Source organism: Mixophyes fleayi, chromosome 4, assembly GCF_038048845.1.
Source record: "Mixophyes fleayi isolate aMixFle1 chromosome 4, aMixFle1.hap1, whole genome shotgun sequence".
NCBI lineage: Eukaryota > Metazoa > Chordata > Amphibia > Anura > Limnodynastidae > Mixophyes > Mixophyes fleayi.
This window is the reverse complement of record NC_134405.1, coordinates 95,584,781-95,701,018: the sequence shown is the minus strand read 5'-3', so window position 1 is coordinate 95,701,018 and position 116,238 is coordinate 95,584,781. Positions and strand designations below refer to the sequence as shown.

The 116,238-nt window shown below is 40.3% G+C and overlaps 1 long non-coding RNA gene across 1 annotated transcript; it reads left to right on the top strand.

The window, feature by feature from the left end:
* Nucleotides 1-1,624: 1,624 nt before the first annotated feature.
* LOC142149914 (uncharacterized) lies at nucleotides 1,625-77,001 on the top strand. Its single transcript, XR_012690922.1, has 3 exons — nucleotides 1,625-2,034; nucleotides 65,709-65,974; nucleotides 76,759-77,001. It is a non-coding gene; the product is annotated as an uncharacterized LOC142149914 (long non-coding RNA).
* The last annotated feature ends 39,237 nt before the right edge of the window (nucleotides 77,002-116,238 follow it).

Below are 116,238 nucleotides of genomic sequence, written 5' to 3'. Positions count from 1 at the left end.
GTTTGGCAAACTTCATTTCAATCTCCAGCTTTAGGACCAATGTTCCTTTCTTCCTTTTACAGTCCATAAACGACAATGGGAAAGAAAATAAGGTTATCTTGGCACCCATCCAGTAAACGGGTTTCCTGTCGGGGGTATGAAAGAAAATCGTTATTGTGTACAGATTTCTTTAGTGAATGACATGCTGTACTTATATTAGAGGATTTCTCTGTAGTGTTATGAATAATCAATTAGCAATAGTACAACCAGACTCGTCTAAACCTACATAGATCACCTGGCTCACAGGCTTGTAATATATTCTTAGGCTCTTACATACACACTTCCAACGGGACCCATTTGCGACGTCCCTTCTTCTAGAACTTGTAGGATCATTTTCAATTTTATCATGCCAAGCATCAAAAAGCAATATATTAACACACTCCCTGCTATATTTTATACCCAGCACTGCTTGCTTCAGAAGCCTTATCTACTGTTAGTTTCACCTTGCAAAATAAGATAAGCTCGGGAATTTTTATTATCATAAAATCAGCGGAACAAAAATGAAAAAAATATCATTCTCCTTTCTGTGTCCCACTATCTCTGCAGCGGTAAAGGAACGTAGGCTGTTCGCAAATAAAGAAGTGTATTGTTGTCAATGGTGACATTTTATCAAGTGATCATTCCTTTCTCAAATAGAAATGATTCCAAAAGTGTTTAGTTACAAAAACACAAATAAAAAAAACAGACATATTGTGGAACCAGCCAAGTCTGATATCTTATTTGAACTAGAATCGACAGTCAGTGTTGTTCCTGTACATAAATTGAACAATTATAATCTCATGCGATGTAACTGTGGCCAATGCGGGGGAATAGCCAGCCTATGACATAATTGAAGGATTACAAAGTTTGAGGTTAGACAATATTTTCTTTCCTTAGGGAAAGAGGTTTGTTTGTAACAACCAGAAAGAGTCCGTTTTCTGGTTGCAAAGCAAAGTTTTTGAATCTGTTTAGACAGACATAATGGCCTTGAAAAAACACAAGACAGCTCATACAGTGGCTGCACAAAGGGCGTTTTATTCAAATTTGTTTTGAGTTTAGTAGATTTGCATGAAAAATGTGTGAGAAAAGCTGTCTCGGGTGACCTCATCCACAGCTGCCATTAGCGTTTAATTAAGTGCTGAATAGCAGCATTGGCTGAGCAGACTGGGGACGTGTCTGCTAGCCAGACTGTGAGAAAACTCAGCAGCTTGCCACTAAAATACAGAGGGAACCCCAAACCCAGACAATCCCTGCCCTCCAAACCAAAACATTAGTCATGACAACAGCCCTCGGGAGACAGACCTTCTGCAAAGGAAAGATCCCCAGCAGGCATTAGATCTGTGGGCTAATAAGGCATGGAGTGGGTTAACTCAACCTTCGAACAAACATTAAGAAAAAAAAGTGAAATTTAAAGAGGAAATAAATAAATTGATTCCATCTGGACATCTTGGCATACTTAGTTCTTTGAAAGTCTCCATCTACTGTGATAATTCTCTTAGCAACACAATTCAATGGCCAAGGGTTGACATGATTTAATGTGGACTGGCGGGACAGACACACATTTATTGTGCAGGGTGACAGACACCGACCTATATTCAAGTTCAAGTGCAAGTTTGCAGGCTTTGCCCAGGAATCTCAACTCCTTTCCTCCCAGTCTTTTGTTCCCTCTAACAATTGCTCTTTATTCCTTCTTCTGTACTTGGCACTGTTTAGCTGTCTGACTGCAAACTTAACAACCTTCCTTCTTAGTATAAGCACTCAAATAACTCTCTTCTTGCATACATATTTCACTGTACTAGATATCTGTCCAACTTATCCATCAGTGAGTCGAGGGAGCATCATACCGTTTATTGCAGCATAGCAAATCCCATTTTATACATCTCCTATCCAAGAGGGCAAATATCTTACAATTATAATCATAACTGGTGATAACAAACATGGAAGGAGCAGAGTGCTCCATGCATTATTCTCCGTACAGGAACAATGTCCCCACTTACGGATTACAGAAGGAAACAGGTAAGAAGCTATATTTTATTGGTCATTGTTCATATTCTGCTGTAGTTTAATTATTTCATGTTTGTTTTATTCATCTTGTTAAATTATTGGCCTGTACACATTTCCAGCAAATGAGAATCGGGGCTTGTGTTTGGAGTGGGTGTGGGGGTCACAGGATGACCTCGGTCAAACATTTGAAGCAGTTGAGTGGATGCTGTAATAAGGAAGTGTCTGGGCAAGAATACCATTCAGTAAGGTGGTGACTTCTTAAGAGACGGATAATATGTGCAATACATAAGGGTATAAAAATGGAATAGCCATAGCATGTTATTCACTACACTTGTCTTAATAATAGCATTATCAGATGGTTATATTAAAAATATTCTGTGTACGACTGTGAACTGTGTTTACCATTATTGCGCAATAGTGTACGTAAATAGCCTGAACACTATAGGTGATCGTGTAACATTTAAAGAGAATATATTATCTCTGAATTGATTAAATAATGATATATTAGAGAATAAACAGTTAAAGAAGTGATATAATAAATAAAGAAGAGAATGATTACTTGATCAAATGCACTTCCTAAGTGTAAGGTCTGACCATCAGTCTTCTGTTCTGTTAAGAAGTAACTGTGTTAATGTGAAAGTAGAACACAAAAGTAAAACTATAAATAATGCCTTTATCTCAATTATGAGCTTTTTTTATAGGTGTTCAATAGCTCAGACGTAGGTATTGTGTGGAAACAGGTTAACACTTTACGTGCTCCTTGTGATACGTCAGACACTGGATTAATTGGTCATCTGAGAATGAATTGAATATGTAGATCCCTCTTGCATGATAACTCACAATCATGTATCTGCTGCTTCATTCTAGTTGTGCATAGCTTGTTGCCTAGCAACGCCTTAGAATCCTTAGGTCCGGTCACAGAAGCATTTGGCCATGTTGTACCATGATAGAGAGATTTCATAGCAATATGGCTGCTTGTTTGTGTCAATTCTGGGCTCTCCTTTGCACATTTTCAGATATAAGCAAAATCATCTTTTACTGGTTATGTCATATTTCATTATAGCAATAGCCTTTGCCATCCCTCTGCACTGCGTCATTGGATGCCTCACACATTAATACAAATATATTATTCAGCAGTCACTTGTATCCTCCCTGTAACGTAATTACAGTTTACCATCTTCACAAACTTGACATCTTCCCAGTTTTCCTACTACTATCATACACACGTGTGCATGTATAATTTTGTGATATTGATATATATATCTATCTATATATACACACATTTATATACACACACATACACACACACACACACACACACACACACACACACACACACACACGTGTGATAGATAGATAGATAGATAGATAGATAGATAGATAGATAGATAGATAGATAGATACAAAGGTGATAGAAGAGAACACTGAGTAAAATAATACTTGACTAATATGTGAGCTTATTTCAAATGAGAATTGGCAGTAGGTGAAGTAAAAGTCTTTAATGCAAAAAGTGTTAGGTTATCTCATCATACGTATCCAAGTAATCACAATAAAACACAACAGTACACAAACCTTTACCTAATGATGGCGTGTAATTAAATCAACCAACTGTCCACATTTTACCGGACGTAATATTACTAGGATCTGGCCAGTTCTCCATGTGTGGTATTTCACAGGATATATTGGCTGACCTTCTTATAATCTGGAGCCTATCTAATTGGAAAGTACACTTGGTGGATGTTTTAGAGTTCTTTAAAGTGTGTTTTCTATAACAATGTCCTCTTATTTTCTGCTGTGTGCCATAAACACACAAACAATGAACCCCTTGTAGTAAATACGTGAAACATGATAAGTAGACAAGTAACATCTAGGGCTTGTCATTAACTTGGGTGTGACCAATAACCCCATTATGGACACCCTCTAGCAATACATATTCATACCCAGGATATACAAATGATATGAATCTATTATTTATGTAGATGAAATTAAAGCTCACAAATACTGTATGTCAAACATAATTGTAAGCCAAAGTGCAATTCAATACGAAACACCTTATTTACTATCGGTGATATACTATTGCGTTTAATATTGCACATGTATTTTCCCCTCAATAGAGACGTGCAGACTGGGAGGACTATTCCGTGTGTTCATTGTCTAAATATGCACCTAGTCAAATCCTTCAACAAACCCCTCCCAGTCACAGGCGGCGTGAGATCTCCACTTTCTTTTGTGTAGTCTGTTGGAGAGTGACTCAAGTAAATCAGTGTGTAATGCTTTAAAGCAAGGCTGCCCTAATCAACCTAATACGCATAGATATCCATAAAGAATTGTCACATCTGACACACAAACTGATTGCAAACCTTATGCATTACTGAGTCTTTTTTTGTTAGTAACTACAAGGGAAGACGTAACGTTATGTATTCCATACCTCTCTGCTGTGCATTTACCCTATATAGGTATAATAATGTATTAAAGATCCCCATCTAGACCAAAAGACCAAACTTACGTATTAAAATATCAATACAAACTGCCATTGTTATTACTACAGTATGTAGTGTAGGGTGGAAGGTAAAGTTGGAATCCCCACTACAAAATCTTGTTTGGACAACTAATTCCTGCTTAGATCGAGATTCGATACCCTGTCTGTCAATAACAAAGGTCAACTTTAACCAGCGACAGGTTAATGATATATGTCACAGCTTTTATTTCTTTGTATTAAATTCAAATGGACATTGGCTTATTGCTCTTCCTCGTCCACCCTGTGTATCACCAAAGCGTTATTCCGTGGATACAACAGTCGAATGAACTATGAATACAGTCACTTTGATCAGTTACACAATACATGGTTGATCAATTAAAAGTCCTTGGTCCCTATTAAAGGACACATATCCTTTAATACCTCTAACTGCATAGAGGATTCTCTCTTTGTTTAATAATAACCCAAGCATAATATTTTGTTCTTATGGGATATGTGGTTGAAATATTCCATAAGGATTTTATTAATGTAGAAATGCTATTACCTACGTCTGGCATAGATAGTAATGCTATCACTACAGTACAATACTTACTGATACCTACATGACTGTCAGCCTGGTTGCAATGCACTGGTGTGGCAGACATATAGTTAATGTCTATTTTGTGCATCAGACACTAATTATGCAAGACAGCCAGATCAGTAGATATAGTGTGTGTGCTGCTGGTCTTTGCCATGGTAACATCGTAACATTAATGGAAATAGAAAAGATGTCACATGCATTTTGCGTAATATGTATTGTATAACATCCAGCAAGCTGTATGTTATCCGGTCATAGATTATCGCCCTATTTCTAATGTGTGACGAAAGTAGGTACACTCCATATCCACCCACATAAACTGTGCCAGGCTAACATGACATTGGCAGAGTGCTCTCTGCTGCCACCACTGGCCTCTCGTGGGTACTGTAGTACTTTATTCTCTGGAAAGATAACAATTAACAGACATGTTTATTTGGGTTACACTGGGGAAACGTCTTACATGGTCACCAATCATTAGATCAAAGTCTTGATCTAATGCTGGTCGTACATTATGTATCCATGGTAAGCACCAGTTCCTAGCTGATAGCACTGCATTACAGAGTCACATAAAGGTTCAGGTCATCTACTTAATGTAGCCCCGTTATCTTCATTTTATACCTTGCGCCTGCGACATAGAGCTAGCGCAGATCTGGAGTTGCACATTCCATTTTGCAGACAGCCGCCATTTTGTAGTAGCTGAGTGATCCACGTGACGCTGTACAGTGCTGATGTTGGCTGTGACCACCCCTCAGCTGTCACACACACACTGCTCGTAGTACATTGCATATCATGTGCCAGTTAGATTACTGTAGTGGGTTCACCACCTCGGCGATCACGTGAAATAAACACGTGTGCACATGTGTGTCAGCCCCTGGTACAGGGATGGATGTGGGTTCAGGAATGTGCCTGGAACATGCCATGCAGGTATCATGCACACATTGCAGGGGAATCAACGCTCATATGTTAGGGCATCTCTGATGGGGGCATCTCTTGTTTTTATGCAAAGGTAAATCGGGAAGCATTTAGTCCTTGGACCTAGATAACATCAGGACGAGCGCAAGAGCCGAGATACAAATGCTTAATAATAAACAAAAATGCATCAACTTAATAAGCCCACGCTAGGTCGATTAATTGCACGTCTAAACAAGATATTTGTTCACCAAAAAGAGGTTTAACCCGAAAGTATTTTTAATACAAAGATTGATGAGTTAACCCCATCAGCGTTTGTGGTGAGTGCAATGCGCTGCTGGGTTCATTCCACCATCGGGTGCTTACTGTAACATTATACATCACTGATGTGTCACCCATTCATGCATAAACCTCTGCACCCTATTGGAACTGGGATCTGGAAGCGTTATAAGTGCAACAGTTCAAAATTCTTACAATGTACCTTATATACAGAATATTCGACGTCAGGGCACATGGATGAGCATACCATGGATCAGTGTATGATATATATATATATATATATATATATATATATATATATATATATATATATATATATATATATATATATATATATATTCACTGTATTTCATGCGTGTCCTTGGGTAGGCATTCCTCCCTATTTACAATGGACAGCTTCTTTGTCAGCATTGCATTGAATTGAATGGTCCAGTTTGTTAGAGATTTTTTTTTAATTCCTTCCTAATTAAGAGAGCTTCTTCAAAGATATAAGACTTTCAGTTAAGCGGAGTTGGCCTGAAATGAAGAACAAAAGGCTTGATGCATATGTCAGTGCCTCAGTCTAACCTCCCATTAACACACTTGTGTTTGCCTGCAGCACCTGCTGGCTGAAGAGCTCTTCTTTCACACAATACACAAGGTCCCCCCCCCCCCCCCCAGCATTCTGCACAGTACCTGACGGTGAATAAACACTACATGCATTTATACAAGGTACTTAGCACTTATTATTTAGCAAAATGCTTCATCTCCTGACAGCCTACACTAACCAAATCTACAATACAATTTATGGAAACATCATACCTCTTATTCCAGCACAGCTGATTGTTAAACAAACCAGCTTTTCCAAATCAAAGTGGTTATTTAAAAGTGCAATCAATGCTACTTTATTAAAAAAACACATTTTTTTTTTCTTATTGTGACATTCAATAAACCCTTTATGTTTTCTCCAAAGAGTCTGGTCTTTTCTCCCCTATTCTACAAAAACTATATAAAACCCTGTGTTTTATGGACCAGTTATTTTTTGCCTATATTGTTAATTTTAAAATTTTGAACTATTGTTATAGGCAGCTTTCTTTGGATTAAAAAAATAATGTTTGATGATTTTGAATCAGGTGACAAATCTAAAATAGTATTTATTCATTTTCCTTAGGATTGCCAAACAATGGGATTAGTCTGATATAGTCTTGTGTTACACCTATAACCAGTGTCTGTGAATTATAATTTATGTACTTGTAGTTTTACCTTACTAACATAATTACTTTATACATCAATAATTGTATTAGTAAACTCTATATTAGTCTAAAATAGGTTTTACTATTTACATCTGAAAGGTTTTTAGGTTTCTTAATTATGAATTTATATAAAAAAAATATTTATGGGATGGTACTTTCTAGTTTTAAAAATCTGCAATACAAGCATTGATTATTGGTACAGTTGTTAGAGAAGTATACAAGTTACACTTTTAGAAAAAGAACATTATACAAACTTCACATAAGATTTTAGACTTTCTACTTACTCTATGTGCTTTAGACAGATCCATTCTATTAATATCTTTAATAAAAACCACAAAACATTTGTCATAAAATAATTATTAGTGATTATTTTTGCAGATTATTGCCTATTGAGAGATTATGTAAAATGAAGAATAATGTAAAGTATGATGGCTGTATATTGGAATAATTAATTGTAGGTTTAAATGTGTAGCAATATGATATCATTTTGTACCTTGTCCAATGACCTGTGAGTGAGTGTCAATATTTTCTTCTCCATTTGCTCCTAAACATCAGTCTACCCCTGTAGTTTATAAACTGTAATCAGAACACAGACATTAGAAGATCTTAATAAGTCTCCTCTGATGCTTAAAATGCAAATGATTCATTATCCACATAATGATATACAGACAACATATATAGAAATATATCTCTTGTGTTTAGAGGAACACAGAACGGATCTGTAAATAGATGCTATTAAGGAAACCTGATATTCTTTCATTAAATAACTGCATGCGAAAACATAAAAAAAATACTGAAAATGCTTATATTAAGTAGCAATATCCAAAATGTATCAGCCAATAACAAAACTAGAGCAGCATCTTCCAGAGCTTATTACTCTGTCAAGTTAACATATCTCTCTTCTTTGAAAATCGTATCTGGTATCAGATATAGGTGATTAGAGGAAGTTTAACAAGATAAACTAGAAATAGGTGAATCCACTGAATTCTGTGTTGAGCGTAGAGTGTATAAATGTTTCCACTTTGGTATTATATGCATGCATAGTATAGTTCAGAGATGTACTACCCACATAATGTATATGACTACATGCAGCACATATTAACGTGTGTCAAGTTTAGAAAATTGAAAAGAGATGGCGCATAAGTATTACATACTATGTAAATTATAGTCATAATTACATTATTAATTTCAGCAATACACATAAGAAGTGCAAGCTTCTATAACTATGTGCCATCATTCATCATCTTTACCTCCAAATACATCTCAGTGCAAGCACAAAAGGCACAGTGAGTATATACCCTATATCGTGGCCATTTCATTGCTGCCAATCCCTTACTCGGAATTGGTGTCTAAATAGGAAATGAAAATGTTGTTCGATGTCTGCAGCGGTGTCATACAGGAGGTGTAATACCGTCCTGAGAAGTGCTGCCCATAGGTTTCATGCCAACTGCAGTGTTTTAGGAAACAATATTCTGATGCACATTAAGCACATTTTGAACCCCAGTTATGTCATATGCTCCCCCACAGTAATATATAGGTTTAGCCCTAACGATTGAACGTTAATTTATATGAACATTGCTACAGTGCGTTTTGGGAAGTGAAAGCTAGGGCTACATATTTAACAGCAGGCACAGAAAGATTTTATGACGTCAACCTTTAATGAGATGCTAATCGTATGCAAATACATACGAACTCCCAACTAACTTTCTGTGCTTCAGACAGCATTACCCTGCCGAGTCAAAAATGTTGCATTCTTCATATGGTATTTTATGTATGCATATACATACATTAGACGTGCATGTGCACATGACGCGCAGGTGGTATTTACTAAATGTTACGCCAGTTTAGCAGGTCTATGATCGCTTCCAAAGTCCAGGCAGTTTAGGGGGATATTTAGAAGAGGGTGTTAAAATCGTTCTCTTATTCGAACACTGATTGGGCTTGCGAAGTGAGCACGGATCCACCAAATGTAAGCTTTCAGTAGATCGTGTACTTTCAATTACCCATCTTTGTTCGCTGTTAGCTAGCTTATTGGTTACACAATTACACACACACAAAACTGTGAACAGAAGAGATGTGTGTATTAGTGCAATTTACTGGCGACACATTCATATGCACAGAAGTTGCAAATGCTTTTACATATAATTATTAAACAAGAATAAATATCAACTAAAATACACACATTTATTTTTATATTTCACAAAAATATGCTTACCTCCAGTAATATCTACACTACTATGAAAAATGGAAGAGGAAAGTTAACAAATATATTTATTGTACTTAAAAATAACTTATTAAAATGATTGTGTTGTTTAAAGCTTTACATTTGTTTGACTAACACCTGCGTAGAGAAAAACACTATTCAATGTGCAAAAGGGGAAGTATACAGTGCAGAGACTAATGCTGTAGGACCCCTTTATTACATTGCATTTATGTGCAAAATGTGCACTATCACAATGCAACCAAGCAACAACGTTTCTTTTGCCTAACTTGCTAGAGACACATAAAAGCTGCTGTGGTTAGGGGCAAATGTGGCACCTTACTGCAACCTTAGTAAATGAACCCTTGTCGGCTAATAACCATTCATTTAAATTATTAGCAATTGTACAGACGTCACATAGCAGAATTCTATTGCAATGCACCTGTCCGAAGAGAACAGGCAGCTCTAGAAACTGTACACGGTGATGCCAACATACTTAGTCCTTCCTAACTATGCCTATATATATTAATATAGCACAAATAATATATGTCACTTAATTATACAACTTTGATTATAATATTGTTAAGCACAAATTCAATAAAACGAGTTTATACAACGAAAATACACATACACTTCTTTCTATATATAATGGTTGGGTTTTTCATATTGCTAGATGAGGAGAATGATCATAGATAAAGTATATTTGTTAGTGCTGATTTTTTTTAGTGATGCTGATCCATCTGTTTATTAGCTATGGCCTACAAGAAGTTAGTTAGAAGCCAGTCATTGACTAAACCCCTGTGTAAACAGTTGTGGGAAATAGTAGCTTCTAAAAGGTTGTAATATTTCAATGTATTAAGTATCAAATTATATTTCAAATGACATAAACTATAACATACACCTTCTTTTTATGATAGCTTCCCTTTCACAAAATAAATAGTTTGCAGGTTAATATGCAATCCATTTTATTTTCTTTATTTTAAAAGCCCCGGAATGCGTTTCAAAATATACAAAACACTTTTAATAGACAAACTGAATTTTATTTTTTTTTTATCATAGAAAGAAAATGCCTTTTTCTAAAATTATTATTATTGTTAAGTTTCTTCTATTCATTTTGTTTTGTTATAACATTTGTATATTTGTTTATTGTATAAAATTAAAAGAATGGCAGCTCAAATGTCCAGCTGAGTCTTTGACTGGTCCGATAACAATTATGAGACTTAATTGAGATGCAAAGTAGTTGGTTTTCGTGCCAGCGTTCTCTTTGAAAATCATTCAGACATTTTGTTAAAGGCCATAGTTTGAGCGTGCAATTTTAAACAAAGCGTGCGGATGTCCCGTATTGTGCACGTAGGTACTGAATTGCTGCGGCCTTTTTTTTTTGGTTAAGATTTTTCAGCAAGTAACAAATTATACCTATCAGAGAACCATAATACCCTTTCTATATAGAAGGGACAATATTTTCAAACACCCTGTAGTTCTGAAGGCTCAATCTGCCATTTATAAAGCACAAAGATGAAAGACCAAACTAGCAATCCTCTGTCCAAAAGAAAAGATAAGCACACACAATATATATATATATATATATATGTATATATATATATATATATATATATATATATATATATATACACAGTGTGCGCTAGGTACTAGAGGGAATTTATGTAATCATATGTGGGAGTGAGGTGACCAGAGAATGGGAACTGGGTATATACCAAAAAAAAACCAAGACACATTATTCTAGTTACCACCTTTTAAAAATAAAGGCTCATTGAGAACAGCTTCTAACATCACTTAATTAATGGATCAGCGCATGAGCACTCCAGAGACGTCATCATAATGCAGAGAGCAACAGCTCACATATATTGTATCAGATCCACACCTCACATATCAGACAGGTGTAATTACTTACAGGATCACAGCCATCAAGGAAGAACATGCTGCACATGGGTAATGTAATCACCCCCTGCCATTAGCTCATCTCAGTCATATGTGCAACCATATAATCACACGCTGAACAACCAGTAATAAGAGCGTTAACCCTTTCACTGCAACACAGTGAAAACTTGGTCAGAGAGTACAAAAAAAAGGCTATAATCTGACATTCTGCTGGCTTCCTCTTTGTAACTCTGGATCTCAGAGTACAGGGTATCCTTAGATTTGTGCATAGCATAGCTGCCACTTATTAACCAATAAACAGCAAATCAATTAGTTGTCTGTTGCCGGTCGAGCAGAATAATTAAAAGGTAAATGTAAGCAAAGCCTCACACTTCATAAGAACTCAGTGACGTTTACCTGTATTTAAATTATACAGCCAATCAGAAATTAACTTCTTAAAGTATAGTTCAGGTTAGACAATAAAATGCAAATTTGATGGCTGTTTTGTTTTCAGAGCATTTTGTTATAACCCTCAGCAACATTTGAACACCTGACCGCAGCACACACTTCATTACCCATGGCAACATTTTTGCAATCTATACATCAATGTGTGTTTGTGATTTTATATATATATATAATATATATATATAATATATATATATATATATATATATATATATATATATATAAATAAAAATATATATATATATATATATATATATAAAAATATACACAGATATTTACACACAAAATATTGTATTGGTCTCAACCACAAATAGTAAATGAGTATAAGGAACTGAAAACTGGGGTGCAAGAGAGGTGTCATCACATCATGTAAAGCCATAGGATTCTCTGCACTTCCCAAATACACTATTCTGGTTATTCAAACTCCATGTTAAAGTTATATCCTGTATTGAAAACAAGAAACGTTTGTCCCACATATTGCAATACATGTTAAGCTGACCGATTTAAGCCAAAGTCTTGCCCTTTTTGGCCAGTCCTACACTGAACGTAAATATATATACGTGCAATGTTGTACTATAAATATTAACATGATCTTTGTTATACTTTTCTTTTGGTTAAGTCTTACCGTCACACAGCAGGTATAAAGAGAAGTACATTCCCAGCTATAGAAGTTGGACACATAGGGAATCACCTGACATACTGTAAGTTAGATACTTGGATAAGCGAGGGGAGCTACAACAGGGGTTTGGTTATAAAACCCATTTTTAATAAAAAGAACTACAAAGTACTGTGTTCTACCACAAATATTAAATGAGTATAGAGAAATAAAAACTAGGGTGCAAGAGGGGTGTGGCCACAATTTCCAAACAATAATACATAAGGCCTGGTGCTGAGTTAGGAGCAAAGCAAGAAAAAAAAAGAGCAAATTTACTCCTGGATAAACCATGTTACAATGCAAGGGGTGCAGTTTTGGCTCTTTGGGATTTTACTGTTATCTACTATGTTTACACATTAGTATCTGCCCAGGATACAGCCATAGGTATCATGCACCATGTTTTGAGTCCCACTGAAACTTTTTCTGTCTGTTAGACCAACAGTAGGCAGAGATGTTGAAGCATCGGACAGGTATCTCCTTACCTAGCGGCTGTGGTGCTGATTACAGTCACCTAAGTGGGAGGAGGTGGGTTTTCTATGGGAAATGTATCCTAGTTTCTTCTTATTTAAAATAAAGTTATATAAATATGGATGTCATCCTTAAACCAGTGCAAGAGGTAGGTTAGTTCCCTGAAACTATAGTCACAGGGCAATTGTCTGCTCTGACAATATCTAATATCACTTCTGATATGGTGTGCCAGTATGTCTGTGTCATATACAAACATTATACTAGTTTTACATGAAATTAAGCACTTTTTATTCCGCTCCACCATACAACATGTAATACTGGCATTGTCATTTTCCTATGATTATATGGTCTATGTGCATTGCAATTATTTGCATCTCTGGTTGTAATGCACACCAGCTACAAAGATATGTACCCCTAAATCTCCATTAGGAAGCGACGGTGCCTTTGTCAAGTTATTAGGACAAGCAGATGCCACTTTGAAGGCTGCTCGTTAAAAAAAAAAAAAATGAAAATCAACATATTGGACCTAACAGAAACTCTGCATAGGTCCAATCATCTTAAAAGCTGGAATGATTAAGGGATTACAGCATCTCCTCCTATAGTTACTAGTAAAAGAGCATTTGCAATGTACTATAAGCCCTGCTGATTTGGCTGCCTCTCTCTGAATGCAGGTGTAAGGTCACGTGATCAGTGTTGATGACTTGTTTTAATTCATTTATTCTTTGGTGATTTTCTGCTTGTCAGTGAGATGAATAGATCCCATTATACATAGCACCAGACAAGATCTCCTTGTTCCACACAGGCATCTAGAAATTACTGTGTATATGCGAGAATGCATAATAAACTTCTTCCTATCAAAACTGTGTAACTTAATTTATAAGGCTGAAAGCAGCAGACATTGTTGCAGGTTATGGTCTGGTTTGTACGGTGATGAGTGGAAGGTGTAAGGATTCCAAAAATACTAACTATAATTCCACGGCAGCATTCCAGAAAGTCTGTAAATGCTGTAATCAAATGTTTTCTGCCAAGTGTTTATTTTATAACACCACCGAGTTCAAGCAGAGTGCAGTGTGTTAGGAGAGACAGTCTACATCTCCCTATAGCAGCAAGCTGTATACTATACACCACACAGCATATGGGATATTTCTATACAACATAGCATTGTGTTCCTGCTACTCTCAACTGGAGGTGGCAAAAATCTATATGTCGCTGCACGTTGCAGGTAGCTATAAATTTTATGTCAGTTATGGTACAAAAAGGTTGTGTTCTCCAATACAGGAGATAATAAAACCAACACAACATGGATGATTACGGATGTATTTGCTGTTTATGTGGCGGGCCAATTGAATGCTGGCTTGTATGTGTTTGGCTGCATGTCTGCACTAGAATATTTTTCTTAGAGGGGATTATTTCCCCCCACAAAGAAAATGGGTATGGGTCTATTATCTGGAATGTTTATTAGTTATGGTTTTCTGGAAATGGGTTTTCTTGCAGAATTTAGTTCATAATGACAAAAGTATACTCCACTGACCATGACATTCATTTCCTGAATGCTTAGAAGTGCTCCTCACAGTGACTGTAGCAGAAAGAGCTCACTGATCATACTAGTGCTTTGAACTTATCACTGAGCAGTATCAATCATACTTGCAAACTTTTGGCTGTTGCTGTCTGAAAGGAGAGGTGGGCTGTATGGGCGGAGGGTGCGGAGCTTGATGAATAGTGTCATTTTGGCCCCACCACACTGTAAAATGATGCCTACGCATAATTACGGCTCAGGGGGCAGGGCCAAAATGATGCGATTCTCAGGCAATCGCGTCATGGCGGCTCTAATGCTGCCCACTTCACTTGGAAGTGGGCAGATGTGGGAGTTTGCCCTACTCTCCCGGGACTCCAGGGGACATACCCAGAATTCAGGTGTCTCCCGAACATTGTGGGAGAGTTGGCAAGTATGGTGACAATCATTTACTTTTTAATCTATTTTTATTTGGCATAATTATGGAAAATGGGTTTTGGGATAAAAAAAAAGTCTTGACTGGCTTTGGGAACTGCTGATTTAGAATTAGGAGCAAAGCAAAAAACATGGTGATAATTTGCTTATGGACAAGTCATGTTGCAATACAAGGGGTACAAATGAAATATATTTATTTGGCGTTGCATTCAGGGAAATTCTGGCTGCCTTTGCATATAGTGCACAAATACTAAACAGCTTTATTTTTTATACTGCAAATTAGAGTTGAGATAGAACAAGCCAACCTCCTAACTCTAAATCTGTCAGCACATTTTTAATTTGTCCCCTCCCCCCTGTAGTGCAATATGGTTTTGCTAAGGTGCAAATCTGCTCCTTTTTTTGCTTTGCTCCTATCCCTAAATGTGGCCCTAGGTATATGAGACAAGTACTATGTAGTCACTAGGGATGTGAATAGACTTTAATAGAAATATGTCAGTGAGCAGTGAGCTACTCTGGCCTTGAGGGAAAGGTGAGACAATGCAATTCATGTTGTTCTATAAGAATGTCATAAATATTTTGCAGTATTATATTAATATATGTATATATTATTTGTTTTAATACGGGTGTCATAGATTTATATATACATTTGTGTATATAATATTTGAATAAATGCTGATTAGTGATGTCATCCATTGCTTACTGATGGCTTAACGTTAGTATTTGTTATGAACATTCTGAAAATACCTGTTGAAGGGATATAAAACCGGAAAGAGTATTTGAATGCAGAACTCTCTCAAACTTTCTAAGAAAGAACTTATGTGGTATACCTATTAACAGGAAAACTAGGCAATAGCATTTTTGGATAATGTTCAAGGGTAGTGCTAACTGCATAAAAGTAACTATGGGAAGAATTTAGGAAAATAGTATTTTTGCATTTTTTTTGGCACTTACTTCTATGTAATTTCAATTTTATGATAAATGTATTTTATCTTAGATGCTACCCAATGAAACTCTAACTGCGTTTTAGGTGCCATTCAGAGTGAAGACCATTTGCTGCAACAAGGGGGTAAATGTATCAAGCTGCGAGTTTCCAGCAGGTTTGAAAAGTGGAGATGTTGCCTATAGCAACAATCAGATACTAGTTATCATTTATTTAGTGCATTCTACAAAATGACAGCAAGAATTTGATTGGTTGCTGTAGGGAACATCTGCACTTTTCAGAACCGCCGGAAATTCGCAGCTTGATACATTTACCTCCAAATCTTAGTTACATGTTAGGGAGCAACATTTAAGATAACAAATGGATTTTAACCTATATCCTTAGTCTTATATGCAATTGCTTGCAGTAATTATTGCCACCCGACTATGTGTTAAATGGAAATGTGTAGCACAGTCCTATAACTAGTATTATATAAGTACAATCACCTCCTTGTTCATGCAGTTGTTCCAGCGGTTTTTCTGGCACTTTGTCAAACCGTGGCTTGATAAATTTCATGCATGTATATTTTATATGGGCTTTTATTTTCAATGTCTGACCTGGTAACAGTTTGCAGAAGTGGCATGATGGTAAATGTATGTTTTCAGTTTCTAGTATACAATAATTAGCATATAGTGTGCTGCACAATTTTCTGCACCGTTTTTTTATTTATCTGTGAATCGTAGGACACCCACAGGTGTTAAAAACCGTGTTTTTCTAACGCTAGTAAAAATGTAAAGGGGTATGGGGATTGAACCTATTGGTTCTAATGACCCTATACCCACTACCCCCTTGCACCAATGTTCACACTCGTTCCCGACTGTAGTACAAGCGCTGGTTACCTATTCATTTTAAAGGTGATCTCATTTGACATGGAGTATCACTGCCATTTTGTTAAGGGCAGTCAATAACCACCTTTACATAAATGTTCATAGCTTTAAAAAGAAAGTACAGTGCTCAGTGTTATATGTTGCTAAAATGTTGGTGAACCAATGACAGAAGCTGAAGTGAATGATGGACAGCGATGAAACACCAAAATGTTTGCAAGGTAGCGTCAGTAACAACAAGGGCAGGCCCTGGACACGTCCTTCCTCATGAGCTCCACCCCTGCCGCTTCTTACCTTAGCAAATGCGAGGGGGTCATCTTCGCATCTCCTGATCCTCAGGTAGTGGTGTGGCTTGAGGACATGTGACATCCTCGCCTAGTAAAACACTCCCTGCCCATCCTGATTCTTGACATGGAGGGGCAGCAGCGAATGGCTGCATGGATATATAGCTGTGGCTGCTGTCCCCCCATGTCAGCAGATGGAGCTCATTATGGGGGCACCGTTGGGATAGTAAAACACTGTGTGACGTTATGTCACTCATGCAGTCTTTTAGTTGCCCCCTAAACTTTGGTGCCCTAGGTGACCTCTTAGGTTCTCCTTATGGTAGTGCTTGCCCTGGTAGCAACAGCTAGAGTATGAGTTATTAAAGGCCGAAAGGCTGGGGCCGTTATACACGGCACTATTTATTTTCTCACCTGTTTTGTCACTCCACTTTTTTCTATGTTTTATTCACGGATTCTAGGGTGCGGATAAGGTCCTTTTGGGCTCTATACCCCCGAAGATCTAGGGGGGGCTGTGTGGCCATCAGGTTCCGGCCCCCCTGAAAACATTGTTGGTCCTCCCTTCAGGGGGTGGACAGTTATTGAGCCCTGGGTGAAGCTTCGGCGGATCCCAGGGGCTAAAGGGACCCCTCTAGCCTCGCAGCGACGGGGGTCTGAAGACCCTTGCCCCCTAAGGGTCCTTATGGATCCCGGGGTCGGGGACTAGGGCCTTTCCTTTATTGAGGAGGGCCAGTTCTTCATCCCTTGTGCACGTTTTTTAAGTTTTCACTTATTTTTTTCGGACACTTGGGCACGAGAGCACTGATTGGAGTCTTTCAGACTACCTAGGCTTTCAATAAAAAAAAAAAAAAAAAAGAGTTATTGAAGGCGTAAAAGCTTTACTCCAGCATTGCTTATCTGTGTTTACTATCAATGCCTAATAAGGATAGGGACAAACTGAAATTAAAATAACCCCACTGATCCTTGGAAGCAGAAACAGGTGTCGCTGTAACCCAACTATAGCCCAGATTTTATTTAGGACACATCAATTTCTGAAAATATTCTCTTCAATTTTATGTCGTTTGCACAGTTACCGTAGTTCTGTGCTAAGATCCATATAGTGACACTTTAATCATCACTATATTAGAAGAAAGTCTATAGCATGAAGAAGATTACAATATTAATTTCAAAAGATAAAGGAACAATTTCAGATAAAACTGCTTTATTCTAGGCTTTAGATAAGATTTAGCATTGATAGTTAGTCACTTATGTACTAAAATGACAAACTGAATAAATTCCTAATGTTATGGACCTGTGGGATTCATTCTTCTAATATTGTATAAGAATGATATATGGCAATGCCAGGAACAACTAAAGCTTCTGGGCCAGAAATATGTTCCTTGAACAATTTGGGTAATAGACATTGCTGCAATAAGAGGGTTATGGTCCTATATGAACATATCAGTTCCTTACAGAATATACTAAGGGGAGGGGCTGAATAATTTCTATCATTATCTCTGCCCTGTACAAATAATTATTCTTTTTTTTTTAATCCTAGTACAGTACAAATTAGAAAATGCAATTAATGTAGGAAAATGCTTATTTACTAGAAATGGAATAAAATTGTAGAATTGTCTATCAATTAATGATGATAGTGACATTTCTCAGTGGGTAGGTTTATATATTTGTTATAATAAGTTGTTGTGCCTTAATTGTTTCTATTCTGCATTTCACTTTAAATTGCTTTCAAAAGTCTTGCAAATGGCGCTGTTTTGTGATAGCAACGTACTACTGGATGGGATCGAGTGATCACAATAGATCATTCTCACCTTATGTAAAACAGGATACAACATTTTGGCCTCCGCATCCCACCATATAAAGTGATCAATATTTCTAAATTATGATTTGAAACATCCCCTTTCTACGTAGCACATACAAATTCCAGAAAGATCACACATGCAAACTAAGGACACTGTAAACATCAGTCACAGCAAAGGGTTGTTTCTCTTTCAGTATTACAGTCGCTGGGAGTTTCAGGCATTCCCACACCCAAACATCATCACCTGACTCACATAATATTGCCAAAGGAAAAATGCTTACTTGTCACAGGAATCATAACAACTCTGATTGTAATATAAGTAGGCAGAGCTGCAATTAGCTATAGAGCTGCTCCTCTCACAAACACAGGGCCCAGGATTATTGCAAAACCATTTATATCTTCCAGGCCAGTAAACCCCAGTGTCTGCATTATGTGTTAGCATAAGAATGGGAGCAGGTCCTGTGAACCTCGCTGACCCCGTGACCTTCTCCCCAGAAATGAATAGCTGTACTTTCAGTCTCCCCAGCCTCTCCAACAGGATTGAGCTATGCCTAAATTCCTAATCATGGTAATTTAATATATCTTAAACCCCTGGCTGCTTTATTTTAGCTGTTCTATAGTTTGTTTTAGGCATTGACTAGCTCTCACCCCATCATTAGGACTCCTTATTTGACGAATGTAAGAGTTTGCTATGAGACTACAAGTCTCTTTTCATCTTCTAAGTAAGCTGTGCTCCCATGTCATTAGAATGGTATTCCCAGCCATTGAGTCCTTTCATAGCAGCTTAACAAAAACTTTCAGGAGTTGAATATTCCCAAACTATAAACCCAGCGTCTTAAGCAAATATGTTCAGCAAAAGGAGTCTTGGCAGTGTTTTCTCCCGCATAGACGAGCTAGGAAACCTGTAAACGTATATTAGTGACAGTGGAAAAAAAAAACTTTAATGCTTTATGTTATGTTATTGTAAAATGGATATGTATTTTTAATTATATGACATTGCTGTATATGTGTTTTACTACAGATGCATGGAAAATTACATTAACCCCTTCAGCACTCAGCCCAGCTAATTTTTACATTTTCTCTACAAGTCATTTTCACCGGGAATTACAAATGTTTTTTTTTTACTTTGCAGTGTACCAAATTGAATTCTTAAAAATGGAATATTATTGGAATACTGCATTTTAACCCCATTCAGTGCTGAGCCTATGTTGGCACTTTTTGGAGGCTGGTCACATTCCAACATAGATATTAATAATTTGTACCCACACAAATGCTACCTAATTTTTTTCAGAAGAATTTGAGTGTTCAGAAAATACCATTAGTTTGCTTATACTTCCTTGCACTGCAAAAAGATCTACCCAAAGTGGCCAAAAAAGTCTAGTCGTTTTTTTTAAAAAATTGAAATTGCAAGAAAGTGAATTAAAAGGAATTTTTTGTATTTGTAAACACCACCAAGAAATACTTTGTGATTCTGGCTTCGGCATCAAAAACAGCAAAAAGCAGGATTCTACATTTTTCTTTCATAATAAAATATGCACTTGAAAATAATGTTTTGTAGCTATTTTGCATGGTCTTAAATGAAATGCATAAAACATGTAAGAACTCTATAGATAGCACAACAAGGCATACAGTTTTGAAAACCAAACAAACTACTACAGCAAATAAGGGTACCTTTGAGTTTATTGAAGCCACATTGGGGGAGATCTGGGCATGAAAACATTAATTTCTCTGCACATAACCCTTTCTGTAGTGTAGGATGTTATTGTCTGGTGATCATATGTGCTTACCAAATGATAACTACTAAAGGGCCATATTGTTTAAAAGAGAGAACTCTCCTTCTTTGTTTTTGAAGCACATTTAGGGGTATATTTACTAAACTGCGGCATTGGAAAAGTGGAGATGTTGCCTATAGCAACCAATCAAATTCTAGCTATCATTTATTTAGTGCATTCTACAAAATGACAGCTAGAATCTGATTGGTTGCTATAGGCAACATCTCCACTTTTTCAAACCTGCAGTTTAGTAAATATACTACTTAGTATACTCTCACCCATCTCCTGGCTCTTCATTATTTTCTCTAGGGAGTGTGTGAGGAGACATTTCATCAGAAAAGATCCAAATATTATCAGAGCTAAGACGCAGATTTTTCCAACCTTCTAATAAAGAAAAGTGGAGGTGTTGCCCATAGTAACCAATCTGATTCAGATTTCTGATGTTCCACCTTTTTGGAATGTTGCGATTGTTAGATCATAGGCCTAACAATTACATATAAAGCCATAGCAACACTGTCGGTTACAGGATGTGAAAAGGTAGCCAAAAAACTAAAACTGAGAACTATGAGAACAAAATTAACATAATAAAATCAGAGTTATTTAAAAAAAACAAAAAACTATATTAAGTTTTATAGTATACAACTTAAACATTTTATCCTCATTATTTCTTTTTTAAATGACATAGGAAACATTACCCGGAGAATGGGAATTATTCAAGATGACAAATGCACAGTACAATTGTTAATATATAATTGCACCTTTTAATGTACTGTACATAAATAGGTTCACAGCCCAAAGAGCATGGTTGTGGTCCAGCAATGCAGACATTTGTGCAGTCAGTGTGGATTGTATACGTTAAGTATGATTTGGAAGAGGGAATATTCAGCTCAGGTAATGGTCTACTATCATATCAATATCAATCATATCAATAACTTTTCTTTTTCTTCCAAGGTACTGCTCATTTCAACATCATTTAGTTATTGCATAACTCAGGAAAGTAATGGGACACTGGGGCTGCCTTTTAAAGTGCCATACATTTTCATTTTAACATTTTAATTGCCTTTGGTTATGGATGTCACATTACGTACATGCTTTATATTATGCACCAAGGTGGAGCATATTTGAAATTAGTGAAGTGTCTCACACCAACTCCAAGGTAATGTTAAAAATGGAGTATTCTGCACAGTTTGAAAGCACCGTCTCGCAGAATTTAAATTGCCAACAAATATGTTTTCTGCCTCTTCACCTCACGCCCATTTCCCTCAGATCGTCTCACTATCCTGAGCAAAGATGAAAATCTCATGGGAGCCTAATTATTAAGCCACAAACCATGCGGAAACGGCTTTTCCCGCAAGGTTTAACCATTTTTAAGTATCACTTATTTTATCTAACAAAAGCCTAACGCAGGAGATATCATACATATATCCTGTATGACGCAAAGTTTGGTATAAAAGGGCCTATTTAGCAAATATAAATTCTCAGATAAATTAACCGCAAAATTCTTATTTATAATCACTGCATCTCAACAGATATCGTAGATTTTCTGCTGCTTTGCATCTCTCTTCATTTTAATAAGCAGTCCCCATAACAGTGTATGGGGAGTGCTCAGTAGCGCTATTTACCAATGTATGAAAATGAATGTTTTTCGCGTTTTTCCCTTGTTAATGTCCATCAGCTGAAGCATAATTGAAAACTTTCACTGAAGACAGTTCTGCTCCAAAGAGCTGAGCTGCACAGCGCATGTGTGGGGGGATCATGTGATCCCTCCCTGTCACATGACTCACCGTCACATTACAATGGCTCTCAGTGCGCAATGCCCAATACTTTCAGTCGGTGCATGCGCACTAGGACTTTAAGGATAATGCAGTGAAAACCCTTTTCTTCTCAGTGAAGAGGCTGCGAAAAGGTAAGTGATAAACTTCACAGGGACAGCAGTTTAACGTGACTGCTGTCCCTGCCGAAGTTTATTGATATATAATGAAATATAGTCCAATCCTTATCAATGTGATGAGGATTGAAAACTATCTTTCATATTAAGCGGTGCTTCTTAAATATGCCCCTAAACCTCAGTCCCCATAATTTTCAATGAGAACTGTGGTTTGGGTCAATTTAACACGTTCCAAAAAGCGTCGCTTTTCAGAGCTTGACCCTGATGGTAACGCCATCTGAAGATGGCTTTATACATGTATGACCTCAGGTTGTGCATGCACATTAAGGACTCCAGGTCAGAACGCCGGAGCTGTTTAGGTAAGTGAAGTCAGCGCCGGGACAGCCTCCTTCCTATAGGATGAGCTGTCCCAAGAGGATTTTTTAATAAATGGCCGCAAAATATCCTTATCATTGCAATAAGGAATGATGTTTAATGGGGGCCATATGCGGCCATTCATAAATAGGCCCCCTTATGAATGGACAGTGCAATCAGACTGTACTACCATGTCTGAACAGGTGCAACAGCAGTCATGTGATTTTGTGGGACTGAACTTTCCATGTGTAAATACCCCCAATGTGACATCTAGAAAACCAGGAGGCAAGACTTTTGTTGTGTGATAAGTAGCACCACATTTATTATTATTATATATTGTGTAGTTTATGCCCATTTTTTACAGCAACACTAGAAGCAGAACATAAGCAAATGAGTTTTCCTTCCTACAAACAAGCTTTTTTAATCACCATTATTCTTCACTTTTAAAACACAGTTAAGAACATAAACATTTAAGGACAGTAAGAAAGAGATGCAATTTGGTATCATTTGTTATAGTTGTATAAAACATGTACAGAAAAGCTCTTGACTCCTGGGGGTAAATGTATTAAGGAACAATTTTTGCAAACTGCCAATATTCGGCCACTTTGACAGCTAAATTTAAAACTCCAATGTGTTTAAAGGCAAATCTTTTGAAACAGATCTTGGGAACACATTTGAGTGACAATCCTTAGTGAAAATTAAACTTATGAACAACTAAAAATAATTCAAATAAACTTAATCAACTCTGGAGTTGACATCAAGGCAGTTTTCGCTAAGTGCCGAACCATATGGGGTCTGAGATGCCCACACGCACTTCACGCACATGTACTCACCGTGCTAGCGCTCGCCGCTCTAAACCGCCGTCACTAAGCAAACTGGCAACGTCACAACTCCAGCTACACAGAATGACAACTTGCGCACAGTATTTTTAAGAAAGTTTTTTGGATTTAAATATTACTGGGGTATGTCACACCCCACCTAGCTCACCGAAGGTTAACCCGCTTGTGCTGGTTACAAACAAGCTTGTTCCTAGAAAACAATAAAAAGCAGAGAAGTGGCATGAAGTACATAGAGCGCCAATTAAACCATGGAGAGTCTTGATTCCTGTGCATTAACAACTCTTTGCTCTATCATGTCCCCTTTTGTCTCTACTTTTGTCTCTTGTTAATTTCTTTCCGCTCCCCGTACTCCCCTCAAAGCCACTGGCAGACTATGATGAATTTAACAGTCAATTCCAGAGAACCTAATTTTCTACTTTGAAGGGTTGGGGTTAATAATGTCAATATCTTCTTATCCAGTAGCCATGCACTTCCCTAAACATTGTAACCGGTATAAGCACACTATGTCCAATAGCCGGGAACATTTATCCCACCATTGAAACCTCCAATGTATGTTTATATATAATGACAGAACCAGGATGTTTGACACAATGAAAGTAATTGTGCAGCTTATTGCAATCAATCAGATTTTATATTTTTCTAGTACAGTTTATCAAATGGAAGCAAACGTCAATTTTTCCAAGTTTCCTGTGTACCAATTTTCATAATTGTCCCATAATATATACTCTTGTCATGTAACTACACACTACTATTCTCCAGGTAGGAGCCATTAAGGGCTCTTAGAAAGATAAGTCGTGACCCTTTATCTAGTATTTTAAAAATATCAATCACTACGTGTCTACAATTCATACTCACATATTAACATAATAGTCCGTAAGGAGTCTACAACTCACAGACATATCACTATTAGTCTATAATAGATCTCTAGAAGTGAAACATATACTAGTAATAATCCATAATAGATTTCTACATCTCATATACATAATAGTATCATTAAAATAATATTTCTAAAACTCGTATACAAAGAGCCGCCATCAGGGAGGTACAGAAGTATGGGGCCCAACAGCAGTATAGGGCACACCAACCCTTGTCCCAAACATATTTATTAGGTATGACGGCCCCCACAGTGAATTAAGGGATGTAACAGACTTCATTTCCAGGCACAAGCAGCTGCTCATGTGATATGAAGGATTTGCGAGGCCTTCGCTCTGAATTAAGGGATGCGGCAGAGGGTCACCCTTGTAGGCAGCATGTCCGCATCCACTCCCAGGAGGTTGGGGCCCCGTGGCTACCGCCATTTGCTTCAGTCCCAGCCCCCAAGGTGCATATCTTCCTCAGAACGAGTTGCCCGGCTCCCGGACTTAGAGCCGCAACAAGGCAGAGAAGCTCCCTGCAGCATCTCTGACGTCATGTAATTAATAACGTCAATTAAGAGGAGTCGAAAGGAGTCAGCAAGAAGAAGCAGAGAGGTCATCATAATACTGCAGGGGTTAGATAGATCTGTGGACAGGGTGACTGAAGAGAATGGCAGTGAAGGCAAATGTTGTAGAAAGGATAATGTAAAAACAGTTGTGGGGTGAGAGAAGGAAGAAAGGGGCCCTGCCTGTAACATTTGTACTGGGTCCACAATTTCTGGTGATAGCCCTGCACATGCATACTACAATTAGTTCGAAACATCACTCACACACATGCCAATGTTAGTAAATACTAAGTGGCTGATGTAGAGTTGGATGCATATTTTGCCCAAGCGCAGAAATTGCAACCAAGCAAAACATGTTTCACTACAAGGGGTGCAAATGCAAATATTTTCCCATGCAGGGCAACTGCTGCAAACACATAGGGCCCCATGCAAGTTAGGAGCAAAAAAAAAAAAAAGCTGCAAATTTGCACCTTGGCAAAACCATGTTGCATTGGAGGGGGAGGTAAATTTTAAATGTGGTGATAGATTTATAGTTGGGAAAGGGCATGTCCTAGATCAACTTTAAATTTCAGTGTAAACATAAAGCTATCAAATATTTGTGTGCTATATGAAGAAGCAGACAGTATGTTCCTTGCATGCAAAAAAATAAATTAATTTCCACCCCTTGCATTGTAACATGGTTTGTCCAGGAGCAAATGTACTCCTTTTTATTGCTTTGCTCCTAACCCGGCTGCCTCCCTCACATCTCAATCAGCTGGTGCATTGTATATTTTCCCCACCTACAACACAAAATGTTTTTTCCAAGGGCAATTTTTGCACCTAGTAGCTGGATTTGCTCTGAATCAGCCCCTAGATCTTAGCGACTAATACACAGGGTAATGTTAGCCCATAGTAGATGTGAAGAACTCCTATTCATACTAATATTAGCCCACAACATATATCTAGGGGTAAATGTATTATGGTCCGGTTTTTTCAACTCGCCGGAAATCGGCGACTTTGCAGCTAAAATTTAAAGCGGCACTGGCTTGTAATGGCAAACTTGCCTTTACAAGCCAGCGCCGCTTTAAATTTTAGCTGCAAAGTCGCCGATTTCCGGCGAGTTGAAAAAACCGGACCATAATACATTTACCCCTAGATGTCATACACCTACTAGTATTAATCAGCACTAGTTGTATTTAACACATAAGCTTGCTTGTTTTAATCTATAGTAGATGTCTACAACTTATACACGTGCTAGTATGAATTCATAACAGAAGTCTGTAACTAATACACCTACATACTAGTACTAGTTCAAACTAAACGCCTACAGCTAATGCCAGGATTAACCTAAAATATATATGTACAACTCACACACATAAGGGAAGAAAAATGAATAAACTGTATATTTTTTCTACCCTCTATTTCCTGGCGTGTTCTCCTGGTACGTCATTAGAGGGCTGGAATCAATATGCATGCTTCCACGGGCTTGATTGAATGGACTTCATTAAAACTGCAGGCCCCAACTCTGCTTTGAAATAATGAAAAGAGCCTTGCTTAGGAAGGAAATGCTGCTTATAAATACAGAAATAGGATCCTGAAAAGATGCAGAGACAGTGCAAACAACAAGCTGGCCGAACAGAGTAACAGTCATGAGAACTCCGCGTCCATTTCAATGGCTGTCCCATTTTGTTGCTGGAGGACTGTTACAACATTGTATTCTTTATGAAAAACACACACACACAAAAAACAACATTGCTTAACAAAACAAATATATGTTGTGAAATGTACGCTTCAGCAATTATTCTTTTAAATGTTAATCCCTGAAGAGCATTGTTTACTCGGATTCATTTATCAAGGATACAATGTTTGATAGGCAAATGAAGAATACATCTATTGACCATTTTCTTGTGTGTTTTTTTTAAAAAAAAAAATGTATTCAGCTAAAGAACTTTTTGTTGGGATCGCAGTTCTCTAACAGTCCTTTTGAAGTTTAGACTTAATCCACTTCCTAACTGTTACCATTTGTGTCTTCATTCAAAGTTTTTAGAAATCTATTGGATTAAGGTGTTTACATTTTTCAAAAGTAAAAAAAAAAACTTCAGTTCAAAAACAATCTGTAATATAAAGTATATAACAAGCACAAATAAAAGAAATAAATATTTATAGGTAATTATTGATGTTTTGTTTAAATCTTTTATGGCATACTGGACAAAAAATAAATAAATATATGAATGTTAATATCTAACGGCAATTGAAATATGCTACAGGAAACTAAATTTTTATTTTCTAAGTATTTTAAAAATAATATTTCTGGTGATTGTTAGGCCCTGTGGGAATTTCCTGTATATCTCCTACATAATCCATCATGTAACTATCTCTTAGGTGAGAACCCCGGGTACTGTACACCGTTGTTTCCAGATGTCCATGTACTTTGGCATCCTGGGGAGAGTTTTACAGGTTCATACAGGGTTAATATGCAGGTATGTGGTATAAAATGAGCATTTAGGGTAAGGATTTTTAGGAAATTATTCCTGAATTGACCTGATACATCTTATATCAGAAATTCCCCATGATGGGGCACAGACTTTTTCTATATGTTGCATTCTGTTTAAAAACTACACGAATGTGAGGTGAGGTGAACAATTCTCACTGAGTTAATAGAGAAGAGACATTAATATTATTAACCATTATTTATTTAGCACCAACATGTTTACAGAGAACTGTTAGACATTCACATAATCATTTAGCTCAGATCCTTCCCAGGAGAAAAACAAATAAATAAATTAGTGCAATAGCAACAAAGGAATCCAGGCTTATAGGCGTGGCGCTGAGGCCTACAGCAGCGTAACATGAGGTGATGCCATATTGCAATGGCGAAGAAATAAATGCAGTGTTCTCCAATGGAGAGTCCTTGCTACTATTTGTATTGGTATGTTTGCTTATATCACGCTTTCTATAGACCATGGACCTGATGATGAGTAAGGAGCAAAGCAAATAAAGGAGTAAGTTTGCTCCTGAACAGCCCATGTTACAATGCAAGGGGTGCAAATTAATTATTTATTTTTTTGTATGCAAGGAAAACACTGGCTGCTCTTTTTCATGTAACACACGATCAAAGTTGATCTAGGAAATATCCCAAATATACATTTCTCTCCAGATTTTAAATTTACCTCCCTCTCCAACATGGTTTTGCCAAGGTGCAAATTTACTCCTTTTTTTTTTTTGCTCCTATCTCAGCATCAGGCCCTCTGCCTCTATTATTTGCTGCACTGTGTACAACATTGCAGAATGGTACTATAGCGAAAGGACACCAATGACGGTGCTGAGTGTAATATAACATGTGAGATTTCAGTTGTGCACTGTTAATGACATCTAGCTATGAAGAAAACAAGCTCTGCAATTCAGTCAGCTAATTCCTTTTAAGTAGGTGACATCTCTGCAAGTGCATACTATTTTTTTTTTCATTTTTTTTTATTGGATCTTAGTATTTTCAGAAGCAGTGTAGCCTTCTACATCAATATTTACAAAACAAACAGGAGCCAAGGGACCAGTGAAGGAAGGCGGGGGGACGGGAGGGAGTAAAAAATCCAAAAGGTAGATAGGACGCACCTGAGTCATACTTAGTTATATGAGCTTACTGCAGATATCGCCAAGAACCTGTGTGCATGTAACTGGGAGTGTAGAGTTTGTATGTTCTCCCTGTGTTTGTGCGGGTTTCCTCCAGATGCTCCTGTATCCTTCCACATGCCAAGAACATACTGGTAGTTTAATTGGCTGCTGACAAAATTCTTCTTAGGGTGTGTGTATATTAGGGAATTTAGACTGTAAGCTTCAATGGGGCAGGGACTGATGTGAGTGAGTTCTCTGTACAGCGCTGAGGAATTAGTGGCGCTATATAAATAAATGGTGATGATGATGAACTGGGAAAATTTGCATAATGCATTACTATAAATATTACAGTCCTAAGAATGAGTTCTGCATCTCAAAAACATTTTTTATATAACTGACCATCACTAATGCTACATACTTCTCCTGGGTCTGATGAGCTTGCTGTGTTTATGATTATATACACACTCTTAGCTGGCTTTACTATGCCAGCTGGGACCATGTTGGGGATTAGGAACACAGAAAAGCAGCTAATACATAGGTTATGTATATTGCTCCTGGATTAGCATGAGGATTGCTCTATTGCTATTCCTGCAAAAGCCCGAAATATTTTGACAAAACCAGATATACAAAACTGACTGTATTAAACAGATACTAGCAATTAAACAGATACTAGCACTATGTCAATTACATTAAGTAGTATCTCTATTGTACAACAATACTTAAAATAAACACTGGTACTTACTGGTTTTAAAAACTGGTCTATTTCTATAGTTTATTTTATACTGTAAGGAGTTTGTATGTTCTCCCCGTGTTTGCGTGGGTTTCCTCCGGGTGCTCCAGTTTCCTCCCACGCTCCAAAAACATATAGGTAGGTTGATTGGCTGCTAACAAAATTGACCCTAGTCTGTGTGTGTGTCTGTCTGTGTCTTTCTCTATGTCTGTCTGTGTCTGTCTCTCTGTGTGTCTGTGTCTGTCTCTGTGTCTGTCTCTGTGTGTGTGTGTGTTAGGGAATTTAGACTGTAAGCCCCAACGGGGCAGGGACTGATGTGAGTGAGTTCTCTGTACAGCACTGCGGAATTAGTGGCGCTATATAAATAAATGGCAATAATAATAATAAATAATACTATCCGCTGATCTTGTGTTAACCTTGTTTTACAAAGTGGTCATTCAATCTTATGAAGACCAGTAAATGCAGTACCAAGTTCATTTAATAGTAATAATAGTCTGAAAGAACTGGCTGTGTGTATTACACATTGTCTGTTGTGTATTTCAGTTCATCTATTTATTTTTAAGGAATGATATGATCTTGTTTGTGACTACACCCACAAAGTGTTGGGACATTGTACTGTCCATGGTCAAGTGGTTGACCACTGACGTATATATCGCTGGTGGAGCTCAAAGGGTCATTGTTATGTCAAACTATGAGCATTCATTCTACCTGGAGTGCAGTAGTCCTACAACATCATGTATGTCACTCATGCCTATAAACCAAGAAAAGACTCAATTTAATTTCCAGTGTAATGAGGGAGATATAAGATGCACTGTGTAATAAATAGCACACTGCATCTAGATAATAAATTAAATAACGTGAACATATACTTAGGAAAATGTACCCATGAATAATGATATATTTGTGAAAATGCAATACATTTGGAAAATTGGAATATTTTGTTTGGTAAAATGTTATTAACGGTAGATGTTACTGTGTAGGTGACATGCATATCTAACCTTCCATTGAATTAAATTCTACAAAAGCTTATTAACATACAAGGACAAGTCTGCAATTTTTATATTGGCCGCATTAACCTAATAGTAATACGGATACCAATGCAGATGTCCCAGTGATTAATAAAAATACTGTCTGAGCAGGACAATGATCAATTTCATGCCATGTGCTGCAGAGTGGGAATAAGGTGAGAGAAGATGGTTTATTGTGGATGTTCAGTGGCACAAAGGGAATTCATCTCCCCCACACTCCCTCCCTTTACAATTAACTCTCCATCAACTCCAGCACTTGATGTTATGTCAAGGATGCAGACATTTGCAGCAGGGGGAGAGTGGGTGGAGCCAGGGAGATGTCAGGTGGTCCTATCCTGGATGTAATGTGCATGTGCATTTGTAGAGTTCTCTGCAGCAGTCCTGTGAAACAATGCTCATGGGCAGGTGAGATCCAGGACCCAATGATATCTCTGCGCTGTTCATTACACTGATGTATGTAAAGACAATACGCTGACAATGTTAACCTCATCAGCACCAGAGTATGGCGAATGCTTTCATGTGTGCGTTTAACAGCTTCATAAAAGGCTAAACATATATAGGATGTCAATCTAGCATTTTATCTGTCCAAGTAAAACAGAGATGCTAAGGGAAAATTAAAATATATGGCTGTCTCCTATGCATTAGTCTGAAATACTGTCAAAACCATATTGAGCTCCAAAGATGTCTCTATGTTGCCCTCTAGAGTACAAACAGGAGTTGGTGCAGGCACTGCATCTGTTCTCATGCTTGTGGCTAGGTCAGGTTGGTTTTAGTAGTTTATTACACATGTGGATCTAATGACTCTGAAGTGGCTTTGTTATTTAGGTCAGTTCCAATTTAGCAATAAGTAACTAATGCATTTTTAGGGGCTAAATGAGTTTGAGACACTGATTTGACTGTAAATACATAGATAGATAGAATTTCGCAATGTTGAATCCAGCCAGGTCCAAAGTGGTTCTGGAAAAAGAAAGCTGGCCCCAAAATGTCATTTTGCTTTGTCTATTTGAATAAGTAACCAATGTTTTTAAAGGGTTAAATGACTTTGGACCGCTGATTTTTACAGTGCACATACACAAGTAGGGCTCTCCTGCATAGAATAGAGCTGAATTGACTCTGCCCCAAGGGGGTCTGTGTCTATTTTTTTATATGCATTAGCTGGAGATATATATATATATATATATATATATATATATATATATATATATATATATATACACAAAAACTGGCGAGTATTAAAAATAAAGTTGTATTTAACTCAACTGTTTATCTCATATATGTTCAACTCAAGTATGTTCAGTCTCAGTAACTGTGTTTTGCACGGAGATGTCATTTTTGACATCTCACTGCAAAACACTTTTGATTTTTTTTTTGTAGCACTGTGCAGATTACTATTTAAATATGATTATTGGGTACCCGCTACCTTAATTGCTCTGTGGGGTTTATGAATTGAATCAGTTATAGAAAAATAATATTAATCTTGTAGCACTCATGTTAGACACTCATTTATATGCACAACATTTCTGCTCTATCATTTGGGTCACTTGGATCTATATTTATTAGGGATGAGCGCGCTCGGATTTCTGAAATCCGAGCCCACCCGAACGTTGCGGATCCGAGTCGGATCCGAGACAGATCCGGGTATTGGCGCCAAATTCAAAAGTGAAACTGAGGCTCTGACTCATAATCCCGTTGTCGGATCTCGCGATACTCGGATCCTATAAATTCCCCGCTAGTCGCCGCCATCTTCACTCGGGCATTGATCAGGGTAGAGGGAGGGTGTGTTAGGTGGTCCTCTGTGCTGTTTAGTTCTGTGCTGTTTAGTTCTGTGCTGTTTAGTGCTGTGCTGTTTAGTGCTGTGCTGTGCTGTGCTGTGCTGTGTTCTGCAGTATCAGTCCAGTGGTGCTGTGTGCTGTGCTCTGTCCTTCTGAGGTCAGTGGTGCTGCTGGGTCCTGTGCTGTGTCCTGTTCAGTCCAGTGGTGCTGTGTCCTGTGCTCTGTGCTTCTAAGGGCATAGTTATTTCCCCAATATTCCCCTGTGTTTAAAAAAATAAAAAAAAGTTTTTTTTATAAAATACCAAAAACTACTTTAATATTTTTTAATTACCACAAAATTTTCACAACCAATCCTGCAGTATAAGCCCATTGGTACTGCAATATTACCAAGTTCACACATTCAGCAGTAAAAGTCCAGTGGTACTGCAATATTACAAAGTTTACACATTCTGCAGTATCAGTCCAGTGGTGCTGTGTCCTGTGCTCTGTCCTGCTGAGTTCCGTAGTGCTGCTGGGTCCTGTGCCGTGTCCTGTTCAGTCCAGTGGTGCTGTGTCCTGTGCTCTGTGCTTCTAAGGGCATAGTTATTTCCCCATTATTCCCAAGTTTGTAAAAAATAAAAAAAAAGTAAAAAAAAATAAAAAATTTAAAAAAAAAAAAATATATATAATAATTATAACCAAATTTGCAAAACCAATCCAGCATTATAAGTCCATTGGTACTGCAATATTACCAAGTTCACACATTCAGCAGTAAAAGTCCAGTGGTACTGCAATATTACAAAGTTTACACATTCTGCAGTATCAGTCCAGTGGTGCTGTGTCCTGTGCTCTGTCCTGCTGAGTTCCGTAGTGCTGCTGGGTCCTGTGCCGTGTCCTGTTCAGTCCAGTGGTGCTGTGTCCTGTGCTCTGTGCTTCTAAGGGCATAGTTATTTCCCCATTATTCCCAAGTTTGTAAAAAATAAAAAAAAAGTAAAAAAAAATAAAAAATTTAAAAAAAAAAAAATATATATAATAATTATAACCAAATTTGCAAAACCAATCCAGCATTATAAGTCCATTGGTACTGCAATATTACCAAGTTCACACATTCTGCAGTATCTTGTGCTACATATAATGGAGACCAAAAATTTGGAGGATAAAGTAGGGAAAGATCAAGACCCACTTCCTCCTAATGCTGAAGCTGCTGCCACTAGTCATGACATAGACGATGAAATGCCATCAACGTCGTCTTCCAAGCCCGATGCCCAATCTCGTAGTACCGGGCATGTAAAATCCAAAAAGCCCAAGTTAAGAAAAAGTAGCAAAAAGAGAAACTTAAAATCATCTGAGGAGAAACGTAAAGTTGCCAATATGCCATTTACGACACGGAGTGGCAAGGAACGGCTTAGGCCCTGGCCCGTGTTCATGACTAGTGGTTCAGCTTCACCCACGGATCTTAGCCCTCCTCCTCCTCCCCCCCCTACAAAAAATTGAAGAGAGTTATGCTGTCAGCAACAAAACAGCAAACAACTCTGCCTTCTAAAGAGAAATTATCACAAATCCCCAAGGCGAGTCCAAGGGTGTTGGTGGTTGTCAAGCCTGACCTTCCCATCACTGTACGGGAAGAGGTGGCTCGGGAGGAGGCTATTGATGATGTAGCTGGCGCTGTGGAGGAACTTGATGATGAGGATGGTGATGTGGTTATTGTAAATGAGGCACCAGGGGGGGAAACAGCTGATGTCCATGGGATGAAAAAGCCCATCGTCATGCCTGGTCAGAAGACCAAAAAATGCACCTCTTCGGTCTGGAGTTATTTTTATCCAAATCCAGACAACCAATGTATGGCAATATGTAGCTTATGTAAAGCTCAAATAAGCAGGGGTAAGGATCTTGCCCACCTAGGAACATCCTCCCTTATACGTCACCTGAATAACCTTCATAGTTCAGTGGTTAGTTCAGGAACTGGGGCTAGGACCCTCATCGGTACAGGGACACCTAAATCCCGTGGTCCAGTTGGATACACACCAGCAACACCCTCCTCGTCAACTTCCTCCACAATCTCCATCAGATTCAGTCCTGCAGCCCAAGTCAGCAGCCAGACTGAGTCCTCCTCAATACGGGATTCATCCGAGGAATCCTGCAGCGGTACGCCTACTACTGCCACTGCTGCTGTTGCTGCTGTTAGTCGGTCATCTTCCCAGAGGGGAAGTCGTAAGACCGCTAAGTCTTTCACCAAACAATTGACCGTCCAACAGTCGTTTGCCATGACCACCAAATACGATAGTAGTCACCCTATTGCAAAGCGTATAACTGCGGCTGTAACTGCAATGTTGGTGTTAGACGTGCGCCCGGTGTCCGCCATCAGTGGAGTGGGATTTAGAGGGTTGATGGAGGTATTGTGTCCCCGGTACCAAATTGGGTACCGGGGCCACCCCACTATGCAGTCCAGATACTTGTTTGGTGGAATTCCGACACGTGGAGGGTTTTTAAATTATATTGTGGCCTCGGTACCAAATTGTGTACCGGGGCCACCACACTACGCAGTCAAGATACTTGTTTGGTGGAATTCAGACCAGTTGAGGGTTTTATTATTATATTGTGTGGACCACTCTATCTATACCACACTACAACTCTATACCACTCTATTTCCTACTTTAATTCTATTTAATTCTATTTCCTACTTTAATTCTATTACTAATTAATTACCATAAAGAGGAACAAAAAAAACCAATTTTACCAAAAGTATAATATGACTTAGACTTACAAACACTACACTTTAAAGATCGTGCCTTTAAATGAAAAAGTCAGTCTTCATTGCACGACTATGTGCAACAGGGACATTTTTTTGGGTTTACAAAGTCAAACAATAACACTACGACCCTGTCTGTCTGGGGTCTGTCAATGACGAATTGTCTGGAGCATGTTTGGAGGAGGTATTGTGGCCCCGGTATCAAATTGGGTACCGGGGCCACCCCACTATGCAGTCCAGATACTTGTTTGGTGCAATTCCGACACGTGGAGGGTTTTTAAATTATATTGTGGCCTCGGTACCAAATTGTGTACCGGGGCCACCACACTACGCAGTCAAGATAGATAGATGCGTATTGCGTATCATAGATAAAGTACATTCAGTGGTGTGGGGCAAATTGAAAAATATTCCAAATGCACTGACATTATCAAAAACAAGAGGTTGTCACACGCTAAAACTCCAACATGTATATGATGGAGAGGATGGAGGAGCAGCCGTATGTGTAGTGTAATGCAGATCTGTTGAAGGTTTTTTATATATTTTATTGTGGTGCCCAGTGCCCACTCCTCTACGCAGTCCAGATACATTTATTGGTGCGAATCATAAAAGTTCAGGGTTTTTAATATATATTGTGGTGACCCACTCCTCTACGCAGTCCAGGTACATTTATTGGTGCGAATCATAAAAGTTCAGGGTTTTTAATATATATTGTGGTGACCCACTCCTCTACGCAGTCCAGGTACATTTATTGGTGCGAATCATAAAAGTTCAGGGTTTTTAATATATATTGTGGTGACCCACTCCTCTACGCAGTCCAGGTACATTTATTGGTGCGAATCATAAAAGTTCAGGGTTTTTAATAGATATTGTGGTGACCCACTCCTCTACGCAGTCCAGGTACATTTATTGGTGCGAATCATAAAAGTTCAGGGTTTTTAATATATATTGTGGTGACCCACTCCTCTACGCAGTCCAGGTACATTTATTGGTGCGAATCATAAAAGTTCAGGGTTTTTAAGATATTGTGGTGACCCACTCCTCTACGCAGTCCAGGTACAATTATTGGTGCGAATCATAAAAGTTCAGGGTTTTTAATATATATTGTGGTGACCCACTCCTCTACGCAGTCCAGAAAGATACCTTGTTGCAACGTTTTGGACTAATAACTATATTGTGAGGTGTTCAGAATACACTGTAAATTAGTGGAAATGCTTGTTATTGAATGTTATTGAGGTTAATAATAGCCTAGGAGTGAAAATAAGCCCAAAAACTTGATTTTTAAACTTTTTATGTTTTTTTCAAAAAAAATCCGAATCCAATACCTTAAATCCGAACCGAGACCTTTCGTCAAGTGTTTTGCGAGACAAATCCGAACCTCAAAAATAACGAAAATCCGGATCCAAAACACAAAACACGAGACCTCAAAAGTCGCCGGTGCACATCCCTAATATTTATATATAATAGTGGAAGTAGCAAGGCTTTTATTTCTGTCTCTCACTATCATCAAGCTTGTTTAAGATCAATAAGTTATCATATGTGCACTTTTCAATGGAATACATTGCATGCGGTGAGCACCTGTTTGAAATCTTTTTTTATATATACACATATAGGACCTCATTTAGAGTCGGACGCAAAGTCCGTGTAAAAAGTGTAGGAGTGGGAGTGTTCCGCAGCTTGGTAGGGTATTACGAGTGGCAAGCAGCCCCAGTTACATCCCACTGGTAATACCCTATGGAGCTGCGAGCAGTTCCTGCAGCTAGCTAACCGCTTGCGCCACCTAATTCCTGCCGCACAGCTTTAGCCCTGTTTTGATGTGTGTTGCGTCTGTGCCTCACTGCGACTAGATTTATTTACATGGTCACGCCTTCACAATTCCGCGTTCCTCCCATTCTCTCGTAGTGAGCCGCAAGCTGTCGCAAGTGTTAATTGCATCCAAGATGCAGGCGGATTTGGGCCTTTCTGCACATGCGTGGTAGTGTTTTTTGTTGGAATGCGCCTAAAACGGACTTTGCGTCCAACTCTAAATGAGGTCCATACTGTGTTGGTGGTGTTCTTAATTGTGGTGGAAGTGCCCTGCATAGAATACAGTTGAACCTAGTCTGGCCCAAAGCTTCGTGTTTCTATTATTTTGAGGGTTGCAATTGCCTTCATTTTGTTTTGGCACTCTATCCATCAGTTCATAGGTGGTTTTAATTAGAGCAGCATTACTGTAGTGCGTAGCTAAATACAGCTGAGATTGGTAAGGTTCCTGAGCCTGGAAAACACAGATAGTGTAGTTACCCATCAAAATAAAGTCAACTTATTGCAGTAGATGGATACACACAAGATGTTCACAATTTGATAAAAATGTGCACTAAGCACCTTACCTTATGCCAAATATTGTATTGCATAGTGATCATTATTACATAGATTGCTATACAGTATATACATTTCCTGTTGTGCTTAGAATGCTCTCAGCACTTTAGGTGTGCTCTATATCTTGTATAGCCAGTCAGAGCAACGTAGCAAGTCATAGTTTTGATGAATTAGTTTCTGCTCACCTAACATCCCTGCTGCAGTGTATTTTAGTTATGCATAGCTATGTTTTAAATCAGCTAAAGTAATTTAAACGCAATTGCCCAAAGTTAATTTAAAATATCAATAACTTATTCAAATGAAGAAAATTGGATACTATAACAAAACTTTAATACCTAGAACCACTTTGGACAAGGTTTGATTCGTATGTATCTCTGCAGGGAAACCCTACCATTGTAGGTGTATGACATTAGTTTCCCAAAGTAATTTCATGGATGAAAAACATGTTACTTTTTCAAATGAAGAAGCTGGGTTTCACATATACTCTACACTGGGCATCCTAACCAATAGATGTCGCTGTACAGTAAGTGACCCAAATCAATTAACCGTTGAAAAACATCAGTTACTTATTTGTGAATAATATGCTGACTAAATAGGGAACTAACTTCTGTTGCCTACAGATCTTAAAAATATCGAAATTTGTTTTTGATAGGACCACCATGTCATGTATCTTAAAAATATTTATCTGTTAACTCAAATTGAAAGTTCACATTCAAAGTTTGTGTGTGCAGCTCACAGAAGATGTTAAAAAATATATAAAATGTTACATTTTCTGCCCGTTCAAACTTAAATCAAATTTTTAAACTTTAGAACTGGTTTGTGAACCACTTCAAAACAATTTTGAGTATGTCTCCTAAAAACACCTTGACAGTCACTTTGTTTACTATCTGTTTAGGATTAATTCTCTAGATAATTTGCAAGCCACTGTATGTCCAAACTGATATGCCAGCTGCAAGATCAGACATCCCCCACCCATTGTGCAACCTTCACACACATCGAAATGCGCTTACAAAATGTAAAAAAGCAATGTAAACATCCTACTTTATAATAACGTATCTGCTGTCTACTTAAATAGCAGGTTCTAAGTCTATCCAAGCGTAACTAGAACTGTTGACTTTGATTCACTTTGGGATATTAGTCTGTTTAGTGGTTTAAATTGTTAAAAAAAAAATCCAGATTCATAAGTGATTCTAAAGACATTGTACAAAATATAATGGCTCAATGGTATTAGACAGCTAACACCAATCACATACGTATACCCAGCAGGTAATAGATAGTTACACTAAATTGTCCTGCATTCACCATGACATCTTTCAAATGCAGAATGTCCTTAAAAGGCAGAGACTTGCATGTAGAGAGGGTTAAGCCTGGTGTGTAACCAGCTGCATTTCTAAATCATTATCCTATAGAATGTATGTATAATTAATAGTGGGGATGTGCCAGATCAGACAGAAGGAGACAAGAGAACACTGGTTAGACTGGAAATACACCATTATAATATGTGCACTGTCTCTAGACAAGCAGCTCTTACTGGTGGGAGAGATACATATATGCATGTATCAAGAAAGTGAATATTAAGCATTGTGCTTAATAATACATAAATATGAGAGAGACTGATTACTTTTCTAGTGTAAAATAAATATTTTTACTATGTCTAGTGACTCAAAGTAAGAATATAAAAATGGAACAACAAACAAGTATTAGCATCATATTCCCAGTCTTTATTTGCTGCAGAGTGATAACGATTTGGGGATAATAAATGTGGGAGGAGCATCCGGTCTTTAATCACATTGACATTCCACACTTTATGATGACCACTACACAGTCTGTAAAGCTGGGTACACACTACAGAAATTTCGACCAACTTTTTATGCCGAGCGATTTTACATGCGATTGATGTTCCGATCGCTCGGTCCATGGACTGCATACACACTAGCCATGTTTAGGACGAGAAAGGGAAGCGTGGATGTCCCTTTAGCGACTTTTTACAGCCATGTTGTCGTGAGCAATGACTGTAATTTCATACTCACTGTTGTGGATCGGTCGGAAGTTTATACACACTACACAGCGGAAACGAGATTGGAACGAAAATATTAAACGGTACGACCAACCAAATGAGGCGACAATCGTCCATTTGGGCAGACTTTCGACCATCGTGTCACTGCACACACTGACCCGACTTTTGAACGAGCGGTCGTATGTTGTCTGATTTAGCCGATTATTGCTTGAAAACTGTGTAGTGTGTACCCAGCTTAAGTTATATGTCTTGGGCTTTAATAAAGGCTTAGACTAACTTGCACTAGGCCAGGATTAGACGACATGTGGCTCTCCACGGGCTGTGCGGCATGCTGGAAGTCGTAGTTTCACCACAGTTGGATAGTCACAGATTGCCTAAGTCTGTTCTACAGTGAAAAAAGACAATATCTGATTACAATTAGCAGGTGTTTCTCTGGACTAACCTAGACTACCTACCTTTATTTGAACAAAAACAAATGGTCACTTACATTCCAGTCATAATCAGTAAACTCCAGACTATAAATACAGGGCATTGCATATATGTTCAAATTGTACCATTGTAAAACATCAGTATCCAAATTGTACTTTAATTATTTGTCCGTGAAATTATATGTATAGATAATAATGTTATTGTAGAGCAGTATATAGTAACACCATCATATGTTACTACAGAGTAGTATATAGTAACACCATCATATTTTATTACTGGGCAGTATATAGTAACACCATCATATGTTATTATAAGGTAGTATATAGTAGCACCATCACATGTTATTACAAGGCAGTATATAGTAACACCATCATATGTTATTATAGAGCAGTATATAGTAACACCATCATATGTTATTACAGGGCAGTATATAGTAACACCATCATATGTTATTATAGAGCAGTATATAGTAACACCATCATATGTTATTACAGGGCAGTATATAGTAACACCATCATATGTTATTATAGAGCAGTATATTGTAACACCATCATATGTTATTACAGGGCAGTATATAGTAACACCATCATGTTATTATAGAGCAGTATATAGTAACACCATCATGTTACTACAGAGCAGTATATAGTAACACCATCATATGTTATTATAGAGCAGTATATAATAACACCATCATGTTATTATAGAGCAGTATATAGTAACACCATCATGTTACTACAGAGCAGTATATAGTAACACCATCATATGTTATTATAGAGCAGTATATAGTAACACCATCATGTTATTATAGAGCAGTATATAGTAACACCATCATGTTACTACAGAGCAGTATATAGTAACACCATCATATGTTATTATAGAGCAGTATATAGTAACACCATCATATGTTATTATAGAGCAGTATATAGTAACACCATCATATGTTATTACAGGGCAGTATATAGTATTACCATCATATGTTATTATAGAGCAGTATATAATAACACCATCATGTTATTATAGAGCAGTATATAGTAACACCATCATGTTACTACAGAGCAGTATATAGTAACACCATCATATGTTATTATAGAGCAGTATATAGTAACACCATCATATGTTATTATAGAGCAGTATATAGTAACACCATCATATGTTATTACAGGGCAGTATATAGTATTACCATCATATGTTATTATAGAGCAGTATATAGTTACACCATCAGGGGGTAAATGTATCATACCCCGGTTTCTTCAACTCCCGCGAGTTCGGCGTCTTCGCAGCTTAAATTTAAAGCGGCACTGCCTTGTAAAGTGAAACTTCCCTTTACAAGCCATTGCCGGTTTAAATTTAAACTGCAAAGACGCCGAACTCGCGGGAGTTGAAGAAACCGGGGTATGATACATTTACCCCCATATGTTATTACAGGGCAGTATATAGTAAGACCATCATATGTTATTATAGAGCAGTATATAGTAATAAAGTCCAGTCATGTGTTACTATAAGAGAACAATACAGCACAGAGTACGAGATATATTATCAGAGTACAGTATATAGTAACACCATCATATGTTAAAAGTAGAATATAGTAACACCATCATATGTTATTATAGAGCACTATATAGTAATAAAGTTCAGTCATGTGTTACTATAAGAGAACAGTACAGCAAAGAGTATGAGATATATTATCAGGGTACAGTATATATTAACACAAAGGACCCATTATAGGTCATCAGCAGGCTGTAGTAACATATGGTAATAATAACACACGGTGTGAGATCAGGTCATGTTACAGCAGGCACATATAAACACATGGTCCGCACCCAATAGAACAGGTGTGTTCGGCTAGAGGCACTCCTTGTAATATGACATGATAATGCCATGTATACAATGCTGTGTATTACTCACACCATGTCTACTATGAAGTATAAGATGAATATACCATGAGGGAATGGCTGTACACATGCACACGGCTATGCCCTGCCCAACTCATTGATCGTCATTATTGCCAGCATACGCAGACTGATAAATCTCTGGCCCTGCGCCTGTCACCTTGGAAGTCCAACTCCCCTGGCCCTGTGTTTCTGGTAATAAGGACCCGCAGACAAAGGCAGGGTAAACATTATGTAGATGTCTGCTCACCAACTGCTGCCATCTCACACACTGCCTCTGCTGGGGTTGTTTTGTTTAATTAAACTCAATGTCAGATTCTATTTTCTGCATGAATGCTTATCCTTTCCTATATTGAAATTAACTATTTAGATATGTCATTGTTCAAAGCGTTAGCAGTGGCTTCAGATGGAATATTTTACATGTATGTATGAATGTACTCTATACATGTATGATCATTGGACAGAGTGTGAGGTTTGAGGAAGGGAGAGACAGAGAGAGAGAGAAAGATAAAAGGGAATGGATTGGGGCACTGCTACTAGCACATGCTCTCTCTCGCTCTCTCTCGCTCTCTCTCTCGCTCTCTCTCGCTCTCTCTCTCTCGCTCTCTCTCTTTCCATGAGGCCCGGACTTCTGGTAAAACAACATACGCCCAGGCCCAGGGTGGCAAAGTTTCTGGGACAGTACTCTGCTGCCTTTATGTTTCATTTTATTATTTTCTATCTTCATCATTTAAATATATATATATATATTCACTTGGTTAGCACTAATATATTTCTGTGTATTTATTTTATACAGATAGGAAAGTGCTAGTGGAAGATATACATTGCATCTATCTATAGGAAAGAATTCTTTTTTAAGGAGTTGGATACTTGAATATTTCACAAATGTTTGGGATCAACACCTAGCGCGGTCAATTCCTATTATGCCGCTACATATTATTTAGGAAATAGGATGTCTACAATTAAGTTGGAGATTTTTTTGCTCAGAAGGCAAGGGGTTAATTTGGAAAGCAAAATGGAACTAGGAGAAATATTTTCAAAAATGCAATTGGAACTATATCCTGGAACTAGTAGAGCCTGCAACTCTGCAGTCATTTCACCACTACCTCCGACCCTACCTCATTTATGTAATGTGTATAGCAACAATTAGAATTTCAATCCACATCTTTATTAGTTGTGTGGGGCTTTAACATCCAAGGGCGCAATGTAGAGTTGGGTGCAGTTTCCACTGAAATTGTAAATTGCATCCCGGAATTTACACAGTATTCCAAGTAGCAACTCAGAATACTATGCAGATTGCATTAATACACCTCTTTACCTGCCTTATTTGCTGGTGCGCATGAAACACTTAAGTGCCTGTAATACAGATAGATGAATAAATAAATTAATGGAAAAAAATAAAAATGTGCTTCTCGCCCCCAAACAGCACTAGGGTTGGTTATGTTGTTGGGGAGAGGGCGAACATCTTTCTTTACTTCTCTTTTTAACACAGCAAAGTCTGTTGCACCAGTAGAAAGCACCCGCAAAAGAAACGTCATCTAGAGTCCTATCTGTGGCTGCTTTCACCTCAGCATAGCATGTAAAGATTTACATTACAAGGCTCACCCGCTACGTCCCCCGTTCCACCTCCTTAAGCGCAGAGAGGTCAACAGGGAGATCCGTCTCAGTCTGAATGCAAACTAAGACAGATCCTTGGCGAAAATTGCTGTTTGCACTTATGAGTTTAAGTTGTGTCTGACTCTACATCAGCCCCCAAGTCTTTATTCTTCTTTTTCCCTGTTCATTGCTACACATATGTCCCATGTAAAACAGTTGGAAACAATTGATAAAAATAACATACATACAACGTGAACCCCCAAGTGTGTACGTAGCATTACACTATATATTTAAGCTATATGTAAAATGCTTAATTACTAGTAAAAATAACAAGAGCAAAATGTTCCTCACATGTTTTCTTACAAATGCATAGAAATATACATTTTATTATTCTAACATCAGTGCTTCCCTACGGTTAACTGACATCACACAGTGGTTGAAAGGGAGATCATGGTCAAGTAGTCAGAGCATCTCTATAGTAATTATTGAAGTATCTGTGTGGCTATTACAATGTATAAAAGCACAAGAAGGGAGATGCTTTTGTTGGTAGAACAGCCACACATTTTTAACCTGCCTCCTTGGTTATCATTCTAATAACCTGGTTTATGAAAAAGAATCCATTGTTGTTTTTAATTCTATCTATATAATATATATTAGGTGTTTTTTTTTGAGTTGCTACCAATCTCTTTCTGATTTAAGAATAGAGTTCCTTATTTGTAACCAATTTCAGACTCGTGTGATTTACCTCGATGCTTGGTAGAACCTATTACAAACTTTACAACACCGTTTCTACCGAGCCATGTTCAGCACTCAAGCATCTCTGTGGAAAGTTTCAGGAATAATGTCAGCAATGAAAAGCAAAGTTGCTATGCAAAATTGAAATGGACATTGATTGGCATAATTCCACAATTAACGACATATGTGTAGTTGATTAGTTGATGCAATGTTATTCTACAAAAATAAACAATTTCCATAAAGCAACAAACAGGTCGGCGGTGGCCACTTTGTGACTTACATATTGCATTCTATACTAATTTATATTACACTGAGCACTATAGAACCTACAGTACCATATGTATTGTATATTCACTCCCAGTAGCCGGGGATATTAAGTCCAACTAATGGATCTCACCCCCCAAGATCGGGACATTAATTATAGATTAACATACTTTTATCTGCTGGGTATATAAAGCATCTGACACTCATATATGAAATTCCATATTCGCCGCTTGCAATCCATTCACAGCTTAACTACTGTATCCTATATATTTCAATACTGCAATCCATGCTACAGGTGCTAACCTAGATGTTATGTAAACCACGTAACTCGCTAATTAATTCCTAGTTACGCAATACTCTTTTGTGTATAGTACAATAATCTTTCATGCAACTTGGTTTCAAGGAGAAAGTGGTTACAGTTGCATAAGTCTTTTAGAATACTTCTCCCGGCTTATTAAACATAACTGTGAGGATAATAAATAAACCGATGTTTATGAACTTGCAGAGAGGGATTAAAATTATTTTGGTGTCTTTCCTGGTAGTTTCACATCCATTCATCACGGACACTTCCGACACTGGGATTAGGACTGACACTAGAGAAGGGCAGTTTACTAAAGGATACAACGGTGGCGCACGGGAAATATGGGGTGCTCGTACCGACAAGACCGAGAGATATGCTTGTTGCCAAAGTCTTAATAATGTAGCACAGCACAAAAAATATTTATATGTTGCCAAAGTCTAATATAGCGCAATACTGAAAAATTTTATGTGAATATGAAAGTATACAACATATACATAGATTGACTAACAATCCAGCTGTCTGAATATATATATATATATATATATATATATATATATATATATATATATATATATATATATATATATAATATGTATAATCTCCAGGGCCATTGTGGCTGAATTACTTGCTCTGTTCCATAGTCGATCACTGAATTGTTAACCCGACAACTCTCAAATAGGAAACTCAAAAAAACTGCAATTGTTGTGGCGATCCCCCATGATTGTGGTTTGGAAGGTTAAAAGACTGCCATCAGCTTAGTACTCTGCCACAATGAGCAGAACTGCAAAGGGTCTTTTAAAAGTCACGCAGCACAGTGGAAACATAACATAAAATGTGTCTTAAAAGGCATGAATTGGCAGCAGGGTGAGGGAGGCGGTTCACATCTGCAGCACTGGGTTGTCTTTATAATGGTGAGCTGTGAGAGGTGACAACTATTAATTATCAGTCATCGTTATAGGCAGCAGCTACAAGACGGGGAATGCGGAGGCACAAAACAAACCGTAAATAAAGTAAACTCAAGAGTTAGGTTCAGAGACTCATAATACACAACTGAACACAGTGCGGTAAAATAAAAATGATGTATGTGGTCAATGCAAAACAAACTATCTCATATCTCATAAAACAAGAATACCAGTCAGTCAAAAAATTCACATATGACGTCGACTAACGTGTACAATTCTGTTATAATAGATGCTATACATACATACATATATATATATATATATATATATATATATATATATATATATATATATCTCTTTAATACATTCCAGAAAGAAAGCTTTTAACTCACTCGCTTATATCACACCGAAAAGTTATGTTTGGCGAAATATATCGCATACCTTGTAGAAGATCTATCAAAGAGTATTTTCTCTTTTATAAGAATGATTAATATCTTTTTCCCGAAATAATATAGAAGGGAATTATCAAACTGAAGTAGTGTTTTGTAAGTAATCTTTTCAACGAAAAACGTGTTTATTATTTCTAAACGGCAAGACGATCAGTATCTGTATATAACCTTTATATGTTTCCAGTACTTTAAATAGTTACTGTAATTAGTGAAAGAAAGCCTGCTCATACATCATATTTAAAAATAATAAGTTAAATGAGGTGCAATTAAACACACTCAGCACATACATTAAAATAAAGTTAAATGCATACAAGATGGATGATAATAGTTTGGGAGAAACGTGTCACATTCGATTAAAAACGACATAAATTTGGAAAGATCATAACCAATTAAACTGATCATTTAATTGCTGGTTACACAGGATTGGATCAGTTTGAATAGTTTATGGTCTGTGTGTCCTGTAGGATTCTGGCTGCTGTCCTGCTGTGTGGTGCTGAAAGTTACACTTCTCTTTTTACAAATGTATTACTGCTGAGCCTTCGCGGGTTTCATTTGCCGTCCTTAATACTTAACTGGACGTTTACTAAATAGTATTTAAAAGTGGTGTTAAATTATGCACATTGCATAAGCGAATAAGATAGTCTTGTCTTCTCTAAAGCATACCATATATTAATGTGATAATGTAAACACAGACAGGGCATCCATCACTGAGCACTGAATCCGAGACTTACATTGTAAGGGATTGCTTGTATGTTTTGTATGTTGTTTTTTTTTCTTTTTTTTTTTAAAAAACCCCTGAAACATTTGAGTAACATTTTACAGACAAAGAAACCCGAATGTAACGCTTCTAACCTAAGATTTAAAATAAAAAACATAGCGGTCGCATTCCGTTAAAAATCACAATATCCCATTGAGACTTCTAAATACAGTGAACTACACTTAAGTAACGTACACCCCATTAAATAGTGCGCTCTTGCATGTGTATGTAGAATATAGCATAACATAATATAGCATGTTTTAATGGGATGAAATACATTTTTTTTATTGCTAATTCATTATTATACATCAATTGAAATATTGCTGGTAGTGTAAACGTACTTCGAACATTAATATATACTGTAAGATTCTAACAAATGTGATAATAATATATATGTGTGTGTATGCAGATATACACACAATTTGAATGAATTAATGTTGGTATTTATAGTGACACAGTCTCTAGGTCTTAGAGAGGAAAATTATGTAATGTGTCATTTTGTTGCAATATAGTTTATTTTAAATCGCACGTAAACGGACTTGATAATCAGGAGTTCGAACGAGTAGCAGGTTTACATTAGAAATAACGTGTATTTATTAGTCAAATAATGTGTGAACAGTGTTTATATGACATTATCAGGAATTATTCTGCCAGCAAACATGCTAAAACACAGTCACATGGTGAATGGATGAAACCAAATTTAGGAAGATGAATAAGAGGGCAGTGAGAGTTAGTTATTGCACATTTGGGTAGGTTCAAAACGGGTTTTCACTTTATATATTACACAGTCTGTAATTGAACATGAATTACAGAAAGGGTATGTGTTATGGAAAGTGATGTGGTTGAACTGCAGCTATATAATTATTGTAGATTATAGCGTAGTTTAGACAATTTTTCATGTAAATAGTGAACACTTTAGGAAACATTTGCATACTGGGACCGGGCTATGGGGGTTGCATTGTTGATTTTCACCTTATATTCATTGTAAAAACATACTCTACCAAGGAAACATTTCTATACCAAACAAATTCATTATGATCTGCAAAGACATAACATGCACTGTTTGAACGTCAAATAGATTTCTTTGCAATTTTGGAATAGTTTATGAAGTACTTTTCGGTTCAGACACGTGTAGTTTTACCCCACCCCGGCCCACCACCCACCTGCGCTTGTCTATGCATAGTACTACCCGTCTTGTTCTCTAAGCATCTCTCAGTGTCTATAGTTTAATGGATGAATAATTATATAGAAATTGCCAGCTTTTGAAACAGGAAGACAATTTAAATATGAATTGTTTGCATTTTTAAATAATCAGCCCTTAAATGTATCAATTGGAAAATGTCTTGGAAATCACACCCCCAAAAATACACATCTTACTGTGAATGTTGAGCATGACACAGTGAAGCTGATGGTCATCACTATCAGTTGGTAACTGGTACCATTGATCTAGCACCGGCAAGTTTCCTGCCTGACAGCCGCATATGCGTTAGATTCTCACTCTGCATCAGTCGCATTTGCTCCAACACACCCTTGCATGCCCCCTCCTTACCCTTCTGCTTCAATCTTAATGGGTCACAAGGGAAAGATGCACCTCTGTCTACATATATGACTACAAATGTAACTAATGCTTTGTGGGCATGCAGATAAGTTTGTGTCCAAGGGGCATTTTTATTATCCGCCACATTTTAAACACAAATAATTTTCAATCTTTATCGCAAAGATGAGGATTGAAATATCATAACTATTTATTAAAGTGCTTCTTTTGGAACAGCAGTCAAGAAAAACTGCTGATCCGGCAAATACCTGTTTCCTATCTCCTCTATGGTCACTATGCAAAGTGGCCTCTTTGTGATAGTGACCAGAGTGGAGAGCAGGTAAGTGGCAGTGATGGATCTACCCTAATGCTCTCCCCATAGACTTCAATGGCTAATGCCATCTTCAGCTTCAGGCTCTAGTTCGGAAAATGTTTGATTTTAAGAACTTGTTAAATTGCACTAAATAGCAGCCCCCCCATAAACATCTATGAGGACTGCTTTTGAGTTTGAAGAAGAATGCAAAGCAGCAGATATAGGAGATATCTGCTGCAATGCCCTATTAATAAATGTCAATGTTACTTAAATATGTGTCTATCCCTCGAAAACTACCATTTTCAGGGGAATTTGATGTAAAAACTGATTCACAAATAGGCCCCCAAATCTACATGAGCCCCAAAGTCAAATAAATAAATGAACATTTTCACTGACCTTTTCTTTCTTCTCCCCACAGTGACAGAAGGAGAGAGAATACCTGTCAATCTATTTAATTTTCATAGAATGTTATTGGCAAACTGGAGAAACGAAATTAAATTATATACTCAGTTAGTTTATTTTTCCTGTGGACAAGCAATGCTTATTTTGGGCCTCATTTAGAGTTGGACGCAAAGTCCGTTTTAGGTGCATCGACCAAAAAACCACTATCACGTGCGTGCAGCAAGCACCATATCCGCCTGCATCTTGGACGCAATTTATGCTTGCGACAGCTTGCGGCTCACTACGAGGGAAAGGGCGGACTGCGGAATTGTGAAGGTGTGAACTTGGATAATATAGACACAGGGGGTGTGACCCGGTAGGTAAATCCTGGACGCAGACGCAACACATGTCAAAAATGTGCTAAAGCTGTGCGGCAAGAATTAGGTGGTGCAAGTAGTTAGCTAGCTGCACGAACTGCTGGCAGCTCGGTAGGGCATTACCAGTGGGGTGCAACTGGGGTTGCATGCCACTTATAATACCCTACCAAGCTGCGGCACACTCCCACTCCTACACGTCTTAGAGGCACATTGCGTCCGACTCTAAATGAGGCCCTTTATGTGTACAACTGTGCTTATTATCCACCCAACTCATTTTAGGTTCACATCCACTTCATGATCTTTGTAAAGAACCCCTTAAAAGCAATCTGTGGCTAGTTGGTGGATAGTACGGAAAATGTACTGGTTAGAGATTTTAAAAACCGACCACCATTTTACCCCATATAAATCTTTTCATTTTTATCCTAAAATATTAATCTATTTAGGTTTTTTTATGCATTTAAATAATCCTGAGAATGAGGGGATGTAGGGACCATATTTACTACATATGTGACCTTTGTGTGTTTGATGAATTTTAATACATTTGTCAAAGTGAGTCTTTTCTGCAAAATACGTCCCATATATGTATAGGAATGAGACCTGATCTTATCGAAAGATTGGGTCTCAGCGGTGGTGGAGAATTCAAGGCTTTTTTTCACCGTGCCTGCCAGCCCTGTAAATGTGCCTTCTCCACCCAAGTTATCATCATCATCATCATCATCATCATCATCATTTATTAGCTCTCTTCCACAATAAGAAATCTCATTTCTGCACTTCAGTATGTGTCTCTGTCAATCTAACCCCCACATAGGAAAATATCCTTGAAAAGCCTTTTGGCCAATGTAATCTTTTATAAACTCCATGTGCTTACCTGTAAAATTAAGATTTTATACTTGTGTGGCTCCTAAATTACCTGTAGTATTTAAATAGGTTATTACATATAGTTAACATGGTATATTTATATTAATTCAAGTCATGTATTGAGTGTGTTCATTTGTGGTGAATAGTACAGTTTTAAAGAGAAATTGCACAGTAGAAAGTGAACATTATTTAGAAAAGAGTCATATAATTATTCTATCTTTAACTCTATCTACACTTTACTATTAAGCAGAGCCGTAATGAGGGTGGTGCACATGGTGCAGTCGCCCAGGGCTCAAGGCCAAAGGGGCGCAGCAGCCGCCCGCTACCTGCCTCCATACCTTCAGCCCTTAAGTTCCGCTTAAGGGCTGAAGAGAGAGAGAGAGATTAACATTTGCGTTCCAAATGCCGAACTTCCTGTCAGTGGAACGCACATGCGAACTTAAGGGCAGAAGCACCAAGCTCTTGTAAGTTAATCTCCCTCTCCCCCTCCCCCAGTACTGTTTATGTAAAATAAATATATACTTTGTCCTCTACATAAAAACAACTAAACTTATGAATTTCTTCAGCAGTGCTGTACAGAGAACTCATTTATATCACTCCCTGCCCCATTGGGGCTTACAGTCTAAATTCCTTAACACACAGACAGACACATTCTTATTTGAGTATTAACTGCATGAAATATTCAGTAAAGTGCTAGCAACACCCACACATTAGGTTGGCTACACCCACTTGTCAAATACCACTCTCACTTAGATGGGGGGCGCCGGTGCCCTGTCTCGCCCAGGGCACTAAAATGTCTAGTTACGGCACTGCTATAAAGTGTATCTAACACTTACCTGTTCTCAAACTCTCGCCACCTCCAGTGGCTGTAGTGAATCTTCTGGCTACGATCATCCTACTCCGTGAATTTAAGTTCTTGGGTTCAAACTGAGTAGAGTTAACAGATTTTTGTTGATGTCACATAGATGATGCAACAAAAGGTTGTAGAGAGAGGTCTTCCTGTAGGTAAAACTAATGATGGTTGCTGCAAGTAGCTTTCAGAACCTAAAATCTTAAATACTTTCTTGGTGTGAGAACTTAATAGGTTTAAACCTTAATGCCAATAACATGTTATGTCCATAGTGTAACATTCAATGTTGCAAATTGTATTACTTTCCTCTTTTAGGTTCAGGGCCATCAAGAGGAACTTGGGGTCTGCGTACACCAACTTTGTGGGATCTCCTCCATAGATGGTTCGGACAGAGTTTGTGCACCATCTGAAGGTTTCCTGGCTGTCAGTGACAGAGTGTAGAGTCCGGGCAGAAATTCACAAGTAGACCACCCCTTTCCCCACCGAAAAGAAAGAAAAAAAAATATCCCATAACAAGTAAATAAAAGTGGACACACTAAAATATAAAGAAAATAAAAGACTTCAGGCGTCTTTCAATGGCCACAGGCAGGCCTATTTTTGCTCTCTGGTGGTTGTATTTGCACCATAGAAACCCACTGGAAGGGCATCTGAAGCCACTGCCCTCATCCAATTAGCAAGAGTGCAATTTATGTTTAGGAAATATTTTAGAATACAGAATTTGTACATGAGATGAACATACTTCTTTAAATGCATTCCACTGTCATATGCAAAAGCTAAAGCACCCCACGCCAGTGTAATCAGATATTTGAACGATGGACTATAAAATCTAAGTTCATAGACTCTGTATTGATCATAGCAAGATTTAAGGTACAAAGATGTGTGTGCATGTGATGAGAGTATACAGATCATGCACATTAATCAGAAAGTGCAATCTCGGCAGGGGCGGATCTAGAATTTTGTTTTGTGGTGGCATTTAGTCTCTGCCCCCTTTTTTGACAGTTAAGGCTGCCTGTAGCCGCACACTATGTACAGATCCGTCCGGTAGAGACAGGCAGGCAGAGTATGCTGCTGGCCGCTCTGTGTTTAAAACACAATGAGAGCAGCTGGGCAGGATTCTGTCTGCCTGTCTCTGCCGACACGGACCTGCACATTGTGTGCAGCCGCAAACAACCCCCGGCCTGGATCTGCCAGTGAATCTCATCTTGTAGCCTTTAGGATTTTTTCACCCCCCTTTTTGCTCACCGGTAAACGCAATAGTGATATGTTAGAAAAATAAAAAAGTTAAGCATATCCTAACAAAAAAACAAACAAATAATGCATTGCTTATGTATATATTATATACAATACACAGCAGGTTATATTTCCTCATCAGACACAATGAAAACTGGTCACTGAGGGACTCATGTTAAGTTGAGCACAAACTGCACTGTTTGCATATAATGCGTTTTTTTACTTCTGCGCAGATCTAGCACCCTGTGCGCACGCTCAGATATAGAAACGCACATTATATATCAACAGTGCAATTTGCGTACAACTTAATTCTTTACTCCCAGCTTCCTCTACACAGATAGTTAATTCTAATATCCCAATAGACAAGCAGTCTGCAGCTAAAAATGAGACACTTACCAACTAAGAGTATCTAACTTGCATTAAAATGATGCTTGATTTAATAATCAGTAATACTGATAACAGCAGGAAACTACCATTATGTGTAAATACTGTCAGCACCAATGTCATTTATCTGAGATCAGATTAAGACAATTATAGCACAGCTTTGTGAGCAGTGTTATCTCTCATGCAGGAAATGGTATATTTTTAGTGATAGTGGCAAGTATGAGAATATCTTAGCTGCACTATACGTTCTTATTTCAGCCTTATCTGTGCATCTGTGATTAAGCTGTGGGAATGAATCTGAAATCCTTACAGCAAATCTTTGGCACGTCATATTTTATAAAGGCACTCGGTTTAGCAGACGCCATTATAATGTCACTACTATGTTTCAAGTGAACAGTACTCTTTAAGAACAAGAGGAATTGACCTGAGTGCCAATGAATTGGTCACGTCTAATGCTGGGTGCTGAAAATGCCTTACATCATCATCATCATCATCTATTTATACAGCGCCACTAATTCCGCAGCACTGTACAGAGAACTCATTCACTTACATTGAACAATCCCTACCAACCATTCCACAAAACATTTCCTTAAATGTTTTAAACCAAATATATATATATATATATATATATATATCAAAGACATCCATCGTTTGAAGCAGTTGTCCAGATGCTTAGCAATGGGGTTTCAAGATTTGTGAATGTGCTCCAAGTCCATCGATCTCAGAGTGGACACAATCCTCCCTTTTCTGTCAGCAAGGTCTCTGGTTTACCTTTGATACACGTTTCACAAATCTCTTGTTTACTTCATCAGAAAAGATGTTTGATATCACATACCTATATTTGTGAAAATACAACCTATGATTATAGCAAAGTACATGGCTTTACATATACTTTCCAACATGTCAATCCCCAACAACGGGGCAGGGAGCATGGCTCTGTCACAATGGGGGCATGGTCACTGCCTAATAGGGCTGCCTAGCACTGTAAAGCCTAGTGGCAGAACTACCATTGGTGCAGCAGGTGTGATGGACCAGGGCCCATGGAGATAATGGGGCCTGCTGCAGCAGGAACTAGGGAGCTGTGGGCTCCTCCCGGCTTCCCTGCACTGGGGACCTCAGCTTGCTAGTTCCGCCTCTGAGACTGCCTATTAGATACCTCCCTTCCCTCAACATTTCCACCCATGGGACAGCAAGACAGAGCCCTGTCGGGATGGTTGGGAGGTATGCTTTACAGGCCACGATGACACTATCTGTCAGGATTCAAACTGTGTTTCTGAGGTCTGCTGCTCTGCTAACTGAGCTATTCTGGCTACTGGACAGCTCCTTGCTTTTATTTTGTGTTGTAGCCCAGTTTCATGCTCTCCTGATGTTCCAGCATGTTCTGACTTCGCCCCTTGACTTCCTATATAAGCCTGGCTTCTTCCTGTTTCCCTTGCCAAATTATTGTGCTCCTGCCAGTGATCTTGTGTTCCTGTTGCAGCATCCTGTTGTCAGATATTACCACTTGTGAACTGACCTCGGCTTGTCCTTGATTACTCTTCTTCCTGAACCCTTTACTTATAGACTTACTGTTAACCGAACCCTGCTACGTTGGACCATTCCTTATTAGTCAACCACCACTGGGCTCCTATTTAGTCTCCGAACCAGGACCAGGAACAAAAGAAAAACAGAATGTCCGAAACACAGGAACACAGATCAGAAGAGCAGGAGGCTGACACAACCAGCAGAACGCTGTTCAAGGGTAACATTTAATGACCAGCAGAGTGAGGTACTGTATCAAGAACCCTATTCCAAGTGAATTTGGACTCCTACTAAATTGGAAACACCTTTAAATATGCATGTTTACTGCCCCTAGAAGTCTCATACCGCTAAAATGACATATGCTGATGAACTTGAGATCCTCTTTTTTTCCTTTATGTGAAGAATCACCCATCCTAGCAAACTCCACTCACAATAAAGAGCAAATATTTGCTATTCCTGTAAATAGCACCATATTGCCATGTCCAATTTTTCGGTGTCCAAAATTATTTTCTCTGACTCCTAAACCTAAACAAATTATTATTACCTATGACTGGCTAGTTACTTATTGAGATGCCCACAATGACAAAGACACCACAATTAGACATCTTAGCAGCTACACCATTAGTTACACCAATACCACTCCCAGCCCTCTCTCATACATTACACTAATACCACTCCCAGCTCTTTCTCATACATTACACCAATACCACTCCCAGCCCTCTCCAATACAACCCCCAGCCCACTCCCACACATTACACCAATACCACCCCCAGCCCTCTCCCATACATTACACCAATACCACCCCCAGCCCTCTAACACACATTACACCAATACCATCCCCAAGCCCTTTCCCATACATTACACTAATACCACCCCAGCCCTCTAACACACATTACACCAATACCATCCCCAAGTCCTTTCCCATACATTACACCAATACCGCCCCAGCCCTCTCCCATACATTACACCAATACCACCCACAGCCCTCTCCCACACATTACACCAATACCACCCCCAGCCCTCTCCCACACAATACACCAATACCACCCCCAGCCCTCTCCCACACAATACACCAATACCACCCCCAGCCCTTTCCCACACATTACACCAATACCACCCCCAGCCCTCTCCCACACATTACACCAATACCACCCCCAGCCCTCTCCCACACATTACACCAATACCACCCCCAGCCCTCTCCCACACATTACACCAATACCACCCCCAGCCCTCTCCCACACATTACACCAATACCACCCCCAGCCCTCTCCCACACATTACACCAATACCACCCCCAGCCCTCTCCCACACATTACACCAATACCACCCCAGCCCTCTCCCACACATTACAACAATACCACCCCCAGCCCTCTCCCACACATTACACCAATACCACCCCAGCCCTCTCCCATACATTACACCAATACCATCCACATCCCTCTCCCATACATTACACCAATACCACCCCCAGCCCTCTCCCACACATTACACCAATACCACCCCCAGCCCTCTCCCACACATTACACCAATACCACCCCAGCCCCCTCCCACACATTACAACAATACCACCCCCAGCCCTCTCCCACACATTACACCAATACCACCCCAGCCCTCTCCCATACATTACACCAATACCACCCCCAGCCCTCTCCCACACATTACACCAATACCACCCCCAGCCCTCTCCCACACATTACACCAATACCACCCCCAGCCCTCTCCCACACATTACACCAATACCACCCCAGCCCTCTCCCATACATTACACCAATACCATCCACATCCCTCTCCCATACATTACACCAATACCACCCCCAGCCCTCTCCCACACATTACACCAATACCACCCCCAGCCCTCTCCCACACATTACACCAATACCACCCCCAGCCCTCTCCCACACATTACACCAATACCACCCCCAGCCCTCTCCCATACATTACACCAATACCATCCACATCCCTCTCCCATACATTACACCAATACTCATCTCTCATCATCTCTCGCCTTGACTACTGCATCTCATCCAACTTGGCATTCCCCTCACTCATCTATCTTCCATTCTCACCATCTGCCACTTTTTGTAAATCCCTACATTTTGCGCTCTCTGCACTTCTGGCTCATAGCAGAAGGGAGCATCAGAGTTCCCGTCCCCTCTGAGCAGGTTCCAATTCTGTGTTAGCGTTCACTGCTGACTGTTGATACTGTGCTGTGCACATGCTCTACTGGGTGTGAGGTGGGGTGTTCTTACTGGTGTCCTAGCTATGTAATGGTAGAGCCGGGCCTGTTGTTTTATACTATGATGTCTCTAAAAAAAATCACAATAATATAATTCCCACATATTAGTGCTATAAGGCCCTATGTTTTTTTTTTTTTAAAAAAATGTCAAATTAACCTGTAGACTAAAAAGTCTGAAATAGGCAGAGGTGCCAACATTTGTCTGTTCACAAAGGTGTGAAGTGTTGAAATGGTTACGTTACTTGGTCATAAATACTTTTTTATGAATAAGATAAGCTTACCTCAGTGATATCAAATCTAGTAGATACAGATAGTCCCAGAAATATGCAGTGAATGCTCTCGCTATATATTACACACCCGCTCACAAGTAGCTGATAAGTGACTGATCTGTGCCCAGCACTGTCATTTATACCCAAGCTGAGTGACATCACAGAAGGTGTTTATGAGGTCGGTCACATGATCAGCAAGGTCATAGCTTTTACACCTCACCTTGGCTGCACTGAATAGAGGTAAATCACATTTGAATTGACACTAACACTTTTGAAAGAGCATTTCACTAAGGTAGGAGTACCTTTTTGTTGTCTTTAGATCATCAGGATGTCCCCAATTTTAAAGTGGGAAGGAAGTGATCAACATCTAACCACTCAGTATATCATAAAAGCCCATCCCTACAGATTTTTTTTCAGAAGCTGGGTGACATAATAATGTGGTAGACACTGACCTGTCCATGCTTTAGATTATGTTGATGATGACAGGGTTGGATGTGACAGGACAGTGTCATAATATTAGTGGAGAAATGCAAATCTGATGCAGGAAGAGTGTGGTGTCCAGCCAAACTCTAAGTGAAATTAAGTTTGTAAATCTTTTCACGTGGCCCCAGTGGCAATGGTGCCCCGCTAGTTGAGGAGGTTGACAAGTCAACAGATCTCTCATTGAAGAGTTTCAAGATCTTCAGCAACTGTGGGGATATCTCTCTTCAACCTGATGTGTTTCTCTCTCCCTCTGGTTTCTGGTTTGCTCATCAGGAAAGATGACAGCACAGCACAAACACGTCCTTTTTTTTAATATATGCATATACAGTTGTTGATAGGTTTTAATGTATTTAAATTTTTAGAATATTTATTTTGTATTGGTTAGAGACAATCTAATAGGGTGTGAAGATACCGGGTGTATCTGGCCCAATGCTACCCACTTCACGCTGGCTGGCCACCCACGGGTGCCTTCCTATGCCAGGGAAGTCTACCCAGCACCTTCTAGGATTTGTATGGTCACTCAGTCAAAATGCAGTTATAAACATACAACAGTATATTTATTGTCATACAAACAACACTAGAATCTTATGTACACACAGTAAATAAATGCCAGGCAGGTTTACCACATTATCTGTCCCTTACCCCAATAACTTAAGGAGATATAGTCACCGGCTGTCCAGACTTCACGACCCATGGATCCCTCTCAGCTGCATATATAGATTCTCGTTAGAAAACGACAATTCAAAACTAAATCTTGCAGTCTTCATGAATGAAATCCCAGAATGAACACCCCTCCCCCTTGGAGTTGTTCCTTATATCACAGGTCTAATTTCCACAGTCTTTCCCTTCCCTGGGCAAATCCCTGGGTCTATTCTACTTAACCATTGGTCAGTGCTGGACTAGAGGGGTTGGACAGGGGAGTGAAGATGAGCTATCCTTCCAGAGAACCTCCCCTGTTAGATGGCCTGTCTGGACTATCCTGGTGAGAACAATGGACACTAATACCACTTTCATACTGCTGCCCCGGCAATATCCCGGGTTGTTAACCCGGGATATTGCCGGGGCACAGGGCAGTAAAGAAAAGAAGAACCCCGGGTCGGGCGGTTTCATACTGCACCTGCCCGACCCGGGTTTTAGAAAAAAAAAAGTGAAAAAAAAGATTAATTACTAAAAAATACAAAACAAATGTGTACTTAACTTATTTTCAGCCAGCGGTGTCTCCGGTGCGTTGCCGGCTGTCAAGGGGACCTCTGGGTACTAAAATGACGTAATTTCTAGTCCATTAGAAAGGACGTCATTTTAGTACCCAGAGGTCCCCCTGACAGCCGGCAACGCACCGGAGACACCGCTGGCTGAAAATAAGTTAAGTAAACATTTCTTATGTATTTTTTATTAATTAAAATCCTTTTTTTTTACTTTTTTTTTACTTCACAATTTTTTTTTTTACAGTATGAATGGTGAGACCCGGGAATTACACGGGTTGCACCATTCATACTGCAGGCGAGCGGGGTCCAACACGGGAATTACCCCTCGCAAAATCCCGGGTTTAAGCCCCGGGATTTTGTGGTTGGACTATTCATACTGCACCAAGACCCGGGTTTTTCAGCGTGTCTCTGCAAAAACCCGGGTTTTTGGTGCAGTATGAATGGGGTATAATTAGTTTTCCTACTCCAGCACATGGCAACCTGATCCCTACCCACAATCCCCCTGGCTTCACTTTAAAGACAATGAATAGCAACCTTACTGCAAGTCATCAATATACAATACACAATATACATATGTACACTGAACTACAATGTCCCCTTAGCCACATGTCATTGGACAATGCACTTGGGCTATAAAAAGTACTATAATCCACATTATGTGAGAAATGAGAAACTAAATGCTCACAGAGTTATCCCACTCATTTCGTCACATAGGGCTATTTAGTCCCTCATACAGATTCATTGGCTTATTCTGAAACCTAAGATATTGATGCCTGTTTCAAATCTTGGTCTGAGCACCATCTATTATATTATGATTACATTATTTGATGTTAATAAAACTGTGAACACATTTGATATGAAAATCAACTATTGTAATGGTAGTTCATAAACTGATTTCTTTACTAGACAATATTTATTTAGGTTTCACTACATCTCTCATAAATTCTGATCATCCCTCTATTTGAATGCATTGGGCTGGGAGTGGACTTTGGAGTCCTCTGCTCGGTTTTGTCCACATTGCAGTGAATAATACTATCTGCCCCTCTACAACCAATAGCCAGCTCAGACTACCAGTCTCTCTGGGCAGCTCCCACTAAGCTGCAATTGACGCAGGAGTGACGGCTCATCTATTTAATTGAAGCCTTCCCGCACTCATCTATATAGGTTCGTGGTTTGCTCATTAGAACCTTGTGATAAATGTGCAAAAAAACTGCAGATGAAACCAAAATAAGAATGGGAAAGCATTAGTGCTATCTGTATAGAGAATGGAAACGCACTTGAATGTGTATCTCTACTCTCTACTCTACCTATAGATGGTGTAATAAAGGCTCTCAAACAACCTTTTGGGGGGAATTCAATTTTAGCGAAGTGTCTGCTGACCTCACCATGCTGTTCAGCTGCGCACACTACTGGTTACTATTGTAGAGGAATATCTATGAGGTGTGAACAAATACAAACGCAGATTTCAAACTGGACATCACCGCAGCGCCTTTTTGAGGGACCACCCACCAGGGAAATTTATTAAGAAGTGGGAAATTCCCACCTCTGTGAGCAATCTACAAGTGGAAGTATGACATTGAAATAATAAAGGAAAAAAAAGTATATAGTGTATTCTGTATATGAATAAATATAAAGATGAGCTGTGGAAGTACACTCATCTATAAAAAGAATGGAAGGACCTTTGTTGTTATACACCCAGAATCCACTATTCACGTAATGGTAAAAAATATATAGCACTCAAATAAATTAAAAAAATTCAATAAACGTGACACATTACAGCAGAAAACCCGGCAGATAAATTTCCACTTTTCAAGGGAACACGGACAGTGGTGGCAGCAGCGCAACTCATCGGAACTTTGGTGTCAGAGACATACAGGCACTAAGTTCTCTGGCACTTCAATTTCTACCTGCAAATATTGGAATCCTGTATACTACCAGTTATGAGGCTGCTTGTCCAATTCTGCTGCTAGACTGAGTTGTATGTCCCAATGCCCTCCAACATATCACCTGTCACATTTCTGCTGATGCTCAGGTAAGGATGGGCATTTGGAATTCCATGCCTAGTAAGATTTTGCAGTACTTTAACATAAGACACTCTTTCCTCTTAGTAGATCCACATTTAAACAATTGTTATACTACTTTCTACTTGACTTTACTTATCCCATCTCCAACTAATGCTCCTAATATATGTTACCGTCTCAGATATGCTGTGGAAAGAGCCGGCACAGTTCCTCCAGCTGAGCACACTCATTGCCAGATTTCTTGACTACAAATACAGGGATGCAATCTTTACACTTGCCAGGCAGCAGGGCCTGCTGCAATATGAAAATCAATGTGTAGCAATATTTCCAGATCTCTCAATAGAGGTTAAAAAAAAGGTTAAGCTAAAATTCTGAGACCTCACTGAAACTCACTGCTGTATCCGCTGGGCTGTAGGTCGTGGTTGATGGGATTCCACACTTTTTTACTACCCTCGTGAAGCCATGGGCTGGCTTGAACATGATGTTTTTATATTTTCCTTGTTTAAAAGGTACAATATTATCGAGGTGTTTTGGGTCTAAAACTTTATATCTGTTTCTATATCTCATTGAACTATACAATGAAGGGAGCACATAGGCATGGTGGAGGCAGGGCGCATAATTAACAGTGTTTGATGGCTATGGATAGGTCTGAAGTAGGAAGACTCACATGGAAAGTCAGGGGGCTGAATGATAAAATTAACAGAACCCTTGTCCTGGAGCAGCTTTAAAATACAATTCCGATGTTGAATGCATATTCGAGACGCATTTGGTGGGTAGCAAAATTCTTCCTTAAAAAAAACCTGGGGTGGGCCGGCTTGCCATATTGTGCATTCATCAAGCTCAGGGGGTGTTTGGTCGTTATCTGAATTTTCACACCTTATCTTTGACGTCTACATCCAGTAGGTACATAGGGACTTTCTGTGCCCTTATATATGGGTTGGCAGGTAGCCTACACCATTTTGGGTGATGTTTCTCCTCCACAGCTTATTCTATGAAAAGATTATTTAATGATATTCTTGTTATATAGGATGGTAGTCAAGATACTTTAGCTAGATTTATCCTGGCCCTAGACAATTTGCATTTGAAATTCACTAATCATTTTTTGAAAAATAATATGAATTATCTTGATTTTAACATTCAAATGATTAATAATAATACAATCACTGCTAGTACACTTTTTAAAAACACACATTTTAATTACTACATTTTACATACAACAGTGAAATTCTCACAACTGCAGCTTATTTATAGTATTATTCCTTGAGTGCTTTATTATATGCATGGGGGGATTTCAATAATGTAAAGGACAAAGAGTTAGATACATGATGAGACGATCCTACTGTCATTTATAAAGATATTGGTTGACTTAGGTTGAAACGTTTGTCATGCATGATGCCTGACTGTTCTACTACAACATTAGCCGAATACATCAATGTATATTGTATTGTGTTTTTATTCACATTGTTAGCCATGGTGCTCTAATGACTTATTTCTTTATTGTATTGTTATTTAGGTTACCATTGCTATATTTGCATTAAAAGCCTTCAAACTGCCCTCAAAGTTATGGAATAAGATCTGAGTGGATAAATGTGTTTGTTTTAGCGGAGAGATATCAGAGTGTTCATTCGTGCCACTAATAATCAGCTGTTAGTGAAATGCTAACAATTCATTCTTTTAATAGTAACAGCTTGTGTTACTGCGGTGAAATGAGTATTTTAGTATTCTTTTAGTTTTTTCTTGTTCTCCTTGTTTCTCTATCAATTAACATTGGTTGCTCTCACTGATGCTTTATGCAAAGTTATAGGTATACAATGATCTCCGTTTGGTTTGTATTGTTTTCATAAAGGTGTCTGTATTGGAATAAACACCCTGTATTTGAACTTTAAATGGAGAATGCTAGTGCTGGTTATTATTATACATTTCATATTATATTATATGTACAATTACAAATAAAAATAGAAATCAAACTGGGAAACCCCTACTTTCTTCAATATCAAATAGCACAATTCTAGAGTATAAAAGTACTTTTGCTACAAAAAAGAGAATAAGGTTGAATCCAAAATTCTTCCCTCTTGAGAAGATTTGATTTGTGGTCTCCACTACAATTACCAGGCATAATTTGTTCTAAGCCAATATATTTTAATTGAGATGGATCACAATTGTGGATAATTTCAAAATGAAATAATAAATATGTTAGATATTTGATAGCCAATTTGGTTTTGAGGATGTTTTTAATGTTGTTTATGTGTTCTAATAAGTGACTCTTTATTTGCAAAAGGTTTTCCCAAGCTATTACATGCCACACTTACATGTAAAAAAGATTACATAGTAACTCTGCCAAGAAATTAAATAAATCTTATATTTACATTTTGTTACATGATATGAAAATAATTTTGTTATCAATAAAAGTACATGTTTTACAATGTGAACAACAGCTGTGTCCCAAAAAACAATTAAAAGTGTTTTTTATTTGTGGCAACATATTTGGCCATGAAATTTATTTGAAATTAGAATGTCTTTTATAGGTAATCCTGGGCTGTGGTGACAAAATAGCTTGTAAAACTGAGAGAGAATGTCACAATATTTTTTGAGATGCTGAGACATGTTGTGTAATAAAAAGAGGGTTTTGATTGCGTAAATAATTATTTTTTTATTTTTGGTTTTATTAGATTCCCCATTCAAAAGTTGTACCTTATTTACCAACTTATCATTTTCAATTGCTTTCAGAGTTACCATAGAAATTTAATGTAGGGTATGTTCATTATATTATGTGTCTGAAGACAGTGGTGAGAATTAACATGTGTATTTTTATAAAGTGTACTAGCAGTGATTGCATTATTATTAATAATTTGAGTATTAAAAGCAAGATAAATAATATTATTATTCAAAAAATAATTAGTGAATTTCAAATGCAAATTGTTTAGGTAGGGCCAGGATAAATATTGACTACCATCCTATATAACAAGAATATTATTAAATAATCTTTCTTAGATTAAGCTGTGGAGGAGAAACATTATCCAAAATGGTGTGGGCTCCCCGCCAACCCATATATAAGTTAGTGAATAAGGGCGCAGAAAGTCCCCATGGCTGTCCTGTCTGTTTGAAGGTAATAAGTCTCTTCAAAAAGAAAATGTGGGTTAAAATAAAGTTAATAGAGCCTATAAAGCATTTTTGGTGCAATTTAGAATGTGCACTGGTGTATAAATAATAAGATACAACCTTTAATCCAATTTCATAAGGAATAATTGTGTACAATGATTGAACATTAATTGTGACTTATTAAAAAGCGAAGGACTATTCACTAGGTGATAATATAGCTTATACTGAAGTAGTATATTTTAAATATGATGGTGGTAAATCTGTCATACTTATACCATACTATCTTCCCAAAATACATATGAAAATGACCAGGCCTCCTGGCTGCCTGAAAATGTCTGGCAGATCATTGCAGAGTAAAAACAAAACCCCGTAAAAATCAGTGTTTCCCCCAAAAGTAATCTGATCATCAGCACTCATAGCCCAGACTGGTTACAGCTAATGCATCGGGACAAACAGTATGGGGCTTCCATGCATAAGCTGCAACCAGCACCAGGCTAGGACAGGATGGACTGCTCACTATAACAGGGAAACCTACAGCATAGCGTTCCCCTGTCATAGTGGGTCTCCCCCAGCCTGTTCAGCATGGGAATGAATTCCCTAGGGGAATCAAGTTAACAAAAACATGTGGGCCCCGCCAGCATGTACTGGCATACTGGGATCTGTAGTGGCACATTGCAAAATGCTAAAGACAAACATACACACTGTATTAAAAGTTGTTTATTTTAAATAAACACTAACTCCCTTGTTTTCCACTTTATTGTACTCCTAAATCTTTAGGGATCTTCTTCCTTCTTCTTTCTCCTCTGGTAGAAATGAATGGTTAAAAAGGTAAAAAAAAACCTTCATAGATTATGCAAAGGACTGGCTGCAGGCTTGATTCTAACACATTATGTTGAGTTGGGTATAACTTAAAATACGCAAAACTGTAAAAAAAATAGCAAGAGTGCAATTTTTATGGCACTCATTTCATGTGTTCAATCAGGCCACAAATTGCTCTCATCGCTACATGATGTGCTGGGGAATATTCAGGGCAGGAAATCTTTGGAGTCCATTGCAGTAAGACAATGAAAGAGAAGAAGATATACTGTATTACCTCTGTGAGATAGGGAGTGCCAGGCGGGCTTGACATATATTAACGCGGCCCAGGTACCTAATTTTCTCACAGAATAAGTAAAGTCCCATAATAAACATTTGATATTCATCTATAAAATTTTTATTAAAGACATACGAATGATGGTACAAATGGTAAATGAAAATGGGGTAAAGGTGTGTTAAACTTTGCTCATGTCAACTTATTTGAGAAATGAGTAAGTGGAAAAATGGGGGCAGATCATGGTGTCCCAGGTGTAGCGGTTTCGTCTAGGAGCTAAGCTAACCAATCATCTATCTCATCTGTGGTCTCCCTTCCCTTTTGCAGCATGACATTATGTTCACAAACGTGCACGTGCTAAATGATAATCAAGGGGGTTAATCTGCTTGCATTATACAGTTTAAATGAATGTCTGCTATTTCTACGATTCGTGGTGATAATAACAATTCACATTGTCTAGGGATGTGTATCTGGTTATAGATCTATGTAATAGTATACAAAAAATGCATTGAACCAAAGGAGAGAAGTAGACTAACTGAAACGGCAGAGTGATCCATGGAGGTGTTGATTGTAGCCTACAGACATTTAATTGGATTATTTAGGTGATATCATAGGGGATTTTCATCAGTAGAATAATGTGACCGATATAACCCTGCACCTTATAATTTATATCTCACCACACTGATAAACTCTATGTTATAATTAGGGTGAGAAAAAAAAGAACATCACTGTGTTCTTGACCAGGAGCTATCAAGGTCAGCAAATGACAGCATCACTTTGAAACAAACACGGTGAGATGAAAGCTCTGCTATAGAGGACAACGATACATCACGCTAAAAGCCAGAGGCAAATGTTCCAAGAATCTTGTGGGGATCTTTTGATTGTTAGTTGTTAGGAGTACATCGCAATTACTATGGGAATATGTATGATACAATTCTTATACATTCAACTGGACTGAAGACTCTAACAGATTATTTTCAATGTGGTTGTCTGGATTCTAATATATTATAATCAAGATATGCTAATTTCCTTATTTTATCTATTTCCTTGCAGGTCTGATGCCCATGCAAGCTCGGTATAGTCACAATGATGCAGGGGGATACGCCATGCATGATCTGCTGTGAATACTGCAGTGAGCAGGCTGAATGAGAGTGAAACAAGCAGTGCATGGAACAAAGGAGGAATGCACTATGAACCACCTCATTTACCATTTAACAGGGACCTGAAATATGGTAATGAAGCACAAAGGAGGAGTGCTAAGACAGAATCGTGACTGATCGTCTTGCTCGGCAATTTTCTTTTCGTGAAGCATATTTCAGGTGCGGAAGTTAATTAAATATGGCTGGCTTGTTGAGGTCATTGTCTTGACAACAATTAGGGATGAAAAAGGAAAGTCCATGGGTATATCAAGAGATAAGCAGTGAAAATGGACAGACCTGAATTACAAGCTAAAAACCAAACTGAAGATATATTTTAATAAGCAAACATCTAAAACTAGAAATTGCAAGTCTGTTTACATTGTGTGTTTTGAAATATTAATCAGTTTACAACCGAGTAATTGAGTTCTTTCCGTTGACAACTTAAAACAGGACTTTTGTAACTTACTTTGCATATTTCTTAGTTTAGCAGCGCTTGCTAGAGATGCATCTTTAAAGAAGAATAAACACAAGTTATTTGAACGTTGGGACATGAAAAGATGCTTAAGGACCCAGAAAGATTTAGGGTGTTATTTAGACTGATTTTATGTATATATTTAATTTGTCATTGGTCACCAGGGGAGCAATGAAAGAAATGGACAGCGATCAAAGGCATTGGTGATCAGTGGTCAGCAACAGGCAGCAAATCACTAGGCTGCCCGTTGCTGTATGGGCACCCACAATACTGTGCAGCAGACAGGAAGCAGGGAGTCTTCACTTCCTGTCTGCTGATCTGAGGGAGCGAGGAGCGACGCTGGTCAGCACAACTACAGGTAAGTGAGGGAGCTGCCATGCAACTCTATAGGGAGGGAGAGGGGGGGACTGCCATGCAAATCTAGAGGGAGGGAGGGGGGGGGGGGAAATCTGCCATACAAATCTATAGGATGGGAGAGGGGGGGCTGTCAAACAAATCTATAGGGTGGGAGAGGGGGGGACTGACATACAAATGTATAGGGAGGGAGAGAGGTTGATATGTGTGAAGGAGGGTAGAGGAGGGGGGCTGATATATGTGGCTGGGGGGGTTTGATGTGACTGGGGGGGGTAGCTGCAGGGTGGAGGTAAGGAAAATGGTTGCAGAGGTGGGAGGTAATGAAAATGACTGCAGGGGGCAATGGCTGTAGGAGGAGGTAAGGAAAATGGCTGCAGGGGGAGCAATGGCTGTAAGAGGGGGTAAGAAAATTGGCTGCAGGGGGAGCAATGGCTGCATGTGGGGTAGTGAAAATTGCTGCAGGGGGTATTTAAAAAAATAGAGCAGCTTTGGGGGGAATAATCTCATGATTGTGTGGCGGTTACAAGGAATGCTCTCTGTGTTCTCAGCAATCACTAGAATACTAAATATTAGTGAGATGGTAGAGGTTTGTATTTGATTAACCACAAATATTCAGATATTGCTTATATATGCCTGTACAATGGGGTACTTTTAGCTGGCCATAATGGAGTGTTTTGTTTTAACTAAAGGGCCTAATCATTCAGGGTTTGTTAACATTTTGAATTATAGTACATTTTTTCATTTTCAAAACAGGACGCCAACTTTCCAGAAGCCAGTGAGAGGATAACAAAGCTGCAAGAGAGAAGAGCAAGAGCAGGTAAGAGACAATGGCACAATCTGTCTAAATTTGAATGCTGGAGAATACTCCTGAACATTCATATTCAGAAGTATTCTTATACACCTATATACTCGGGGGAGGGGCACAGGGGCGCTGCGGCCGTATTTGCATACGGCGGCCAGAACCCTTAATCAGGCCCTGCCTATGGTTATCAGCTGCCTGTAGCCAGGAACTAGCACAGTATCTGCAGTCACCAACTGGCCAAAGCCAGGAACTAACACAGTGCCTGCAGTCACCAACTAACTGCCCAGAGCCAGTAATTAGTTCTGTGTCTTTTGCTATTAACTGACTGGAGCCATGAACCAGCAAAGTGCATGTAATCACCAACTGCCGAGAGCCAGGAATTAGTTATGTGCCGATGGTTATCAGCTGACTGGAGCCATGAAACAGCACAGTGCATATAATCACCAACTGCCCAGAGCCAGTAACCAGCACAGTGCATATAATCACCAACTGCCCAGAGCCAGGAACCAGCACAGTGCCTGTAATAATCAACTGCCCAGAGCCAGAAACCAGCACAGTGCCTGTATTCACCAACTGCCCAGAGCCAGTAACCAGCACAGTGCCTGTAATAAACAACTGCACAGAGCCAGAAACCAGCACAGTGCCTGTAATAATTAACTGCCCAGAGCCAGAAACCAGCACAGTGCCTGTAATAAACAACTGCCCAGAGCCAGAAACCAGCACAGTGCCTGTAGTCACCAACTGCCCAGAGCCAGGAACCAGCACAATGCCTGTAATAATCAACTGCACAGAGCCAGAAACCAGCACAGTGCCTGTAGTCACCAACTGCCCAGAGCCAGGAACCAGCACAATGCCTGTAGTCACCAACTGTCCAGAGCCAGGAACCAGCACAGTGCTTGTAGTCACCAACTGTCCAGAGCCAGGAACCAGCACAATGCCTGTAGTCACCAACTGTCCAGAGCCAGGAACCAGCACAATGCCTGTAGTCACACACTGCCCAGAGCCAGAAACCAGCACAGTGCTTGTATTCACCAACTGCACACAGCCAGAAACCAGCACAATGCCTGTAGTCACCAACTGTCCAGAGCCAGAAACCAGCACAGTGCTTGTATTCACCAACTGCCCAGAGCCAGGAACCAGCACAATGCCTGTAGTCACCAACTGTCCAGAGCCAGGAACCAGCACAGTGCCTGTAGTCACACACTGCCCAGAGCCAGAAACCAGCACAGTGCCTGTATTCACCAACTGTCCAGAGCCAGGAACCAGCACAATGCCTGTATTCACCAACTGCCCAGAGTCAGGAACCAGCACAATGCCTGTAGTCACCAACTGTCCAGAGCCAGGAACCAGCAGAGTGCCTGTAATAATCAACTGCCCAGAGCCAGAAACCAGCACAGTGCCTGTAGTCACCAACTGCCCAGAGCCAGAAACCAGCACAGTGTCTGTAGTCACCAACTGCCCAGAGCCAGTAACCAGCACAGTGCATATAATCACCAACTGCCCAGAGCCAGAAACCAGCACAGTGCCTGTAATAATCAACTGCCCAGAGCCAGAAACCAGCACAGTGCCTGTATTCACCAACTGCCCAGAGCCAGTAACCAGCACAGTGCCTGTAATAATCAACTGCCCAGAGCCAGAAACCAGCACAGTGCCTGTATTCACCAACTGCCCAGAGCCAGTAACCAGCGCAGTGCCTGTAATAATCAACTGCCCAGAGCCAGAAACCAGCACAGTACCTGTATTCACCAACTGCCCAGAGCCAGTAACCAGCACAGTGCCTGTAATAAACAACTGCACAGAGCCAGAAACCAGCACAGTGCCTGTAATAATTAACTGCCCAGAGCCAGAAACCAGCACAGTGCCTGTATTCACCAACTGCCCAGAGCCAGTAACCAGCACAGTGCCTGTAATAAACAACTGCCCAGAGCCAGAAACCAGCACAGTGCCTGTAGTCACCAACTGCCCAGAGCCAGGAACCAGCACAATGCCTGTAATAATCAACTGCACAGAGCCAGAAACCAGCACAGTGCCTGTAGTCACCAACTGCCCAGAGCCAGGAACCAGCACAATGCCTGTAGTCACCAACTGTCCAGAGCCAGGAACCAGCACAGTGCTTGTAGTCACCAACTGTCCAGAGCCAGGAACCAGCACAGTGCCTGTAGTCACCAACTGCCCAGAGCCAGGAACCAGCACAGTGCCTGTAGTCACCAACTGCCCAGAGCCAGAAACCAGCACAGTGCTTGTATTCACCAACTGCCCAGAGCCATGAACCAGCACAATGCCTGTAGTCACCAACTGTCCAGAGCCAGGAACCAGCACAGTGCTTGTAGTCACACACTGCCCAGAGCCAGAAACCAGCACAATGCCTGTATTCACCAACTGCCCAGAGTCAGGAACCAGCACAATGCCTGTAGTCACCAACTGTCCAGAGCCAGGAACCAGCACAGTGCTTGTAGTCACCAACTGTCCAGAGCCAGGAACCAGCACAGTGCCTGTAGTCACACACTGCCCAGAGCCAGAAACCAGCACAGTGCTTGTATTCACCAACTGCACACAGCCAGAAACCAGCACAATGCCTGTAGTCACCAACTGTCCAGAGCCAGAAACCAACACAGTGCTTGTATTCACCAACTGCCCAGAGCCAGGAACCAGCACAATGCCTGTAGTCACCAACTGTCCAGAGCCAGGAACCAGCACAGTGCCTGTAGTCACACACTGCCCAGAGCCAGAAACCAGCACAGTGCCTGTATTCACCAACTGTCCAGAGCCAGGAACCAGCACAATGCCTGTATTCACCAACTGCCCAGAGTCAGGAACCAGCACAATGCCTGTAGTCACCAACTGTCCAGAGCCAGGAATTAGTTATGTGCCTATGGTTATCAGCTGACTGGAGCCATGAAACAGCACAGTGCATATAATCACCAACTGCCCAGAGCCAGTAACCAGCACAGTGCCTGTAATAATCAACTGCCCAGAGCCAGAAACCAGCACAGTGTCTGTAGTCACCAACTGCCCAGAGCCAGTAACCAGCACAGTGCATATAATCACCAACTGCCCAGAGCCAGAAACCAGCACAGTGCTTGTATTCACCAACTGCCCAGAGCCAAGAACCAGCACAATGCCTGTAGTCACCAACTGTCCAGAGCCAGGAACCAGCACAGTGCCTGTAGTCACACACTGCCCAGAGCCAGAAACCAGCACAGTGCCTGTATTCACCAACTGTCCAGAGCCAGGAACCAGCACAATGCCTGTATTCACCAACTGCCCAGAGTCAGGAACCAGCACAATGCCTGTAGTCACCAACTGTCCAGAGCCAGGAACCAGCAGAGTGCCTGTAGTCACCAACTGCCGAGAGCCAGGAATTAGTTATGTGCCTATGGTTATCAGCTGACTGGAGCCATGAAACAGCACAGTGCATATAATCACCAACTGCCCAGAGCCAGTAACCAGCACAGTGCCTGTAATAATCAACTGCCCAGAGCCAGAAACCAGCACAGTGCCTGTAGTCACCAACTGCCCAAAGCCAGAAACCAGCACAGTGTCTGTAGTCACCAACTGCCCAGAGCCAGTAACCAGCACAGTGCATATAATCACCAACTGCCCAGAGCCAGAAACCAGCACAGTGCCTGTAATAATCAACTGCCCAGAGCCAGAAACCAGCACAGTGCCTGTATTCACCAACTGCCCAGAGCCAGTAACCAGCACAGTGCCTGTAATAATCAACTGCCCAGAGCCAGAAACCAGCACAGTGCCTGTATTCACCAACTGCCCAGAGCCAGTAACCAGCGCAGTGCCTGTAATAATCAACTGCCCAGAGCCAGAAACCAGCACAGTACCTGTATTCACCAACTGCCCAGAGCCAGTAACCAGCACAGTGCCTGTAATAAACAACTGCACAGAGCCAGAAACCAGCACAGTGCCTGTAATAATTAACTGCCCAGAGCCAGAAACCAGCACAGTGCCTGTATTCACCAACTGCCCAGAGCCAGTAACCAGCACAGTGCCTGTAATAAACAACTGCCCAGAGCCAGAAACCAGCACAGTGCCTGTAGTCACCAACTGCCCAGAGCCAGGAACCAGCACAATGCCTGTAATAATCAACTGCACAGAGCCAGAAACCAGCACAGTGCCTGTAGTCACCAACTGCCCAGAGCCAGGAACCAGCACAATGCCTGTAGTCACCAACTGTCCAGAGCCAGGAACCAGCACAGTGCTTGTAGTCACCAACTGTCCAGAGCCAGGAACCAGCACAGTGCCTGTAGTCACCAACTGCCCAGAGCCAGGAACCAGCACAGTGCCTGTAGTCACCAACTGCCCAGAGCCAGAAACCAGCACAGTGCTTGTATTCACCAACTGCCCAGAGCCATGAACCAGCACAATGCCTGTAGTCACCAACTGTCCAGAGCCAGGAACCAGCACAGTGCTTGTAGTCACACACTGCCCAGAGCCAGAAACCAGCACAATGCCTGTATTCACCAACTGCCCAGAGTCAGGAACCAGCACAATGCCTGTAGTCACCAACTGTCCAGAGCCAGGAACCAGCACAGTGCTTGTAGTCACCAACTGTCCAGAGCCAGGAACCAGCACAGTGCCTGTAGTCACACACTGCCCAGAGCCAGAAACCAGCACAGTGCTTGTATTCACCAACTGCACACAGCCAGAAACCAGCACAATGCCTGTAGTCACCAACTGTCCAGAGCCAGAAACCAACACAGTGCTTGTATTCACCAACTGCCCAGAGCCAGGAACCAGCACAATGCCTGTAGTCACCAACTGTCCAGAGCCAGGAACCAGCACAGTGCCTGTAGTCACACACTGCCCAGAGCCAGAAACCAGCACAGTGCCTGTATTCACCAACTGTCCAGAGCCAGGAACCAGCACAATGCCTGTATTCACCAACTGCCCAGAGTCAGGAACCAGCACAATGCCTGTAGTCACCAACTGTCCAGAGCCAGGAATTAGTTATGTGCCTATGGTTATCAGCTGACTGGAGCCATGAAACAGCACAGTGCATATAATCACCAACTGCCCAGAGCCAGTAACCAGCACAGTGCCTGTAATAATCAACTGCCCAGAGCCAGAAACCAGCACAGTGTCTGTAGTCACCAACTGCCCAGAGCCAGTAACCAGCACAGTGCATATAATCACCAACTGCCCAGAGCCAGAAACCAGCACAGTGCCTGTAATAATCAACTGCCCAGAGCCAGAAACCAGCACAGTGCCTGTATTCACCAACTGCCCAGAGCCAGTAACCAGCGCAGTGCCTGTAATAATCAACTGCCCAGAGCCAGAAACCAGCACAGTGCCTGTAGTCACCAACTGCCAAGAGCCAGAAACCAGCACAATGCCTGTAGTCACCAACTGTCCAGAGCCAGGAACCAGCACAGTGCTTGTAGTCACCAACTGCCCAGAGCCAGGAACCAGCACAATGCCTGTAGTCACCAACTGCCCAGAGCCAGAAACCAGCACAGTGCCTGTAGTCACCAACTGCCCAGAGCCAGGAACCAGCACAATGCCTGTAGTCACCAACTGCCCAGAGCCAGAAACCAGCACAATGCCTGTAGTCACCAACTGCCCAGAGCCAGGAACCAGCACAATGCCTGTAGTCACCAACTGCCCAGAGCCAGGAACCAGCAGAGTGCCTGTAGTCACCAACTGTCCAGAGCCAGAAACCAGCACAGTGCCTGTAGTCACCAACTGTCCAGAGCCAGAAACCAGCACAGTGCCTGTAGTCACCAACTGTCCAGAGCCAGAAACCAGCACAATGCCTGTAGTCACCAACTGTCCAGAGCCAGGAACCAGCACAGTGCCTGTAGTCACCAACTGTCCAGAGCCAGAAACCAGCACAATGCCTGTAGTCACCAACTTCCCAGAGCCAGGAACCAGCACAATGCCTGTAGTCACCAACTGCCCAGAGCCAGGAACCAGCAGAGTGCCTGTAGTCACCAACTGTCCAGAGCCAGAAACCAGCACAGTGCCTGTAGTCACCAACTGTCCAGAGCCAGAAACCAGCACAATGCCTGTAGTCACCAACTGTCCAGAGCCAGGAACCAGCACAGTGCCTGTAGTCACACACTGCCCAGAGCCAGAAACCAGCACAATGCCTGTAGTCACCAACTGTCCAGAGCCAGAAACCAGCAGAGTGCCTGTAGTCACCAACTGCCCCGAGCCAGGAATTGGTTCTGTGTCTTTGGCTATTGACTGACTGGACCTAGGAATCAGCACAATGCATGTAATCACCAATTGCCCAGAGTCAGGAACTAGTGCTCTACCTTCAATTACCAACTGCCCCAGGAACTAGCACAGTGCCTGAACTTGAACAATAATAATTTCACAGTTTTTATTGTAATTTCCTGTAGCAGCACAAAAATATCAAACATTTTTTTTAATATAATGATGTTTGTTTATATAGCACCAATACAGAGAATATATGTGTTCATTTACATCAGTCCCTGCCCCATTGGAGCTTACATTCTAAATTCCCTAACACACACATGCACACTATGGACCATATTGCCTGAAGCCAAACTGGTATGTTTTTGGACTGTGGGAGGAGACAGAATACCTGGTAGAAAAATAAGCAACCACAGGGAGAGCATACAAACTTCACACAGATAGGCCCTTGCTTGGAATCGAACCCATTAACCCAGCTCTGTGAGGCAGCAAGACTAGAAATGGTTAAATAAGTGATTACTGTATATCAGTGATGTGTTGCTGTACATCTTTCCTTTGTTTTACTATGTTGCTTATATACTTACATTTTGCAGCTGTATTTATCAAGCATCATCTAGGAATGGTATACTCTTGATAAATAGGTCACATCAAATAAGACCTGATAAGCATATTTCTTTGCTTGGAATAAAAGCAGCAGTCAGCTCTCAATGTCCCACTTGCAGATCTCACTGTCACTGAGTGTCAGTGTCTTTCCTAAAGCAGCATAATATGCTAAGATAAACACATGCTTGTCTTCACTAATCTTCTGTTTAAGGCCAGGTGCCAGTCACAAGGCAGCACTGCTAATAGACAGAAACAGTCTAGAAAATGGAACTCAGGCGTAACGTAATCTCAAACATAGCACCGTCATTTCCCAAGCTATTGTTCCCTGTGTAAGCAAAGTAACTTTTGACAGGAAACTAGGCCCACCTCAAGCCTTGGATGGGAGACTTTATTTTTCGAGGACCTGGTATTACAGGAACTTATTGTGATAATCAGTAGTGGGACTGAGTCAGGGACAGGTATATTAATTTATAGTTAGCCGAAGGCCGATTCAGGTCAGGTGTGGCAGTTAGAGTGTGGGCTATCCTTTGTGCATAATTGATGTACAACTTTAAGCACTAAGCTTCTATAGGTCTTTCTGCATTGGATGAGATGCTATTATTACCAATCATATGTGACACTAATATAAAATAATATGTTGTATTTTAGTCCCAATTTTTGGAGCTATATTTCCTTGTAGTGGTGGTGTAGTTATACATCAATTCTTGCTGTACAGTATATTGTAATATAAATGGTTGCCTAGCCCCTGTTTTAGTTAAGGAATTTTTTTATGAACCTTGGCAGCAAGTCAGCATGAGCATGTTGACAAGGACAGCACACGTTGTGCCATGCTGCCAATCAGTGTTGCAGATATTGAAACAAAATAAAAAAAAGTCACCTTAAAAGCACAGTTTTCAAAATTATGAATATATTCGGTGTTTAATAAATGAAAGGAAAGTATTATTGCAATACTTATTGTTAGGAACCCCTCAGCCAGTACAGCAAAACCCGGTGTCTGCTCCGAACGTCTGGTGTTCACTGTTGCCCCTAGTGGTGGGGACAGGCTTGGCTGCAGACAAACAGAGGGTCGTGAGATGTGCACTGGCTGGGGAGAACCCAGGAATTGCGTTACCGAGGCCGTAGAGTAGAAAGTGCAGGAGGGAGACAGGAGAGACACTGAGCGGATGGTGTCAAGACTGATGTATCACTCGTGGCCACTGGAATAAATAAAGGAACAGCTGATGGAGAAGTTCCCTGATGCAGAGCAACTTCTGTACCGGTGCTTGTCCGGAAAGGAACGGAACTTGCAGAGAAAGGTAAAGATGATGAAACTGAACGTAGGCAGTTGCCAGGGCTAACTACAACCCACAGTACCGGTGAGAGTCCGGAGAATTTAGGGAAACAGTTCTTAGGCAGTTGCCAGGGGTAACTACAACCCACAGTACTGGTGAGAGTCCGGAGATTTGAGGGAAACACTTCTTAGGCGGTTGCCAGGGGTAACTGCAACCCACAGTACCGTTGAGAGTCCGGAGATTTAGGGGAAACAGTTCCTAGGCAGTTGCCAGAGGTAACTGCAACCCACAGTATTGGTGAGAGTCCGGAGATTGGAGGGAAACAGTTCCTAGGCAGTTGGGGTAACTACAATTACAGGCACACAGTGATATATGTAAACAGTCAAAAGTTACTTGTGGCAAGGTTGAGTCGGGAGCCAGAGGGAGAATGTTGAAATCTGAGCGCAGAGATGCTGCAGGGGCTGCGTTTCCGTATAAGTTTAGGATGAGCAGAGGAGCTGCAGATCACGCAGGAGCCATGCCTGGGAAGCATGACTTTAACGGAGTCCAGGAGATAGCTGACTGGAACTGGTGAGTAGAATAATCAAGGGAAAAGCATTGTCCGTACACGGGAAATCCAATAGAGAATAGTCAGGAACCGAATCAGGTCTGGTACACGGGAAATCCACGCAGGAGACGAGTCAAAGCAGAGTCAAGTCGGTACACAGGGAAATCCAATGAAGAGTAGACAGGAACGGAAACGGTCAGGTACACGGGGATACAACAAGCCGGCAGGAAACAACAGGAACAGGTAACAGGGAAAACACAAAGGAGCAGAACACTAAGGTAAACGTATTATCGGCAATCCTGCAGAGGATTAGCCGGCTATTTAAGGAGAGCAGAACCAATGGGCTGTAGGTGATAATGAGGAGCCAGGTGAGAGAGCTAGGAGAAACAGGCTGGCCAGGTGAGGCATAATATAGAAATGACAGCATGAATGAGGCATATTCTGACAGAGAACAGACCTACATGACCCTATCTAAGACCTATCTAATCTATCTAGCTAACCTATCTGACTATCTAATCTACTTAAACTAATCTACCTAATCTATCTAAGAACTAAACTAACTACCTATCTAAACACCCAAGTGGCTATCTAATACCTACCAAACTACTTACCTTTCTATCCCTAACTAACTATCTATCTACCTATCTCTAACTATCTATCTACCTATCTATCTATCTAGTTACTCTGACAGAGAGCCCGGCGAGTCATAACACTTATATTTTCCTTTTATCTCATCCACAGATGCTGATCGAGCAGATCTCCAATCAAGCTCAAATAGAGATGGCCGTGACATAGAGATGGCTGTGACATACGTGGATGGCATGCAACATCAGCTGGGTGCCATGCAGTTGTGCCTAGGCCACCTCTTGGAACATATTTACCTGGAATATGCTGACTTGGGAAAATACGTTTCTTTTTCTAAAAAAAAGATAAAAAAATACTATTTATAAACAAAAATGGTATTGTTGATTAAATCTATTTGTTTCATTGACCATATATTGTATCATTATTTGCAATCAAGTAAATATTGTTCCTAATAAGCTGTTAAAAGTGAAGGGGCAAACACTTTTTTGGTTACAAATGGGGCACATAACACTGTCAATGGGCAATACATACAGTAGACAATCAAAACAAAAAAGACTTAAAAGTATTGTGCTCTACCACAAGTATTTAATAAATGTAAATAAATTAAATGAAACGTGGGGTGCAAGAGGAGTGAGACCACATTGTGCAAACAAAAAGATATTGATCCTCTCCAGTCGCCAAATGTATGCTGTATTCTGTATTAAAGCTATATTCTGTATTAAAAATGTTCATACCACATATTACAATACATATTAAGTTGACCCACTCATGCCAAAGTCTCTCCCGTCTGGCCAGTCCTACGCTAAAAACAAACATGAATTCAATATAAATTTTACCATTGGTCACCAGGGGACCAATGAAAGAAATGGGTAAAGTCTGGTCATTCTTTCCGGGAGACAGAGCACAACATTCAGAATGTGAAGTTACTTGACTTACAGAGGCTTTGCAGATTTTGATGTAAATTGTTTTCTATCAATACTGTATATGTGGAGTGGAGTATTTCCTATATTTGGATGACTATAACTTCCAGGGAAAGTCCCTATTTTGCCATGACTGGCTCTGGGGTGTCTTTGTAACCCCCTTGTACAGACAGAATAGACTTCTGTACAGTATCTATGCACTGGCAGTCTTGGATGCAAGAACAATCTGTGTTATCAATGGTAAGGAGATAGAGCCGCTAGAGGTCTATAATCAATAATGTATCAGGGTAACATAGTTCCTGCACTCATTGACAGGTCAGCACAGTAAGGAGAGTGGAATGGAGGTTTCCTGTCTACATTTGCCACCAGGATTTGGGGTTTCCTCCTTATAGTAGACATCAGACTCTGATCAGATATCTATGTAATAGCCTTCACAATGGGTTCTGTATTGCACAACAGCTATTAAATTGCAGACTGTTAGTCTGTATTTTCTATTAGCGATAAAATTGGGATCTGTATTTTATACTAATCAGATTTACTTTTTATCCCATATTAGTTGCCAGATTGGGAACTGTAATCTGCACTAGCCATCAGACCTAGGTCTATATTGCTCACTAGCCATAAGATTGGGGTTTGTATTGCACACTACCTTGACTTGAAATTGTGCTATGAAATACACCCTCTGTTTCGAGTCCAACGTTAAGTAAAACAAGTATAGAAATCTACCCCACTCTCATGTTAACTAGAGATGAGCGGGCTCGGGTAGCTGAAATCCGAGCCCACCCGAACGTTGCCGATCCGAGCTGGATCCGAGACAGATCCGGGTATTCTCGCCAATTGCAAAACTGAAACCGAGGCTCTGAGTCATAATCCCGCTGTCGGATCTCGCGATACTCGGATCCTATAAATTCCCCACTAACCGCCGCCATCTTGACTCGGGCATTGATCAGGTTAGAGGGAGGTTGTGTTAGGTGGTCCTCTGTCCTGCTATATCTCGTGCTGTGCTGGGGAAATAACAGCACAGCACAGCACAGCACGAAAATTTTTAAAAAAAGTTATAAAAAAAAAATGAAAAAAAATCCAAAAACAATCCTGCAGTATAAGTCCAGTGGTACTGCAATATTACAAAGTTCACTGATTCTGCAGAATAGACTGGGAATTAGTGGAAATGATAGTTATTGAATGTTATTGAGGTTAATAATAGCGTAGGAGTGAAAATAAACCCAAAAACTTGATTTTAACACTTGTTATGTTTTTTTCAAAATAAATCCGAATCCAAAACCTTAAATCCGAACCAAAACCTTTCGTCAGATGTTTTGGGAAACAAATCCAAACCCAAAACCTCAAGCAAATCCGAATCCAAAACACAAAACACGAGACACCAGAAGTGGCCGGTGCACATCCCAAATGTTAACTTGGGTGCATGAGGGAATTATCTGAAAACAGGCTTTGGAACTTTAAGACTTTGGTTGTAAATAAGGGGACTGTCCTGGGCATATCAAGTTCTATCTATCAGAGCCTGTCCTAATGGACAGGCTCTGCCTCTTCTAGACCCTGAAAATTTTGACTGTCCCACAAAAATGGAGACAGTTAGGGGTATGATCACATTTGTTGTATACATTTTAAAACTGGCTCTAGTGTGTTGAATCTCAATGGAAAATATGGGCCTGGTTCATTAGGGACGTAAATGCAGATACGTGCCGTATCTTGTGTAAAATCGTTCGGCACATGCCAGAAAAAAATTTCTTTGCTTATGTATTGTCATTAATGACTAAGGGCCTGATTCATTAAGGAACTTAGGCAAGAAATTTGTTACTTAAATCTCCTGGAAAAACCATGTTACAATGCAAGGGGTGAAAATTAGTTTTATATTTTGCACATAAGTTACATATTGTCTGTTTTTTCATGTAGCACACAAATATAAACTTTAAATTTCAGTGTACAAATAAGCTTTCAAGTATTTGTGTGCTACATGAAAAAACAGCCATTATTTAACGTATGTGCAAAATAGAAAACTAATTTTCACCCCTTGCATTTTAACATGGTTTTGTCCAGGAGACTTAAGTAAGAAATGTCTTGCCTAAGTTCCTTAAGGAATCAGGCCCTATATTATTAACAGGGCGATCACAAAGGGGTAGATGCACTAAAGCGACCGAAATGTGCGAGCTGCTGGGTGATCGGGAGTTAACCAGGCTCCTAAGTTGCTATAGAGGGATGGGTATGTCACCTTACGCTCAGACACACTAGCAACTTAGGAGCCTGGTTAACTCCCGATCACCTAGCAGCCGGCACATTTCGTTCTCCCACCCCTTTGTGATCGCCCTGTTATTTAGACACCCCCTCACTAGTGTGTTTGAGCATAAGCTGACATACCCATCCCTATATTATTAACAGGTAATATTAATTGAATACTTTTTCTGTGCGTTCTACTGAGACTTTATATTCCACATATGTATTGTACGTACCTGCAGTGTCTTGTCTGTCGGAGCAGATCATACCTAGACCCGTATTGAACAAGAGACATTTCTTTAGTTTAGTACCTTGCTGAGTATGGACATACGTACGCTCGAAATACTTGCTTTTTCAAAAAAAGCAAAATACATTTGTTTTGTGTGCCTTAATGGATCAGGCCATATGTGTATAAATATGTGGAGCGCTCTGCATGAACAATAATATTTGATTTGAAAAATCTGGTCACTTTTCCTAGTGCAGCTTCATTGCGGCCATCAGATTCCCAGTTAGACAGCTATAATACTTTCTATCGTACGAGCATTCAGGTTTTGTTTTTCAGAAAAGTGGGAACACTGTCCAAAGATTTTTAACAGATCACTCTCTACATATATAATGTCACTATTAATTAAAGTGTCTGGTGTATTCTCTGAGAAGTGCATTAAATGTATAATCCCAATATATGTCACCTTTTTCATAATGCCAGCCCTTTATTATACAAGTTGACAACATTATCAACCATACTGCCCTGACCATATTGAAGTTCACTAATTATAATTCAATTTCTTTCATGGTAAGGTTTTTGGAATTGCTCCCATGAGTGCTGTTATCTAAAGATTACTGGATCCACTAATTTCGGAATTACATAATTTGCAGCATATTTTGCATAGTTTATAACCTAATATAACCAGGGCCGGTGCTAGGGTCCATGGCGCCCTAGGCATTTTGTAAAAATAGGCGCCGCCCCCCCCCCCCCCCCCACACACAAAAACGGCGCCCTCCTCCCTTCTCCCTCCTCACCCCGTCTTTCCTTACCTCACCACCGCCGCCTCTCTGCTCCGTCTCCTCCCCTCCACTCACTGACACTAGTAAGTGGAGGGGAGGAGACGGAGCAGAGAGGCGGCGGTGGTGAGCAATAGCCTCTTACCCCTCCCCCGTGCATCTGAATGCTGTGCGGCGGTCGTGACAGGTATGGTCAGCGGTCGCCGCACAGTTTTAAAGTAATTTTCATTCTGGAGGGCGCCCTCCAGAGCCCGGCGCCCTAGGCAAGTGCCTAACCTTGCCTAATGGGAGCGCCGGGCCTGAATATAACACATCTCTTGCCATATTATCATCATACATTCATCTACTGAAAATTCAGCAAAAGTCCTCTAGTTCTCCAATCCACATGACAGTATGGACTCATGTCTCCATTGTGAATCTTTTGTTAGACAGACGTTGTCTATGTCAGTACTTCCTGTGCATACTGGGCAAAGACACAAAACAGCTCATGGTTACAACAGTCCTGAAACACCAAGGTGTAGCTAAAAAAAGTGTAAACTTTATGACTTTTCAGACTAAATTAACTTGCACCAGCTTTTCTGTGCAGAATCTAGTGACTGTCTGACCTACTTATACTGGCTGATTATAAATTAGGACTTTATTTTTTAAAAAATACAAAATGCATGAATTTGAAATTCAAATGCAAGTTAAATTCCCCTGAATTTTGAGTGAATTGAACGTTTTGACAGCTGATTGGGATGGCAGGTTCAGTGTATCTCTGACAGCTGTCTGAATGCTTCTTGTATGAAAGATGGGAAGATGGGAATCAGGCAGCGGTGATAGCTGAGTGTGACCAAGCACATCAGAGTGGAACAATTCATTACGATACACTAAACTACGTACTCATTCTCCTCTCATCACTTCACAGATGGCCTTGCTTGTTTAACAATGTTCTCCAATATAAAATGTCTTAACTCTCACTGCATAGTATGGAGGGGGTCAAGTGGAAATAAAAAGATTTTTTTTCTCTTTAAGACTTCTAGGTTCTATCAAGACATGAGATACCATTTTATTGTACAGTTTTGGTATGTCAGAGAGTATAAGGGTAATTAAGCATCGCACTAGGTGAATCATTTTATCAGCCGGAGAAAAAGTCAACGTCTACTCATCTACTAAGGTCAATGCCCACTTACAATCTCTCTTTTATTTAATTCAATAGAGGTCATTTATACCAATACTGTGTCCTAAAACTATGTTCTCTTAGTTGTGACTTGTAACTGCATTTAGCCTCCTGTTTCTCATTTAACAGTGGTGCTTGGATTTGCAAGGGGACGGGATAAATAGCCTAGGATAGTGGACAGATCAAAAGTTAAGTCACAATCACTGTATGTACCATCATCATCATCATCATCTATTTATATAGCGCCACTAATTCCGTAGCGCTGTACAGACAACACACTCACATCAGTCCCTACACTATTGGAGCTTACAGTCTGAATTCCCTAACACACACAGACAGATAGAAACACAGACTAGGGTCAATTTGATAGCAGCCAATTAACCTACCAGTATGTTTTTGGATTATGGGAGGAAACCGGAGCACCCGTAGGAAACCCACGCAAACTCGGGGAGAACATGCAAACTCCACACAGATAAGGCCATTGTCGGGAATTGAGCTCCTGACCCCAGTGCTGTGAGGCAGAAGTGCTAACCACTAAGCCATCATGCAGCCCACATCCCAAAGGTGCTCTATTGGATTTATTTCTGGTGACTGTGCAGGGCATTGGAGTACACTGAGCTCATTGTCATGTTTGTGGAAAGAGCTTGAGCTGATGTGTGCTTTGTAACATGGGGTGTTATCCTGCTGGAAATTCCCATTAGAAGATGGGTAGACTGTGGCCATAAAGGAATGCACATGGTCAGTAACACAACTCAAGTAGGCTGTGGAATGTAAACAATGACAAATTGATATTAAATGGCCTAATGTGTGCCAAGAAAACATGCCCACACCATTACACAACCACTGCCAGCTTGTATCATTGTCACAAGGCCGGATGGAGTCATGTTGTTTACCCCAAATTCTGACCCTACCATCTGCATGACGCAACATAAATGAAGATTCATCAGGCCAGGCACCATTTTTCCATTCTTCAACTGTCCATTTTGGTGAGTCTGTGCCCATTGTAGATGAGTCAGATGATATCAAACCAATGTTTTCATTCAGGATCACATCCTAATTTCAGGTCACAGATTGATTGAAATTAATAACATCTGTGTAAAATGTGTGTATCCACTGGCGAGCACATGGACAGGTAGATATTTTGTGCTCTTATTTCTAATAAATGTACAGTCAAGTCCATAAATATTGGGACACAATTCTCATATTTTGGGCTCTATACACCACCACAATGGATTTGAAATGAAACTAACAAGATGCGCTTTAACTGCAGACTTTTAGCTTTAATTTGAGGGTATTTACATCCAAATCAGGTGAACAGTGTAGGAGTTACAACGGTTTCTATATGTGCCTCACACTTTTTAAGGGACCAAAAGTAATGGGACAAACTAAACAATCCTACATCAAACTTTCACTTTTTAATACTTTGTTGCAAATCCTTTGCAGTCAATTACAGCCTGAAGCCTGGAACCCATAGACATCACCAGACGCTGGGTTTCATCCCTGGTGATGCTCTGTCAGGCCTCTACTGCAAATGTCTTCAGTTCCTGCTTGTTCTTGGGGCATTTCCCTTCAGTTTTTTTTCTTCATCAAGTGAAATGCATGCTCAATCGGATTCAGGTCAGGTGATTGACTTGGCCATTGCATAACATTACACTTGTTAGCCTTTAAAAACTCTTTGGTTGCTTTTGCAGTATGCTTCGGGTCATTGTCCATCTGCACTGTGAAGCGCCGTCCAATGAGTTCTGAAGCATTAAACTGAATATGAGCAGATAATATTGCCCGAAACACTTCAGAATTCATCCTGCTGCTTTTGCAAGCAGTCACATCATCAATAAATACGAGGGAACCAGTTCCATTGGCAGTTATACATGCCCACGCCATGACACTACCACCACCATGCTTCACTGAGGTGGTATGTTTTGGATCATGAGCAGATCCTTTCCTTCTCCATACTCTTCTCTTCCCATCACTCTAGTACAATTTGATCTTTGTCTCATCTGTCCATAGGATGTTGTTCTAGAACTGTAATGGAAGATGACAGAGATTATAATAATTGTCACTTTCCCGGGGCACCTAATGACTTTTTGCCTACACGGAGAGTATACCCAGAGTTAACTGGTCCGGACACCCACACCAAGATAGAGCCTGTTGAGCTAATTTTCCCATATCCCACCAGTCCCCTCTCTTGCAATTGATTCCCCTACTCCCCATTGTGCCTTCTGTCTGTTTGCCCTTCCTTTAGGATGTAAGCTCTCACGAGCAGGGCCCTTTCCCCTCCTGTATCCAGGGCCGGATTAAGGGAATGGAGGCCCCTGGGCTAAGGGGGCCTCCATTCCCCAGTGAGGGCCCCCCCCCCGTGATGCGAGCTGCCTGCGCCCCCGCCCGCTCCGGTGCGCTGTACGCTCTTTACTGAGGAGATCTCGTGAGAGTGAGACTCACGAGATCTACTCAGTAAGATGACTACAGCGCGCCGGAGAAGGACCGCAGTGAAAGTGCTCAGCAGCACTGATCGCGCCGGGGGCGCCCCCGCCCCCGACCGATCAATTCTGCTGCTGAGCACTTTCAAGGGCCCCCTGGATGCCATAGGCCCCTGGGCTGTAGCCCAGTTAGCCCTATGGTTAATCCGGCCCTGCCTGTATCCCTACCTATTTTTCTGCTCCATCCCCACTGTTTAAGCTTTGTTGGGAGCTTTGAAGTCCTGGTAATATTTGTTTATAGTTGTTGGTCCTACCCTGTATCGTCCTCTGTCTGTATTCTGTATGGCGCTGCAGAGACCTTGTGGCACCCTATAAATTAAGGCTAATAATAATAATAATAATAATAACAACAACTTTTAGCTTCTCACCTTCCTCAATACGTCCATGTGAGTAAATATTTTTACACCAGACACATAACTGAATAAAGAATGTAAGGATTTATTTAACCAGGTTCACCAGCAGAGTTACAACACTTTTAAGAACAATGACACCATCATACTAAATCATGTGAGTTAAAATAAAATGGTGAATGACACAGTACACAATTACATACTCTGAGACCCTATCTCTGTGGCATGCTCCCATGGGCTCCATGTTATCTTCCTTGTAACTTCCAGCAAGGCAGCGGTGAGAATTAATATTACCCTGCTTTCAGCAGGCACACACTGAAACACAGACATGAATTGAAGAAGTAGGCACTTTATGGTCCTCTTAGTTAACATCTCCGACTCCTCATTTCACAAAACTACAGATAATAACCAACCAGTCCTCTCTGGATTTCTGCGCTCAGTCTTTTTATCCTTGCCCAGATTCCTACAGTTAGGGTGCAGAGAGGGAGCCATCTCATTTGGCCTTCTGATTGGCAGTACTTATCTCCAAGGATTTGTTCTGGTACCTTCTCTCTGCCCCCTTCTCGTCAGGACCTCTGGCTGGTTTTAGCACCATGCAGTCAAGAGATAAGGGGCCTGAGTCATTAATGAAAGTAAGGCACAAAAAAGGAGTAAATGTTCTCCGGAATAAACCATGGTACAATGCAAGGGGTGCAAATGAGTTTATTATTTTATACATTACTTAAATCCTGGCTATTGTTTCATCTAGCACACAAATGCTTGATAGCTTTATTTTTACACTGAAATGTAAAGTTGGTCTAGGACAGGGGTAGGCAACCTGCGGCTCTCCAGGTGTTGTGAAACTACAAGTCCCAGCATGCTTTGCCAGTAGGTAACCAGCAGATAGGTGGCAAGGCATGCTGGGATTTGTAGTTTCAAAAAACACCCGGAGAGCCGCAGTTTGCCTACCCCTGGTCTAGGACTTGCCCTACCCCAACTATAAATCTGTTATCACATTTTAAATTTACCTCCCTTTCCAATGTAACATGGTTTTGCCCAGGTACAGAGTTACTCTTTTCTTATGTTTTGATCTCCTTAATGACTCAGTCCCAAGGAGTCCTAACAATGTCTCTCAATCCTGTCATTCTAGAAAATGATAGCTAGAATGTGATTAGTTATTTAGGGTTCCTATAACACTTTAACTTTTCCTTTATAGAAGGTTTATAAATCTACACCTTAGTGTTTTAAAGCAGGCCTAATAAAAGTTATGTATTATTATGTCTAGATTATAATTTCACTGACATACTAGCATCCAATACTATATATTGGGTGTAAAGTGTACAGTTGTACATAGTCTTTTTTCCTCACTTATATTTATAATACTTAAGAAGGCAGATTAATATTAAGACATTTTGGTGATTACATATGCCACTTCTATACCCGATAAGATAGTACAAATTGAAAGAACTCAGTCATATGTCAAGTGCAGATTTGCCAAGTAAGTTAGCAACTATTTGTACTTACTGAGCAAAACGATTACATTAACACAATAAAGATTTGACACTATTTCTCAGACTGTGGATGTCTAAAAAAAAGTGGTTCATTACCAAAGACTGTCCACATTGTTTTAATGATTATGAGGCTGAGTTGTACCCAACTTGCACATCAGCTGTCAGGACCATTTTATTCTTTTCATTGTGTTAGTTAATGAAAGCATCATTATTTTGTGAGTGATGTGCGTGGCTCCTGTCTATTTTGGATAAGTATATACAATGCAGTACATACTTATCTATTCATACTCCCATTAGTAGGCATATTTTAAGACTCAGCACATTCTGTGGGCACGGAACAAAATAGAAACGAAATAGTGACATATTACAACAGACAGGCATAACAGGCAGTGGGATCTGACTTCTAGTGCTGATTGAGGTTGTTGTGTTGTTTTCTAATGGACAAAATTTATCACACTTTGTTATAACATGCTTTTTATACTACTCTTCCTTTCCTTGGTTAAAAAAAAAGGAAGAGAAAAAAATCACCCAATGTCTTCTATATGATTGAGAGGTGAAAATAATGAGTGCTGATATATGATACACAAAAGAGGAAAGTAATGGGAAAGCCTAACCAGCTAAGGATGTGGAATAATCACAAAGAAGACAGAGTTGACTGAACATTTTATGAACCATAAAACTATCTGGAGGTCCTGGAGGAACTTATTAAATCAACATTATCTCATCGTTGGCCTTCTGAGAAACAAACCAGTTAGCAGATGAAATGTTTAAGTTAAGTCAATCCTTTGAAGTGATCAGAAGTGTGATTGTATAAGTGAATATACTACTTTTATCACCCTGTTCATCTAAAGAACTTGTTCAGTGTTAGCCTAAGACGACATTCACTCTGCCCAGTCCTTCAAACAATATCTTCAAATTCTTTCCCAATCACTCACCTTAACCATCATCTTCTTTCCTACTCCTCAAGCCTTATCTAAACAAACACACACACACACACACACACACACACACACACACACACACACACACACACACACACAGACACACACATAGACATACACACACACACACACACACACACACACACACACACACACACACACACAGACACACACATAGACATACACACACACACACACACTGACACACACACCTCTTATGCAGATATTCATTAATCAAAAGATTCTGCAGACCAGAAGGAAAATTGAAATAATTGTTGTTGCTGCTTGTTGATAATGTTTTACATGCAGTGACAAAAATACCTAGTGCCTCCTCTTAGAGCCAATGGGCCTCATGTAAAGTTTAATTATTTGCATCTAAAATGTAGATGTTAAATTTTTGCAGATAAAATGACATAATTACATGTTTATTCTGACTTAAACAGATCTTAAGATCATACTTGATGACTTTTTTGTTCTCGTCTCCAGGAGATCCCGGTGGGGAGGTCCGATTTCCAGGTGTGGAGGACGTGGTAATGTGATTTATGTCATTACAGCCCGCCCCTGCCTCACCGGGGGGCTCTGATGGCGCAATTTCGATGCTTTTAATTATGCATAAAAATTTGTGAGTTCCAAGAAACTTGTAGGTTGCCATCTGAGCAACCTTTATCTAAAAAAAAAAGCTATTTATATGTAGGATTAGTTTTGCTGAAATCGATCTATAAAACATGGAAATACACTGGGACTTACTGTATAGTATTTACATTATATTTAGGTTTGCAGGAGCCAAGCAGATAAATAATAAACAAAAGAAAGTACCAAAAAATAAATATATCACAAATAACCTAAATACAAGAACAGATTATTCATGTTGGAAAAGGCCTATTTACTAGCAATAGTGATCCATCATCTACACACAATAAAGGCAGTCATCTTGTGGGTTGAACCAATATTTTCGGAAATGCAATCTATCTATTACAATATGAATAATGACATCATCGAGACACTGTTTATAGACAATTGCAATTACTCATGGATGGTAGTGTTAGGGGGTATATTTTCTAAACTGCTGGTTTGAAAAAGCGGAGATGTTACCTATAATAACCAATTAGATTCTAGCTGTCATTTTGTAGAATGTACTAAATAAATGATAACTAGAATCTGGTTGCTATAGGCAACAATTCTATTTTTTTAAACCCGCAGTTTAGTAAATATACCCCTAGGAGTTCAATGTATCTATTATGTAATTTATCCATAGGAGGTGGAGACTGGAATTATACATTTTGCTTCCATTTTCCCACCTGTTGCTGTTAACCTTACTCATATGCAGCTATTCATAGTTGACTATGCTATATAGTGTAGACATGTTTTAATAGTTAACTGACAGAGATGAATAAGTATTACAGGGTTATTTTTAAGGTCTTCTTTAATTCCATCTCAGTTCAGCTGCTGTATCCAGTGAGTTCAACTGTCATTTACTAAACTGCAGGAGATGTTGCCTATAGCAACCGATCAGATTCTAGCTGTCGTTTTGTAGATGGCACTAAATAAATGATAACTAGAATCTGATTGGTTGTTATAGGCAACATCTCCACTTTTTCAAACCCGCAGTTTAGTAAATATACCCCCTGGTCTCTTCCCATCGCTCCTGTCTCCTGGACCTCCAGAACTCATCCATGAACTCACCTTATCAATCTTCTCATGATCTCTCCATATGGACAATCTCCCACCCTCCATTTTTCCTCATAGACAAATTGCATTCTTTTCACTGGTATAGTATCCATTGTTGCACTATAAATTACTGTATGCAGTATCTGGAATTATCCCTGCCCCCTCCCTCTTCCCTATTGCATATTCACACCCTGTAGCTCATCCACCAACTGCTCCTGTACCCTCCATCTCTCACTAAACCTCCTCTTTTATTCCTCCCCCCTCCTATTCTTTTCCCTCCTCCTTTCCTCATATCATACCTCCTAGCTCAAGTACCATACCCATACTCCCCATACTCTATTCTGCATCCTAGACCCAGTACACCCTTGTGCACTTGTAACCCTATCAATCTCATCCACATTTCCCTACTTCCTACTCTCCTTTTCTCTGTGCACTTTGACATGCCAGATCCATCTGCAATAAACTGCCCTCTGTACATGATCTCTTCATATCTAACTCTCTTAACCTCCTTGCCATCACCGAAAACCTGGTTTTCCACCTCTGACACTGCTTCCCCTGCTGCTCTCTGCTATGGGCAGGGGTGTAGGACCCAGGGGGGCAGTTGCCCCCCCCCATGATTTCTGTTGGGGGAGGCAAAGACTGTGTTTTGTCCCCCCCATAAACTTCTACACAAAAGAGAATGGGGATGAATGTAATGAAAATGGGAATAAAGCTATAACAGCTTTATTTGAACTTGTCAACTGTTGTCGTTTCTGTTTAAAATGAAATTATCTTCATGTTTGTTCTGCGTACATTTTCTTCTTGCAAACATTGTTTTTTTTCTTTCTTAGAAGCCCCACTCATTTTGCTATCACAATTTGCAGTAAGCATTAGCAAACACGAGACCAGTAAGCTGCACTTCCCATTGACTGTTCTTGTAAGTTGTACAACAATGGAACAGAGAGAGCAAATGATTGCAGATGGTTTAAAACGTTAGCAGCTGTCTCATTGTCGCCAGATCGTAGGGTGCCCCCCCCCATACACACACTGACATACATGATCACAAATCAATTAACGCCCTATGAAACCATTCCCTCAAAAATCCATCAATCCCTCATTACCCTATTCCACTCCATTCTATCATCATTTCACCCTCCCATTACCAAATAACATTTTCATCCACTCTATCAGCTCCCATAATTAAAGATCTTTCCACACAGCACCCACCAATCTATTGACCCAGTAACACCCCCATGCACACATATAGTACATGTACAGTAACACACAGATGATTGTTTAGTCTGGGGGGTGGGGAGTGGAGCTTATGTGATTGACAGGCTGGGACACCGAGGAGAGGACCTGAGGAGAAGCCAGGGTGGCCAATACACTGCCTGCATGTTCCATGTCACTGATTGCAGATAACAGACAACCAGGAAGGATATTCTGATAAGCCTCCAAACCTCCCCTCTCCCCCCAATACTGCACTGCACTCTCTGCACTGCAGCCACTGTCAGTGACATGGAACATGCAGGCAGTATAATGGCCACCCCTTCCATCTCAGATCCTCTCCTCCTACCCTGCTCCTCGGAGTCCCAGCCTGTCAGTAGCAGCCATCCATGACTCCAGTCATGACACAGAAAAGCATTAAAGATTTTTTTGGCGGTTGAAGTACTGAATCATCATCAAATCGACCACAGGTCAGTTCCATTAATGCAGAACACGAAAGCTTGGAGTCAGACCCTCACCCTGACGATGATCTCTATGTAGTGGAAACACCAGATGAAGGTGAGCCTTTGGTAAAATTAGGCCTGTTCACCATGGAAAGGTATGCGTACTCAGCAGCCAGGAATCAACTAAAAAAATCAATTTTAAAATAAAGGAATTGTATTTATTTAAGTAGTAATAAATTATCTGCACTTTATAAATTACATTGCTTCTGTGCTTTATCTATACCTATAGTAACATCATGACTGACTGGAATCAAATATATATGTAACACCCCCTTCTGTAGTAAGCATTGTGAGGGTGTATACATACTGAATGATGTAGATGTTTCTCACCTCTGTGCTTGGTTTTCAGTGCCTCCACCTGTATCACCACTTTTTCTTCTAGAGGTATTCTTGAAATACACCAGGGGGAGATTCTGGAAACCACCTGCCCAGTACTAACACGCTGTGACACCCTGTGTAGTGCAGAAACCAACCAGGCACATTTATTGAACTGTAACTACTAAATGCAGCTTTTGTGATTTTATAGAAAAATATACTTTGGCATAGTTTAAAATAATAGTGTGAACAATACAATAATAAGACAGCGTGGATGAAAGTAGAGTACCAACTCTTACTATGAACAGCAGAGTAACACAATAACTCAATAAATCAATAATATCAACAGCATACGTCATAAACATTAATTGTCACAACCTTATACACTGGATCCAAATATCAGATGTTAACCTTACTGACTCCTGTTACTGGGAATTATCTCATGGGGTGAATGTATATATATTTACTTATATACAATATAGTGCCAAACACACACTTTGACAGCAGTCAAACACACCACACAAATGGAGCAGTGCACTGCAAATTGGGTCCCTTCTGTATGGAGTCCAGCATGGCATGGATGCAGCATGTGTTTAGTTTACAGTGTTTAGGGATCTTTCAATGACTGTCAGCAAGGTACAACAGTCACAGTATGCAAAACTTCCTGTAGCAACAACTGTAAAACTTGTAGTCCCACAACTTTAATTTAACACCAGAGGGATCACACTGTAGTATAAGCTCAAATGCTGATTAAACAAAAAGTTTGTGCATGCCCACCCATCTATCCTTGACTTTTCAGCCCTTGTGGACAGATATAGTCCAAACCCCACTCGAATAACAGATAAGTAAATTATTACTTTATTTATTTAATAATGTATAAGTCCATTTTTTTTTGTAAAGTAAACCCCTGAAACACTGACAAAAATTAACATAGGATTGGGAGTCTTTGTATATCTAAAGGCACTGTTACAACTGTCGTAAGACGAGATACCAAGCATGAGAAAAAGGGTCTCCAAGCCCTATAGTAGTCCATGGCCTTCCCTTCCCCCCATGAAAATTTTCATTCTTAAGCCCCTGCCTATGGGGGACTTTCTTTCAGCATGATCGTCCTGGTGGTGGTGTAGTCTTCCTTCTTTTCCCCACTTGCTCCTTCCTTCTTGAACCTTCCATTACATTCTCTTCTTTTGAGGTCCACTCCACCCATCTCTTCTATCCTTTTTACCTCTGCATTGCAGTCATTTACCGCCCCCTTGTCCCACCTCTCAATTCCTCGATAACTTTGCAGCCTGGCTCCCCCACTACTACTCATCAGACCTCTCCTCCATCATCCTGGGGGACTTTAACATCCCCATCGATAACCTCTCTGACCCATGTTCCATCAAGCTTCTTGCTCTTTCCTCATTTTTTTTGGCCTATCACAATGGCCCTTCTCCCCCACCCATTGTCTTGGCCACTACCTTGAAGTTTTTTTTCTCCCACTATTGCACTCTCTTTGACTTCTCCATGTTTCAATTCCCTCTTTCTGACCATCACCTTCTCTGCCCCACCTCTGTTTCACTCCTCTGTTCCAACCCCCTACCTTGGCACTCGAAACTTACACATTTCTTAAAAATATGTTCACGTAATGCTGAACGCCACTGGAAGTAATCTCACTCCATGGCAGATTTTCTTCATATTAAGTTCATCTTCAGTCCTCTCCCTAGCCAAACAATCCTACTTCAAATCTCTCATTCTCTCATAATATCTCAGTCCTCCAACCCCCGTCGCCTCTTTGCCACTTTCAATTCCTTACTCTCCCTTACCCCTCTATCTCTGCCTCTGACTTTGCCACCTTCTTCAACTCCAAAATAGAGCAAGCAGAAATGAAATCTCCTCCTCCCACCTCTCTCATAGCCCCAGAATGACTCACCCATTGCCCTCCAACTATCATCCTATGTGCTCCTTCCGCTCCTCCTCGGGTGAGGAAGTCCGTTCTCTATTCTTGTTCCTCTCCCCCCCTCAACCTGCCCCCTAGATCCTAATTCTTCCCAACTCCTTAGAACCCTCTCGCTTACTGTCTGCACCCACTTAGCCAACCTCTTCAACTTATCCCTCGCCTTTGGAATCTTCTCTTCATCTTTCAAAAATGCTCTTGTCTCACCCATTCTTAAAATACCTAATCTTGATCCCACCACCCTGTCCAATTACTGCACCATCTCTCTCCTTGTTTTGCTTCTAAACTGCTCAAATGGCTTGTCTAAAGCTGTTTCACCAGCTACCTCTCTGACAACTTCCTCCTAGATCCTCTCCAATCTGGTTTCTTCCCATCCATTACACAGAAACTGCCCCAACTAAAGTCATAAATTATCTTCTGTCTGGCAAATCTACAGGCCACTACTCCCTGCTCATCCTCTTGGACCTATCTGCAGCCTTCAACAGAGTTGATCACCCTCTTCTGCAGCACACCCTTCACACCATTGTTCTTTCTGACACTGTCCTCTCATTGTTCACCTCTTATGTCTCTAACCACTCTTTCTCTGTTTGAACCTCAAGCTCCTCCTCCCTATCTTTTCCATCTCCCGTAGCAGTCCATCAGGCCTCTGATCTCAGCCTTTTGCTCTTTTCTTTGTACACTTCCTCACTGGGTGAATTTATCAGTTCCTTCGGCCTACAATACCACCTCTATGATGACGACATCCAAATCTACCTCTCATCTCCTGACCTCTCCCCTTCCCTCCTCACTAAGGTGTCATTCTGCCTCTCTCTCCTCCTCGATGTTTCATAGTTTTCTTAAACTTAACATTGCCAAATCTGAACTCATAATCTTCCCTCCTTCAAGACTATCCTACCCTCCCACCCTCTACATCACTATTGACAATACCAACATCTCCTCTTTTCCCCAAGTTTGATGCCTGGGTGCCATCTTTGACTCCTCCCTCTCCTTCACATCCTTCAACCAATCCTTTGGCTTCCATCTCCACTATATAGCTCGTATCAGACCCTTCCTCTCCATTGATGCCACCATTTATCTCATCCATTCTCTGGTCATCTCCCACATTGATTGCTGCAACCTTTTCTTTACTGGCCTCCACTGCACCTGCCTCACTCATCTTCAGTCCATACTCAATGCTGCAGTCTGACTAATCTTCCTTTCTGACTGGTCTACATCTGGAACTCCTCTCTGTCAAGCACTGCACTGACGCCCCTCCATTACAGAATCCTCTTCAAGTATCTCACCCTCACCTACTAAGCCCTCTAACTACACTGCTTCTTACGGTCTCCTACCTTATCTCCATTCATACTTGTTCCTGCCTTCTACGGACATCCAACGACCACTGCCTCACTTCTCATCTGGTTACCACTTTTCACTCCTGTATTTCTAGATTTCTCCTGTGCTGCCTCCTTTCTTTGGAATGTTCTTCTGTTCCTAACCTGCATAACATCAAATGATCCCTTAAAACCCACATGTTCAGGAAATCTTACCCTCCCTCTGTCTAACCTCTCCCTTGCTTTCCTCTTCCCCTCTTCATGTTCCTTCTTCACAATTGTAGAATACCTCTGTCACTCACCGGACTGTGAGTGCTATTTCTCCTGTGTTCAGGAACCGTGGCCGTCCGCCATCCTGAGGGTCTGCGCATGTGCAGCCCTTATGAAACCTTCAGTACCTGCTGCTTTTAATTGATTGGATGATCAGGCAACCCTCCCTATTTAAACCACCTGTGATCATTACCTGGTTGCCTGATCTTGGAGTCTCATTCCCCATGAGCCTCTGAAGGTGTTTCTGTGTTTCCTCGTGTATTCAACTCCAGCTGATTCCTGTCTACTACGATTGTGGTTTCCAGACCACTTCTACTCTCCTGTGTTCATCGTGTCTGGACTCAGCTGATTCCTATCTGCTACTGCTGCCGGATTCCAGTCCGCCTCAACTCTCCTGTGTTCAGCGTGTCTGCTCTCCGCTGCCTCCGTTACTACTGCCGGGTTCCAGACCGTCTCAACTCTCCTGTGTTCATCGTGTCAGCTCTCCACTGATTCCTATCTGCTACTGCTGCCGGATTCCAGACCGCCTCTACTCTCCTGTGTTCAGCGTGTCTCCCCTCCGCTGCCTTCACTACTACTGCCGGATTCCAGACCGCCTCTACTCTCTTGTGTTCAGCGTACCTTCCCTCCGCTGCCTCCGCTACTCTGCCGGATTCCAGACAGCCTCAACTCTCCCGTGTTCATCATTTTTCCAGTTTTACTTACTACTGCTTCCTGAGTATTGCTCCGTGGATTTCCGGTTACCTTCCGTGCGCTGCACCAACCTGATTACTGCTTCCATCCTCCAGTGGTCTCTCCTCCTGCCGGTGTTCAGTCGTTCAGGTATCCCTGCACGCCTCCTTGACAGCCTGCTCTCCTGAACCGCGGTATGCATACTTTCCATTGACTTTGCTATTGTATTGCATATCCGTCTGGACTGTGTTGTGTTCATCTCCGGAGTCTTCTATCTACTGAAGCTATTGTTACTATTGACTTTGTTTCCTATTACCTGGATCGCTATAGTGACTTTGTATACTTCAAGCAGCGCTTGTCAGTTATTATTGTATTGTGGATATCATCGTGGGATCAAGTTCCGTGTGCCCCGTGTATCCTCTGCATTACATTCATCTCCTCGTGCCCCTCCTCACATATATATAGCAGTGGTACAACTTGCTGACGCAGACCACTGACTCCTGTTTCCCATTGGCACCAGTTTCAAGTATCCTCTCACATAGCAGTGGTACAACTTGCTGTACGCAGACCACTGACTTCCCCGTTACCTACTTGCACCTGGAATCCATTCCTTCACTATAGACAGTGGTACAACTTGCTATACGCAGACCACTGACTCTCACTACCTCCTCTCTACTCCTGGACATTCCTCCTCACTATAGCAGTGGTACAACTTGCTGTACGCAGACCACTGATTCTCCTCACGTTTCCTTGTCCATCTGGTTCCTCGTGTACATACATCTAAGTCATTACCAGTTGCTGCTAGTCATAGACTTTTCTTGAGCATTCTCTCACCATCTGCTGATTCTCCTGTTCCGTTGTCACCCTGCTACCAGAGGACCATAGTACCAGCTATATTACTCTGGTAAGAACATCATCTGGTGATATCCTGGGCAAAGACTCCTGGTGCCCGTGACAGTAAGATCAGGCAATGACAGACCCAGGAGCGGAACCTACAGCTAAAGAGATGCTGCAGTATCTGGTTACCCGTATTGAACAACAGGATGTTAGCCAACAACAATTGCTGCAATGTTGCCAGGTGTTAGCCTCCCAAAGAACGTCTGCGCAAAATATCACAGCTACTGTTGATGCTCCTGTGCCTTCCTCTGTTTCCCCAGTGCCATCCCAGGTGTCTACTGCTTCCACGCTACACCTGCCTACTCCTTCAAAATATGATGGAGACCCCAAAACATGCAGGGGTTTTCTAAATCAATGCTCAGTTCATTTTGAGCTTCAACCTCACAATTTCTCTACTCATCGTTCCAGAGTGGCCTATCTCATTTCCTTGTTTTCCGGACAAGCTCTCGCATGGGTTTTCTCTCTGTGGGAAAGAAATGATCAATTATTACAAGATAGTGCCAAATTTATTTCCACGTTTCGAAGTGTATTTGATGAACCTGGTCGTGTTATTTCCGCTGCATCCAGCATCCTCTGTTTACGTCAGGGTTCTCGTACTGTAGCCCAGTACGTCATTCAATTTCGGATATTAGCCTCTGAACTTCAGTGGAACACTGAAGCTTTAATTGCCGCCTTCTGGCAGGGGCTTTCTGATAAAATTAAAGATGCACTGACTACTCAAGAATTACCTACTTCTCTAGAAGATTTGATTTCTCTTTGCCATCGTGTAGACATGAGATTTCGTGAAAGAGAGTCTGAAAAAACAACTTCATTTAAAGCACCTCTTAGCTCAAGTCCTCAAGTTCGCCAAGTTTCATCTCCGGTGATACCTATGGAGTTAGGTCGCTCCAAATTAACTTCAGAGGAGAGGGACCGAAGAGTAAAAAATAGACTTTGTATCTATTGTGCTGATTCTACTCATATGCTCAATTCATGCCCTAAAAAATAGGGAAATGCCAGGCCCTAACCAGTTCTGGAGAGGTGAAGTTAGGGTCCCTGGAGTCCTCTCCATGTTCTACGAAATTAAAAGTTTGTGCTTTTGATGTTACGGTTTCCTTTGCTTCCAAATCTTTCATGTCCCAAGCACTTATTGACTCTGGAGCTGTAGGAAATTTTATTTCTAAATCCCTCGTGAATCAATGGTCCCTACAAGTGATTACCTTGAAAATACCTATTACTGTGACTGCTATCGATGGATCATGCATTATTAATGGTCTCATCACCCAGAATACGTCTCCAGTAACCCTTCAAATTGGTGTATTACACCAGGAAGAAATTTCATTTTTTATTCTTCCTGTTACTACCAGTCCGATTGTATTAGGCTTTCCATGTCTTCAACGTCATTCTCCCCAGATTGACTGGCACACTCCTCAAGTTACGTCTTGGGGGCCTGAATGTCATCATCGTTGCCTCTCTCAAGTCGTTCCTCTCAAGATACAGCAATCCTCCATTTCACCTTGTTCACCGGGACTTCCTCCTCATTATGCTTCTTTTGCCGATGTATTTGATAAAATTCAGTCTGAACGTCTTCCTCCTCATCGTTCATGGGACTGTCCGATTGATCTTCAACCTGGCAAGACTCCTCCCAGGGGTCGTGTGTATCCACTTTCGTTACCTGAAACTCAAGCCACATCTGAGTACATCAAAGAGAATCTCCAGCGAGGATTTATTCGACCTTCTACCTCTCCCGCTGGAGCAGGGTTTTTCTTTGTGAAAAAGAAGGATGGGTCATTACGTCCTTGCATAGATTTCCGTGGATTTAACGCCATAACTATCAAAAACCGGTATCCCATCCCATTAATTACTGAGTTATTTGATCGTATCAAGGGAGCCCGGATCTTTACCAAGTTGGATCTTCGTAGTGCCTATAATTTAATTTGAATCAGGTCCATTGACGAATGGAAGACAGCTTTCAACACCAGAGATGGGCATTATGAATATTTAGTAATGTCCTTCGGGTTATGTAACGCCCCCGCTGTTTTCCAGGGTTTCATTAATGAGATCTTCCGGGACTTGTTATATGTTTGTGTCGTCGTCTATCTGGACGACATATTAATCTTTTCTCAGGACCTGCCTTCTCATCATCAACATGTGGCAGAGGTCCTTTCCAGACTCCGGAAAAATTCATTATTCTGCAAGTTAGAAAAATGTTCATTCGAGTTGCCCCAGATTCCATTTCTGGTATATATTGTCTCCGGAGTTGGTCTTCAGATGGATCCAGAAAAGGTGAATGCTGTATTACATTGGCCTCAGCCAACTACTCTTCGTGCAATTCAGCGTTTTTTAGGTTTTGCCAATTACTATAGACGCTTCATTCAAGATTTTTCCTCGATTGCATCTCCTATTGTGGCCCTAACTCGTAAAGGGGCCAATACTAAACAATGGTCCTCTGAGGCCCTTCAAGCCTTCCAGTTTCTCAAAGAGTCCTTCTCCTCCGCTCCTGTTCTTCGACAGCCTGATGTGACGCTTCCCTTCTTTCTAGAGGTAGATGCCTCTAATGTTGGCTTAGGAGCCATTCTCTCCCAAAGATGGGAGCAACAAAAATTCCATCCTTTTGCCTTTTACTCTCGGGGTCTTCTGTCTGCGGAGAAGAATTATACCATCGGGGACAAGGAGTTGCTGGCTATAAAAGTAGCATTAGAGGAATGGAGATATTTGTTGGAGGGAGCTCGTCATCCTGTGACAATTTTTACTGATCATAAAAATTTGTCATATTTACAGTCTGCTCAATGTTTGAATCCTCGTCAAGCAAGATGGTCTCTTTTCTTTTCTCATTTTGAACTAATCATAACCTTCAAACCAGCTGCGAAAAATAAAAAAGCAGACGCCCTATCTCGAGCCTTTGTGACGTCCTCAGACGTTGAAGATGCTCCTAACCACTCTATATTAGACCCCAAATGTGTTTCTCTGGCTGCTTCTTCCACTAAGGTGCTACCATTTGGGAGAACCCTCGTGCCTCCTGCTCTAAGGAAGAAAATCCTTTCGTGGTTTCACTCTTCTTGTTTTTCTGGACATTCTGGTGAACGCAAGAGTTTTGAAATTCTTTCTCGAAGTTACTAGTGGCCTTCTATGAGGAGAGATGTCAAAGATTTTGTGGCTGCTTGTGAATTGTGTTCCCAGTTCAAGACTCCCCGCAGAACTCCAGCGGGTTTGCTTCAACCACTACCCATTCCTTCCAAGCCGTGGACCCATATTAGTATGGACTTTGTTACTGATCTTCCTCCTAGTAAAAAGTGCAATACTATTTGGGTAGTGGTGGATAGATTTTTCAAAGATGGCACATTTCGTTCCTTTGACCGGTTTACCTTCTTCATCTACTCTGGCTGATTATTTCATCAAAGAAATCTTCCGTATTCATGGATGTCCTTCCGAGATTGTTTCAGATAGAGGAGTGCAATTCGTTTCCAGATTCTGGCGGGCCCTCTGTAAGACCTTGGGGATCCGATTATCACTCTCATCCTCCTACCATCCTCAATCAAACGGACAAACCGAAAGGGTCAATCAAGATCTTGAGACTTTTATAAGGATGTTCTCTTCAGCCAACCAAGACAACTGGGTAGATTTGCTTCCATGGGCTGAATTCGCTCATAACAACATGTATCATGAATCATCTTCTAAAACTCCATTCTTTGTGGTTTACGGTCACCATCCGTCTTTTCCGGAATTTCCTGCCCTCCCTCCCACCCAAGTTCCTGCTGTAGAGACTGTTTGTCAGACCTTCAAAAATATTTGGTCTCAGGTCAAAACCTGTTTAAAGAAGACATCTGCCAGATATAAGTCTTTTGCAGATAAAAAGAGACGGGCTATTCCACCACTTAAAATCGGAGATCGTGTATGGTTATCAACCAAAAATATTCGTTTGAAGGTCCCATCTATGAAGTTCGCTCCTCGTTTTATTGGTCCATATAGGATCATTCAAGTGATAAATCCAGTTTGTTTCAAACTTCTACTTCCTAAGAACCTTCGTATTTCCAATGCCTTCCATGTGTCTTTGCTCAAACCTCTTATCATCAACCGTTTCTCGGTCCCTCCTTCAGCACCTCGGCCAGTTCAAGTTCATCAAGAGGAGGACTTTGAGATTACTCACATATTGGATGCAAAAATTTTGCGAGGAGTGCTTCGTTTCCTCGTTCATTGAAAGGGCTTTGGTCCTGAAGAGCGTTCATGGATTAAAGCAGAAGATCTCAACGCTCCAGCTCTTCTTAAGAAGTTTTATTCCAAGTTTCCGGACAAACCCGGTTCCAGGTGTTCTGTGCCCACCTTTAAAAGGGGGGGTACTGTCACTCACCGGACAGTGAGTGCCATTTCTCCTGTGTTCAGGAACCGTGGCCGTCCGCCATCCTGAGGGTCTGCGCATGTGCAGCCCTTATGAAACCTTCAGTACCTGTTGCTTTTAATTGATTGGATGATCAGGCAACCCTCCCTATTTAAACCACCTGTGATCATTTCCTGGTTGCCTGATCTTGGAGTCTCATTCCCCATGAGCCTCTGAAGGTGTTCCTGTGTTTCCTCGTGTATTCAGCTCCAGCTGATTCCTGTCTACTACGATTGTGGTTTCCAGACCACTTCTACTCTCCTGTGTTCATCGTGTCTGCACTCAGCTGATTCCTATCTGCTACTGCTGCCGGATTCCAGTCCGTCTCAACTCTCCTGTGTTCAGCGTGTCTGCTCTCCGCTGCCTCCGTTACTACTGCCGGGTTCCAGACCGTCTCAACTCTCCTGTGTTCATCGTGTCAGCTCTCCACTGATTCCTATCTGCTACTGCTGCCGGATTCCAGACCGCCTCTACTCTCCTGTGTTCAGCGTGTCTCCCCTCCGCTGCCTTCACTACTACTGCCGGATTCCAGACCGCCTCTACTCTCCTGTGTTCAGCGTACCTTCCCTCTGCTGCCTCCGCTACTCTGCCGAATTCCAGACAGCCTCAACTCTCCCGTGTTCATCATGTTTCCAGTTTTACTTACTACTGCTTCCTGAGTATTGCTCCGTGGATTACCGGTTACCTTCCGTGCGCTGCACCAACCTGATTACCGCTTCCATCCTCCAGTGGTCTCTCCTCCTGCCGGCGTTCAGCTGTTCAGGTATCCCTGCACGCCTCCTTGACAGCCTGCTCTCCTGAACCGTGGTATGCATACTTTCCATTGACTTTGCTATTGTATTGCATATCCGTCTAGACTGTGTTGTGTTCATCTCCGGAGTCTTCTATCTACTGAAGCTATTGTTACTATTGACTTTGTTTCCTATTACCTGGATCGCTATAGTGACTTTGTATACTTCAAGCAGCGCTTGTCAGTTATTATTGTATTGTGGATATCATCGTGGGATCAAGTTCCGTGTGCCCCGTGTATCCTCTGCATTACATTCATCTCATCGTGCCCCTCCTCACATATATATAGCAGTGGTACAACTTGCTGACGCAGACCACTGACTCCTGTTTCCCATTGGCACCAGTTTCAAGTATCCTCTCACATAGCAGTGGTACAACTTGCTATACGCAGACCACTGACTCTCACTACCTCCTCTCTACTCCTGGACATTCCTCCTCACTATAGCAGTGGTACAACTTGCTGTACGCAGACCACTGACTCTCCTCACGTTTCCTTGTCCATCTGGTTCCTCGTGTACATACATCTAAGTCATTACCAGTTGCTGCTAGTCATAGACTTTTCTTGAGCATTCTCTCACCATCTGCTGATTCTCCTGTTCCGTTGTCACCCTGCTACCAGAGGACCATAGTACCAGCTATATTACTCAGCTAAGAACATCATCTGGTGATATCCTGGGCAAAGACTCCTAGTGCCCGTGACAACCTCACCCACATTCTTCCTCCATTTCTCTTACTACCCACTGCTGTTCATCTCTCCCTTCAGACTACGATTCCCCTCAAACTGACTTCCCACTTTGTGTTTCCTTTCAGACTGCCCCTTCCCTTTAAATTGTAAGCTCATGCAAGCAGGGCCCCATAATCCTCGTGTCCTCCTCCTCTTGATACTTCTCCCTTTGGCTCCCCATCCTCACTTTTCCACCTTCACACTTGGTCTCTGCCCCTGGTTCTCCTCTTCTCCCTTGCCTTCGCACCTCCATCACTGCTCTGATCATGTTAATCAGCCCACACTGCTGGGCACAAGATCACCTTGTTGTAGGTCACTCCCCACCTCTCCTCCATCCCTTTCCTAGTTTCTAAGTGTTCTAGAATTCACTTATACTTCTTTGCCCTATGCACCTGTTCTCAGTTGTGTTGGTTTTAATTGCGCTGTTTTTTGTTTTTGTCTTGCCATGTATGCCGTTTCTGTCTTGTCCATGCTCTATATCCAGCATTGTTTACCCTTTGAGGCGGAATATAAATAAATAATAATAATAATGTGTCCAGCAGTGAGCATGATCCCAAAGAAGAATACAGGTTCCTGTCACAACTCTGAGCTGGTTGGATGACCACAGGAGTGCACATGCATCACAAAAGACAGAGCCTTTTCCTGAGAAGGAAGAAGATTCAGTTAAGATAAATGATGAAGGACAGTCATGGTCACCATCAGATGACTGTCTTGACATTTCTACAGTTACTGGTTCATGTTTCATGTCTCCACTTTCTACACCAATGTACTACACCACCAGTAGTTCCATAGAAATCCCAGTCACCAAAGCCTGCTTTATTATTGCCAGCTGATAATGCTGCTGCCTTAACATAGCCACACACATTTCCCCCTTATTCTGCTACAATTGTTATTCCTCTACCTTATAAATAGTTTGTTCCCCACACCTTTTAGATTGTAAGCTTATTTGGACAGGGCCATCTTTAACTTTTGTTTTATGTAATTGTATGCTATGTATTTGTATTAGGATCTCATGTAGATAACATGCTATGTTTTACTACAAAACTACTTTCACCTGGACTGACCATTCAAAGATTCTTTTTAAACTAAAGCATCTCACTTGGGAAGCACATGTCCTAGTTTCCTAGACCAGTAGTGTTTTCTCAAGCTCCCCAATGCAAATTGATAGGTGAAATTGATGCAAATAGATTGTTACAAGTGAGTTGCAATATGTGCAATTTAATAGTGTTAAATCTAAAATTCTGACCCAAGTCAGCCTGTGGTGTCAAGTATATCTGGAAGCGCTTCAATCAGCTGGAGAGAATTGACACAGACCAAGTTCTGTATGCAAGGAATATTCTCTAGTTTATTGATACAAAGATACAGGTTTTTATAGGCTACTGAATAAATGAATCCTACGTCATATGCATACAATAGTTTATACCACTAGTTTATGAGAAGCGCTACTGATTAACTTTCTCACGTATTCTTGAGGTGTTTACTTTTCTCCCCCTTCTAAGGACAGATGAGCCTATTATTTCTTATCTCAAGGGGAGTTGGAGATATGCTATGTGCAGCACCATGGATACAGCTCCCATACTACCAGCTGGATATGAAGCTCATTATTGTTTTCATAACTGGTTACATTCTTCAGGTGTTCTCTATTAGTTCAACTTCAAGGCCATAGGCTCACATATTGCAAAACTGCAAGTTAACAGAAAAATGAATAATCTCTTCTAGCAAATAATATTTCTATACAAGTTACAATAAAATGGCTGAACAAAGGCCTTATGAGGCCTTAACAAAAAATCATATTTAACAATAGGAAGCTTGGGGGTGTCCCACTTCTTTGTTTCAAAAGTATGGGAACCAAAATACAGCCTCAAACAGAAACTGCCTAAATATATGGTTAAAATGAATACTAATAAAGAGCTTTGCTTTATAAAGAGATTTTTCATTATTATGGCTTTTCGTTATTATTATTTCATTGAAAAGCAGCCATTGTGTGGTCTGAAACTATTTTAATGATAATACAGCCTCTTTACTAAACACCAACAACACCACTGAGGCACTAAATGTCCAATATTCATGAGGTCTAACCAATATTCAGGACGTACTACTTCCTAATACATTGACAAGCTGCTTTCTCATTGGTTTAGCCCACAAATAGCAGCATCCACTTTGTGTAGCCGATGGGCCAGCATTAAGTTGTGTTTTACCTATATGACTATTGCACTGATGGCAAAATAGGAATGTACTTTAAATAGGACCTTAGCTAAGAACAGAGACAGGACAATGCTGCTTTTTTTTTCCCGAACGATGAATATTTTTTTTACAATGAGAATACCAACATTGAAGATCATGGAGAGGAAGCTAGAATTTAATGCAATTAAAACATTCCCTATTAATTAAATCCTGCTGTGTGAGTGAGACAAAAAATAAATAAAAAATAAGGTGTTTGAACTACCAGCAAACTAGAAATTAAATTATTTACAATTCTGACTCTGGGGATGCCAATCAATGTTCCTGCAGAGAAGTAAACTCACTTATGTTCAAGTCTAGTGCGGTGCAAAGGCTATTTGAAAAGCCTTGGGCCGTTGGTGGAAGCACTAGGGATTTCGGGGATGTGACACGCCTGATTTCATTATGTATAAGAATGTACTTACCCAGCAGTTGTACCACTGGCACCACAATAGGGAGCAGTTTCCAGCAAGGCATAAATATGATCCTGCTTTATTTATATCAGAGGTGCACCAATCCCATAATAATAATGAGGCGAAAAGTACTGACTGTGTAATGTGGGGCCAGTTCTATTGCCACCAGTAAGAATGTAGGTTTAAGAACCCGTATGTGTAGATAATGACTTCTATATTCAAAACAGACAGCTAACCCATTTGCTGTGGAAAGCGTCAGAGGTGAGATGAGGGGACACACACAGAAGAACCTTTTGCAGCAGCTAAAGGTTTTAAACTTAAATAGGATGTACAGCAGTACAGCATGAGATCTATATCCACCAAGGCTTTCCTTTGATCTCCGTCATTAGGCAGGGAATTTTGCGCTTGATTTCCATGTTAAAGATGCATACAATTGCCCGGTGTACTTAATATGAAAATGAAGAAATGGCTTGTATGCTGAAGCAGTAGCCATTCATCTGCTTTAAACGGCTTGAATTCAGGCACAATCTACAAGTAAAATGAGTTTAGTGGTGTCTGCTCCTTAATAAGCAGCCAGATGAGAGTGGCCCAGCATTCCTTTGGCCCTTTTGGGCACAGGAACAAGGGAAATATAAGCTCTTAATATGAAAGTGTTCTAAATCCATGGCAGAATTTTCTTCTTCTATTGCTCCTTCCTTGCAGTCGGCTGTAGCATTATTAATCTAAGATTAGCTTTGTAGAGAAAATGGCTGGACATAGAAAGATTTTTGACATACTAGTAATGAGGATGAGGTAGGAATACTGAAACATGTAATTTGATGTTAAATAAAACAGTCGTCTAAAGCTAGAACACCCATCTACCAGTTTACCTTTCTTGGACAGAAACATTGTTTGAAACTTTGATTATTTACATTAAAAAGATAAACTATTTTGAAACATTTTTAAATGTTATTGGAAGGTGTTGCATTGAATTGCACAACCCACCAGCAGGGAAAGGAAATTCTCAGAACACCTTATATATGTAGAACATATGTCCTACTATTTGCCTTAGTAGACAACTATAATGATTACATTTAATAGTCCACACTGCTTACAATCTCCAGGGGATTAAAGTACTTTTCAGAATAAAAATAACCCATCATAACAGCTCAGGATGGGGCCAATACCCTAAGGAACTGTCAAAGTATGGCAGCAGTTCTAGAATGAATGACTTTCTAAATGGTTGTGCTATATTTATACATGTTTAAACTAGTACTAGGATCCTGCTTCTCAAAAAAACCCAATTGATAGAAATGTATTGCAATGTGAGTGAATAAATGTAACTGTAGTCTGTTTATATCGTACCATAATGCATTACAACATACAAACAAGGAATGAGTGCAGTAAGGCTGGGCATTAGTATTGTCTATCCCCAAGAGCTTACATTCTAACTGGTATATTAACCATCAACCCTTTCGCCACAGATCCTATTTTAACACTTTTTGGATTGGTCACATTCCAATATCCATATGAGTAATTTGTTTGGCAGCCACATTCATAATATCCAGGGCCATCTTAACAACATTATGGGCCCCCAGGCAAAGCAGTGCAGCGGGGCCCCTAGATATAGATATAGATATAGATATATAGATGTATACAGATATAGATATATATATATATATATATATATATATATATATATATATATATAGATAAAGATAGATAGATGTACTTGCTCAGTGACCCTTGAAGGTTTTTTTTTTCAGGTTTTTTTCTTTTGCAGTATTATTTATTCTCATTAAGAACCGTGCCTATGGAGCCCCCCTGCCCGTGGGGCCCCCGGGGACCTGCCCATCGTGCCCAATGGAAAAGATGGCCCTGATAATACCTTGTTTTGTTTTCAGAAGACTTTGAATGATCTGAAAATACCATTAGTTTTATTATAATTCCTGTGACTACAATTTTTTTTTTATACCCAAAATGATCAAAAAGGTGTTTTGTTTCAATTGAAATTGCAAGAAAGTGAATTTACAGCAAATGTCTGTATTTTGTTTTGTAAGCACCACTAAGAAATACTTTGTGGTTCTTGCTTTGGCCTCCATCCACCTTTCCAAAAAAGCAAGGACTCTATGCATAGGTTTTCATAATAAAAGCTGAAAGTGACAATGCATGGAAGGAGTGTGGGTAGAGATTATGTTGGAGATGTAGAGGAGAAGGGGGGATTGGATGAGAGCTTTGTAGATGAGAGTGAGATTAAATTTAATGTTGTAGGCCACAGGGAGCCAGTATAGTTACTGGCAGAGAAAGGCAGCAGAGATAGAGTGGCGACAGAGAAAAATGAGGTGTGCAGAGTGTCACACACCGGTCCCATAGCTAGGTACTGGCGTTGTGACTTGCCCTTTAAGACCTATGTTGGTGCTTGCTTTCGCTTCAGAGTCTCTACCTGTCCATAGGTGTTTCTCGTTATATTGATTGGGACCTCCTTCTGAAGCCTATTGGTCCTAGAGGACTATTTCAAGTTACCGTAATCATGGACTCATTGTCTGATCTTCGTGTTACTCACACTGCTGTGAGTTCTGGCTGCATATCTGACCTTTTGCCTATCTTCTGGATACTATCGGTGGCCGAAGTAACCTGTCATCATTGCTTTCCATCGGCTCCGCTGTATGCCAGTTCGTGGTTCATCTACAAGCTGAAGTTACGTGGTGTTGTTCATCTGCACACAGAACTATTCGTGAGTTGTCTGCTACACCTGCGCTCAGGTTGATTGGCTCCAGTACTATTCGACTCGGCTGTCTATGTTGCGGTATGCTATGTTGAACTACAATCAAGTTCTCTTGTCATCTGTGGTTCTATGTCTGGCACGGCTATTATTATTCTGCTGATTATTATTGCTGGACTGTTAATATGACTATACTGCTAAGCCGGGAGCCTCTACTTCAATACAAGTTGTGTGCATTACCAGCTGTCGTCTAATTGTGATGAACTCACGTTTACCTGTTAACCGGATCTCCTGTGACCTGTAGTTCTACGCTCAGTTTGGATTTCGTTATCACGCTGTACTTCTAGGCAACACCTTTCTGCTTACCCAAGTTCCTGGATAGCATATAACGTTCTTTGTTCCGCTATATGAACTATTGTGATACCTATAACCACCTGCTAAAGTGAATCATATTATACATTTGGATCAGCCAAGTCTACATACTATTCTCATCGGACTTTTGGCTGTGTCAGTGGTTCACCTTCATCTGCTGTGTGTTTCGTGGGGGATCCAAGTGTTCTATTACCCTCTAGCGTTGAACTGTTATATTGTCTATTTCGCATGCTGTTGCCATTGGTTACCAACTGAAGTGCATCTGTGATTACGATTGTATTTTATTATAACTGCTGTTGTATCTTCTATCAATATATCAAGTTGCAACACACTACCATCGTTTGTGTTATTGTTCCTTGTGATGCTCTCAAGTTAAGAACTTCAATTCCACTGTGTCCTGTCTGCACCACCCTCTGCTATCACCATCTAAGTAGAGGCTGGGGATCCATAATTATCCTTAGCCGTAACACAGAGGCATTGAGTATAGACTGAAGGGGAGCAGCGAAGGAGTTGGCTAGGCCTAGAGGCAGCAGTAATCAAGGCGAGACATTACAATGGAGTGAATTACAGTGTTCGTAGCTTCCAAGGTATGAAAGTGACAGATTTTGGATATTTTCCAGATGTGGAAGTGGCAGGATTTGTAAAAGGTCTGAAATTGAGGTTTTAAGGACAGGGAGGACTCAAGGATTACCCCTAGGAAGAAGTCTTGAGGAGCAGAGAAAAGGGTAGGGTTATCAACAGAAAGAGAGAGTGTGTGAGACGAGGGTGACCTGGAGTGAGGGAAGATGATGATTTCAGTCTGGGCCAGTTTCATTAAGGAAACTAAAGTAAAAAAAAAAAAAGAGTAACTTTACACCTTGGCAAAACCATGTTGCACTGGAGGGGGATGTAAACTTAAAATATGTTGGGGTAGGGCATGTCCTAGATCAACTTTAAATGTCAGTGTACAAATAAAGCTATCAAGTATTTGTGTGCTACTTGAAATAATGGATATTATTTAATTTATGTATAAAATAATATACTAATTTGCACCTGAGGCTGGATCACTTATAAATAACATATTTGTGGCTGAATCGTGTAGAAATAACTTATTGAAGATATTTATTTTAATTAGGAGTACAATGCACCTCTGTTTATCATTGCAAATGTACTTATCTTTTTATATTGGTATGTGTTTTGTATGGAAATGTATTGCTTTTTTGAGACAGTATGTCATGTTTGGGTTTTGCAACTGTCTAGAGACAGGTAATCTCATGGCAATTAGACCTTTTCATCACTCAGTGACCAGAATGTCCTTTGAGCCTGAAAGACAGGAGGAGGTAATTATACTTGCTGGTAGACTACCTATGCAAATAATCACAGATGAATGTGAATTTTGCAAGTTAAATTGCATTCAAAACAAGATTATAGAAATGTTATATCCTGATGGTAAACATTCAATAGAAAATCTCAGACGTAGTGGCACCTCTAGTAGCAATGTAAAAAGGTGCCTCCAGGCTGATTTGTGTGCAGGCTGTATGAATCAGTCTGGATTGGTTAGAGTGACAGAAGAGGCAATTACCTCCTGCTAAGCTGGTGTCCAAAATTGTATTTAAAGAGCCCTGTTTTACACTGAAATGTATCATACAATCTGTAACTTCTGGTAAGATCACTAGTACCAAAAACTGGCGCATGTAACTGTACTTATTAGGACACTTGAGCTAATAAAACATCACTGCTTCAAGAACCTGTTTTGATGACTACTATCCCTGCTGTTATTCCTGTGACCTGCAGATTGGACCAAATCTAATCAGTTTTCCGGCTGTTCTAAGGTTGGGATCCAGCATTCCAGTACCAATGCTCTGCCCACTACCTTCAGCTCTGGCCAGTGTGATAGGCCACGGGGTACCAACCACAGCAACCCTGATCTGAAGGCAAGAGTTCAGTTCAGGTGTACCAGCAAGGGAGTACACTAGCAGTGAAAGTTACCCAGAAAGATGCAGTTCTGGACGCCGCAAAGGAGTCCAGTGGTGGCAGCAGCAAAAGCCCCTTCTACTGTGGTTAGAGGGCGTATTTGGGAGAAAGAAAGGGGACGGTGGCAATGCAAGCCCAGCCGGTCCCCAACAACACAACATACAGGGTGGCATAGGAGGTCCATCCTGTCACAGCACCCTTGCATTGTAACATGGTTTGTCCAGGAGAAAATTTATTTTTTTTTGCCTTATTTTCCTAAATGAATCAGGACCATTGAGTTTAAGAAAGCATTGGGACATCCAAGATAAGATGGCGAGAGACACCATGATACACAAAAGATGAGGAAAGCGGAGGAAATACAGACTTGTGTGCCAAAGGTACAAAGGTGGTACTGAAAGCCAAAGGATCTTATGAGGTAACCAAGTACGTTGGTGTAAAGCGGAAAGAATAGGGGCCAAGAATGGATCCTTGGGAACTCCAACAGGTAAGGGAAAAGGGGGGGAGGTGGAGTCGGTGTGGAGATTGAAAAATAGTTGTTGGTGAGGTAAGAGGAAAACCAGAACCGTGTTACAGAGGCCTATTGATTGGAGAATCTGCAAAAGGAGGAGGGGTCAGAGTCAATGCTATAGATGGCACCAGAAAGGTTGAGAAGGGTAAGAATGGAAAAGTTAGCAGAGATTGGATCAATTAGTTCGAGAAATCTGGATTAAAGTCGGTCAAGGAAAGAGTGAGAGGAGACAAAGGGTAATAATGGCTTCAGGTACGATAGAGCAGACAAAAGCAGCATGAGTTAAAACGCCTCATTGTCCTTTTGTAAACGTCCTTTTGGTGTACAGTAATCTGGGACAACAAGGTTTGAGGATCTTCTTTAGTTGATGGAAATGTAAGTTTGCAGTCACTAAAAACACACATAATTTGTGATAGATTAAAATTAATTTAACTGAGTTCTCAAAGTTTTATTTTTTACAAAATGTACAAAAATGTGCTTCAAAAAAAAAAAAGAAGGAATTTGTGCTTATAAAATGTAAAAAAAAAAATCCAACTAAATAAATAAAAAACAGAAAAAATACCCACTTTTATAAGAAATCAAATTAAGTAAACAGCTTTACAGGCATTTAAGAAAAAATAATACAAAGAGGATATTTAGCCTCTATTGAAAGTATTAAAAGTAAATAATGGTGAAAAAAAACACCCCACCGAAAAGACCTGACACTCTCATTAAGAAAGAAATATCCCTGTCCTATGCTCACCTCTCACAGTAATACACTGCAAGCATCACATCTTACCCGCACCATTTATCAATGTATTCAGCTGGGCATTTGTATCAGTTTAATTGAGAGAATGCATTCTATTCAGCTATTGATGTGCTTGATTGTGTCTATTGATTATGTGAAAAGAGTATACATTTTATCTGTCTTTCAGACTTTAGTCTGGCTTGAAAACTCAGAATTCTTCTTTGCAAGTTGCAGAGCAGGTTGAATTAATTCACATAGTTCCTGCATTTGCCATGTTGACCTTAATCTCTTGTGCTGCCATTTCCCACACTGTGGATGTGTAGCTCATACTAGAGGCATGTCTTGAGGTCATAGCCCTTCCTTAGCTAGAAAGGGTGTCCACTGTGTTTTGGCATGACAAAGCTGTAAAGGTGGGGGTTGTGGGTTCAGTTGATCAACTGACTGGATGGGCAGATGGGATGAACAAAAAGTGGGTGGAAAGCTGCATGTACTTTTTACAATGAAACCACTTGACCATCTGAAATTCAGCCATGTTACGACCTCGCTAATACTTTTTTATGGATATGAGGAGTGGGGTCATTCTTTTGTGTCCACTACATAAAAATGTTAGCAGCAATTTAAAACTAATTAGCAAGCCATAAACTACACTAAGGTTCACACTTCATTAAGCTGCCACAAAGAAACTTTATTCCTGTGTCCGCACTCGATTAACCGAGGCATTCTGAAAATATGTAATTGGCACTGGGAAAACATCAAGTAAAGAATTCCAAATCAGCAAACAACACGTGTTTCACTAATAACAAGAGGCTCTATGCAGAGCCCAAGCTTGAGAATGTTTTTAATTAAGCAAAAAAACCTATAAAATTATTTCTGTTCTAGTTCTCTGAACCAGGATTCATGCACTTTCATCACTTTTATGCCATCATGGATAGGGCACTTTCTGATTAATTTCATAACAATCAAGGTTATCCTGTTTTCTTTCTGCTTCTTGAATTTGGAATTACTAATGTTCATTTATGAACTGCAAAACTGTATACCGGTAACAATTATTTATGTGCACAAGCATGCCTACTTATGTGCACAAGCATGCCTACTTATGTGCACAAGCATGCCTACTTATGTGTACAAGCATGCCTACTTATGTGCACAAGCATGCCTACTTATGAGCACAAGCATGCCTACTTATGTGCACAAGCATGCCTACTTATGTGCACAAGCATGCCTACTTATGAGCACAAGCATGCCTACTTATGTGTACAAGCATGCCTACTTATGTGCACAAGCATGCCTACTTATGAGCACAAGCATGCCTACTTATGTGCACAAGCATGCCTACTTATGTGCACAAGCATGCCTACTTATGTGCACAAGCATGCCTACTTATGTGCACAAGCATGCCTACTTATGTGCACAAGCATGCCTACTTATGAGCACAAGCATGCCTACTTATGTGCACAAGCATGCCTACTTATGAGCACAAGCATGCCTACTTATGTGCACAAGCATGCCTACTTATGTGCACAAGCATGCCTACTTATGAGCACAAGCATGCCTACTTATGTGCACAAGCATGCCTACTTATGTGCACAAGCATGCCTACTTATGAGCACAAGCATGCCTACTTATGTGCACAAGCATGCCTACTTATGTGCACAAGCATGCCTACAAGTGCATTTTAAGAAGTGTGCCAACTTCACAGTTTTTGTAATGACCCCTGGTATAATTAGACTGCACTTTATTTTGTGGATGCACAGGGTGCATTTTCCAACTGGTTTAGTATTATTTAGGTCTTAAATTAATCATGAGAGTGAAGGGACATTGGGACAGTCTTTATCATATGTGTCATTTGTGTATTGTGGTTTTTGTTACATTATTTGAATTGTGCCTAGACATGTGTTTTCCCACAGAACTGTAACTACAGGGTGCAAATTATGCCCTATTGTAATTATGGGGATGAGACCTAATTTCCAGGACCTCAGAGGTGGTGGAGAATTCAAGACCGTTTGTGGAGAAGAAAAGGCTGAGTATCAGTGGCAGAGATATCGCCATAGCAGGGTTTAATGCAGCTATGGGTCCCGGACCCGCTGCAACGGTGGTACTTTGGCACTAACTATACCCACTATCAGCACAGAGCATGTGCAGGAAGAGCAGAGCGGGGGTTTTAGACCGCATCACAGAGTCCACCCTCAAATTTTGATATGAGTATTCTGCCCCTGCTCTCTCATGCAAAGCAGTAGACATACCTGTAAATGTGAAGTCTCCACCCCTTTATCTCATTTAAATAAACCCATGCAAAATGAAATCTTGTTTTTGTTTGACAGGGCGTCCTTGGGCGTTTAATCCACATCTAGCAGGGAACATCCGTTATCTACCTAATTCCTCCCATCAAACTTTATCACACCACAGACAAACCAATCTTACTTCCCCATAGAACTGGGTTTTACATTTCTGTAGATAAAACACAATCATTACTCTTTGTTTTAGCCACTATGTTTCTACAAGAGAATCAAGGGGGAAAATATGTCTTACCCTGGTTTTGTCAAATCGATGATTTTCTGCGGTTTTGCTGGAAAGTTTAAACAGGGCAATTCATTAAAAGGCAAAACCTGGCGGGTTTTCTTAATTTTCTTCTCAGAAAACTAGAATTTAAAGACAGGAATTGAGCATTACTGGTACTTTACACGCAAGAAAAAGAAAAGAGCTTCACAAACAGCATTTTGCTGCTTCAAATTGAAATATTTACCTGTTGTGGATTTGTCAGAAAAATAAGCAATACTAAAAATCGTGCTTCATAATTCAATAAAAAAAAGTATTTTAACAACCTGAGTACTAAAGTTTCCTGACTGCATTAGAAGCAATTTGCACATCATTCAATGCTGAAGAGGATAAGGGCCTTTAAATTAGCCAGGCTCTACCTCCACTGATGTCTGTCATTAGCACAGCAGTCTGTCTTTGCATGGTGCACTGGAATTGGAATAAAAGGAATACACTCAGCTAAGTTAGCATTTGCTACAGTGGTTACATAATCATATATTGTGGGATTGATAGCTGTTTTAAGTCAGTCTTCAATTCTTTATATAGCCTTATAGCTTTTTACATAGTGTTTCAATGGGCTTGTCCTAGGGCCTGATTCATTAAGGAACTTAAATTAAGAAGTTTCTTAAGTCTCCTGGACAAAACCATGTTACAATGCAAGGGGTGAAAATTTGTTTTCTGTTTTGCACATAAGTTAAATACTGACTGTTTTTTCATGTAGCACACAAATACTTGATAGCTTATTTGTACACTGAAATTTAAAGTTGATATTTGTGTGCTACATGAAAAAACAGTCAGTATTTAACTTATGTACAAAACAGAAAACTAATTTTCACCCCGTGCATTGTAACATGGTTTTGTCCAGGAGACTTAAGAAACTTCTTAATTTAAGTTCCTTAATGAATCAGGCCCCAAGTGATTTTACAAAGAGAATAGCTTTAATTATAACAACGTAACATACACAAGCAAGTATACAAATCTCACAAAGTTCTAGAATTGTCCAGTTTCAGTAGTTAACAGTATTCTTAAAACCAGAGAGGGGATCTGAAATTCTGACTGTTGGGTTGATAACCAAGACTGGTGGCGATCCTTCTCCAGAACCGGAAAATGGCTAGCTTCCATCAAGTCTTGGCATCGCACTACATAGGTGAGCTGAGCCAGCAAGAAAATAAAAAAGTATCTGTTCTCATTGTGCCTATGGAAGTGGAAAAAATATATTCCTTTAAAAGTGGTATTTATACCCAGTGCAAAATAAAGACGTTGTCAAAAAGATAAACAAAAGAGGCGAACGATGACAGAAGCCATAATAACAGACAATAACCGGGCGTCAAATGATACCCTGAGAGTGCTATGTAATTTATTTCACACACACACAAACATCACCTGTCTGAGAAAAAAGGAGCAATAATGGTTGTTGTATGTTGTACATACCATGCTGCAGGCACTGCTAATTCCATTTAGCAAATTCAACTATTACAGAAAAATTTAGGCTGTCCACTCTGTGTATAGAAATAATAATAGCAGAAAAAAATTATAAGTTTCTTTTGTTGTTGTTGTCCTGTTGAGATATTTTTATGGTCATAAATGTGTTAAAAATGACAATACTCACAGCTCTGTTAGGGGTATATTTACTAAACTGTGGGTTTGAAAAAGTAGATTAGCAACCAATCAGATTCTAGCTGTCATTTTATAGCAAGCACTAAATAAATGAAAGCTAGAATCTGGTTGGTTGCTATAGGCAACATCTCCACTTTTTGAAAGCCGCAGTTAGTAAACATAGCTCATTGACTTAGATTGTCAGGCCTGGGAGCTATTTGTTGCCCCACTTTCCACTGCCTTGCCCTCCATGATCCCAAACCCCACAACATCCTAACTAAAGAAAAAATAAAAAAAATTAAACTCTTTGACATATTTGCCAACATTTTGTACCTCCCCTCCGGGAGATCCAAGAGGGGAAGCCCAAGGGACACTTCCAGGAGCACGACCATGCAATTTTCAGCATCAGAGTTCTGCATGCCAATGCACAATGAGGAGATTCGTCAGCATGGTGTGTGTGTGTGTGTGGGGTGGATAATCCTCAATGAAAGTGTCATCAAGGAACCGCCCACTTGATAAGGCAGTAAAGCGGTATCTGGGTCTGCAGGGAGTATGAGAGGACTACTCTACTCTGCAGGGAGTATAGAAACATAGAATTTGACTGCAGATAAGAACCACTTGGCCCATCTAGTCTGCCCATTTTTAACCTATGTTAACCTCAAACTATATTTGATCCTTAGTTCTTTGCACTGATATCCTTATGTCTATCCCAAGCAGGTTTAAATTGCTCTACTAAATTAGCCTCTACCGTCTCTGATGGGTGTTTATTCCACTTATCCACTACTCTTTCTGTGAAGTAATTTTCCCTCAAATTTCCTCTGAACCTACTTCTCTCCAGTTTCAGTTCATGTCCTCGTATTCTAATACTTCTCTCTCTTTGAAGAATGTTTCCCTCCTGTACCTTGTTAAAACCCTTGATATATTTGAAAGATTCTATCATGTCTCCCCTGTCTCTTCTCTGCTCCAAACTATACATATTAAGATCTATTAATCTTTCTGGGTAAGTTTTGTGCTGTAGGCCATGCACCATTTTCATTGACCTTCCTTGTACAGTTTCTAATGTATTTATATCCTTCTGGAGATATGAGATCTAGAATTGAACACAGTATTCTAGATGAGGCCGTACCAATGACCTATACAGTGGTATTATTACTTCTTTCTTTCTGCCACTGATTCCTCTCCCTATGCAACCAAGCATCTGACTTGCCTTTCTCATTGCTTTGTTACATTGCTTACCTGCCTTTATGTCACCTAAAATAGTGACTGCTAGATTCCTTTCCTCCTTAGTAGTTTCCATTATAGTGCATTTAATTCTATATATAGCCTTTGGGTTTTTGAGATCCAAGTGCATGATTTTGCTTTTTTTTAGGCATTAAACTGTAGGAAGGGCTCCCCAAAA